The sequence below is a fragment of the Cupressus sempervirens genome, chromosome 3, assembly GCF_028749045.1.
Source record: "Cupressus sempervirens isolate cs-2001-9-10 chromosome 3, ASM2874904v1, whole genome shotgun sequence".
NCBI classification, from domain to species: Eukaryota; Viridiplantae; Streptophyta; class Pinopsida; order Cupressales; family Cupressaceae; genus Cupressus; species Cupressus sempervirens.
The window spans coordinates 1118389921-1118534099 of NC_143120.1; the positions used below are offsets into that span (position 1 = coordinate 1118389921).

Below are 144179 nucleotides of genomic sequence, written 5' to 3' on the forward strand. Positions count from 1 at the left end.
TTGATCAAGATAGTCATATGCTCATCACTATTAATTTGGCATAGTTTACTGAGTTGATTTTGTCTAATATTTTTATCTTCTTCTACAAATATTTTTCTTCTATTTGTTAGCCTCTCATAGAGGTATTTAGGAATCTCATCCTTTACATCCTCAAACTTCTTATTGGACAAAATTATGTGTCTTATAACCACATTTTCTAACTCTAACTGGTCAATACCAGTATACAAATGATAAAACTTATTCAATTGAACAAAAATTCCTTCATTTATAGTTTGTGTTTTTTACTTTTTCTATTTTAAGCTTTGAGACCTTCCTTCCTATTTGTGCACTCTCTAATTCCTTCTTGATAGCGTTATGAAGCTCTAACTGACCTTCCATCTTCTTCCTTGGAAAGCTTGGCATGATCTCCTTCTTTCTCTTTCCCGATTCAGTTGCAATTTCCTTCATTCTCCTTTTCCTTGGAGAGTCAAGTGACTCTTTCTTTACCTCTACAAGTCTGACTGATTTCCTTTTGGCTTCAACCACTTTAACTTCCTAAACTTATGCTTCCTTGGTTATTGGTATGGCAGGTATGATGGGTGCCTGATGTTGTGATACTACTGCATAGGGAGCAATGGATGCTACAGTAGAAGGTGTAGCCACTATCACTCCATTAGTAGGTCCTACTAATGCCAAAGGTGGAATGTACATCATCCTTGCTGACCAATTTTCTTCATCCCTATATTTTTTGCCTCACTGTACTTGCTTCCTCAGTTGTATTCCAACTTGCTCCAAATATTTCTTCATGATTGCTTCCACTTTCATCGTGGCAAATTTATCCAATTACGCTTGACTAGTTGATTGTATCAGCTCCTCATATATTGCCAATCTATCAAATTGTTCATATTCATTTGCTTCAAGGATATATTAGGCATATCCTTCTATTTTTGCTTCAGTTATCTCATATCCCAAGGGTTCAACATATAACATCCTTGTGCAACTGCTTCAATGTATGTAAAGTCTTTATCCACCATAAAACAAATATCCTCTTTATATTTATTTGTCATGGAGGTTGGGATTCTGAATCTATCTCCCATCTCTATCTGATAAGTCTTCATGATTAGATATGCACTATAATTCACCTTCTCAATAAGGTGTTTGTTATACACTTTTGAAATATTTTCCATTGTGCTTATGTCACTGCTCACTATTGTAGATGTTCATACAAAACATAAATCTTTTGATCAAATGAAAGAACATATGTGTGATCAAAGAGTGGAATTTTAATTGACTATTCTTAATCTTCTTTATCTTCTCTAGGTTCTCTATTAATTTTTCTCTTAAAATCTCACATAAATTGACCTTCTCCTTGTCAACACAAGTCTCATATGTTGTTTGCATAAATCTAGCTGCCATGCTATCATCTCTAGAGTTGTAACACATTCTTGCAACTATGATTGTGCTCAAGAATTTGACATCATGTTGCTTAATTTTACTTATGAAAATCCCTCTACCATTATAAACTAACTTGGTATTGTCTAGCACCAACTTCTTGACATTCTTCTCATTGACTAGTATGCTTGCTTCATTACAAAGTCCAGTGACCTCATGAATTAGGTTAGCAAATATTTCCAACACATTATCTCCTAACCGGAACTTACCATCATTGATTCTTCTTGAAATTATCCTAGTCCATTCTTCATTGCCAAACTCATAGTAGAAAAGAAACTTAACTAGGTCATTATCTTTTAGATACTCAAATCCTTGTTTGTAGCTCATATCCTAATTGTAAATGTTATCAAATTCCTTTGATATTTGATCTTCACCTACATTCTCAAATTTCCTTCTCAAATAGCTACTAAAATCTTCTAAGTGAATGATGTTTTTTGGCGCTCTTGATAATGTGAAACTAAGGTTATCACTCACACACTTAACATGATTAACCTTCAATTTAGGTCTTGTGTCATCCTCCATATTGCAGGTTAATGACTTATTCATCTCAACAACTAAATTATTGACACAAATATTAAATTAAATCCTTACTTAGAAGTAAAATACCTCGATAAAACATGTAACTAAGGATTTATGTTCTTCGCACTTGAAAAAATCTTCAAATCTCCTTCAATTTTGATGTCAAATCACTTTTGATTGCAACTTAACTCTTCACATGATTGAATGATACTCACAATCATACTCGCACGACTTATATCTTTCTGCAACGATCTCTACATTAATTGTGCAACTACTCAATCCACAAAAGCTTCTCTTTGTTAACTAGTAAACTTTTTTTCGTTCATACAGCATCATGTGGTCTCCAATTGAATTGTACTCTTAACCAGGGATTTATTATGATCCTCTTTTCCTTATGCCAACTTGGTGACTTCTAACTCGATCTCTAACCTCTGTTACATTTTTCTGGTGCATTGTCTTCAATGGAAAAGTGCTTAATTCAAATAAGATGAATCACACACAATGGCTGATTTTAATCTTTCATTAGGTGCATCAAAATATTGTTCTTCTAATACTATATGTGAACTTGATGGATCATTTTTTTTTTACAAATGCTTCCTTGAATTCTTCAACATGTTCTTTGAGTACATCTTTTTGACTACCATTGTTGTTGTCTTTCCTTCTATCATTTCTATTGTTGTTCCTTTTGAAGTTTGGATTCATGTTGATGTTCATCATATCCATTCTACAAATTCTTGCAATGTGTCCAAAATTATTACATAACTGACATATAGGTGAACTCCTTTGATTAGGTCCATTCCAATTGGCTGGTGCTCTACAATTCCTTGCAATGTGTCCAAACTTGTTATAGTTGTAACACACAATATTTCTCCTCATTCCATTAGCTCTTTCTCCTTCATTAAATCTACTTGAGGATATCATTCCTTCATTACCTATAGGGTTAGCATCCCTAAACATTCTACATTGCTATTATTACTATCAAACATAAGTTTCCTACAATCTACTGCTTTATGTCCAAAACCATAACAACTATAACAATACAAATTAGTAATAGGTTTGAAAGACTTACCTATACAATATCTCTTTATATGACCAACTTCATTGCATACAAAGCATCTACCTTTGGATTCATATCTTACTTATTTAGGTTGTTCAATTTGCTCTATTTGTTTGAGTTTATCACATTTCTCAGGTTGACTTTGTTGCTCAAATTCTATAAGTAATTCTTCATACTTACTTGACTCAATTTCATTCTGATCATTTTTCTTAGGTTCAAGAGTTTCAACAACTGGATATGGTTCTTTTCTAGCTCCAGATTTATTTGCTAATTTTTCTCCAATGAGATATCTAAGAAATGTCTTATCATAAGAAGATCTATGATAGAATAGTTGTTCATCAATTTTACCACTATTGGAATATAGCTTTTCTAATTGTTGCTTTGCCTGGGTCAATTCTCCTTTCACAATGATATTGTACTTCTCGAGTTTGCATGCTCTATTTTGATAGAATCAAGTTCAGATGTTACTTTTGTAAGATGAGATATTAGATCTGCATTGTCAAATTTTAGATCTGATTCAATCTTGTTATCATCTTTCTTCAAGCTCAACTTTAGTTCAACAATCTTCAACTCATGTTTCAAAATCTCATTTTCTTTCTTTAAGGTTGCTACCTCATTATTGTCATTTGTCTACCCTCTAGGCTGTTTTCTAGATTTGAGATGATCAATCTTGTCTTTCATTTTCCCAATGTAATATTTTACATCTTCATACCTTTCTTTCAGGTTGTCTCTTTCTTCAGTAAGAAGATTAATTTGCTCAAGGGGCTCTTTAAGATTTCTCTTTAATTTTTTCATATCCATAGGGACCTTACTCAAGTTGTTAAGCCTCTTCTGGGTAACTAAGCTCCGATACCAATTGTTATAAATAGATAATACTAAGAGGGGGGGGAGTGAATCGGTATTTACAAACTTTTATCCACAACTAAATATTGTGAATTACTTTATAAGATGCATATGAAAGTAAACCAACAATATTGAACAATAAATAAATATGGACACAAAGTAAACTTGTAACACCATATTCTATTAACTAGGGATACCCTGGCCAAGGGAGAACCTTGGCGGGGATAGTACCCACAAAATGATCCACTAAACAAAAGAATATTGTTAAGGATATTGACCATGTTAAGAATATATGAATTACATATAGTGTCTCAGTCCTTGTTAAAGGACTAGGCCCTGTTAAAATCATCAACCCTATTAGGAGTTGGTAATACAGATACAAATGTATGCAAGAAGAAGATACAAAAACCTCTTATTGATGTATGTTTTACTTCGCAATCTTCTAATGATACATCAAATTTTGCATCATATAGTTCCCATAATACTTTGCATATCATCAATATCTTCGCTACTTCACATATTTTGATCTTCTATTTATACCTTTTCTTTTTACATAAACTTGCCCTGTCGGCCTTCAAGCATTCACACGCTTGGCATGATACAAAAATAACTATTTCCCTCTTAAGGTTAACATCTAGGATGTTGTCCCTAATTAGTTAAGTAATTATTTCATAACCAAAATAATTCATTAACTTATATTTCACCTTTTACTATTGTGTTTTGTTATGCTCCATTTAGTGCCTTTACTAGTGTTTACTGCATAACTCCTTCTGTACAGTTCGTAAAGACTTGTGCACTTGGCCACATCATCATGACACTTTGTAATACATGTCCTTAACAACATACGTACCAAATATTACTATGTCCTTTGTACTCAACAAAATTGTTCCTATGCTGCTAGTGAAACTATATGATACTTAGTTTTTTTGCATCTAACTGTGAAACCTTTATCTATACATTGTGCCTTCTCATCCTAAGATCTATGTTTCCATATATGACAACCCTAAATTTTCCTACTTAGCCATATTGCCAAAAAGTATAGTATCATATGTGAATTGTTGATGTGTAATAACAGGTATACCTTCCGCAGTTGTGACACCTTTGATAAGAAATTTTTTATGTGCTTTCTTAATACTTCTACCAAAGGCTTCTATTATTATAATGAACAAGAAAGGATATATTGGATCACCTTGCCTTATCCCTCTTGTTATACTAAAAAAACCTTCTAGAGTTTCATTGATAAGAAGAGAGATTTTAGGTGTAGAAATACAATTCAAAATGAGATTAATCCATTGACGCAAAAAACCAAATGCTTCAACGGATTTACATAGAAATTTCCAGTCAACTTTGTCATATGCTTTTTGGATATCTAACTTCATGAACATATAATCTTTCTTACTTTGAGTCTATTGGCTAATCCTATAGTCATTAGGTTCATCATGATTTAATTTTTTGGGTATAAGAATTAAGAAAGTGTTGTTAATCTTAGATGATAATGAGCCTAAATTTCTAGTTGCTTCTATTGTTTTTCCAAAGATCATCTCCTAGTATATCCTAGCATTTCTAAAAGAAGAATGCTTGAAAGCCATCTAGTCTTGGGGATTTATCTTAATTAAGATTAAATAGTGTTGTTTTTATTTCCTCTTTGGAGAAAGCCTTGTTTCAGATCTTATTGTCTTCCTCCAATATTAGTTTTGGGATAGAATTTAACATACTTTTTTTAGCCTCCAAATTAGAATATTCATATTTGTTAAGGATATTAATATAATAGTAAATAATTTTTTTTCTATCTAATTTGGATCTTCTGTAACATTTCCTTGTTCGTCTTTAGTTTTTGATATTCTATTCACATTATGTTATTGATAGTGTTGTTATGAAAGAATTTGGTGTTTTGACCCCTATTTGTTAGCCAATTTTTCCTAGATTTTTGTTTCCAAAAGATTTCTTCTTTTGCTAATATAGTTTCTTGTTTTGATAAAAAATATCTTTTTCTTTTGTATATTTGATATTAATTGGGCCCATTTATTATGATATGTGCATTCTACATTTTTAGTTCTTCTTATGTTTCTAATTTTTCTTTGAACATTTGAAGTGTGTTTCATTCCATCTTAGTATGGTTTCTTTTAACATTTTTAGTTTAGATACGAAGTAGAACATTTTAGATCCTTCATGGTGTCCTTCTACCCACCATTTTTTTTATTTTCATCAAAAACTTCTCGTCCTGAAACCACATTTTTTCACATTTGAAGGGATTTCTAGATGGTTTCTATTATTCATAAATTGTTAGTATGACTGGTTAATTATCTGAACCCGCATAGGGGAGGATCAAGGTGTGCACAACATGATCCAAATTGCTAAGGTTTCCTCTAAATAATAATCTATCAAGTCTTTCTACTATTTGACAAAAAACTTTTCTTTTGTTATGCCAAGTAAATATACCATTTGAGGGTGGCGCAAAATCCATCAAATTGTCTGTATTGATCCAATTATGAAAATCTATCATAACTTGGGAGATAAATTGAGATCCTCCTTGTTTTTCATCTGAACTTAAAATTGCATTAAAAGCCCTTCCTATTCAAAAAAAAATCGAAGGGCAATTATTTATAAAGGTATGGATTTCTTGCGAGAGATCTCTCTTACTAACTACCTTAGTAGGACCATATACATTGATGATATTCAAATGTAACCTTTTTTTATAGTTTTTAATTCTTCGAGTCATCCAATTGTTACCAACTATCCATTTGGTATATTCAAATTTCCTTGGATCCTATATAATTCCAATACCTCTTGAGGCTCCTTCTAATTGAATAAATTGGTTTCGCAAATCCCTACTTTCCAACTAACTACATCTCCTTTTGTCTGTCTTAATTTAATTTCATGTAGTAATATTAATTATGATTCAAATAAGGTTAGATTATGCTTTAGCAAGAATTTTTATTAGGGGCATTTAAGCCCCTAAGATTCCAAGTTGTTAACTTCATTTCCCTATGGGAAGGTTCTTCACCTTCCCAACTTTCAAAATTTCATGAATTTGTTTTTGATTTTTTACTTTCCCAGTTTTTGTTAATTTTGCAATAGTTTTTTGCCTCTCTTTTTATTCAATTTACCACAACGTGGCTTTTTTATGTCTTTTGTATTACAAACTAGTCCAACAGAGTCAATGTCATCTTTGGCATTATTTATACTAAGATCAATTTGTTCCTCTCCTTTCTCTTCCTCTTCTTCTGTTAATTCTCTAAATACCTTACTACCAAGATTGTTTTTTATAAGATAAACAAGCTTTGAAGGGACCTTGAAACCCTTTACAAATCAAGAATTTTCAATGAAGCCCAAACCAAACAAAACTACAATAATAAGGAAGAACAGGTCAGAAAACATAAGTGACCAGAGTGGCATCACAAATAAAACAGAACACATCAGCCACACAACCAAGTTTTGAAGGGTGCCTGAAACCCTATATGAGACAACAAAGGAGAATCAAGTCACCAAACAAAAGGTGACCATAGTGGCAAAAAATAAAACAAGACAATAACAGCCACAAAAATAGGTTTTTATTGGGCTTCTAAAACCCCAAAATGAAACACACTACCAAGAGCAAAAGGCCAAAAGAGCCAGGGGACAACTGGACAAAAGCCAGGAGAGTCAAACTTTCCCTTTTGAGCCCTTCTTGTTAGACCTCAGTGCCATGTCAAAAGAGGGAATGGGTGGTTTTACCTTTATTTCTTTTTACTGTAGTCCATCCATCCTCCACCAAACCAGTAGCCTTCTGCCACTGAAAATCAGCACCATTACAGCCAGAACCTGAAACCTCGGAGGCCAGGGAAAAGGATGAAGAAGAGGAAGTGACAGCAGAGACCTGAGACAAAACAGTGGCACCCAGAAAAGGTACCACAGGAGGAACTACCTTGGAAACACCAAAAGAAAGACCAACAACCACAACTAAGGGAGCCAAAAGTGGATTCATCAACAAGAATTCTAGAGAGGGCAGATCAAAATAGATAGGAGCAGAGTCCAATCTAGAAACTGGGAAATCTAGAGACAGTCCTTCTATCACCACTAAAGGAGCCAGAGGAGGGGACAGAAAAGAAACGGAAGCAGAATCCACCCCAAAAACAGGGACAGCAGCAAGAAAACCAGGAACATGAACATAAACTAGAGGCTAGTCACCACGGAAGGGGTTGAAGGAGGAACCTTCTTCAAGATGCCAGGAGAAGAAAGAACCTGAGAAGAGTTCTCAACAACCTTCTCATACGTGTAGTGGTCTTCTAAGACACCTTCAACCAAGAAGGGGACATTTTTCGTCTAGATTTACTTGAAGAGCACTTGGCAGCCAGGTGACCTATCAAGTGGCAATTCCTACAACGAAAGGGGATACCCTCATAGTCTAGAAGAATATTCCAAGAACCAAGAGGAGAATCCACCGAAATCATATTCAGGAGTCCCTTAGAAATGTTGATCTCAACAAGAATGTAAGCAAATGTTGACCAATACAAGCCAGCTGTATCCGAGTCAGATTTCACGAAGTCTCCAAGCACATTCCCCACCTCCACCAAGAAAGGTTCCACCCAAAGATGAAGGGGACGGTTCAGCAGCCTTACCCACAAAGGGATCTTATTAAAAGTTTCAGTTGAAGGGTTGAAATCCTTGTGCCAAATTTTTTCCATCAAGGGAAACTTCCCATCCCAAGAGAAATTATTGCTGAGGATGGGATTTCTATCATCTGCAGTATCAAATTTCACAACAAAAAAACCCCTTGCCATAGGGTAAATCTGGGCACTCTTCGAAATGAATGGTTCCCAAACACGGGAAATCCATGTATGCAAATCCAAAAGAGAGGGCCAGAAACCCTTAAAGTGAAAGATAGCAGCAGAAACCATGAAATCATCCAAATTAATAGAAATCTTATCAACTATAGAAGAATTTAGATGAAGCCTTTTTGGGTTACATACCACAACTGGCATAGCAACACGGAACCCTGAATGCACGGTATCACGAAAACCCGGCTGCACAGTCTGACCACCAATTCTAGCCACATCAGCATAGGAAATGGTTGAACCACCCACAACTCTAGGCGAAACCCTAGCCCGAACAACAGAAGCAGAAGCGACCGTCGCAAAGCTAGACACAGGAAAAGAAGTCGAAGCAGCCATCAAAAAGAAGCCAGACGCAGGAGACAGAACAGGACGGGCTGGGCGAAAAGCCAGATGGGAAGCCGAATCCAGACACAGGAGAAAGAACAGAACTCAGGCCCAAGCCAAGCCCAGGCACAGAAGTTGAGTCTGAAGCCGAAGCCAGGCACAAAAGACGAAATGAAGCCAGGGGCCGAAGTCAAAGTCGAAGCCTGGTGTAGGGAGCCAGGTGAGAAGAAAATACAAAAAATATTAGCTTAAAACAAGGAATCCAGAACGAAGCCAAGGGCAGAAGCCGACGTCGAACCTAGGTGTAGGAGCTTGGTCGAAGCTAGGGGCCAAAGCCGAAGCCGAAGCCAAGCACAAGGAGCTAGGCAGGAAGAAAAATTCAAAAAATTGATTACTACCAAATTTGTTATTTTCTTGTAGTCATTTATTTATCTATTCCTAGGGATTGGTTATCATGTTGAGGAAACAAATTCATGTTCTAATTCAATTTTTCTTGTACTCCAAATTCCTTCCCATATTCTTTTGTTTTCTCATTATTGTTGTCTCTATTTCTAGGAATCTCCCTTGAGTTAGTCTCTTCCCTATTATTAGATATGTATGCTTCTACTTCCACCGAAATACATGTCCATTATGTTCTTTTTCTCTTGGGTTGTCTTTTGTGTTACTTGATTCAAAGGGATCTTTCCCATTCTTAGGAGTTTGTCAAAACTTATGAAATTTCTTGTTTCTTTCTTTGGCTCTTTTATATAGGTTTTAGATTAAGGTAAAAGCAAGTTTTGAAGGGGCCCTGAAACCCTTTACATCAAAGAGAAAGATAAACCATTAAGCACAACCAAGTTTTAAAAGGACCTAAAACCAGCTAAACAACTAAACTAGATTTTATAGGGACCTGTGACCAACAGATGTGACCAAAAAAAATAACCATAAAAACACTAGAACCTAGATAGTCCATAGACTGGAGCAAAGCAGCTTGAAAAACCACCCAAACCAGTATCCAGCAAACCAGAAACACATCCAGTTTACCATCACAATAAAACCAGTCAGCAAAAGGGAACATAGGATTTTCCTTTTGATTTGAAGTTTCTCTTTCGTGACCGAAGGATCATATCTAAAGGGGGAGTAGAAGACTTAGTCTTCTTCCATTTAACTGCAATCCAACCATCCTCAAACTTCGCTGCCTCAGCAACCCAATCCTCAGAAGACAAAGACCCATGGAACCCAGGGGATGCAGAAGCCGCAGCAAACTCCCTGTGAGAATCAGACAACTTTTGGCCCCTGGGAGGAACATCCAAAACAGGGGAAGAGACCAAAACATCCACCTCAACCACTAGCTCATAATGAACGCTATCCTCAGCCACAGAATCTGTAGGAACATCCAAGGAATGGTCCACCAAAGCAACCACCTTAACCACGAGCTCAAAACAAACGCTAGCCTCAGTCACAGAATCCGTAGGAGCAACCCGGCGCTGTTTAACCATGTAGTGCTCAGAGGAGGCCCTTAACCACCAAGAAGGTGGTCACTTAGATTTGGATCTCCCAGCAGCACAACGAGCGGCAATGTGAGCCGTCAAGAGACAATTCCTGCAACGAAAAGGGATACCCTCAAAATCCAACAATTGTGTCCAAGAACCCCTCGGGGAATCCAAGCAAATCACCTTAGGAAGGCCCTTAGAAACATCCAAGTCAACAAGAAAGCATGCACAGTTCAAATGGAGAATATCTGAAGTGTCAGCATCCACATATAAAAAATCGCCAATAGCATTTCCAATAGTTTTAAAAACTGAATCTTGCCAAAGATGTAAGGGAAGATTAGGAAGCCAGACCCAGATAGGGAACTTATTAAAGGATTTCGTGAGTGGATCAAAATCCATATGCCATGGTTTGGCCATAAGTGGAAATCTGCCCAGCCAAGAAAAATTATTGTCATACAAAACAATCTTCCTATCACTGGAACTTTGAAACTTAGCTATAAAAAAACCTTTTCCACACAGGAAGATGTGGACATTATTATCTATAAGTGGCATCCAATTCTTGGAGATCCAGACATGTAGATCAGCAAGAGAGGGCTCTTTTATATAGGTTGTGTTCCTTGTTTGAGTGGGTTGCTTTGTTTTCCATGTTATATCATCTTATGCATTACAAGGAGGACTAGTTGAATATCCTTCCTTACTTAGAGGTGTGTTGTGGCTATTCTGATTTTGTTGTTTCTCTATTAATCTAGAGTATTTCTTTACGGATATCTCCCCTTCCTTAGTTTTTTGACCTTTACTAACATTATCATTTTCTACTTGATCTGAGTAATTTAGATTTCCTCTTTCTAAAACTAAATCCTAAGATTCCTTTCCTATCTGATTCATTGCCTTTGTTTCCATGTTGCTCACATTAGATGTCAGATTATGGTTTTTATGTGCTTCCTCCAAGAGGGTAATTTGGTTACTGATGTCATTTTGTATTAATAAAATATCATGAATAAGTCATTTGCATTGTATCAAGTTCTTTTTGATATCTTCAATATAAAAAATTTATTTAATAAAATGTCCGCATTGTTGTAAAGCTTCCATATTTACTTCTAAGTTGTCAATATTGATCTGATTCTCTTCTAAATTAATAAAACTTATTTGTGACCTAATTTCTGGACTGATAGGCAAAATTTCTGCAATTGAAACACCATCCAGAAGTTCTCCTTCTTCCATTTCTTGATTGAAATGAGATTCTATTATCTTTTCCAATGTGTGTCTCTTAATCAACTCTCTTTGATTGCTCAGCCTTTTTTGAGTTATTATTGTGATGATAATTTTTATTTTTAATATATATCATTGGAAAATTTTCTCTCTGACTTGTGTATTTTGGGCTTCTATTATGTAAATTATCTACTTTAATAATTCTAATTAAATGACCTTCATATGTTAAAACTTTAAGCTTATAGATTGATCTATTGGTAATTATTTTAATAGGTTTGAAATTGGAGATTTTTTTATTTAAATTAATGAGCATTCAAATATTAGTATGCCTACTGATCTTGTTTCTATTCCAATTAATTATCCCATTGATGAACCAATATGCTTAATGATTTCTATATGATCTAATTCAACAAAAATAGACTTTATTTCTGACCAATGGGAGCTAAAAATTTATGAGCTTTTGATTCACTAGAATTCGGTTCCCAATTTATGAATTTAATTGAATATCCTTTAAAAAAAACTGGAATAGAAAGAAAATATTTCTTAATAGATTAGTTATACAACAAATTTAAAATAATCTATTAGAGATAGGGGTAATACTTACCTCTGGACCACAAATTTTTTTCCAACCATCTAATCATCTTCAAGTTTTTGGATCTGGGTCCATTCTAATAAGCATATAATCCAAAAATTTCACAATCTGACCAACGATGCTTAGTAGCTTGATTACTAATAATGAGTATATTCTCATCTACTTGATTTGAATGTTCTGATCTACAAGTATAATGGAATTGAGCTCTGTGAGTTTGGTTGATAGGATGAGATGTATGAGGCAATTTTGTCATGATGAGAGGGGCAAAAGATTTGTTACTCAAAGGCCTAGATCTTCAATGGGGAGGGATATAGGAATCAAGGTCTTGCTGATTTTTGGAAAAAGACTTGAAAAGGTTTAAGATTCCTATTGCTAGCTAAAATCAAGCAATTCTAATCCAGTTTTGTATATTTTGTTTTTGAAAAAAGCTTCTTCTGATGCATAATTTTAATGGTTAGATCTGTCACTTGATTAAATCTAGGTCTTCCTTTTAAGATCCATCCATCCTCATCTATATTCTGTAAAATGTTGAATTTATTTGCAATTTTCAAAGTTTATTTTCTTGCATATTTAGTTTTGGAGAATTGGGGTTTCTACAAAGCCTAGTCTCATGATATCAATTTCGCTTTTTCTATATGAAAAGCAGAATCTACCTTTTTTGCATGAGTAGCAAAATTTGCATGGAAAGAAGAGTTCACCATTTTTTAGATATCACCAATTCTTCATTGTAATAGTTTTTGAAATCTTTGAACTCTTTCCAACCTGGATTACAACTGCAGGTTCCAAGAAGCTAAATGGAACTCTAAACAATTAATCTATCACCCTTAGACTCAAATGCATGAACAATAACCTCCCTCATCAGTCTGCTGTCACAAAGGAGTCCTCCAAAATTCATTCTATAGGAGATAATGGCAAAGACCACACCCAAATTGTGGATCACAAGTGTTCAAGCCCAAATCATTAGGTTTGTGCTTCTGATGTGTTGCTGACTGGTTCGAACAAAAGATTGATTCTGTAAATTTCTTCCCTGAGACTCTCTCATGCTAGAATGATTCATTCCAACATCAAGCTTCTACTACCATTGTAAAACCCTATTTTTTTTTTTTGTGCATTAACTTTTATCGTCAATATTATAATAATTATTTTCTCTTGCATATGAGCATTGTAAAATTAATGAATCAAGTCTTAAAGTTATAAAACATTTGAATTCATCGTTTATTTTTCAATGTGAGAGTAGAACAATTAATTTATTTGCATATATTTTATAAAATTGATATATTAAATAGCTAAAATTATAAAGCATTTAATATATTAATATTTTTTGAATGCAAAAGTAGGGGAGACTTTCATGCAAACTAGAGGTGCTTTAAGTTCAACATATAGTACTATTTTCAACCAAGGAAGACTTTTCCAATCAACTACACGTTACATGGTGTTATTTTTAAGACAGGGGATAGTTTGACTTTCTCATGCACTTATTGAGCACTGATGTGTTATTTTTGGCAAGATATGAGGCAGTTAGGGCCAGTTTACACTTCCAAATCACTTTAGAGGCCTTTTTAGGCATATTTTACATGGAGATGACTAATTTGACATATGATTTTTGTGACTTATTTTTCACATCCGACTCAAGTTTTTGCATGGATTTTTTAGCAAATCGAGGCAGATTCCAATTAACTATCAGTTGAACATGGGTTTGAGAGCATATTGGATTGGTTTTTTCATAGTTTGAAGGAATTGTGAGCCTCATTTTTCATGCATATTTTTCATATCTAAGTTAGGGTTTTGAGCTCTATTTATTGTATTTTCACCTCATTTTGAGACCTCTTCTTTCTTGCTCAAATTTTTTGCACATTGGAAATTTTTAAGTTGATTGTGGGAGCACTTTGTAGCAAATATTTTTCATCATTGATTCTTGTTTGCAATATTGTGGGTGCACTTTGTAGCAAATATTTTTCATCATTGATTCTTGTTTGCAATATTGTGGGAGCACTTTGTAGCAAATATTTTTCATCATTGATTCTTGTTTGCAATATTGTGGATTCTTTTCTTTTATGTTGTGTTTATCATTTATTTAAGCTATATTCCTTATTGTATGTTTGAATCTTGATACTAGTAATTGCAGGTCTTTGTTTGTTTCCTTATTCTTTTTATAGAAAATTGGTAAAGCCTAGGTTTTCCTTTCAAAGCAAAAGTTTCTAGGTCCTTGCATAGAAACACTTTTGTAATTGCATGCTTGTCTAGGTATTGTGAATCATTCGTATTATAGGCAATTTGTGTTGATTTATTGAAGCTACATACAAGTCATTGGTGTATCACCTCGTTTAAGTTTAGTATTCATTATTATCATTTACTTCTTATCCATTTTTTTCGCATTCAAGTTTAGTCTTAGGTGATACCAAAAAAGGAACCAACCTTTCAATCCTAGAGATTCACTCTCACCATAGGATTACGCACAGCCTGAGAGTGTTTCCATGTTCTAACATGATAGCTAGATTTTACATCTCACTACAAGTGCAATCCTGATTGACAACAATAACATCTTAAAAAAGGAGCAAATTGGTTTGAAAATGCCTTTGATGTGGTGGGTAAAATTGGCAAAATATTTTCAATATCTAGATTCAAACCCCAAATTGATTTGGAAACAATATGCTCTGTGTGGGGAAAAAATTAATGTTATAAAAAAGAAAGAATCTCAAATCTAAACTTGGAGAAACGATAGAATGTTGCTTACCCAAGATTTTGAAAACTGGAAAATAACCAAGGCATCACCCCTTTGCAAAGTTGTAGGTCATAGAATTTTGAGTAGAAAGTTTGAAGAGAAAATAGAAGTGAGAGGGAGAAATTAACAACAATGCATTCTTTCATATTTGCAGACATCTGTTTGAAGGAAACTATGCAACATATTAACTGCATGCATGCAAACAATGCGTGGAAAGAAACAAGGCTTTGGGAAGAATATCTAAAATATGTATTTTTCTAGTGAGAAAATAAAAAGACTCCCTGGAAAAAGAAAGATGCCCAATCAGAAAATAGGAAATAAAAATTTATTAATTTAATTTAATGGTTGATTTTTTGTAGATCATAGGTTAAGTAGGAAATATGAGTATGTGCACAAATATCAAGATAGACATTAATATAAAATAAGTGATCAAAAACATTAATCCATGCCTTTAGAAGGCAAGGACTAAAAAATATGATAGGAAAAAAATAACCTTTCATAAGTAGAAACCATATGCTAGTGAAACAAGATAATAGAAACAATTTGCTAATATAAACAAGAAGAGGATTAAAGTAGGCTTGAAAAGAGCACTTCTTAAAAGAGTCAAAATAATAAAAATGCCTACTTTGGATGTATGTGAGGTGTAATAGAGGAAATTGAAAATTATAATGAGATGAAGCTCATGGGAAGATGAGATACTCTGGAGTTCCCTCTCTCTCAAAAGAACGAAGGAAAATTTATAGATCACGTCTAAGAACTCAATGACAATTAACCCTTATGTTTAGGCTCTATGGTTTGTAATTTTGTGGCTAATAAGAATATAATGTTATAGAAGGCTCTTGTAAGGATTTAGGTTATATCTTATTCAGGGTTTTCCAATTATGGATAAGATTTCTAATTTTTTATATTTTTAATGCATTCTAATGAAAATAGAAGTGATTAATTGTGCAAGTTGTTGTAATATTGTTAAACACCATGCAATAATTGCTTCTATGTAAATCAGTTTGAAAATGGATTCATGAAAGGGACTTCTCAAATTAGAATGAAATTTTATTACAGTGATTGTGACTATTTCTATTATTATGATGAGAATTGTGATTATTGCTATAACAATGGTTATTATTTGATCTAGATTTATGAAGTTGATTTTAAAACATTAAGACATGTCCATTGGTTTTAAGAGTACCAAATCGTATTAACTTAACTTCTTATTGACGTAACAAATTTTTAAAAATTGAATAAGTTAATCAAATAACTAAACTAGGAATTTCAAGTTGAGCATGAATAGTAGAAATAAATTGTTGAAATTGTCTAGAAAGACACTTCTAAAGAATGATACAGATTAAATGAATATATGCTAATGTAACACCTAAACCACTTAATTGACCTCTAAGAGAACCAGATTTTAATAAGAATTCATGAACCTTTGTACACCGTCCAATCAACACATATAAATCTGAAACCATTGAACTTCCAATTAAACCTAAAGCTTCCTCATTTTCAACCTTCCATACATCTTGGTCGGCTTGTAGAGCATTCGTTTTGAAAGTTGGATTTGTAGCAACATCTAACAAATGTTTAGAATAAAAAATAATGAAATGAAGATTTTCCATTGTTTAAATGAGTTTGACTTTTTTAATTGAAAATACCTTTTGTTTTAAAAATATCAAATGTGTTTTTCTCAATAAATATTAAATAAGGTTAGACAAAGTCATGAATCTAGAGCCAATAATGTTGGACTCTGTGATAGAACTAAAAGATATGCATGAAAGACTCAAGTTTCCCACAAAAGGGACAGCAGGGGTCAAGTACCCAAGTGCTTGAGCCGAGGACCTAGAGGAAATCCTTGGACAAAACATATCAAGCAAAGTGTGCAATCTTCGGCTTAGTGGTGGCATTCCAAATAGTACTAAATCTGAATTTCCAATTCTGATGCAAAGACTGGAGGTGCCAACATTGGTTAAGAGTACCAACCATAGGCAAATGTGGCACCAGCCAAGTCTATCCCATCTTGGGCTTGTAATTCACAAGAGGAGTATACAGATACCACTTCTAGTCCTTCCACCATGGCTTAACTAGCTAAATACCCAGCTTGTGGAGCATGTGAGAAGGTAAAGTAGAGAACAATAGGTCAAAAGTCTAACGATCTAGTTGATGCAAATGAAATTGGACCTACATATCTTCCCATGTTTTGAGACTCATGGTAAATCTGGAGAACAGATCTTTGGGAGTCTTGATGCCATGTTTGAAAAAACGTATCACATTGGCACCTTGAAATTGACCAATGGAACTCTTTACACACAAAATAGGGGAGACCACCAAATATTGTGTTGGTTTGTAGACAACCTATCCCTGAAACCGTCACCTACCAAAGGAAGCTAAGGTTTGATGGCTTCCCACGCTCTCCAAATACTTTTAACAACAAAAGTGCCCAAGATTTGCACTAGTTCTAAAGTGGTGAGAAGGGTTTGAAGCCCAATCCCCTTCCAAGCAAGCCTATTAACAGGGAATCTGGAAGAAATTCAATACTTAAGGAGAATTTTTTACGCTTCATCTCCAGTGAGGGTATGAATAGCACATAAGGAAATAGCCTGCTTCTAAGTGGAAATAAGGCCAAGGCCTTCGGAATCCTTGGGCAAACAATAGTACTCTCAAACAACTCTATGAAACCCATGATGGTCAGATCCAGAACCCAAGAGGAAATCTCTGAGAAGCTTCTCCAACTTCAGATAGGAAGCTTTAGAAGGAGCCCAATAGGATGAGTAATAAACATGGGTAGCAGCCAAAACCTTGGAAAAAATATGGAAATTACCATCCAAGAAAAGAGGCTTGGTGAAAAGGTCAAAAGTCAAAGCTTGAAAGGAAAAAGGAATGCCCAAGAAGCGAAAAATATTTTTGGGTCGAATCCATTTCCAATTGTATTGATCAAGCCAAGGCGGAGCAAGAAGAAATGATTATCTATAGCACAAATTTTTGTGTCATTGAATTGTAGACCCAGAAGCCAAACAAAATGCGTTGAGACATTGAAGAGCATTTGAAGAATTTTTCTCATCCTCTATGAGAGTGAGAAAAGAGTTGTCAGCAAAGTGCCCTTTAACAAGATGAGTAGGTGACTCGAGTAGGGAAATGCCTCTAACACGGCCTGAGGAGATAATAATGGCGAGAAAATTCCTAAAACCTTCAACAACAAGAACATACAAAGTTGGAACCAGAGGACATCCCTGGCAGATGGACCTAAATAGACCAAAGGCCTCAGATTGCCTGTCATTGATGGTAATACAAGTTGAAGTATCCTCAAAGAGCATTTCCACCTACTAAAGAAAAACATGGCCAAATCTTAAGGCTCATAGCATAGCGAGAATGAAAGGCCATTCGATGTACCATAAGCCTTGGTAAAATCAATTTTGAGGAAAAGGGTTTGTTGCTTAAACCTACGAGCCCATTCCATACCTTCCCAGACAACAATAATGTTATCAAGGATATATTTAGATTTGATGAATCCAGTTTTCTCTAGGTGCACAATCAAAGGCAAAAGGTGGTGAATCTTGAGAGCCAAGGCTTTAGCTTAGATCTTGTAGGAGACATTCAACAAGGCCATATTTCTCCAATTGCAAATATCATCAAGATCTCTAGCTTTTGGTATGAATTTAATGTTTCCTTTGTTGATAATATTTTCGAGGGATTTAGAATGAAAAAGGCTTCAATGTAAACTTTGTGCATATTAGTCCCAATGGAATCCCACAAATCTTTATAAAATCTGCATGGGAAGCCATCACACCCAAGAGCCTTGTCATCTGCCATTGAGAAGATGACTTCCTTGAGGTCACTAAGGGTAAGAATTTACTCACAAAAACCATGTTATTCAACTGCAAGCTGGCTTGGAGTCGCAACAGTGCATCCCTTTAAGGCTTGGTCCCTGTCTGCTGAATTTCCCTATGTTGTGAACACCTCATAGTGTCGAATAAAAGTTTGAAGAATATCACGAAGCTCAGAGAAAATATGTTGGCCTTCCTTAATTCTTTTGATCCCCACAAAGGTATGATGAGCTCTGAGAGCTTGGAAGAATTCGTTAGAAGCTTGGTCCCCAACTTTAAGCCAATGGAGACGAGCCTTAATGTGAGCACCCCTGGCACCAAAATTGTCAACAATCTACTTTTGGTGGCAGAGATTATCAAGCTAAAGTTGTAGCTCTGAATCAAATTAATTCAAGGCCAAGGCATCAGAAGCCACACATGGATATTTTGTGGTGGTGTCATAGGATTGCCCGTGCTACAAAGAAATTTTCCTATCATAGATGTGAAGAAATCTTTTCGTACGGGAAATGGAATCGTTCAACCATTGAATCTATCCAATCCAGCCAGTGCGAGGCCAAGGTTCTAAATTCAAGACACGCAAAATGTAAGCCATAGTGGGGTTATGACTTAGCATTGACGTTGAGGAAAAATTGTGTCTTACAAGGACACTTCAGATTTGTTTGCCAAGTGATAGTAAATAAGATGGGATAGTGGTCTGACAAAGTCACACCATGCAAAGGAATGACATGTGATTCCCTTTCTTTGGAAAAAGAGAAAAATGATCGTGCAGATATCATTGCACGATCAAGCCTCTTAAAAATCATGTCAGAACTAGCTCTTAAATTAGACCGAGTATGTCAAATCCAACCATTATGGTGGCGATCAACATTGGGATCAAAAAGACCCAATTTGTTGTGCATGTAGTCCTAGGATTCTCTTTCCCCAACTGTCAATCGAAAAGGTAAAATCTCATCTTTGTCAAAGGCCAGTCGAACCATATTGAAGTGCCCACATACTACCCAAGTGGTAGGTAGCAGAAAGTTTGCCATCCAACGCTATAGATGTGATCTTTTAGCAACGTCATTAGGAGCATAAACATTAACTATACCTGTAAAAACCCCAACAAGTTTCCAACTTGAATATTAAGCACAACTTATTGTTTTTGCAATTTGAACCATTTGATAATGTATTTACTTTTTTGTACGAAAATCAGAATCAAAAAATTCAAGGAGTTTGAAATGATAATAGATAATAGCCACATAAACTTCCTTATCACTTTATTTATTTGCAAATTTATTTATTAAAAAAATTCAAATAATCTGAATGTAGCACCTGGTAATCTAAATGTAGCACTTGGACTACAATTTATTGTGTCAAACTGAGAATCACAGCTACTCCCCTATTGTTTACAGTGACTCCTTAATGTCACACCTTTGTAGATGATAGTCGACCTTGAATAACTCACGCTAGATGCTATATAGCTGAGTGAATAATGGCAATTATGGAGTGACTCCTAGAATTCCTTATCACAGGCTATTGGATAATTGTGCAAACTCTAGTAATGGTTACATGGCTTCTTGATTGTCGTCCAATCTCAGTGCAAAGCTATAAATGAAAGAAACGACCCTCAATGTTGTTAACAGCTACCCCCTTTCAATGTAATATGCTTGTGTTTTAACCTTGGCCACTGATATTGATAGATTAAAAAACTCCCAATATCTATCTTGACCTCCAGTACAACTGTTGAACAAGAAATTGTAAATTTCCACACTTCTAGAATTAATCAGTAACACAATTCTCCAAGCCACAATAGACACAATATGAGAATATCTAAAAAATATCAAATCCACTATACTTCAGCAATGAAATGAAAACACTTCTCAGATACAGTGATGAATAGTAGAGAAGTTAGGCAATCTTAGCTATACCTCAGCAGCTTAATTGCAAAAGCAATTCTCAGAATTTCCAACCCTTATACATCAACAAGGGCATACAATTCAAAACCCAAGAAAAAGCCACGAAGGCACAAAATCAAATAAATAATCAAGCATGCTTTTCCCAATGAAATGAGTTCTCATTTATAAGCTTTCATTGGCCCAAGTTTCCTTAAAACTTCACTTTAGAAATTGCATAAATTTTCCAAAAGAACTCAACATTAGAAACTTTCCAACTTGCTTTTTAATAAGTATCTCTTAAAGTCATTATTATTATAATATAAATATTATTATAATAATGCACTCAATGATTAATAAATAAATAAGAGCTCATGCAATTTATTACTTTATTAACTGTAGGTGATGACCAACTACTGAAGCCACCCACTGCACTGCCAAAAATAGAAACTGTCGAAAATAGACTTACTAAAAATAGTAAGTCCACAACTAAGACCCCCAAAACATTCTATCAACTCACAAGGGTTGCTATGATGAGCTAACTCCATCAATTGCGTAAACCTGCTACAATCAAGGACATTACAATCCTCCCTTCCCAAGATTGCTTGTCCTCAAGCAATCCGACATCAAACAAAAACCTCCACCAGGATCTCACAAGAAGCAAGTGATATCCTTGTCCTCACTGAACCAACAGAATGCCAATGCCATCATCAGGACCAATAACATAACCTACAACATGGCACCGAATATCTGTACTAACAATGCAAAAGTTGGAACATCCCTAACTGAAAAATCTGTAGGAGATCTCAACACACACTCCTTTATTATGCCTACCCAATCATCCTACAGACAATCCAGCTTAGGTTCAGACCAACTATGTACCCAGTGCAAGTCTTGAACATGTGAGTCAAACACCAAACTATAAATACTCATCACAGTTTAAACTTTATCATCAGTATGATCATCTTCATCGACATCCTCGTGTTGTTGTGATGACTCATCCTCAATCACATCAGTGTAAACTGACATACCACGATTTGTTGCTCCCTTTGGCCTTAATGCACAAGTATGACCTTTAGAGAAAGGCCCCTTGCATCAAAAGAAAAGTTGATGCCTCCTCAAATCCTCTCTAGAAATATCATTAGACATCCCCACTAACTTACCTCTTGTCCTCTACTGGTGGGGGACTCATCATTGGTCAAAAGAGCAAAAGATTTTGAAGCAAGGTTTCTTCGAGAAGAGGACTCCAAGTCATGTGCCTTCCTCATTGCAAATTGAAGAGAGCATGGGACCAAAGACTTCACCCATCCATGGAATGGCTCAGTCAATCCCTCCATAAATAACATAACTCATTTGCACTCTAAAATATCATAAACCATGACTAAAAGCCTCTGGAACTCACTGATGTAACTCTGCAATCCACCATACTACTTCAGCTGAGCCAACTCATAGAAGTACACCTCCGGATCTTCCTATCAAATCTCTCGATCAAGCAATCCACGAATTCCTGGAAGTGATTTGATCATGTCGTAAAGAAACTAACCCATGGTACCACCAGTCATGGGTAGCTCTATCTAGATGCAACACTCCAAATCTAATGGTGTCCACCTCTGACATAGGATGCAAAGCCAAATATGTGTCAAGCATATGAATCCAAGCTCAAACTGTAACTCTCCCAGTACCATCAAAGTGCTGCAACATCATCTTACTAGCAACTTGTTGTAACTCAGTATGTCGAGGTCATTGTGTCTAAGGTCCCGACCTCGCTCTGGAATGCTTTCGTTTCTGAGTCAGAAACCTACCATATTCAAATTATCTTTAATAGCTTGTGGTAAAGCATCCCACTCCGTAAATTTTACCAACACATCATCAGCAAAAAGTGCGGCATCAGGCTCAATACTAACCGCATCCATCTCAGGTCTCAAAAACATGGGCCTCTATAGCCTATCATGAGTGTCAGAATGTAAGTTAGCTTTGTTAGCTAATCCACCACGATCCTCAACTCGAACCCGATATGCATCTTTGTACCCAACACCATCTCGGGTTCTATCCTTGACTCGAGATTATGAGAACCAACAGAAACATCTCGAGCTCTCTCCCTACTTCGTCCTCGAGGTAGTGTTATCTGTTGTAGAGTATTAGACAACTATTGCAGTAGATCTGTCATCTGTTGTCGCTTGGTTGCAATATTCCTAAATGCCTGCAGGGCATCTCTATCAACCTCAACATATGTGGGTCGTAGTCCAATGCCACCATAACTACCCAGACTACCATCTAAACCAAACTGAACCTCATATTCACCTTCCCTAGGAGGCGAATTACATCCCCTTCGGGTATAGTGCATACCCAGCACAAATCTCCTATCATCGGCCATGATACTGGATAGACAAAAATGGATTAAATACAAACTACAATTCTAACCAAGCACTAAACTATCATTTAATTTGGAGCCTAATTCTTGCAAGCTGGCAGGAAACTACTCTAATACCGCTATAAAAACCCCAACTATCTTCCAACTTGAATATTGAGCACCACTTATTGTTTTTGCAATTTGAATAGTTTTATAATGTATTTTCTTTTTTTGTATGAAAATCAGAATCAACGAATTCAAGGAGTTTGAAATGATAATAGATAATAGCCACATAAACTTCCTTATCACTTTATTTATTTGCAAATTTCTTTATAAAGCAAATTCATATAATCTTAATGTAGTACCTAGACTGCAATTTATTGTGTCAAACCAAGAATTACAGTTGCTCCCCTATTGTTTACAATGACTCCTTAATGCCATGCCTTTGCAGATGATAGCTGACCTTGAATAACTCACGGCAAATGTTGGATAGCTGAGTGAATAATGGCAATTATGGAATGACTCCTAGAATTCCTTAGCATGGGCTACAGGATAATTGCATAGACTCCAATAATGGTTACATGGCTTCTTGACTGTCATCCAATCTCAATGCAAGGTTATGAATGAAAGAAACAAACCTCAATGTTGTTAATGGCTACCCCCTTTCAATGTAATTTGCATGTGTTTTAACCTTGGCCATTAATATTGATAGATAAACAAACTCTCAATATCTATCTTGACCTCTAGTACAAAGGCTCAACAAGAAATCAATAAATTCCACACTTCCAGAATTAATTGATAACACGATTCTCCATGCCACAGTAGACACAGTAGGAGAATATCTAACAAATATCAAATCCACTATACTTCAGTAGTGGAATGAAAACACTTCTCAGATACAGTGATGAACAGTAGAGAAGTTAGGCAATCTTAGCTATACCTCAGTAGCTTAATTACAAAAGCAATTCTCAAAATTTCCAACACTTATACATCAACAAGGGCATACAATTTAGAACCCAAGAAAAAGCCACGCAGGCACAAAATCAAATAAATAATCAAGCATGATTTTTCCAATGAAATGAGCTCTCATTTATAAGCTTTCATTGGCCAAAGTTTCCTTAAAACTTCGCTTCAGAAATTGTGGAAGCTTCCAAAAGAACTCAACACTAGAAACTTTCAAACTTGTTTTTTAAGAAATATCTTTTTAAGTGATTATTATAATAATATAAACATTATTATTATAATGCACTCAACGATTAATAAATAAATAAGAGCTCATACAATTTATTACTTTATTAACTGCCAAATAACACGGCAAGTAGCAGTAAGTGAAAACCCTAAAATTTTAACTTCTTGGAGACACAAGATATCCAAGATCCCAAGTCGACGTCTAGTGTCATGCACATAGTACTTTTGAGGAAGGTCTGTAAGACCCCACACATTCCATGAGAGAAAACTCATGATAAAAACTCTTGCATGTCATCCTTGTCCCCTAGAGAGGATAAATTGGTGTGCAAGAAAGAGTTGATTGTGAAGCTAGGAGAAGAATCTCTGCCAGAAATGATTCTTCGCTTCTCAGAGCCACCATTGGGATCCTTTCCATGGCCATCAAGGCTACGAGACCTTCGCAAGGGCTAGGAAGCAATCATGGAAGATTCATGTAGAGCACAGACCCAAGCAAGTTGAAAGACACGTGTAGGCATCGTCCTACCCTATCCACCAGGGTTTGAAATGGGTAGGGGCTAAAGAGGCACCACCCGTGTGAGTGGCACAGCTGCGAAGTCATCGGAAAAATCTCCAACGAAGGCTAGATGAAAGAAGACATTGGTTTTTTCAAATGCAAGGCATTTTTACCTTTGCGCACAACAGTTGTCCATTCATCTTTTTTACCGTTCTCGACAAGCTTAGCTTCGTCTCCTTGCTAGGAGTCGGCTTACAAAGCACAATCAACAAGCAGTCATTGATCTTGCGCTCAATTGATTAACACCAATAGCAGATGTTTGCCAGGTTCAGGTAAAGCCCCTTCTAGGTGAAGGTATGAGCCCCAACCTAGATGTCAATAGTTTCTTTGAGATCACGGGAAAGGTTGACTTCAACACAAACCCTCCTTTGAGGGCAAGTGATGAAAAACTTTTTTGGTTTCATGCACACCACTTGACCAAGGTTTTGTACAATGGCATGGATAAACAACCAACAAGGCATAGGGAGACCCAAAAACTCAACCCACACAGGGACCTTTAATTTCTTGTCATCTAAGATAGAGAAGTCTCAGGACGAACATTGAAAAACAAGCAGCGAAGACCTAACTATCCAAGGCCTGTGGTTAAAAATTGTGTCAGCCTAGGAACGGTTTGCAAACCAAAACAAAAAAAAGCCTTGGTGAGGCTTTAAACACCTTCAAGTTGGACTCCATGAGGAGTCCCGGCCTTGGCAACCCATTCTTTAAGTATGCTATCAAAAGGAGTTCTACCCACAAAATATCCTATCAAAGTATGCTTCTCTAGCTAGTCACAAGCATTATCAAAATCTTGAATGTTAAGAACAATATCAGGGAGCTTTACCTCATGAAACACTTTCAGAACAAACTTGTGAGGACGTTTGTTCGGTGGAGGTGCCATAAGCATATGTCATAGCAACTTCAACACCAGTATCAACTATTGGGCTAAAGTTGGTCGGAGCCATAATAAAAAACCCTAATGCTCTCACAACAAATGTGGTATGATAGGTGCAATACACAAGGAAGAATTCAGAAGAAAAGTCATACTACATGTAAAACCCTAGCAGAGCTATTTCACATTCTTCTCTCTCCGATTTTTTTTTGAAAACAAATAGAAACTAAAAAAAAGGTTTGTTTTATTTTAAAACCTGCAACCAAATAGTGAGCACTACAAGAAAAATTATAAGCTATAGATATTAATTGTTCCCTGCAATAAATGTTTTGTTTAAAAAATGGCATTAAATTGAAATGTTAGAGATAGATTAAATTAAACCTACAACACAAGTGAGGAAAATAAATGTTAAGGATTAAGCGATAACCTTGCGCCTAACATTACAAAAGTTAATTTATTAAAAATTTATAAACCAATTGCAAATTTAACAAAGAAAATTTAACATAAACTTTGAATATCATAATCAAGTTTTGGTGGTAAGTCTTACAAAACAAGGCAAATAAAATAACAAAAAAAAACAAAAAAATTTAACTCTTTGCCGACAAGCCTTCCATTGACAGTTAGAAATGAAAATAACAAAGTAGATAAAAAAATTAATGAAATGAGTTGTGGTCCCTTCTCAAAAAAGTCTCCAAAACAAGGGTGCTTCATTTAATGACATCCTTCATCAACTTTCACTGAAACAAGAAATAGTAACCAAGCTCTAATACAACGAAAGGAAAATAAAAAGATAAATGGAATAACTAAAATCCAAGAGAGATAGATGACGAAGAAAATGTTACCATGAGAAAAGCATAAACTTGAGAAATCACCCAAAGAGCAAACAAGAAGACAAAAGATTCAGGGGTAAAGAAAAGAAAAAACCCCTTGTATATTATTATAATGAGACAAAGTCTAACAATGTGTGTGCGTGTGTGTGTGTGAGAGAGAGAGAGAAGCTCATTTAAACTAACATCAATATGTAGAAGAATGAGGGAGGGACATCTCTTAAATAGAGATGAAGGGAGGAGTTACAAAAGTAACTCACAAATCTATGAATGTCACCATTCATAGTGAGTGTGTGCAAAGTGTCAACATCATCTTAAGGGGGGATAACCTGATTTTCTTAATAAAGAAATTACAAAAATAGCATGTCCACACTCTTGCGCAAGAGGACAACAATATGACATGTGCTCACACTTGGGCAAGAGGACAAATTAGATGTAGCGATCCTTGGAATATCCCTTATTTAATACAACCAAGAAAAGATTAATTTTCTAACAGTCATTGGAAGTTCTTACAATTTTGCAGAGAGAAAACATGTTTTTACGACATAGTATAGATTGGCACGGGTGTGAAATTTTTATCGGTGGAAAGATAAATATATTTACATGGTTTTTGGTTACTGGTCCTAAAAAAAAGATTATTTGATATATCAAATAAGTCAATCTACCTAGCAAAGTTTTTTAGAGACTAGTGTTTCTAGTTTTGATTTGTTTAAACATAAATTGCTTTTCCACCATTAGATCTTGATGAAAATTGGAGGAAAAGTTTATATTGGTGTTGTCTTCAATCTCACTAAAGGGATTTTCTTTATTATTTATTTTGTGAAATATACTCTTGAAAAAATAATTGCAGTTGTAGGGCATAGTCAATTAAACCTTGATATTAGAGGTTTAACGAAGAAAGCCCCGATATTTTGGGTTGTTTACTTTGGGATTTAGTTGTAAGACATTAGCATACATTGTGTGGATATGGATTTTCTCCAAAGAAGCATGTTTGATTTGATTTGAATTGAATCAATATTGTTTGAAGTGTCATTCTTGAACCCGAAATGAACTCAAAGTAAAAAGTTGTCTTGCTAGGTGACTAAGATTGATATACCATATCCCTCCTAATATTTCTTTAGAGTGAAAGGTTTATGGAGACATTAGGATAAGGTTTTCCAATCATAGCAAGATTGTTTACTCAAGAATGCAAAAGAATGTATCAATACACTTAGTGTTAAGAACCTAAAAGTTGAATATATTGATGAAACTTTGGGTTACATTGTTGATCTTATGATATTGTCTATAAATTATTTACAAATCAGTGGAATATAAAATACTTGCAAAGTAAACTTCTCACAAGAGTATTAGAACTAGAGATCCAGAGATAACTCAATAGTTGTAAGACTAACATAACTTTAATCTCATGTTATCAAAGGGTATTACAAAACTAATGTGCTAAAACCACCCAAAAATTGCCATATTTCTTATCTTCAATCCAAGATGCCCTATAATGTGTCAAAACATGCCCCAATACATGTAGTTTCCTTCTACAATTCATTTATGTGTTGAATAAATTTCATATTTCCTATTTCAGGAAACCCAACTTGCAGAGGCTATAACTTTTGAACTGAATGTCCAACTAACAAACTATCTTAAACTTTGGAAAGCTTGTGACATGCTCTATCAATATATAACCTGCCATGATGGTTGTAGACACTTATGGGCAAAAAGCTTTTGTTTGGAATTTTTAAAGGCAAAAACTTTAATTTGGAACTTTTAAAGGCAAAAACTTTAATATATTTAAATCTAGATATGATCTTGCAACATAGATTAATCGATGCGCTTATGTAGCCAATCTGTATCTTTAGAAACAAAGAAATTGGACCAATCCATGCTCAAATATAAACTTACTGTAAAAGCTAACCTTATTTAAAAACCAAGGTTGAGACACCATTTTCTAAACATATCTATGTTTGATTTGATGAGGCTACTAGCCCATATTAAAATCATTTAAACAAGATTATTTTAAACTATTATCTTGATTATAAGGGTTGAAGGTAATACCCAATCCTATGTCCTCTTTCTTAGACATCAACAATATTTGAAGCTTCCACACCCCTTTCCTTGGACAACTGGTGAAACAATCCCTTTATACTCCAAAACCAATTGTCGCCTCCTTAGTATGGCTTACTTAAGAAGTAATGATATTTCCAAATTAGGAAACTAGCATGGTATGTTACTCATGAATTATTAACAGTGTAGAACTGGCTCTTTTTTATAAAATATTGATTATTATTTGCAAGCAAATGACTTCAAATTTTCCCCCAACATTCAACCAAAACTTTATAATCTCATAAATTAAGCTACCATTATAGAACTAGATAAATCCATGATAAATTGATTGAGGGTTTCTATTTCACCTCCTTTTCATATACTAATTGGAAATTTAATATATTATCTTCCACAATTTTTTGCTTTCCCCCAATAATTAAATTGTCAAACTTAATAAAAATAGTTACTTAAATATAAATTGTTTGAAAAATAACTTTATTTGGCAACTTGTTTTAGTTGATAAATGTTTCATTTTTAACATCCCAAACAAAGGAGCACTTAGATTGTATGTCATGGTTCTGAAATCGATCAAGAAAGGAAAGAGAATTAAGGAGAATATTTCAAATTCTAAGCTATCTATGTGTGAGGAGGATGAAGACGATGATCCTAGTGGCCATGTAAAGGTGTTTTGAGTGTCATTCTTTCCTTCTTTATTGCTTGGTGTATTTTTTGGTGGGTTTTCGAATGTTGGGGCCTTTTTGGCCATGAGTCTTTTCGAGATTTTCTTGTGGACAATCTAGTATGTTGTGGAATTATTGATCTTTCTCCAAATATTTGGTTTTCTATCACAATTGAATTCTCTAGTTGTGTGCTCCTTTTTACAGGTCTCACTAGGGTATGCTCTCCCCAACTATATGCTTCTTTTGGGAGAATGGTGGGTATGCCCTGTATGGCGATACTCTCTTTGACAAAGATGCATGTGGGGGGATTGACCCCAAAACTGGGGCCGTTGATGAAAGTTTTGTGGGTAGTTGAAGTGTATCGATGCCTATCATCAATGTGTTCTATTGCAGGGGTGGTTTGTTGTTTTCTTTCACTCCCTTTGTGAGCCTCCAGTGGTGTCACCTTTCGATATCCATGGGTTTGACCCTTTATTTAGTTTGCTTATGTTTGGATTGGAGATTCCCAACTTGGATGATGTGTACGATTGTTGTGCTTGCCTATTGGCATTAGTTTTCTTGCACTTGACCTTCTCTGATTTGGGAGGCTTTTGTGTTGCTCCAAAGAATTTACCAAAGTTGTTAGTTGCTTCTAGGGTTTGTTTCAGGACCCCCTCTCCTACGACATTATTCGATGTGGATGGTTGAAGGCTTGTGTGTTTTGGTAGAGGGCTATGTTTTTCTTGGTATCCAGTCTCTTCTGGGTCCTCTCACAATGTTGCATCTATGTAATCTAAGCCATCTCTCATATGATGTCTCTGATGGTTCTCGAATGGAGAACATTGGGGTTTGGTGCTAAAGTAGTTTGTGATGGGAGGTTGTCACTTCCCTCTGCACTTTCTTTGTGCCCTCTCTAATGCTGCTAAGTGTTGATTTTCGATGCGCCCTTTTTGTGGTCTAGTGGTTGTTACACAACGGATTGTATCTATTGGAAGATCTTCTAGGAGGTTCTCTGTTATGGATAGTGATGAGGAGCCTTGCCCCAGTTTGCTTGTCTTTTGTTCATGTGATGTAAAGGGAGACCTACTCAAGAGGAGTGGTCTTGATGGTTGACTCTTTGATGGAGGGTATTTATTTCTTCTATGTGTACGTGAAAGATAGGAACAACTATAGTAGAGGGAACTATTCTTCCGACTAGAGTGTGTTTAGTGCTTTAAATTGGGCTTCTACTTTACTGTAGTGGGATACTTTGGATATTGTTATAGATGTGGATTCTGAGCTTGAGGATTTTGTGGAGGTTGTTGATTATCAAGGACAAGAAGTCTCCTCAACTTGGAGGTTTAATTTTTTTATTATGGCTTTAAGGGAATGATGTGGTAGGCCTTTTCCTTTAATTATTTTCTCTTCACCATGGAGAGTTAATAGGTTGACAAGCCCCTTTCAACCTGAGGTGCTTTCCTTGTTATGATGAATGAACTTGTGTGTTTTAGTGTTGTTCTACATTCTTTGGGACTATCTATTTTGTTAATCCTAGACAATCGTTTATTTTTCTCTTGTGGCCGAGTATACACTGATAGTTTTGAAGGGCTCACTCTGGGGTGCTTTTGGTTAGAACTTGCAATTGATTTGGGGGCTTCTCCCAACTTTTGTGTTTGTGCAGTGTGTTGTCATTCCGAAGGGGGGTCTTGGTACATTCTATTGAATTCTTCTTCAAGGTTCCTATGGAGGTGAAGCAAACTCCTATTGAGGTGGAGACTACTTTTGTGAAGTTGGAAGTTGTTGAGTTTATTATTGATGTAGAGATTTTCTGGGCTCCCTATTGCGGACATGGTGTTGTTTGGTGAGCTAACAATTTGTACCTTGTGTTGATCTTTGTTCCCAGTGTTCGTATTGAGGTGGGACCACGTTGCTATTAAGGTGCAAATGGAGATTGCAACTGGTGTCCGATCGACATTCCTTTGTTTGCCTTTCTCCTTGCTTCCCCTATTAAGGTGGGTAGCTTGACTATTAAGGTGGAAAGGAGTTTTGCAGTCAATGGGAAGATCTACTGATGCAGTACAAGGTAGGTGTGTCCCCAAAGGAGATGACCAAAGCCCCCAACAAAGAAAAACACACTAGAAGTACAACAAGATACAATTGAAAACAAACTAATTTATTAATAACAAATCTTGAATTACATCAAATGAACAAGATACATGTCTAGTTGTAAGGCCTTCCCAGTTACGACCAATACATTCTAGATTATAGACCAAACCCTTAACTCTTGAGCTATCCTCTTGCTCCAGTGGACATACTACCTCACAAGACTCAATTACATTACATATATAGCCATCAAGACGCATAGGTCAACTTTGAGTTCACAAACTCTAATAATAGGAAATATGTTATACAAAATAGGACTAACCCTTAATGAATTAATGACTAAATACATAATACACTATAATATATTTGGTGACCTTAGAAATAGGTACACACGTTATCCAACCATCTAAATCCAAGAGCGCATAAGCTAATTCTTAAATATAGAATCTCGCTGAAGCAAATACCAAGCATCGTATGAAGCACCACATAAGAAATCAGCACCCAAGAAGACGAAGCATAACTCCAACCAAATGTAACATTAAATTTTGTGCACATAAGGATGATCCATGATAGATCCAAAATAAGAAGCCAAGCCTGTGGAATATGGAAAGGACAAACAAGTGTTCGCAAAATCAAATTGTCAAACAGATAACTAGAAAACTGAAAACAAAGCAAATATCTCTTTGGGGATGCAAGAATGCCAACAACCCAAGGATGCTCCTGCATTAGACACCCAAGGTGACAAAAGATGTTCCATAAGGACTTATGAACGTCTAAAAGGATTCAAAACAATAAATCTCATGACCATTCTTAACCCATAAATCCTCTTCATCAATCACCATAGAAGTTTGGCCAAGCAAACTATTGTAAACAATTGCTCCATCAAATATCTCAGGTATGCTACTTCCAGGATCAAATGAATCATACATGTTGCATGTCATCATCTGATTAGAAGTTTTCCTTCCTCTACCTTTCTTCTTAATCACAGGATCAGATAACTTCCTCAAGTCAGACTGTTCTTCATGAATACTAACCTTAACCATGAGTTTTGCCATCCTTAAACTGAAAGTCTTGAAAACACTCAAGTTCTTAGCTTTTCCTCCTTCCTCATCCTTCAAAGTAATCAAAACAAATTTATGACATGCTTCTCAATTGTAACGATATTCTTTCTGCAATAATGTATAGCTCCTCTGTCAAATTGCCAAGGCCTTCCAAGTAAAACATGACAAGCACTCATGTTAACCACATCACATAAAACTTCATCCTTAAAAGGTCGAATACTGAAATTAAGCAAGTATTGTTCTCTAACTTGCACCCAATGATCATCTTGAAATCAGCTAATACCATGAGTAGAAAGGTATTTCAATCTCTACTATCCAAGTTTCTTAACCATTTCCTCATATTCAAGACTACCATTACTACCTCTATCCATAATAACCTTGCAACATTTATCTCCAGATTTACAAACAGTTCTAAATAAGTTCCTTCTTTGCACTAATTCCTCATCATGCTCAACCAACATGACTCTTCTCATCAAAAGAGATTCTCCAACTTCAAGTAACGCCAAATCAACATCAGAAATTTCCTTTTTCTGATCTTCCTATACAACCAAGTTTTGTTTGTCAATCTTCAAACCAAGACATTCAAAAGCTCAGTGTCCATCTTTGCCAGATTTAAAACAAGTGCCTTTGAATACAAATTTCTTATCAAAGACTACTTGCTTACCCTTATCCACTTTTGTCAATCGTTTACCTTGCATTCTTCCTAACTTATCTTTTGTCTTCAATGCATTTTGATAAGCGTCTTCAACTTGACTAAGTTCCAACATACTTAATTCATCCTAGATATTAAATTTCAAGCCATTAACATACCTTGCAACCTTTTCCTTAGAAGGTTCACAATGTCTAGATCTGATTTGTGTCATGTAAAATTCTTCAACATATTCCTTCATAGACATGTCCTTCTACTTCAAGTCTTGCAATTTCTTGAACAATTCAAGCTCATAATCTTTGGGAATGAATTTAGCCTTTACCCCATAAACCATAGGTTTCCATCTATTAATCTTAGGTTCATCATTTCTTCTCTATCCTTCTATAAGTCTTTCTACCACAAGGAAGCATGACCTTTCAACTTAGTTTGTGCTAATCTAACTCTCTGCGGATCTACAATATTCTCAAGCTCAAAATAATCCTCAAGTTCCTTAATCTGGTCTATCAATTCCTCAAGATCTAAAGAACCAGAATAATTTGATACCTCCAATGTATGACTCTTACCAACTTGTGTCATAGCTCTCAACAATCTTTCTTCTTTTGCAGGGATCTCTACTTTAGGTACTTCAAAATCTTGAGAAGCTTCTACATATTCATCTTTAGTTTTAAGCTTCCTTCTCAAGTCATTCAAGACATTTCGGATCTCATCCTCATCTCTATCTTGAATTCATCAAACATATGTTCCAGCCTCCTATGATTCATCTTTCTAGGTGGCATACTAAAACAAAACAAGTTGCGACTGCCTCAATCTTTGGTGATCTGTCCACCAACAAGAAGTCAACAGGTCTATAGCAGGTTACCAACACAACTTGTACAAGTCCTCTACAATTGTGAGCCTAAACCACGGTCTGTCACCTCACAACCAAGAAGTCCAAGTCTTGAAAAATCCACCAAGCTTAACCACGCTCAGATTAGTCACAATCAGATCAACCTTTTCTCTAATACCATCTGATGCAGTACAAGATAGATGTATACTTACAGCAGATGACCAAACCCCCAACGAATAACAACACAACAAAAGAACAAGATACAATTGAAAACTCTTTTATTAACAACAAATCTTGAAGTACATCAAATGAACAAGATACATGTCAGGTCGTAAGGCCTTCTCGGTTACGGCCAATACATTCCAAATTACAAACCAAATCCTTAATTCTAAAGCTATCCTCTTGCTCCACTAAACATGTTGACTCACAAGACTCAATTGCATTACATATATAGTCATCAAAACACACAAATTGGATTTGAGTTCACAATCTCCAATAATAGGAAATGTGTTATATATAATAGAATTGACCCTCAATGAGTTAATGACCAAATATATAATACACTATAATATCTTCGGTGGCCATAGATATAGGTTCACATGTTATCCAACCATATAGATCCAAGAGCACATAAGCTAACTCTTAAATATAGAACCTTGCTGAAACAAATACCAAGCATCGTATGAAGCACCACGTAGGAAATCAGTGCCCAAGAAAATGAGGCATAACTCCAACAAAGTATAACATTAAATTTTGCACACATAGGATAATGATCCATGATAGGTCCACAATAAGAAGTCAAGCCCGCAAAATCTGAAAAAGGACAAACATGTGTTCGTCGAATCAAACTGTCAGACAAATAATTGGCAAACATAAAATAAAGCAAATATCTTTTTGGGGATACAAGATTGCCAACAGCCCAAGGATGCTCTTGCATCATCTATAGCCAGGGAGTGCTCAGATTAGTAATTAGGGTGTTGTTTTGAGAGGCTCATTGCCAATACCGTCCTTTTTAAAGGTTTTTGGTTTAAGCCCTCTATTGTGGGTGGTTGCCAATGCATTGCCATTTGCCTATTTTGGCACTTTCTTTGTAATTCTTAGTTGGAGCTTTCGGCTCTTTGTTGCACGTGGCCTCTCTTGGCTTTGAGTTCTCTTAGGTGGTTTAGTTCTGTGCCTAGACTTTTAGTTTTGATGAGCTATAAGGTTTTTGATACCTGACAACTTTAGTTTCACTCGCTGCCATTAATGTGTTTTTAATGGTGGTCTTGTGTCCATCCTGGATTTTCTCTGTTGTATGGGGTCAGCCCCCTAATTTAGCTGCTGCTTAATTTAAAAACATCCCAAATAACCTACCAGAATTAAAATAGACTAAGGGTCTTTGCCAATTGCTTAAACCTGCAAAAGGGGGCATCACAATTTATGATAAAAATCATTCACGTATATTTTTTCTTGTGTATGATATCTCATATTGAAAATTGTCTTATGGTATTAAGATAAGATGTGAAGTTCTTGTTCGAAAATTTCACTTTCGAGATATCATTCTACAATCATATGATTTGGTTAAAATTTTGAAAATGCAAGCATTTATTTGCAATAGTTATCATGACATACAAATATTAACGGAAGAAGCCCATTAGTAAATTAGTAAATATTTTGGAAACAAGATCTTCACATTATTGTCTTTCTTCATAGACTTCCTTCTTAAGTTTTCATGTAATGCTATCTTGCTGGACACTTATGGATATTGAAGTTTTGGGATTATTGCAATGGAGAGTTATCTCACTCAATATGTTATAATTTTGTCACATACCATCATCATCAAATACATTGATGTCTATAGAAGTCCTTCCTGCCGGAACCTGTTGAAGAAAAGATAAAGAGGATAAAGAAACAGTATCACAACTAACTTAATATCCAAAGAAATAATTGATTTTAAAAGAGGCCTTTATAATCTAAAGATGATAGTTTGCATTTCATGGGTAGATTCAATATACATAAGGCATAAATGAATGTGCTAAAATTTGGAAAGAGGACACGACTAGTTCTTACAGGGCATAAACAGCTTCTAATGAGATCTGAACTATCTTGACAGCCGACCTGTAAAAAAAATGAGCACATGAAACTTTCTGATAGATACATAGCTTAGAGCAGGGTTAGTTTTGATCATCATTAGTAAAAAGTACCCCGCACTATGATAAGATTTCCCGTTTGACCATTAGCAAGGAAAGGCATCCTCTAATGATGAGATATTTGGTTTGACACGAGGAAGAAGTTTGTAATACCTATTGCATTAAGTTTATGATAATAGAATCATCAGTTTGCTAAATTTTGTTAGAACGAAGAGATATGGAAGTATCATAATGGAGTACGATTTAAGTGGTTATAAAGGACTTCATTAGTTTCAACATCCATTTATTTAAGCCTTTTGATATTCAATCATACCAGTCCCTTCACTATAACAGCTAAAGCATAGAAGTTCTAATACCTCTTGTGCTCCTCCAATTACTTCCATTTCGCAATGGTAGCATGATCCTTCAAAACAGAAGCTCTGTAAAATCCCCACGCATTGGGAGTTAGTACTAAAGCAACTATGGTTGTTATTTTACAATACTCTTATTAGAAGTTTCATTGTTGTTCTCCATTCTGACATGCTGCAGCTAATCCTCCACTATTTCAAAGAATTATTTGTTACTAATAGCACAAACCATTTCCAAATTCACACCAAATGCCATAGAAAAGGGGAAGACAAGTAACTAGAGAAACATTTTTTATGATTGCACCAAAAATCTGCAGCTCATTGGAGCAGAGCTCAACAATTATTATGTATGTAGTAATTATAAAAGATGGCACGATATTATTTATTAACAAGAGAGTACTGATCTAGTTATTCATGGACAGAAAATGCCATATAAAATGATTTCTGTATAATATGTTAGAAATTTCAAAAGGATCAATATTTAGACAACACGAGAATTGGTTGGTCTAGAATGGTTGTAAGAAATCTGGGCAGCTGAGGAATTGAGGAAAAGGAATCAGAAATTAATGATAAAAGAACGCACCATTATCAATTGTTACAATGAGCCCAAATTACAACTACATGTTGGCAAGCTACAGAACCATGTAAGGAACTCTATCAGGATAAAATCAATCATACCTTTGCAAACTTATTATGATTCTAATCTGATAAATTCTTAAGAATATATTCCTAATCATGATAAGAATAAACATGATCGACCCTGACTTAAATATCAGTTAATATATAAATCATTCTCAATTAAGATTAAAGGATATGTCCTACATAGTAAACCTAACATAAATATTAGTTCATATACTAATCCCTCTTGATTGAACTCCCTCTTGATTAAGATTAAGGGGTATGTTCTACATATTAAAACCTATAAATAAGGATAACAACTCTCTTTCATATCATCAAATATTGAGTTCATATAATATTATTATGATTATTGGAATTCACTCCCTTGAAATGGCCTGCCATGTTTTTGATACAAATATTTCCAAAAAAATATCATAATATTGCTCTTATTGACAAAATGAAATGAATACTTATATGAATAACATGTTAAGAGTAAGAAATATTTTTCCATTTTACTTAACTACTTCTGAGCATAATTCACTTGAAAGGAAAAGTAGTGAAGACTAAACAAAAATTATTTACCATATTGGGAATCATCATTCCACAATGCTCAGCAACACGTAACAAGTTTTCTCCAGATCTTGCCGGGGTTGTAACCTGGAAGTATGCAACAAGAACACTGCTAAAATTTTGGAGAGTTTAAAATTTGATAAAGTACAGATAATCTCTAAATGTAAATGCAATACTACACAAATATGCTTACCTAACATAACATATGTGTAATGGACACCCTAAAAATGCCCAAAAACTAAACCAGCTGCTGATAGGAATTTAGTCAAATAATTTGCATCCAACTCTTTATTTCTCCGTAAAATGTTTAAATCCCTTTATGGCTCCAGAAGTAAAATGTTTGTTTTTTTTTTTATGTCTTTGCATAGAGTTGAAATCACATAACATGAACAAGGAGTTTATAATAATATGCAAACTGAAGATTGAACTACTGCTGAAATAATATTATTTTTATCTAATAAAATCAAATACATAGCAGACTTTTCAACTCACTATTTACTCCAATATTATAACGTAATGTTCCAATAATGACTTCCCAACTTGCTGCTACAGTAACATGAATAGTGTCGTACTATAGTGCTGCTACAATAAAATCTGTCTTCAATCAGTCCAAGATCCTCATAAAATCATCCCTTCAAAATGGCATAAGCATCGGACAAGAAGCAAGAATGATATGAGCAAACACCCAATCCACCTATAGCTGGAAATGCGCCCAATCTGCCTATTAATGAAGCTGATAACAATGAATTCCAAAGGCCAAACCCCAAGGGAATGACATCTAAAATGTCAAAGAGAGGATAGACGTCCTCTAATGCCAACAACAGATCTGCAACTGACACATCAATTTACTTCTTATATTCAACTTGCCGAATGAAGCCACTAATGCTTATTTTATTCTTTCTCCAAGAGTCAATTCAACTCACATGAGCAATGTGGGATAAAAGATGTGCAATATAAAACATATTAAAATAATCACTTATGTCTCCCTCAAGCGCCCTCTTTTGATTTGCACACATTCTCGTAAAATTTAATATTAAAGTAGAACTTTAATATTTTACAATTAAATTAAATGTTACTTTAATAATACTTCAGGTATTAAAATATATTAGCTATTGGACTCTGAATAGCATGAGTGATAGCTCGTCGGAAAGCTCTCGCCGAGTAGTATCAAATTCAATCACCAAAACTAGTCTCCTCTTTGTCCTGCTGATTTACTAAAAATAGTAAGTATGCCTAAGACTAAGTAAATCAACTACATTTTGGCCCAAACTGGAGATGACTAGGCCAAAACACTCTAAGATCCCTTTATGTACAACTAGGCTAACGCACACACACTTGGTTGACTGCTAAAGTGGGGACATTACAATACCGGCAACCACTTAAGACTATCTCCTATAAGCAAGTGGTAACTCAAATACTCATTTACATCTCATTATGGTGTTAACATGAATATACAGTTATTACTTTGTTTTCTATCATAATTTGGTTTTCAATTAGTAATGAAATTGTTGAGAAACATCCATACAGGTGTAAGATTTGGGCTCCAAGATCTTTCAGGAGGGCTGCAAAAAATACAAAAGTAGATGAAGACACCCCCATCCCCCCACCTTATCCATAATTTATGTGGATGGAAAGAATTAATCGCAGAATTTAGGCCAGGTCAGGTTTCCATGTATGAAAATGTATCCCCACAAATGAAAGATGCCAGCCACACCCCACTAAGAACAACACCGATGTAAAAAATGAAAAAGTTAGTAAACAGTCTCGTAGAAGTGCTGAAATCTAACTCTTATTAAAGCATGCATCTCCACTTTAGACTAAGAACCCTGTGTTGTATATCTATTAAATTTCCAATCCAAAAATGGAAAGAGGTGAGGCAAAATAAAGATCTATAACACATGTTCATATTTTCCCATGCCCATGTTTTAATGGGACTAGATTCAACCAATAGATTGAAGAATAAATCTAGGATGCCTCATTATAAAAGCATGTCGAGGTGAAAGTGAGTGAACAAAAGAATTGTATGCAACCTCACTAAATTTAAAGAATATTATGAAGCTACAGATGAGGTGTCATCAAAGAACAGAACAAAAAGGTGAGATTCTATGAACAAGACTGAGATGTCTAACAACTATTTATCTTAATACAGTAAATCTTCTAGACATGTATAATCCTATGGAAGCAAGTCGCCAAGTTAGGCTTTAGCATTTAACTGCACACCTTTTGAATGGACACAAAATGGAATAGCCTGTAGAATAAATGGTTTTCTAATTGTGGGAGGGAGCTCCTTTTTAACTAAAATCTATTAAAGTAATATTTAAATTATAATGGTTATTCGAGTAGTTTTCTTAGAAACTTTCTATTATGTAATCAGTCAGTTTCACTAACCTCTAGTTCGATTGATTTTGTTATGGAAGATTCTTCTATAATCTTCTTTATAAGGAGTATTCCTCCTTTGTTTAATAAAAAATCAATAATTATTTCATGGTATTTGAGCAGGGGTTGATTTTTTATAAATTTTCCCATAAAATTTTGTGGTTTAATAACCTAGGAGTTTTAAAGAAATTTCTAGAAGTTTTTGCCTGATGTTTTTAAAACAAATATCATGGGGATATTTTAGAGTTTTTTATAGAATAAAATTATTGTTTACTCCTGAATGTTTCATGAGAAAACCTTGAAGATTTTCAAGGGTTTTTTGGTCAGATTTTTGCTTCAACAAAAATCAAGCTTTTTAGATTTATTGATCTTTGCTCCAGCAAAAGTTAAAAAAATTAGAGGGTTTTTGCACAATTTTTTCCAGAAAATAGTGGCTTTTTAGCCCAAAGTTTGCTGATTTTTTATGGTTTTTTACCATTTTTTGATACAACACGAAAAGTTTCTGACAATTTTTTCACAAAATTATTGTTTTGTTTTGCAGCAGCTTTTCTTGACGATTTTTGGATAAAATTGTGGTTTCTTGCAGCGGTTTTTGTGTTGCACCTAGAAATTCTAGGGCGAATAGTTCCTACAAAAGTACTTAAGAGTTTTTGCATGATTGTTTTACAAAATTGTGGATTTTCCAAATTGTCACAGTTTAGAGCAATTTTCCAAAAAATCATGGGTGTTCGAAATTTTCTGCATGAGCTTTTAAAAAAAGTAATGGGTTTTTGTTTTTGCCAATTTTTCTCAACAAAATTTGAAGGTATTTAAGAAGCCAAATTTTATCTTGTTTTACATGACTAGATAATGTGAGCTGGCTTCATTACCTAACATAATGTTGGAAGGTACCCAAAGATTCAACGGCAAGGAGAAAACCATAGCCCTTGGCATCAAAGACCCTGTGTGTATTACCAGGTCGTAAAATTTTGGGGACAACTGTTGCAATTAATAGAATGACCATTAAAGGAGGGTATTAAATTAATATTGTTCTATGAAGTAGTTTACTTAGTAATTTTTTGTTTTGTAAGCCAGTCAGTTTTAGTAACTTTTGTTTGTCTTTAGTTCTCAATTGTTTCCATTATGCAAAGATTTTTTGTAATCTTCTATATATAAGGAGTATTCCTATCCTTCATTTGATACAAAAATCAACTATCATTTCAGAATCCATAGATTTAGAGGCATGCATTGAAACAAACTTAATAAAAAACCTACCTATGTATTTTCTTGATTGAGATCATAAAGCATTTTCAGCACATCTACACTAGATAAGAAGAATTTTTTTACTTAACTTTGTCTATTGTCAAAAAATCTAAATCACCAAAAATAAGAGATTTATAACACAAATGTTAAATGCAAGAATCACACATAAGTTTGTGAAACTTTTTTTGGCACAAATTGCATTATTGTAATTTATAATGTTCCCATCTCATTATTGTTTCATGAAATTTTTTATTTTCTTCTGAGTTAACCATTAAGCTTCTAGGTGTACAAGGAAAACTCCAAACATCATGGAGGATGCACATTAATTATTTATAGGTTTTTATTGGTTATTTTGAGCTAAGTTGGTGTTATGGATTGCCATAACTCTTTCAAAAGTAAATCCAGACTCTTTGGGCTATTCTTCAAACTTCTTGGTGAGCAATTCTATTTTTAACAAGTTAGACATTTGGCTCCAATCATCATTATACATCTTTCGTATCATCCCAGTGTGTTCAAAGCTTGAACCCAATTCAATTTTAGTGCTTTTTACAATTTGAGTGAGCTATTAAATTTTCGTTAATATTCCACTAAAGTGGTCTAAAGTGGAAAGGTAATGAAATTGTTTAAAATTGGACGCATAGTTAAGAGGAACTTAACACGTGTATTATTATTTCACATGGGTCATTTTTTGGGGGAAAATGAATTATTATAATTTTAAAATGCAAATTTCCTCCAGAAGATAAAAAATGAAGAGTAGAGACTCATTTGTTCCTATATTAGACATTAGACATCGATATGTTATTGGATTGAACCTGTCTGTTCCTCCTTGAATCTTAGAGGACAAAACCCTTGTTAGGTAATTCGTTGAGTTCTTCCTTGATACTTCGCCAATTGTACTACTATTCATTGAACTGTTATATGCAAACTTTGCTTCTGCTAAAATCAAATCCCAATTACCAGGCTTATCTCAAACCAAACTCCTCAACAAATTACCTAAACTCTTGTTCACCGCCTCTTTTTGTCCATCAATTTGTGTATGAAAAGTAGAACAAAACTTCAAATCAATATCCAACTTCCTCTACGGTGTCCTCCAAAAATAACCTAAAAACTTGCTATCCCTATCTGAAACTATACTCCTCAATACCCTGTGCAATCTTACAATCTCTTTAAAGAATAAGTCAACTAGATGTATTGCATTAGATATCTTCTTACAAGGAATGAATGTGATATTTTAGAAAATCTATCCACTACCACAAATATAGAATCATTACCTCTATGTCTTCGGTAAACCCCAAAACAAAATCCATGCTAATATCCTCCCTAGGTCTACTAGGTATAGTTTAAGGTGTATACAAACCCACATGCTGACTACCACCTTTAGCAACCTGACAAACTCTACAACTTTGAATAAAATTTATACATCCTTATAAATTTGTGGCCAATAATACCTCTCACTTATCAAACTTATTGTCATGTCAATACCAAAGTGTATGGAAAGTCCTCCAATATGTTTCTTCTTAATCAAATTATCACCTATTAATCCTCTAGGTATGCATAGCTGAAGTCCCTTGAATAAAATATCATCCCAAATGAAATAATCCAGTCATTTCCTTCAATCAACTGTTACCGGTTCCTTACAAGTCTTCCATGCATTTGAAAAATTAGGATTTATCTCATATAAGCTCTTCAATTCATCGAATCCAAGTATTTTTAGCTTTATTTCTATTGGCAAATTCCTTCTACTCAATGCATCAACTGCTCTATTAGATTGTTCACTTTGGTGTTTCAACACAACTCTGCAAGAACTCAACCCATCTCATGTATCTCTAATTTAATTTCCCTTGACTATTCAAATATTGCAAGTCTTTATGATTAGTATACAACACAAACTCCTTTGGCAACCTGTAATGTCTTCACTTCTTGAAAGCTTGATCTATGGCATAAAACTCTAGATCATAACCAAATAATTCCTCTTGGCATCATTTAACTTTTCACTATAAAATGCAACAGGTCTACCTTCTTGACTTAAAACAACTCCAATCGCATTCACACTCGCATTACAATCCACTTGAAATACTTTATTGAAATCTGGTAAGGCCAAAACTGGTTTTTCAAAAGCTTTATGCTTTAATAAATCAAAACACCGGTCAGCTCCATGTGTCCATCTAAAGTCCTTATCACCTCTCATAGTCTTTGTCATAGGATTACAAATTTAATTGAATTCCTAATAGATTTATGGTAGAAACAAGTGAGTCCATGAAATGATCTAACTTATGCAATACTCTCTATTGTAGGCTATTCCAAAATCCAGGATCCATCTTCAAACCTTTAATTGAAATCACCAATCCCAAAAATATTCTCTTTGTTCATGAAAAAAAATTTTTTTATATTGATCAACAACTTCTCTTCTTTCAATCTCTACAATACTTGTCTCATATGCAACAAGTGTTCTTCCTTACTCTTACTAAAACTTAGAATATCTAGGTTCACAATCACAAGATTACCCAAGAATTTCTTCAAAACGTCATATATCAATCTCATGAAAGTATTAGGTGTACCAATTAAACCAAAAGGCATAACCAACCATTCATTAGTCTTAAAAGTAGTCTTCCATTCATCACCTTCTCTACTTTGATCAGATGATAACTATCTTCTAATCAATCTTGGTAAAATACTTTGGTCCACTCAAACAATCCATTATGACATCCATTCTAGGCAAAGGAAATGTATACCTTACTTCAATTTTGTTTATAGCTTTGGAATCGGTACACATTCTCCATTCTCCACTTTTCTTAGGTGCCAATATTACCAGTACTGCACAAAGGCTCAAACTTTCTCTAATTTTGCCCTTCTTCAACAATCTTGCACTTGCCTATTTAATTCTTCATTTTCTGTAAGTGTCATTCGATTTGGTGCTTTGTTCGTAAACTTGCTCCCACAACTAGATCCATACAATGAGCGATACTTCTAGTAGGGGGTAATCCATCTGGTACATTCTCTAAAATGATGTCTTCAAATTCTATCAGTAACTCTTTTATCTCTTTAGGATGTGTAGCTAGCACTCCCAAATCGAGTTTCTTTGAAATCAAGGAAAAATACAAACTTTCCTTCTTTATACCATCCAAGAATTTTCTTCCTTTGGCCAAGCATATCCTTCCAGTGGCATAATTCACATTCTTAGATCTCCTATCAAAGGTAACAATACTTTCTTTATCCCGTTTGCTACAATGGTAAACCTATTCAATCTACCATCATATATAGCTTGTCTATCGTACTATCAAGGTCTACCCAACAAGATATGGCAACAATCCATCAGCATGATATCACTAAGAACTTCATCATGATAAGATCCTATCTTAAATTTCACTACACTTGCTCACTTAACAATACCTTATAATCATCTCTTATCCATGCAATTGGATATGGCCTTAGATGTTTCATTGTTGATAGTTGCAACTTAGTAACCAACTTCCTTTATGCTAGATTATTTGAACTCCCACTATTAATGATGGATTCGCAACACTTCCCTACAACTTCACATCTAGTATTAAACCATTTTTTCCTCAATACCGGTTCTTGATTAGGTTCCTCATTACACAATGCTCTCCTAACCATCTAGGCTTCTTCGTCTTCCGATTGATTCATAGATTCATCTGACTCTTTCTCTATAAATGCATTCCCCCTACTACTATCGGTCTTCTTGCTTGAACTACCTTGCGTGCGCTCAAATGCTCTATGTCCTCCACATTTGAAACAAGTGCCCTTGAACAAGCTTCTATCTTCTCTTTTATAGTCATTACCTCTAAGGTAACCTCTTCTTCCTCAGTATGAAATTTCTTATTTCCAATTTGATTTGTCATCATTGTAATGTCCCCATTGGTTGCCAGCATCAGTATTTCAGAGATTAGCCTAATATTGGATCATCGTAGGCTAATGAGGATGGTTAGAGGGTCTTCTAAGGATTGGTTCATCTCCAACATTCAGCAATTTATGGATTTGGCCTTCGTTTGATGTCATTGGGACTTCATTTGCCATACTTACTACGTATAGTAAGTCATGGGTAATGGAGATGGACCCTTTCTAAATTTAGAAAGTGTATTTGGTCACATGAGGAATTATGAGTAGAGATTCCTATTTATGACAGCATGGCAATTGTTGTCGGTAAATGTATAGTGTAGCCGACGGGTAGAGTAGTATCCGAACGGGCGCGCGACGCTTGAGTCACCCCTTCGGAAAGGTATATGTACACGTCCGAGATGGACTTTGGAAGAATCGTGGTAATCATCGATAGATCATTGTAGTCATTGTAATCGGATTGTAATCTGCAAGTGCATACATGAATAAAGTACCTGTTCTAAATCGAATCGTGTTATACATGTGTTGAACTTCTTACCCTATGCGGCAAACATTTGGCGCCGTTGCCAGACGTACCTGGAACGAACAAATGATATGAAGATTACTGCTGAATTTGCCAAACAAAGATCAGAATAAGGTGAAAGATAAGAATGAACTAAGTACAACAAAAGAAATATTAATTTTAACATAGCAAGCAGAACGTAGACAGAGACTTCAGCAAATTTCCGAAGGGCACCGAAGGGGTGAAGAGGCACAGACGGAGGGAGTGCACTCACCTGGTAGGTTGAGGAGTGCCGAAGAATTGCTGGAAGAAACTTGACAACGCTTGAATTTGGTGGAGGAAACAAGGGAAGAATTCCTTAACCTGCATACGCCGAGGGGAGAGTGTCTGAATGGAAGGGAAGCAACTTGCACGGCTCAGAGTGCCGAGGGAGCATGAGCGTGGAGGGATCTCTTCGTTCCCGATACACCGGACAAACGAATACAGGCGGAGAATAGAACGTCACTTGAAGACTTTTCACCAGACAACGTAGTTGGTGGAAACAAGATTGTTGTCCAAAACAACGCAGAAGTCCCGAACAGAGCGGGAACACAGAACAGCGCGGGAGTCCAAAACAGCGCAAGAGCACAGAACAACGTGAGAGTTCAGAACAGTGTGGGTACACAAGTACCTCAGAATCCAAGACAAGTAACGGTGGCTGGCCCTAAAGAAAAGTTACCCAAGTTCACGGTGATGATTCAGTAGACCCTATCAGACATTGTAAAATGTGTGAAACCATATGGATGGGAAATGGTGTGACGGATGAGGATGATTGGGTAACACAATTTCCAGTGACCCTACAGGGTGTGGCGATAGATTGGTTTTCTGACACTAGTCCTCAGAAACTTAATACATGGGAGAATGTTAAAAAAGAATTTATAGCAGAATTTAGATTAATCCGAGATGATAATGAAATAGTGGCAGAAATCTACAACACCAAACAAGGAAAGAATGAGATAGTCTGAACCTATGCCAGGCGACTGAAAGAATTGATCGGAAAGATGGAGAGTCAACCAGCGGATGGGTTGAAAAAACGGTGGTTTGTGGAGGGGTTGTGGTCGGCTCTTAAAAAGAAAATGAAGATAGTATCACCAGCGTCGTACGCCGATGCATATACTCGTGCCATGGATTTAGAAAGCGAACAGAAGACGAGTAAGAAGAAGAAACATAAGTCCTCTGATTCGGATGATTCATCCTCAAAGAGTAGTAGTAGTGATGAGGAATCGAACAAGAAGGTGAAAGCGCTATAGAAAGACATGCTGCAGATGATGAAAGAATTCAAAAATTTGAAAAAGAATCCAGATATAGTAAAAGGAGAACTGTGGTGCACAAATTGCAAGGAGGATGGCCATACGAAGGGTTCATGCCCGAAGAAGCAGTTTTGTGACATCTGCCAGGTGGCGGGGCATTCCCTGAAAGAGTGCCCGTTTAACTTGAAAACAAAAGGACACCAGCAGGTGTTACTAACGCAAGAAGCGTCGAACAATAGCAACAACGCGGGCAATGATGCAACGTGGTTTGGAGACCAATTTGGTGTAGGCACGGGCTGAATGTGAAAGTGATGTGACAGAAACAGATATATCTTGTTGTAGTTAGTCAATTAATGTATTTTATTGTTAATTTGTCTAAGATATTTTGTATTGTCGTCCGGAGACGACTTTTCTTTTGGGGGGGATGATGTTGTCGGTAAATGTATGGTGTAGCTGACGGGTAGAGTAGTATCCAAACGGGCGCGCGACGCTTGAGTCACCCCTTTGGAAAGGTATATGTACACGTCCGAGATGGACTTTGGAAGAATCGTGGTAATCATCGATAGATCATTGTAGTCATTGTAATCGGATTGTAATCTGCTAGTGCATACATGAATAAAGTACTGTTCTGAATTGAATCGTGTTATACATGTGTTGAACTTCTTACCCTATGCGGTAAACAGCAATCAGACAAGTATTTCAAGAGATATTAAAGTTTAAGTGACTTAAGTAATTTGTTTAAATACTTTATAGCTATTATAAAGTTATAAAATCACTTTATGACAAAATGACTTAAGTGACTAAAAGACAAAATAGTCTTTTATCCGACATTGCTAAGTTGTTTGTACCTCCCCTCATTTCAAAGTTATAAAGGAAAGCATTTGCATTGGGATTGGTACAATGAATATATAATATTATGCAAATATTAATCAGGTTGCTTCAATGTGACTGGATTTTGTTTTCGAAGGACGAAAACCCTTATGAAAGGAGAGTGAGACTAGACGCAAAACCTAGCCTTCACCATTTTCACTCAGATTTGTGTTCTCAGATTAATGAAGTTCTCTCAGAATTGGGAAAATAACGGCAAGAGGATTTTGTAAGAAATAATATCTGCAGGTTGGTAAGGGTGTTTTTGGAAGATTAGAATAAAATAACAAGTCTTTTGTGGATAGCGATCAAGTTCCATTTGAGTATATTCCACTCCAAGTCGACTGTGACAGTTTGTTGTTGACAGACCTCCGGATTTTTTATATATATTTGCTGATGAAACTGGATAGGGAAAGTCGACTTGTTTTCAGAATAACAACTATACTTAATACCTTCATACCAGAGGACAGTCAGCTTAGACATTGACAGTTTAGTGACTAGTTTACAGCGGTGCAAATATATTGTGTTGGCAGAATGCGTATGAAGTGGCATAGCTCAGAGTGTTAACGTGATCAGTCTGCGAACTCCTACACTCAGTATTAAGGGACTGCGATTCGATAGGAGGGTGGGTGTTAGCAACTTCAGGGTGAGAGTACCTCAGCCGTAATGCAGTAATTTCAGAGCAGACATCTGAATGTGAGTACAGCAAGACCATTCCACCATTTCCAGCTACCCCAAAGGGCCACACAATGTGAACGGGTTGGTTCCTATTTGTTATCCTGTTTTAATTCAAGCACTAGAAAAATATGAATGTCACTATATTCCAAAATTTGTCATTCACAAATGTACTAATGGTATTGGTTATTAGTCTGGTTATTGACTATCATTTCAATATTGAGTTGCCTTCATAATATTATTCTAAGTTGAACCTCACAAGTTACTTGTTATTTATATTATTTGGTGTGGGGAATTAGTACAGTAGCTGGCAGAGATAATGTTTCTTTTAACAACTGTTTGATAAAATTTCTGTAGTTCAAGATTAACATCTTGTGATCCATTCCGGCCAAGAACGTTACAGTAGTATCAAAGCTTAATACCAAGGTTACATTCTAACTGTTTGTCATAATGTCAGTCTACAGAATCATGATTGAAGGATAATGTGTGCTGAGTTTGAAGTCTAGTTAAGATTATTACAGGTATGTTTCCAGAATCAAGTATTCAGTCAGTCTGAAAAGGTTACCAGTAAATTGTGAGAAGTACACCAATTGTTTGATAAATTATCTAGTGTTTGAAACTCTCAGTTTGAGAGATATTACTCAGAATAAATAAATCAGATTGCTCACCAATCATTTGTTCAAATTCCTATGGTCTGAAATATGGGTTACTTCGAATATAATCAGTGTTGACACATAATAATCTAGTATGGATTATTACAATCATTCAGATCTTGAATAAGATCTTCCTCCTCCAATAAATGTCCTACCTCTCTAAAATCTGCCACCTCTTCCTCTTTGTTTATGTTCCTATCTCTTGTTTAATTTATCCTCAGCTTTTAGGGAAAACCGATAATCTTCCTTAATACTTTCCATCTTAACCAAACTAATCTCATCCTGAATAGATATCCTCAAAACATTAAGGTATCTTGCAATTCTTTCAACCTCGTCATCCATATGTCCAAATTTGATATCCAACCTATAACATTCTTCGGTATACTCATTTAAAATAGATTCTTTCTGTTTTAAATTCTACATCTTACTCACCAAACTAACTTAATAATCACCAAGTTAAAATTTACCCTCAACTTATTCATAATCTTGTCCCATGGTCGTATCTTTACCTTGCAATTCTTTCAACCTCGTCATCCATATGTCCAAATTTGATATCCAACCTATCACATTCTTCGGTATACTCATTTAAAATAGATTCTTTCTGTTTTAAATTCTACATCTTACTCACCAAACTAACTCAATAATCACCAAGTTAAAATTTACCCTCAACTTATTCATAATCTTGTCCCATGGTCGTATCTTTACCTTGCCTATTCTTTGTCTATCGATTTGCAAGTGTTCCGGCCATAATGATGAATGTCCTTTCACTCACTGCTAGCAATTTTCACTTTCATATCTGCATTTGTACTTTCATATTTGAAATACTTTTTCCATCTCAGTAATCCAATCAAGTACTTGATCTAAATCTAGCTTACCATCATAACCCGGTAAGTTGAAATGTGGTCTTGCATTAACTCTAGTCAGGGCTCTTAGAAATCTTTTATCCCCTTGTTCAAGTACAGGTTCAGCATTTCCCGCAACAGCTTCCTCAGTTTCTTCATCATTTACATCTTCAATAGCTCTTACTCTTCTTTGGACAGTTTGCACTACTTCAAGTCTAGCCGAAATTTGCCTCAGCATACCCATTACTGGGCATCTCTCCTTCCCTGAACCATCCTTGCCACCCTTTGCAATTATAGGTCAGATCTCAACTCTTTCCTACAAGCAGACTCAATTAGGACTTCGCAACCTCAAATTCACAACACAAATTCACAAGGAACACAACCTCGCTCTGATAACACTTGACGGTGGTCTCCGGTTGGAGAGACCTCAAAGAGATTGGTCTTATCATGCAGCAAGAGTGAACACAACGGAAATAACAAGTATATGGAGAGAACAATGCGAGCTTGGCATACATTCATAGAAAATAAAACGTACAAAGGTTCAACAATGTGCCTTCTTACATGCGAAGCTCATACCTGCCTAATTGCTTACAATCTTCGGTCAGAGACCTTAAATCCAATATTAATGATGTCTAATCCTATGTTGAGGAGTTGATTGCCTCATGAGATACATCACGTTGCAATATATAGGCATCACAACATGCAGGTTGGCCTCAACATCCAAAACATTCCCCAAGAACAGGAAACATACTACAACCAAATAAGCTTAGCCCCAAATCATAAGGAACAAGTTATATAAACCATTTAAAAGCTTGTGGATCTAAATTTAGGTCCTCACATGGTCCAAGAACATTGCTAGATGCACCACCGAAGATTCATGATCGTAGATATCCATTGCAAGATTGAAATCCACCAACGGTCATGAAAACTGGCAAGAACATGCTACCCAAGAGAGAATGTAATGTCCCTTGGTTCTTTGTCTGAAATTTTCAAGCTCCTAGCTAATGAACATGCGATACATGTTAGTACTCCAAGAAATAAAATCATCAATGAGAGTAAAATACTAACTACTTATTACAAATTATGAGTATCTAAAATATAACATTCTAAATTCCCAAGTAATCCACTTCTTAGGGAGAGGCTGTGATCAGATGCTTAGTTTCTAGGGTAGGGCTTCCTGGGGCTCTAGTTATAGAACAAATCTCCACTAAGCACAACCTCCTCATGTTACTCCTCTCTTTAAGACCTTATGGATAATTGTATTGAACTATCCATCCTTCTTAGGGGACGTCTTACTCATCCTAAGCCTTGTGGATAACCATACTGGGTTTATCCATCCTCTCATATGCCTATGATTTGGAAATTTCAATATACTGACCTTCAAAGATGCTTACTCTCTGCCTTGCTTCACTATTGAAGCCCTTTATAGATCCTCAAGTCTCTACTTTAATTCCTAAGGGAGTTTAAATTCCAATGAGTTTAATTGTCCCCTGGTGTTTGTAGTGATTGATGCCTTCTCTGCAGGCAAAGCCCTTCCTTATGGTTTTATTATCTTATGTCTCTGGTACATCTCAGTATGCAAGATTCCAGTTTAATATTCAATTTATAGAAACAGGGACTGTCTTCACAGTTAATTCTCTATAGCTGGTATCCTGTATTGTTCTTAGTTCTGTATCAGACTTCCCTTTTTGTCTTTCCATCTACTACCGATTCTAAGTTTCTCTCCTTATCGTTGCCTAACGTATGTATTATTAGGAGTGTTATCTTTCTCTGTAGATGATGAAATTTGAATTTTGGATGTATCTGTAGTTTGTACTTTATGTTCTGTCTTATTGTGAATGTATATTAAACTTCTTATCAGACTGGTATAGTTTTAAAAATTTGCAGATTTGAATGCACTGATTTACTTTTGTTGCAGGTTATCATGAGACTTTACAATTGAAGGAATCAGTTTAGTGAATTATATGAAATATAAGTGTAAATGAGAGAATGCAATTTATCCTCAAATCGGAAACTGCCATAACTTCCAAAGAGATAGTATTGATTGATTTCTATATCTCTCTTGGTCTGATCGACGAGGTATTAATATTGCCTCAGAGGCATGTCATGAGAGGACATGTCTCATGTCCGCTCATAACATGACTTTATACTTAACAACTAGTTAATGTGATCCCTAATCTTGTTTGTTAATAAATTGCCAAATATAACTCTTGTCAAATTGCCAATCTGCTAGAGCTTTATAGATCATTTGCCCGATCCAAAAAGAGGCTCAACAATAGCATGTACGGTCATTATTTGATCTGCTTTATAAACTCATAAGATCATATTTGATCTATGTTAAGAGAGGATAGTTATAATCAGAATCTGTTAGTACAGATTTCAGTATGCATAGAGTTCCAATTTTGATATGAGGGTCGTAGTATTATCTTTAAGGGTTTGTATACAATTCATCACCCTAATATCTGACCGAAGCTACTATGTCTCAACACTTACTAATGGTATTCCTCAGTGACTGTCAAATGATACATATGGGTGCCACGATTCCATTGTCTTTTCCTTTATTGTCATGTGGATGGTTTGAGGCGGAACTCATCATTCATCTTTCCTACTAAGGTGACATGTTCGACCAGCTTGTTTTCCCTATTTGACTGCATTTTTTCTTCCTTGACCCGATATTGTCAGTTCCTTGTCTGTGACGACATGGTAATTTTGATTAACTGTGCTGGAGGCTGACGTGGTTATTCATGTTTTCTTGTTGAGCTAGATGCTTTTCCATGCCACTAGAACGGATTACCATCTTCTTTATATAGATGGCGACATATTTGGGAGGCCACGACCAATAGCTTGGTCACAAATAAATCATGTCACCCTTCTAAATATTTTTAGTTTATTATCGGCATTACTATTTTGTTCAACAGATGTTTTGATTATTATTTTGATTAACAATAATTAGTAAATAATTGATTATCTATTTAAAAATGAATTAATAAATAAATTATTATTATTTGGTTAATATTATTTTGATTGATCATAAATGAATAAATAACAATAGTTATTATTTTGATTAAGAATAAATATTTAAACATTTGATATGGGTCGATCTTATTTGATTTAGCGAAGCTCTTAAATTTAATCAATAAACATTCTAATTTTATATGGGTTAATTTATTATTTAGGATAAAAATGATAGATTATTAATAGAGGGATTCATAATCAATCGAGTGTCATTACAATTCCTCCCTCTCGATTTTTCTTGTCCTCAAGCAATTTGACAACTTCTTTTTCCCAAGTTGCATCTTCCTCAGGCAGGTTCTTTCATTGGATTAAATATTTTGTAATGGTGTTGTTTCTCAACCTTCTTTCCCGAATTTCCAAGACAGCTTTTGGTTCTAGCATGAGTTGGCCTTTGTCATCAAGTGGTGACAATTTAATGCAAGGCTCTACCTGTTGTCCAAAAACTTTCTTAAGTCGGGAAACATGAAATACATTATGAATCTTACTGTTTTTGGGAAGCTCTAGTTCATATGCTACTTCACCAATCATCCTTAGCACCTTATATGACCCATAAATCATTGTTTGATTTTTTCGGCTCTCCTCTTCCTAATTGAAGTTTGTTTGTACGGTTGTAATCTTAGGAACACTAGATCAACAATAAATGTCCTTTCGATGTGATTTCTGTTGACGTAGATCTTTTGTTGATTCTGAGCTTGATGTACATTTTCCTTTAGAATTTTTACGATATGTGTGCTTTGTTGACAAAATTATTCTACGCTTGGCATTCGGCTTTCCAATGGACAAGGTTTCTAAAGGTAGCAACTTCATAACCATATAAAGCTTTCAAAGAGGTCATTCCAATGGACATATGAAGGGTTGTATTATAGCAACACTCTCCTAAATGCAGTCATCTGATCCAAGGTCTTTGATGTCCAGTTACATAGTTCCTCAAATATTCTTCTAACCACTTATTTACTATTTCTGTTTGCCCATCAATATGAGGGCGGTAACTCATGCTAGGAGTTGGACTAGTTTTTGCTTACCTGAAAAGCTCTTGCCAAAATTGGCTGAGGAAATTGCTATTCCTATCACTGATAATCTTTTGTGGAAGCCCATGAAACTTGAATACTTCCTTGAAAAACAATTTTGCTATCTGATGTGTTGATGATTAGGTGGCAATAGGAAAAAAATGAGCATACTTGGTGAGTCCATCCACTACCACATAACTGTTGTTCTTTCCATGTACTATGGGTAAGCCGGTTATGAGGTCCATCGAAATGCTCTCCCATTTTTTGTTAGGAATGGGTAAAAGTTGTAAAAAAACTGCGGGATATGTTTGTTCCACCTTATTCTGTTGACATGTCATACTTTCATGTACATATCTCCAGACATCATTTTTCAATCCTTTCCATGAATATTTCTCTCATCTATTTGTATGTTATCAAGTATCCTTGATGGTCAAATAAAGGCTTATCATTATACTCTTTCAAGGTTATGTTCTTTATTCTTGAATCAGAAGCCAAGAATACTCTTCCCTTGTACAATATAATATCATCCCTGATTTTGAAGTCTTCATTTGGAATTCTCCCCTCTAACATTTTGTCAGCCTTGGGGACCTTTGCATACTCAACAATGATATCTCTTTTCCATTCCCCTAAAATGTTGGTAATAATATTGAGGAGGGACGTCTACATAAGACATATGTAGCTCCATTATTTACACCTTTTACATATTCTATATCAAAATCGTAATCCTAGATCTTGCTTACCCACTTTTGTTGTCGATCATTAAGATCACTCTGGCTCAAGAAGAAACGAAGACTACATTATGATTTGTTTTCACAATGAATTTGCCCCAAACTAGATATTATTGGAACTTCGCTAAAGCATGTATTATGGACAACATTTCTTTATCATTTATGGAATAAATGCTTTTCTGACTTTGTGAGTTTACGACTCTCAAATGTTAGGGAATGCTTCTTTTGCATGAGAACTATTCCAATTCCTTTCCCTGATGCATCATAATGTAACACGAAGGGCATTGTAAAATTAGGTATGGCCAAAATAGGACATGAACTCATAGTCTCTTTTAGTTGTTTAAATGCTTGTCATGCCTTATTGTTCCATGTGAATGCGCCTTTCTTTCTCAAGTCTGTAAGAGGAGCAGCAATCTTAGAGAATCCTTTTACAAATCACCTGTAGCAGCTGCACAACCAAACAAATCCTTGAAGTTGAGTTAGGATTTTGATCTCAGCAATGATTTGATGGCATTGATCTTCTCTTCACCTACACTCACTTATGCATTGATCTTATGTCCTAGGTAAAGAATCTCCTCTAGCCCGACCTCACATTTTGAAATCTTGGCATATAATGGCTTCATTTCTAGAGTATTTAGAACTTTTTTGATGATGTGAATGTTCCTCCCATGTTTTATTATAAATGATTATGTCATCAAAGAATATGAAGAGAAACTTCCTTAATTGTTGCCTAAAAATATGGTTCATGCACGATTGAAACATTGCAAGAGCATAAGTGAGACCAAATGGGAGGACTAGAAATTCAAAATGTTCGTAGTGGCATTTGAAGGCTGTTTTTGGATCATCTTCCTTCCTCAATTTGATTTAGTGATAGCCCGAACTTAAATCAACTTTTGAGAGTATCAAGCACCATGCAATTCATCTATTAACGCATCTATTCTTGGGATTGGGTATCTATTCTTGATGGTTTTTTTGTTTAGTGCTCTATAGTCACTGCACATTCTAGTAGTTTCATCCTTTTTTGACTAGTACTACTGAGGAAGCAAATAGACTAATATTGGGTTGAATGTGTCCCATCTCCAATAATTCTTTGGTCTTTTCAATCTCCTTTGTATTTATGGGGATGTCTATAAGGGGTTGTTATGACCAGTTTGGCTCCCTCTTCTAACTCTATGGAATGCTCAAAACCTCTTTCAAGTGGTAGACCAGGAGGAATATCTTCAAAAATCTTCTTGTGTTTTTCTAAGAATGGGGTGAATATCCACATGCACCATAGACTCATCTATTAGGGGGTTTAACAAGAACCATATATTGTGGTACCCATTCTCCTTGATCACGTCAGAGGATATGCTTTATTCTATTACAAGACATTTGGGGGAATCATCAGGTTATCCCTTTAATGTTATATTTTTCCCTCATGTTTGAAACATAACTCCAGATAAGGATTATCCGTAGTGAAATGTCCCAAATAGTCAATCCAAGGCATTCTTAGGATGATATCATATTGTAATTTTACTGTGTAAAAATCTGCCTTTATAGTATGACTATTTAAGGTGATTTGTAATTGGGGAATGATCTTTGTACATAGGTCAATAATGCCATTACCCATCATCACTTTGAAGCCTTTGAAGTTTTCAGTTTTCAATCTTGTCTTTGTTACCATGTCTTTATTAATGAAATTTTGGGAGGCTCTTGTATGTACTAATGAAATAACCCTTTGACCCTTTAATGTTCCTTTGACACGAAAAGGTCAAAATTCCTCTTTCTTGAGTAATCACTACTAATGATCCATATTCTTTCCCACTGATTTTTATTTTTTATTAGGTGCATCATGGTCGCTCTCCTCTTCCATTCTATGTAATTGTCCCTTTTTGCATTGGTGGTCTCATGCCCAAGGTTCTTTGCTTGAAACACCTTTCTTAGATAGATGGTCCATGTTTTTTAGCACTTCTTTCCCTCCACATCGGTGTCCCAGACTCCATGGTTCTTTATAAAAGTAACATGTTTTACCTCTATTATCTCTTTTTGATACTTCGTGCTTATTTGGAGTCCTGGATGGATATACTCTAAATCTTTCCTTGGTTGTATTAGATTCCACCTTTCTAGTTTTTTCCACTCTCTGAGGTTCTAAAAGGTTGACTATGTTTTTAGTGAAACATTTTAAACCTTCAACAGATTGAAATAAATATGTAAGCCTTCTTTCAGATAAGTCGAGGACCGTGACTAAAAGCTTTTGGAAATCATTTGCAAATTCTTCTACTGTCCCATGTTGTCTTAGATGAGTGAGTTCTTTGAAATACCACTCAAGTTGAACTTAGTCAAACTGTTTGATAAGTGTTTGAAAGAATTCTTGGCAAGAAGTTATATTTTGATGGCCAAGGGAGAAAAGCCTGGTGTGCCTCCTTTGGGATAAGTCGAGGACCATGACTGAAAGCTTTTGGAAATCATTTGCAAATTCTTCTACTGTCCCATGTTGTCTTAGATGAGTGAGTTCTTTGAAATACCACTCAAGTTGAACTTAGTCAAATTGTTTGATAAGTTTTTGAGAGACTTATTGGCAAGAAGTTATATTTTGATGGCCGAGGGAGAAAAGCCTAGTGTTCCACCATTTATGTGATGTTCCTTCTAAGTGGAATGTGGCAAATTGGAGAGCATCTTCTTCAGTCATTGGGCTGAGGAAAATAGGTGTTTAATTTTTGGAGCCATGCATGGGCTGTCATTTTTCTTGAGCCATCGAAATTTGGAGTATTGTGTTTGGGATCTTTATTTATGTATCTCCTTGTTCTTTTAGGGGCATCATGTTTTTGACCCTCGCAAATCCTACAAATGTTACGAGTCCCCTAATTTCAGCTCCAAGGCTTGCATAGGCTCTTGCATTTTTTACTGTGTTATTGGTGGGTTTATCTATCCCCTCCTCTTTCCATCGGTGCTTCTTCTCCTGGTAAGAAGGGTGGTTTGGAGATTCTAGAAGATGATGACTTATTAATTTCTGGTTCATTCCAACTTATAGCTCTCCTATGGGAAGAGTTATTGTTCAAGTTATAAATAGAGTTTCCCATATTTTGCAAGGCTTCTAGAAGGGTTTGTTTGGATTTATCAAATATTTTGTATTGACTCGTGAGGGTTTGGTTTGTTTGTTCCATAAAAGTCCTTAGCTAGTTGGCCATTTCGTTCATGGCGGTCTTCTTTGTTCTTCTCTCCTAAGTTTGCATGAACTTCTACTCATAGGATGGCAACATTATACTCTAATACCACTGTAATGTCCATTGGTTCTTTGTCAAAAAAATTGAGCTCCTGGATAATGCGCTTGCAATACATGTTAGTACTCCAGGAAATAAAATCATCAAAGAGTAAAATACTAACTACTTATTATTACTTATGAGTATCTAAAAAACTACATTCTAAATTTCCAAATAATCCCTTTCTTAGGGAGTGGTTGTGATCAGATACTTAGTTCCTAGGGGAGGGCCTCTTGGGGCTCTTGTTTACCTATAAGTTTTTCCATGCCACTAGAACAAACTACCATCTCCTTTAATATATGGAAACAGATTTGGGAGGTCACAACTTTTCAAATGTCACCCTTTTGTTTTCTAAATAATTTTAGTTTATTATTGGCTTTCTATTTTGTTCAATAGATGACTTGATTAGTTTTTTGATTAATAATTATTATTTATTTGATAACAAATTAGTAAATAAATTATTATGAGTTGATAAAAAATTAATTATTATTTGGTTAATATTATTTTGATTGGTCATAAATGAATAAATAACAATAATTATTATTTTGATTAAGAATAAATATTTAAATATTCGATATGAGTTGATCTTATTTGATTTATCAGAACTCTTATATTTAACTAACAAATATTATAATTTTATATGAGTTAAACATGAAAAATTATCAATACAAGGATTCATAACAATCGAGGGTCATTACACCTATAGCACCCTATGCAGCAGTTGCACCTGTGCAACTAACATTTGTTCCACCAGTTCAGTTAAGGGATAAGGAAGATGTTAGTATTATTAAAGTTCAGTCAACTACTCCAACTAGCACCAGAAGGTTAGCCAGATTTGGAGAGGTTAAACAGGAACCAGTTGAACCACCTAAGTACAAGAGAGTGAAAGAAAGGGCCAGTGGTCTAGGAAAGAAGAGAAAGACGTTGGCTACTTCCATGGGCAAATAGAAGAAGAGCATTGAACAAGAGAGAGAATGCAAATTCAGAGCCTGAGAACGCAAAAGAAGAACTCAAGAGAGAAACAAAGATAATAAAAACAGAAGTAACTACTGGAGAAAGGAAGAAGTGGAAACCAAAAGTTGAAAGATTGAATTGTATGATAATTGGTAATGTACATTTTGCACAATTGAACAAATTTTATGACTTATATAGCAATTTTGAGAAGTTTGAGCTAGAGAATTCAGTCATTAGACATGATATTGTCTAATAGGAAATTTGAAGACATACAAAGACAGATCTCCAAATATTTATGTGAGAGTTTAGTTAACAGAAAGAAGAGAGTTGTTGAAGAGGACAAGAGTATAAGAGAAAGATTGATAAGGAAGTTATGCGAAGTAAAGGATGATGAGCACCTTGCAAGCATAATGAAGAACATTGAACCCTTAAATAAAATGAGATTACAAAAGAATCAGATACTGGTATCCAACAGCCTAAGCAAGAAAAATATCTGAACAAGGTTGAGTCCAGTCAATCTGAAGATGTGCCTAAGCAACCTGAACAAGTTGAATCACCTAAAGAAGTAAGGAACCCATTCAGAGGAAGATGTTATGCATGCAATGAATTTAGTCACATGAAGAGGGACTGTACAGGTAAGTCATTTAAACCCCGTTCTAGTTATTGTTATAATTGTCATGGTTTTGGTCATAGAGCTATTGAATGTAAGAAACCTAAGTTCAATAATGATAATAATAGAATATTTAGAGGTAATAACCCTGCAGCTAATAGACCAATTGGAGGAACCAATGTTATAAGGAATGGCATTATGTGTTATAAGTGCAAGAACTTTAGGCATATAGCTAGAGATTGCAGAGCACAGATCAATCAGTCAGAACCTAGGTATGAAAACAATGTTATAGTTTGTTAGATTTGTTACAACATGGAACATAAAGCAAGACACTGTAGAATGAAAAATATGAGAATGCCTAACAACATGAGGAATAACATGAGAACCAAATCCTAGAAGGAATATGAACAATCAAAAGGAATGAGAACAATAGTAACAGTCAGAAAGAGAATGTGAAAGATCTTGTAGGAAACCTTGTTGAATCATTTGTTAAAGCTAAGGAACCAGCAAGTTCATATGCTGTGTTGGAAAGTCAGTCAAGTGAAGCAGCTGAAAACAAATTAAAGTCAGTTATAGTCACCAACCAATCACAATCTGATTGAGCAGTTCATTTCATCAATTAATATAACTAAATCAGCATCAAAACGGTATAGAAAACCTTAGAGTGGGAATTGAGACTTGGGAAGTTAGTATGAGGTAGAAAAGGATGCAAGGAAGCTATGGTTAAGAGCGCATGAGATTTAGAGTTCATATCTGAGTGCAAAGTAAAAGAAGTACACTAATAAACATAAACAGCTTTTTATCACCTGCGTACTTGGACAATTAATGCAAAAGTTAATTGGAAGTGATTTAAGGATCAAAATCGGATTTTTGAGTACCATTTGATCGTGCAAGGAGTCCTTGGAGCGAATTTAAGAGCAAAGTTAAGTGTTTTGAAGCAGATTTGAAAGTGAATTCAGCAAGCCTTAAGTTTCACAAACTTGAGGTATTTATCGCTTGCGCAATCATAATTTGAAGTTTAAATTGAAAGGAATGGCAACCCCTACTATTTGTGATGTGAGTGAGAGACCTGGATACAAGTTTAAGAAGCACCCATACATTTCACTAGAAGATGATCCATCAAGAGCATTTCATAAGTGTCGAATAGGGTTTTGCACATAGAAGACATCTATGTGTACATCCATTGCAAATTTGAGTTGATAGGAAACAATGACATTCATAAAGATATGAACCTAGTGTACAACAACGACCTGACAGTGAAACAAGGGTTTTGAACATTTGGAAAACGTAAACATCACAAAGCATATGTTCTTTACGGAATTTGACAATCATGAATGGACAAGAATAATTTTGAGCCATATACATGAAGATATGTTCTAGGTAGGAGACATACTTGTTATGATTGATGACACGATTCACAAACTAAATGGATTGAGCAATGAGGATAGTAACCCTGTAAATTTGAAGAATGTAGAGAAGTTAGTGGAAAAAAGCCTGAAAATAGTATCAGATGGAAGAAACATGAAGTTGTACATGATCAAGGAAGTTCATGTTAGACTTGTAAGCAAGATAATTGGATATAAGATGAATTATAGTTCTAGATTGAACTCTGTTCCAGCAGGATTTATCCATGCAGCATACATGATGACAGTTGAAAAGGAAAAGGTCAATATGTGTGAGATTTTGAGGCAGCAAATACTAGACAACATAGACAGAATAAAGAAGACTAAGAATGCAATATTCAGATTTGAATCCTTATTGACACATTTTTTTTTCCAAGTAATAGGAAAGTTTCCTCGCATGCCACATTTTGAATGGAATTCTAACAGATGCACAGTGGATCTGATCACACATTATTACAGAAAGCAACCAAAGGATAGAATGACTGAAGATATCACTAGGACGATGAAGAGTTTTCAAGCAGAAATGAAGCAAATGATTTAAAATACCACCATCCCTAATTGAGAAATATAAAGATGAAATTTGTTTTATGGTTGAAACTGATGTTATTTGTTTTATGAGCACCTTGCAAACATAATGAAGAGCATTGAGCCCTTACTGAGAAATAAGAAAAGAGCGATATTGATAATGGAAGGAAACTATGAAGAGGTAAACAAAGAAACAGAAGAGGCTATTGTAAAAGTTATAACTTCTATGGAACCGAGCACAAAAGAGGAAAGAAAAGTGATAGCGGGAGCAATCCCTACAACAGAGTAACAAGAAGAACAACAAGATAAATCAGTACCCATACCAGCAGCAGCAGAAAAAGATTCAGAGATGGAAGAAGCAGCAGAGACATCAAAAATGCCACAAGTCACAATTGGGACAGATATAATGCATGTGGATAGCACAAGCATTACAATGGACACAGCAAAAGATCCTTTTAAGGATTATGGCACCTCTATTGTTGACAATTTGGTAGGTCACACAAGTTCAAAGAATGAAGAGGAGGAGAAAGGAGAGGAATAAAAAGAAAAAGGAAAAGGAAAAGAAAGATGAGGCAGGGGAAGGAAGGATGAGGCAGAAAAAGACAAGGAAGATAAGAAACAAAACAAGGCACAGGCAAGAAGGCAAGAAGCAGAAGTCAATGCACCTATTCAGCAGACTCCTCAAAAGACAATTGAACCGAGTTCTTCAAGGTCACCACTTGAATCAGCCTTGGCAACTCTATCTGGAGAGGATGATGATCAAATTGAGTTGATATCATCTCTGAGCAAGTTGATTGAGAAGAACAAAACAGTAAAAAATCTGCAAAACTCATTGATGGAAGTCACTGACAAATTACAGAGTACCATATCCATTAGAGTTAATGAATCTGGCCCTCATACAAGAGCAAAGGAAGAGATCAAAGCTTTTGCTAATGAGTTCACACAGTTAGCATCAAGGAATTAAGGAGATGCTTGACTGAAGCAAAAGCATTATATGGCAAATGTATTTTGCCACATAATTTTGTCAGAGATATCTCAGATGAGCTAACAGCCAAATTGACTATGTTGAAGACCATTAATATTGAAGCACAAAGTCCTAATGTACAGATCATGGACGTAGAGAGCAGAGTTAGCATAATTCATGATGATATTGGGTTATTAGAGCTAAAAAGGAAAGGATATCGAAAAGATTCTCACTATTGAGAGAGCATCTTACCTTACAGTTTGACTATGTGCAGAAACAATTGGATAGCATTTCGTCTAAAGCATCATATGACAAGTTTGTGTATTCAAATTTGAATGCAGTAGAGATTGCATCTTATGGGCTATGTGCATTACTCAACATATCTAAAGCAGTCAAGGAAAGGTTTGACAAAGAATTCTCTATCTTGAAGAAGAATTTTGCAGATTGCATCACATTGATACCCACTCAGCAATCTTAAAGGTAGAAGTTCAAAATTTTGATATGTATATAAGTTTTGGCACCACCTTGGTCATTGATGTCAAAAGGGGAGTATAGTGAGGAAAATTGTATGTAAAGAATATAATTGTATGTAAAGAAAATAGTATAAGGGAGTTATAAGTAAGAGCATAGTCAAAGGGGGGTATCCTTATGTAAAGATGGTATAAATAAGATGACGATCCACAATTTTTGTAAATTTTGTAATGGCTATGTAACAAATGTTACAAGTTTTGAAATTTTGTAATTTTGAGTCTTGGGGACTTAGCCAATTTTCCCATATGTTGCCATCAATGCCAAAGGGGAAGATTGTTGGCAATTTGACTGGGGTAGATGATATAAGGTTGTCATTTATGGCAACATATAGTCAGGATTAATAGAGAAAATCATAGAGATAAAGATTTGATACAAGTACTTAGAAAATTGTCTAAATATCACAAAGTTTCTCTATCAACATAGGCACTATTTTAATCAGCGCAATTCACAGAGGTATTTCTAGCATGTGCGCACTGAGATGCGAATAGAATAGAGTATGAGGATTCTATAACTAAGAGAGTGAGGTTGTATGGACGAAGTTATTGCAGTTTTTTCAGTTGCAGTAATGGACCAACAGAACAGGATAAAGACAAGGAATCAAATATTTTATATTAAGGAATTATTTTGTTTATCAAAATAATTACTTGATTAATTAGGGACAACATCCTAGATGTTAACACGAAGTCAGCATGAGTTAAATTTGTACTTTGACAAGCGCATAAAAATATGAAGGCCGACAGTATAAAGAAATATAGTATAAAGGACATTACTTGAAATGCAAAGTTGTGTGAATGTTGAAGTGAAATAGTAAGCAATTATAATATTGTTTGAGATGTGAATTCCGATGTTTGATCATAGTACAGACATGTGATCAATTTTGTGAAGAGCAGCAAAGGCAAATCAGTTATTGAAGATATCACCAGCAGTAACAGGTTTTGTATTTATCTCTTGTATTGAAAAACATTATTGTATATTGCATGTTTGGGCAATGGGCTCATCTTGCATACTTTCTGTAATTGTAATAACAACTCCTAACAGGGTTGAGGCTTCTAACAAGGCCTAGTCCTCTAAAAAGGACTGAGACACTATACGGATGTAATACAGTCCTAACAGGGTTAATATCTTTCACCAAATACTTTTGATCAGTGGATCATTTTGTGGGTACCATCCCCACTGGGGTTTTCCCTTGGCCAGGGTTTCCCTAGTTAACAAAATATGGTGTTATGTGTTGCATTACTTTATAGTTGTGTTTACTGTTCAGCTTAATCAGTTTACTTTCATATGCAAGTTATAAGATTGTAAATGATATCCATATTTGGGCAAAAGTTTGTGGAATATTGATTCACCTCCGTCCCTCCTCAGTATTTCCTATTTCTAATAATACCACCGATTCATAATTTCCTTTAAAATGAGATTAAGCATTCATTGCCACCAATGCATAAAATAGTACAATAAACTTGCATGCACTAAGTATGTGCACTTAAGTAATGATATCCTAACATAAAGTGGTATAACATCCAAAAAAACCCAAACATATATCATGTTCTTTCTTAAGAAACAAAGAAGAGGAAATACCAAAGGGACTAATAAACTTCTTTTCTTTACAGTTTAAAGAAAGTTATCAGACAATCTCCATTAAAAAATTGTTTCACTCACTTTTTTTAAGTCCTTGTTAAATGTCAAAAGTACCTCCCCCCCAAGTTCCGAGCTACACAAATACATAAATAACATCAACAAAGGAAAAATGTTTTCATGTATTGCAAAACAACAAATTATAGATGACTATATGATTTGTAATCCTTGTTTTCCATTATATGATACAAATAAAATACAATTTTTTTAACCTAGCAACAATCACTTGCTCATAAAATAATAAATTAATCTATGTAATGTGCCGAACTGAAATTTTTCTATGTTTACAATTTTACAATGGACAATACATGCAATCTTAACAGTTTTTGATCACTAAGATCTCATTATGGCCAAGGTGAGAGCATACAATGAAAGGAGTTAAACAAATTTTATAGTAAAATACTTGTTGGTAGCAAGCCTTCTAGATTAAGAATTACAAATACTAAACCTAGCGGGGAATGACAGATTATTGTTAGAAACAATAATGCTCGAAAGTCATAATTTCTTAATGTCAGTATGGCATAGCTTTCCAGACTTACAAAGCAAGAATCAACTGTTAATTTTATTTACAAGAAGAAGATATGACTCATGAACTAAAAGACTGATTATCACTGAAAAAATGCAACTAAAATTGATTACCAACAGCAGCAGTATCATATCATCTCTAAAAATAATTTCCTATCACCAATATTAGCAATTGTCTCAAATTGGTACGGCCATCATAAAAGATGTACACCTCAGTGGGAATAAATATGAATGCAACCTGTCAAGGCTGCAATTCCTTTTCTATTGGAACAGAAAACACTAAAAGAGAATTTTGAGTGAAATGAATAACTACCCTTGTACCAAGAGTATAACAGAACAAATATAATTAGAATGTTTTTGGGTGGTTTGTGTAGAATAACCATAACATTAACATATTTTTTTACAAACAGTTGACAAGTTAACTTTATAAAAATAGTATCTCCTAAGTTATTTTATTTTTATTTAAATGGTCACTTCTAGATATTATCTTGTAGTAGATTCTTTCTATTAGTTGTATGTTTCTTTTTAGAAACATTTCGATTGTAAACTCAATAAGAAAAAAAATTGTTCTTTGCACATGAATCATTCGATTATTTAACAATTAATTTGTAATATGGTATCGAAGTTTTTGTTTTTTTTTTTTTAAATATTATAATTTCTTCATTGAATTTATTTGTTCAAATGTTTTGAAATTATTTTGGGCTTGACCGAAGTTTGCAAAAGTTTGTTTTACAAAACCCAACTACGGTTCATTACATCATTACATGCCACCATTTCTCCAACCTTCCTGTTCGTGGGTTATGGTCGAGGGTTTCTTGGTCATTTTCCTGAACAAAAAATGTTGTATATCTTTGTTCGTGTCTCCGCTGCAACCTGTGAATCTTCTTAATGTCGTTTTGTTGCCAACACGACCATTTGTAGAACTTTCTCTGCCCAAAACAACCAGTTTTATGGTCGAGTTCTGCTCCATTTGAAGGTGTTTTTGGTCAAAACGACCTTTTTTTACCTCTGACGTGATTCTAACACCTCGGTAGTCTTTTCTTCAAAACAACTTGCTTTTACGGTCAACTTTGCCATTTTGTTGGTCATTTTTGCTTCAACCATTACAGTTATCAGTCTTTTTTTGATAAATCCATGGCAGTTTTTCTTCAATTATAGTGTTTTTACTCAGCCACCTAGGGTTTGTGCCACATCTCTCTATTTTTTGGTCGGGTTGAAATTTCATTTACAAATTCTTGGTGGATTTTTTTGAGACCTCAACTAGGTTGTCTTTGGATTTTTTTGGTACCTTACTTTGTATGCCTCAAATTTTGTGTCATGCAGAACCTTATTTCATTTACATATTCTTGATCGGGTTTTCTGAGATCTCAATTGGGTTGTCTTCGGATTTTTCTAGGTATCTTGTATTATATGCCTCTAATTTTGTACCAATAGGATTCACATTGAAATCTGTACCTGTACCTACCTCCATAATCAGCACATTCAAATTTGTGCATTCAGCCATCTCAGTTTCGTGTCTTGTCATGCCTTGAAAAGCATGCAATAACATCTTTGACCAATATTCTGTTGGAAGGCAGTCAAATATTCAATGGCAAAAACTACATTATCTGGAAGCAGCGAATGCTGACGATTAATGTAATCAAATTTCCATAATCCATTAGAATGTCATCTGTAAGCTTCTAGATTTGATTGTGTATGAGTTTTTAGCACCAACATTTCGGATCACACTCTGTGATCCATCATCTGGATGAAAGAGAATGCCAAAGATGAAAATGTAAGTGGCAAACTAAAGCCAATCCCAAAATATATAACTCAGAGAGTTGGGGAAGGCACACAAAGCGAGGACGGGAACAAGGAATAAAAAGCACAAATAAGTAACCTACAGGAAGAAAATGAAAAAATAAAACCAAAGTACAATGTAAAATATAAAATGTGACAAGATAAATAAAACAATAACTATATACACACACACATATATATGACAACACACGCACATGAGTAATACACACACACACACACACACACACACACACACACATACATCTAAGCATATACATATTTGTGTGTGTGTGTGTGTGTGTGTGTGTGTGTATATATATATAATATGCATATATATATGTATAGATATATGTATAGATATATATACATATATTTCTATGTGTGTACATATATCTATACATATATTTCTATGTGTGTGTGTGTGTATATGGCCAAATAAATCAAGAAAAAAGTCCCAAGGAAGTAGGCAAAGAGTAGGATACATTGGATGAGCAGAATCAAGAAGCAGTCATGCTCATCGAAAAATTTGTTACTAATGTTTACCTACCGCAGATTTCGTCTAAAAGGTTTACATGAATCCTCGAATAAGAGTCATGCATTCTTCCTAGAGAACATGCTCAACTCTCAATCATGATGGATGAACAAGTGTCCCTGCAAGACCATCTCAATAAAATCAAAGACATTTGTGATTAGCTAAAAGCCATTTGACGCAAAAGGAAAAAGACATTGAGGTGATCACCCTGAAGAGTCTTTCATCTTCCTATGAGCACTTTGTTGATACTCTCAATGTTGCTTCCACTTATTCTGATGTTTTGATTTCCAATCTCTATATTCTGCTACTCCATCAAAAAGAAACAGCAATTCGGTAGGGTTGCCAACTCATCTTCTAACTCTCAAACCTTCTCAACTAAATCCACACACAACTATCAACTCTCTCAGTCATGTCAGTAGAATCCTTCTACTTAGTTATTAGAAGGCCCAAAGAAAAAAATTCAGTACAACAATTGCCATAAGTTTGGTCGTATGAAGTTGCAGTGTTGGGAACGCTTAGCTTCTAAAGCTAAGCAATCTAGTTCACACCCTCAAGCACATCTTATAAATAACACTAAGCTAGTTGAATCTTCCTTTTACACCTTCATGGCTAAAAGACCTACATATCATATAAAATCCTCTACCTAGTATATTCAAGTGCCTTGCGCACTTTACTCATTGTCAGGATTGGTTCCCAGATTTCTAGCCATTCTCAAATTCAGTTATTTTTGGAGGAAAGAAGACTACACTATTGTTGGAAGAGGCAATACCCAAATTCAATCTAGAGAAAAGAAACCAATATTCCTTGATGTGTACTATGTTCCAGGAATAGAACTTAATCTTCTCTCCGTCAGTCAAATTCTATGACATTCTCCTCAGCTTGATGTGAGCTTCAATTCACACTAGTGTAGTATCACTAATGTTCCCAAGGGCATTGGGTACTATATTGGTGGCGTACGGCACCCTATTCTCAGGCAACGTGGCATCACTTCCTTACTTCGTATGGCCTTTCCAACTGGCATATGATCAAATTTGGGTATTCAACCTTACCTGTACAGTCAAAGAATTGCTTCATACAACTTCAGAATGTTTGTTTCTTTGTCCAACTCATGCAGCATGACCTGTCGAATATATTTGTACGACAAATGTTGTGCATCCCTCTAGAATCCTATACAGTGATCCCATAGCAATATGATCACTCGACTTCCTCCCACTTGTCATCTCACGTGCGGATTATTTCTGGCAGCAAACCACCGTACAATGGTTTTGGGATGTTCATATGTGTAACATACGAATTTTCATAACCAATTTAAAACACCTAATTATCTGATTTAATAAATAACTGATTCCATTTCACATGAAAAATGACTTCCATTAACTAAATTTAACTAGGAAAAAGTAACTGTTTTCTATTCTAAAGGTAATTCATATTCAGCTGATATAACGAAATAATTAAATGAATACATTGCTAACATTTAAACCATTACTAATTGATAACATGTTCAACTGAAAAAAAAGTAACGACTATCTTCTATATCAACTAATATATTCATTCAATTTACGCTATTAGAAAACTATACAATCTATTTATTCTTCTATAGATTTAAAGGTAAAAGTGCAAAAGAAACATACAGAAATAATGGAGGAATCCCTTTATCATGTTGTTCGAGCCTCGGCATTGGTGAGAGGAGAAGCATTGACATAGGCTTAATCTCCCAACCGCGGACCATACTTATACCCCACACATCCTAACTTAATAGAACGGCCCTCCCTACCCCGGGATCAAGCTTGGGATGTTCTTAAGTCTAGCCATCCGAACAACCCAGTGGTTTGAGTGCCCCATCAGTTATATCTATATAATTGATGTCTATGGATAAACAAAAAGATCTCATGATTGGCACATATGCCTATAACTACATTGGCCAAGGATTTCAATTTGGGTTCGTAAACCCAATCTCTACCACTCGACTTGACAACAATTTCATTATCAAGAAATGCATGAGCTATTATGTGTTTTCATTACATAGTTATTTATATCTGATTTCATTCTTGGTTCTTGCAGGTTATCTCCACCTCTTCACCATTCATGGCTTCTTTGCCGGTGAATCCTAGGTGCTTGAAAGATTATAACCATTCCATTTAATTTACACATTTTCACCCTTCATGGCTTCTTTGCCGGTGAATTCCTCGGTGTTTGAGCACTCTGATGTATTCATACACCTCTTCACCATTTCGTAGCTTCTTACTTGTGACTTCCTCAGTGATTATAATTCTATGAATATTCTGATCATTATGACATCATGTTTAAGAGAAACTGTTATCAGCACTATTTACAAATACAATTCGTTCCGAAAGATATTACCAGAATACAGAGGTAAAATTAATGATCTCAATAACTCAAGGGTTTGCAGTAAACTATTGGCAGAGTAATTTGGATGCTTGTCCATTTGGTTTATAACCCAATGAAGATAACTTGTGAGAACAGATTACACAATGGCTCCCTTTACAGTCCTACTGATGCATGGATGGTTTCACTTCTAAATAAAACAATGATCGATTTCTTTTACATACTTAGCATATCATAAAGCTAACTGCAGTCGGTCCATAATTCAAAGATGAAGATAATATAATATGGAATGCAGTATTTAAACATGACCTGTGTTCTTGGCCGAATACTAATTGGGAAGTGACTCCTCCCGTCCTTGGCCAGAACTCCTGTCGACTATTATCACACCTGCGGGTTTGAGACTTGGTTCACGAAATGCAGATTATTAGTGGAGTAATGGAAGACCAGGGTACTTGGTTATGCAAACAAAACGAAAGGTTTGGCACGAAATAATTTCATACGGCTTGAAAGGAAGTCGTATCAAACATAGAGAGGGTGATGCATCTTGGTTGGTTCACGGCTTGCCTTAAAGGCTAGCCGTGATTCTTCGGCTACTATTGGTTATCCAAGATATCCAATCGAATTCAAAACTTAATTCGATTTGAAAGGAAGAGAAGCAAGGAGGGAAAAGAAATAAGGAGTTGAAGAGTTTTAAACTTTATTTTATTATTATTACATGCTCTTATATAAGTTCACATATGTATATTGATGAGATGACATCATTAGATTATATTATTAAAATTTATTAGTGTTATTTCATTTTTATATATATGTGTTCGTATTTTAAGTGTTTATAATAATGATAAAATAATAATAAATCTCTAAAGGTATGAATTATATTTAATTTAGATTATTTCATGTTTTTAATATATTGTTTTCCTAATAGCTCATGCGGTCCCATAATGTAAGCTGTGGTCAAGTCTTCGTATCCTTTCCAAGGGAGTCTTAGGTCATACCTATCGATCCTGATGACTGAACCAAACGACCATCCCATTTCAATTGTCCCGTTTAGCAATGCTTCCCCTCTCTTCAGTATTCTTCTACAATCACCCAAGCAAAACATTCTCGCCAACACATTAATTCAAAATATATTGATCATTAATTCAAATTAAATAATTGTTAATCATCTAATGGCAGTTATAGGTTACTGGCTATTTCATCAATGTCTATAATAACTAACTCATTTCACATGATCATGAAAGAAATAATTTGTTATCAGTTGGTACAACGTATATGATTAACTAATTTTTTTCACATGATCAAGAAGAGAAATAATCTGTTAACAACGTATATTATTAACTAGCTTGTTTCACATGATCAGGAAAAGAAATAATTCGTTAAACCAACAATTATGACCAAATTAAAAATTAGGGCAAATTTTGGGATGTAACAATAGGGGTAACAAGTGGTCGTCCAATCACTCTCTTGCCTTGCGTACGGTTCTTAAATTGCCCTCCCTTTGAGTGGTTATTCTAGTTTCAGCCTCACGCAAGTATGAATGAGATCACAAACTATAATTTCATGCAAAACAAACACAAGTCTGGAACTCGCAGAGGCAGAGAAAATTATATTAACAATGATAGCACTTCAGATTACATTAACTCGAAACAAGAGCTAAATAGGGTGAGAAGTTACTCTCACTGAAACTACAAGTAAATAGGGAGGATCTTTCACCTCCAAAATGGCAAATTACTAAATCCCAACGGATGTTCACACATACGAGGAAAATTATAATATTTGCATGCCTTCAACAACAACTAATAGTATTGATCTCTACTGGATTGGCTAAAAAATGTTGAACTTTGACTATGAGAATTTCGTCAAACAGTTGTCATGAAATCAAGTCTTTAAGAAAAATTATTACTAACATGCTACTGTACTGATTTCAAACAGAGATGGTATGAAATAGTTTTATTAAACTATGAAAACTTGTCTTCCTTCAATCAACTTCTGAAATGGTGGTTCAACAACAATAATATTTCAAAACGGATTATAATCTCACTAATACCCCACAGCTGTGACACCATGTTTTGATGACAGTTTTTCCCAACTTCAATTAGAAAGAAAATACAATGATTGGAGGGAGAACAGTAATTAACATACAGTTTCGTCCCTGGAAGGAGTACCAATTGGAAGTTCAATGGAGTTAAGAATGTCCTCCCAGCATCTACGTCCTTGTATTTGATATCAAATGTCGTCTGCAGTCTTTAACACACTAAACCGACTGTACCTTTTTCCCGTGCCTCCTCGATTCACTGCGGTAGGACTTCTGATATATGACCAATCGGATAGACAATGGCGTTTCACACAGCCCAACTGCTACCCCGAATTTCCTCCAAGCCTATAACTGTCCCGGTAGGCCCCCAACCTCTATTGGTTATTCCTGGTGTTACTCTCGACTTGCTACTTCTAAGTGATAATACTCACGTGAGGGAGTTAATATAAATGAGAGCCGACTATCGTTCAGTACCTCATATTTGCTATGTTCCCCCGAGGTGTTGTGATATTTAATCCTCGTTGCTACAAACCAACTGAAGCTCGGAAACAATACTTGCGTGGAATTGCTCTCTGCCATAGATGGATTCTCACTCTTCTTGCCGCCCAACCCCAACTCTTCCAATTATCGTCTTGTGTGTGACATTAAGCACTGCAATCTTTAATCGCCTTCCTGCCCTGGAATTATAGTTATCTGAGATTAAGGTATCATTCCAATCCTTAGTTCTAAAGAGTGCAATGTGAGAACCAAATTTGCGTCTAGTCTCACCTTTTTCCTTAAGGGTTTTTGTCCTTAGGAATATCCAGTCACATTTAAGCAACCATTAGGACTTCATAGAAATATCAAATATTCGTTGTGTTCTTTCCCAAGATGGAGCCTCTTATTTATAACCTCGAAGTGACAGAAAAGTGTTGGAATAAGAGATGTGGGATAAAACACCAATTTCGTCTTCTAGTCACTTAAGTCACTTTATAAAGTGAAAGCCTTTTTAAAACATAAAGTAACTTTATTAAAGTACTTTAATACATTAAATGATGAACTTAAGACAATTCTTCCCGTGTGACTAGCAGGCATCCTTATGGTAATGTCGTTAATTTATCCGGATGTGGAGATAGATTAACCAAGCGCCAAAAGAACTAGCACGAAAGAGGGGACATGATAGTCCTCCCTTCCCGAGATTGCTTGCCCTCGAGCAATCTCAATGCTAGATGCTGTAAAATAGACTCACCTTCCTAAGTGGCGTCTTCATACAATAAATCCTTCCAGTGGACTAGATATTCTTTGACAGCTCTGTTTCACAGCTTCCTTTCCCTGGTCTCAGTCACCTCTGTCGGCTCCACTATAAGTCTACCTTCCTCATCAAGTGGAGGCAAGCCCTTTGACGGTACAACCTGCTAACCAATTGCCTTCTTGAGGCATGAGACATGAAACATGTTGTGGATTTGACTGTCACTAGGTAAATTCAACTCGTAAGCAACCTCGCCAACCCTCTTGGTGATGCAATAAGGTCTGTAAAATTTGGGCTTAAGTTTTTCTGACCCACTTTGCTTTAGGGAGCTTTGTCTATATGGCTAGAGACGAAGATAAACCATATCACCTATTTTGAAGCTCCACTCAGTACAATGTCAATCAACATATAACTTCTATTGGTTCTGCGCCTACTGAATATTATCCCTAAGAGATCTAAGAATATCCTATTGACCCAGAATCCATTCTTTGGCTAAGGGAGCCCTGTTGTCTTGTAAGGCCAAATCAATGAAAGAGAGAGATTTGTAACCATAAAGAGCATGGAAAGGAGTCATCCAAATGGACATATGATATGTGGAGTTATAGCAATACTCCCCCAAATACAACAATTTAACCCAAGCTCTTTGCTGACCTACAATGTAGTTTCTCACATACCCTTCCACCCATTTATTCACTATTTCAGTCTGACCATCCGTCTGCGGGTGATAGCTAGTACTAGGTGTCAACTCGGTACCTACCAATCTAAAAACCTCCTGCCAAAAGGTGCTAAGAAACCTATTGTCTCTATCACTCACAATAGTCCTAGGTAATCCATGAAGACGAAAAACTTTTCAAAAGAACAACTCTGCCACCTGAGAGGCTGACCAATCCATTGCAATAGCAATGAAGTGTGAGAACTTAGTCAATTTGTCTACCACCACAAAAATGCAGTCCCTACCTTGGACCCTCGGCAACCTTGTAATAAAACCCATTGAGATATTCTCCCACTTCTGAGCTGGAATAGGAAGAGGCTGAAGTAAACCTGTTAGGAAGCCCTGTTCTAACTTGTTCTGCTAACAAGTCTAGCACTCTCTAACATGCTGCAATACATCGTCTTTAAGCCCCTTCATGAGAATCTCTCTCTAATCTGCCTGTAGGTTTTAAAAAAACCTGGATGACCCGTAGGTGCATCATGTATAGTGTGCATAATATTTATTTTAAGTTTAGATTCTAGTAGTAGGTAGATTCTATCCTTATAATATACAATATCATTCATTACCTTGTACCAATCATCCTGAAGCAGACCATCCATAATCTGACTAGCGTGAGTATTTTTAGAATACTCAACTAACAGTTGGGACCTCCAATCTGCTGAGATCTCGGAAATGGCGCATCACTCCATCATTGGGGGTCTCCTAGAAAGTGCATCAGCAACCATATTATTTTTACCCTTGACATATTCAATGTCAAAACCATATGCCTGATACCTTGCTGACCCATTTTTGTTGTCTTTCATTCAACTCCTTATGTTCCAAAAAGTAACGCAGGTTGTTATGATCAGTCTTTACTGTGAACTTACTTCCTACCAAGTACAATCTAAACTTGGCTAAAGCGTGAATTATGGCCAACATTTCCTTATCATAAGTAGAATATAATAGTTCGCTGCCCCTAAGTTTCCTACTCTCAAAAGCTATGGGATGTCGGTCCTGCATCAAAACTACCCCAATTCCATTCCCTAAAGCATCACACTCCAAAACAAAGGGTCTAAAAAAATCAGGAAGTGTCAAAACCAAACACGTGCTCATCACCTATTTCAGTCTATCAAAGACTGCCTCTGAATCCTCTGTCCATCTAAATGACCCTTTCCGTGTCAGATCGGTAAGGGGGGCTACTAACTGGGAAAAACCTTTAGCGAATTGTCTGTAATAAGAACAAAGGCTAAGGAAGCTTCGCAATTCGAATACATCTCTCGATGGTGGCCAATCAAGGATTGCTTGTACCTTTTCCTGATGTACCTTAACTCCCTCTACACCAATCACGTGACTCGGATAGAGAATCTCAGTTAGTCTAAATTCGCACTTAGACTCCTTGCAAATAAAGAGTGTTCTTCCATTAGGCTAAGGATCTCATCTAGGTGCTGCAAATGTTCCTCCCAAGTTCTACTAAAGATCAAGATGTCATCAAAGAAGACCAGCACACTCTTTCGTAGCTGCTTTTTAAAGATGTATGTCATGCATGACTGAAGAGTAGCTTGTGCGTTAGTGAGCCCAAATGGCATCACCAAAAACTCATTGTCGAATCTGAAAGTTGTCTTATGCACATCCTCCTCCCGGACTCGTATCTGATGGTATCCCGATCGAAGATCTATCTTCAAAAAATAAACAGGTCCATGGAGCTCATCCAATAACTCATCGATGCGGGAGATCGGAAACCTATTTTTAATGGTCCTCTTATTAAGGGTGCGGTAATCAATACGCATCTGAAGGGTGTTATCCTTCTTTTTAACCAACACCACTAAAAAGGCAAAAAGGCTGGAGCTAAGCCTGATATGTCCCATATCTAGCAGTTCCTTAATCGTCTTCTCTATCACTTCCTTGTAATACCTAGGGTGACAATAAGGAGTGGTAATGACAAGTTCAGCGCCCTCCTCTAGCTCAATGATATGCTCAAACCCTCTATCTAGTGGAATATCTGGGGGTAAATCCTCAAATATCGTCCTATGTTTATCAAGCGTCGTCTGGATGTCACAGTGGTACTGTTGTCCTGTACCTTGTGTTTCCTTAGAAGAGATGAAACACTGTGTCACCCACTCGATATCATCGTGCCTCAAAATGGCTTCCATCCTGTGAACTGTTATCAACCTGGGCTCCCCTTCTGGCATAACCTTGAGGACCACCTGTCGGCCATCCTATAAGAACTCCAATTGCATCTTCTCGTGATCAACTGTATATCTGCCTATGGTCTGTAATCACTGTCTCCCCAACATGGCGTCTAGCCCATCTAAATCCACCACATAAAAATCTGCCTCAAAAAGGAAATCATCAAAATGAATCAGAAGTCCTAACACCTTCCCTGTGCATCTCAATCTCTCACCTCTTGCCACCCTAACCTCAAACTCAGGTATGTCATCAATCTATAAATTCCTCTTGGTAACCCATCGTGAGCTTATGAAGTTATGCGAGGCACTCGTATCCAAGAGACATATAACATGTTGTCCTCTAACAATTCCTTTCAAACGAAAGGGGTGTACTGTGGGATCGCTAGAAAGTGATGTTATGATAAGAAAGTGATGTTATGATAGGAGGCTGCCCCTGGGTACCTTCCTTCTTCCTCCCTCTAGAAGGTCGATCCTCATTCTCCTCCTCCTCATTGCCATCAATATCGTTGCCTTCCTATTGCTCATCCTCCTCCTCTGAAAGCACCTCTACATAATGTATCTTGCATTTGCCAAGGCATCTATGATCCGGTGTCCATGGCTCTCTGCAAGTGAAGCATAGCTTCTTCCTCCTGAGTTCGTTCTGTGTCTCAAAGTCCATCTTGGGAGGTGTAGCCTTATGCTGATTTTTGTTCTTTTGGAAAGAATAGGTCCCCTTATATGTCCTCTTAGGAGGCTATAATATCGAAGAGGGTGACTCTAGATCGTGTGCGATCTTAATAGCATCATCCAGAGTGTTTGATTTAAGTACCTTAACCAGACCTCTATATCTATCCTACAAACCCTCAGTGAATAGCATTACCTTACACTGTTTTGTCATGTCAAGTACCATCACCAAGATCCACTGAAACTCATCAATGAAATCATCTAGAGATCTGCTCTGTTGTAGTTGTGCCAAATCCCTGTAATAGACCTCTATATCCTTGTCAAAGCTAGTAATCAGCTTAGAGCTGAAAGTCTCATATGATGTAATGAGACCATGATCCTGGGTAAACAACCCGTGGTGCCACTAATCATATGCTGCTCCCTCTAACTGCATCGTAGCAAACTTGATGGCTTTTGTCTCTGACATAGGTTTAAGAGTTAGGTACGTGTCTAGCTTGTGAATCCAAGCTCTCACAAATTTCTTACTGCTGCCATCAAAAGTAGGGAGAGATAATTTGTTCATAACATGCTTTAGGTCTCTGTTTGGTGCACTAGGCCTCTTATCATGCTGCTGTCTACCTGACTCCCTTTTCTGATTTAGATATTGAACAAAGGACATATTCTATTTAATAGGATCAGGAAACAAATCGCATTCATCATACATTGCCATAACATTGTCCGGTAGTAAATTTGGTGTTGCCGGTGGTGCTGCCTCTTCTTCTGCATTAAACACTGGCATTAAAAGCCTGTCAGTGTTACGTGTGGGAGCCCTAACAGCTTGGGGTGATCCAGCTACACTATTACCTCCACTGTGATGGCTCAGGGCTCTCCTATTAACAGGGGCTAATTGTTGTATATTAATTGCAAGTTGTTGAAGCGCATCAGCTATATTATTCTGCCCATCTCTAATAGCCCGCAATGTTTCCCTTACTTCCCTATCCTGTTCAGTTTCATTGTGTGCCATTTGAATGGTGTTTACCTATTCTGCCTGTTCAAACTGAGCAACCTGTTTAGTCTGTTCTACTTGTTCCTCTGTTTTAAAAGTCAATTCCTGATCCACTGAGTAACTATCCTCAATATCAATTTGTTCACAAGACCCTGCTTATTCCGGTTGGAGATGACTATAATTATAAAGTTTTTTCCTCATACCCCGATGTCATTTTACTTCCTGTTTACCCCACAAGATGGCAGGACCTATAGCTCTGATACCACTGTACTGATCTCTACTAGATTAGGTCGAAAATGTTGAACTTTGACTATGAGAATTTTGTCAAATAGTTGTCATGAAATCAAATCTTTAAGCAGAATTATTACTGACATGCCACTGTACTAATTTCAAATAGAGATGGTATGCAATAGTTTTATTAAACTATGAAAACTTGTGTTCCTTCAATCAATTTCTGAAACAGTGGTTCAACAACAATAATATTGCAAAATGGATTATAATCTTACTAATACCCCACAGCTGTGACACCATGTACCGATGACAATTTTTCCCAACTTCAATTAGAAAGAAAATACAATGATTGGAGGGAGAACAGTAATTAACATACAGTTTCGTCCTTGGAAAGAGTACCAACTGGAAGTTCGATGGAGTTCAAAATGTCCTCCCAGCATCTACGTCCTTGTATCTGATATCAAATGTCGTTTGCAATCTTTAATAGACTATACTAACTGTACATTTTTCCCATGCCTCCTTTTGGATTCATTGCGGTAGGACTTCTGATATATGACCAGTCGGATAGACAATGGCGTTTCACACTGCCCAACTACTACCTTGAATTTCCTCCAAGCCTATAATTGTCCCGACAAGCCCCCAACCTCTATTGGTTATCCCTGGTGTTACTCCCGACCTGCTACTTCTAAGTGATAATACTCACAAGGGAGTTAATATAAATGAGAACCAATTGTCGTTCAGTACCTCATATTTGCTACGTTCCCCCGAGGTGTTGTGATATTTAATCCTCGTCGTTACAAACCAACTGAAGCTTGGAAACAATACTTACGTGGAACTACTCTCTACCATAGATGGATTCTCACTCTTCTTGCCGCCCAACCCTAACTCTTCCAATTATCGTCCAGTGTGTGATATTAAGCACTGCAATCTTTAATCACCTTCCTGCCCTAGAATTATAGTTATCTGAGATTAAGATATCATTCCAATCCTTAGTTCTAAAGAGTGCAATGTGAGAACCAGGTTTGCGTCTAGTCTCACCTTTTTCCTGAAGGGTTTTCGTCCTTAGAAATATCCAATCACATTTAAGCAACCATTAGGACTTTGTAGAAATATCAAATATTCGTTGTGTTCTTTCCCAAGATGGAGCCTCTTATTTATAACCTCGAAGTGAGGGAAAAGTGTTGGAATAAGAGATGTGGGATAAAACACCAATTTCGTCTTCTAGTCACTTAAGTCACTTTATAAAGTGAAAGTCTTTTTAAAACATAAAGTAACTTTATTAAAGTACTTAAATATTAAATGAGGAACTTAAGACAATTCTTCCCACGTGACTGGCAGACATCCTTACTAGTAATGCCATTAGTCTATCCGGATTTAGAGATAGATTAACCAGGCGCCAAAAGAACTAGCGCGAAAGAGGGGACATGACACGAACCCAGCGTTATATGTGACTACAAGGAAACTTCCCAAAGAATTACAAAAAGTGCCAACATGGTGTTGGTTAACAGATTTGTCCTCCAAAATCTTTAAATGGAATAACTCTATAAGCCCCTTTAATGAGAATCAAAATTGCCACCAACAGTTGGGTAAACTACTCACAGTTGACTCTCTGAATTTAGGTACAACTCCCTTTAAGATTTTCAATGTATTTATAAACAGGAAAAAAATGATCAAAACACTTTTCAGCAAAAGCAATAAAAGCTACAAATATTTATCCATCAACATGATATGAATGTGCTAAAAGTTTGATTTCTTGAACAAAGCAAATAGACTTCGTATCATTTCAGATCACATCAATAAATGTATACCCATATACTAATTTATATATCCATACACATGATCACACAATCAAGAACTAGATAACTACCATAACTGAAAAACAAACTCCAACATAAATTCATTCATTCATACTCCTAACACACAAATCTCAAGCAGTAATAATTATACTTTTATTCACAAATAAAAGTCTTCTATCTCATCCACATGTAAAACCAAAATGTAATGAATGAGTTTATCAAAATTGCCAACCTTTTTGAAGCCTTAATTAAGCAAATATATAGCCACCAAGCTCATAGTTTTTTGAACCCAGAGTAAAATAAAGTAACTCCATTCTAGAGTAAGAAAGCAATTCCATCATAACTAAAGATAAATGGTTAAAGCAAAAATTAGAAAGTCTCATAACTGGGGAGCTAAAACTCTGCAACATGATCATGGCTGGGACGGTGATGATGAGCTTTCTAACTGGTTATGGGAGATAGCATTGCCACGTATATTCCTCGACTCAAGTTGTACCACGGAGAAGTTCATTATGACTTGGTGGTGATGGAGGCCAATGTGGATTATGCACTACTTCCACATTTTTTGTTCTTCCTGACCTAAGCCACCTCCTCGTGTGCCTCTAGTTGATTTTGACAAATCATCAACATTGATTCAATTCATACTACCTTGGAGAAATCCTTAGTTGTCAAGGACTTCATTTCTTTGACAAATTTGATCTTCTCTTTGAAAGATTTGATCATATCATTTGTTTCCTCCATTGTTTTCTCATCCTCTTTCATCAGTTGAATATCAATGCATTTGAGATCTTTCTACATTGAATCCGTCTATTGTGTCAGTTCTTTAAACAATTTAATTGACTCTTCATGCCCCTATTTAATGATGGAGTTCCTTCGCTCAATGTTTTTCTTTGAAACAGACAAACCATTATCATCAAGGCCTTCTACATGTTTCTCGGCCAAGAATTTCATGACTCTAAATTTATGCACATTGTTCATCTAAGTGATCATCGCAATCCATTTTAATCTTTCTTTCTCCCAAGAGGTCACTTCAATTTCCAATTCTTCGCTCACCATTATTGCGTCTCCAAAAAACATTCCCAACCCAGAGATATAATCAGAACCATCCTGTGTAATAGATTCTAGACATTCATGGAAAATGTCAACAATCATCTTATTCCTTTGAATTTGATTGAGCATCTTTTGGTTCACAGGGGACTTAGGATCAAAAGAAAGAGGCATCTGAGATAGTGGTAGTGGGCTTGGATGGTGAATCATATCTATTTATTCCGTCATTTGTCTCACAGTTTTCTTCAACTCCTTTGTATCACATTCATCCTTCCAAGTTCAAGAAATCATCCCAAGGGTGGAAGATGCTAAATGTTCAGCATTTACGGCACTCGATATTACACCCAAATCAACTTTCTCTATCACAAAATCCTTAGAGGAAACATTCTCTGTTGGAATAGTCACCAATGTTCCCCTTCAGGATTCGTGACATCGCTTAACCACCTCTTGTGTTCTATAAGTATAGTGGTTGTATCAGGCATTGACAGGGTGATCTTTTGTTGCAACGACAACCCTATCTTGTAAGAAGTGGTATCAAAGCTTGGTCATAGGTTTAAATCTCCTCAGGTAATGCTGAGGGGGATTGTTGGACTAACGCCCATGTTCCCATTCGAAATTCATGACATGGCTTAACGGCCTCTTGTGTTATATAAGTCTAGTAGTTGTATTGGGCATTGATAGGTCAATATTTTAATGCAACAACAATCCTAGCTTGTAACATCCTCTACATCTTCATCTATCACAAGCCAAGCTATTTCAGCCATCCAATGTCCTATATCCTCATCTATTTCATGGCCTTTGTCTTGGTCTTCTTATTTTTTGGTATTTTTCCTAAACATTTGCTCACCATATCTTCAATTGGGATTGAATTGGAACCACACTTTGTTTTTTGCCAATTGCAATTTCCTGCCACCATGGAGCACTTAAGAAATCTTTGGTTGTAGGTGTTTGAGTGTTAGTTTGATCCATTACTGTCGTGGTGTTCATAGGGCTTGTGTCCACTTTAACATCACTTGTCTACATTATCTACAACAAGAGCTTCAGGGACTTGGCTTTCCATAGTTGCAAAAACCTCCTCTATAGTATCAAGATCCACTACCACTTGGCTCTCAAAGCTTTTGGGGCTATTCTTCTTACTCCTTGAGCAAGTAACACGAACAGGGGATGGATGCAAAGCAGAAATCTTTGATCTTTTTACTATAGCTTCTTCAACTTTAACTTTTGTAGCACCTGCCATATCAACAAATTTGTTAGTAGAGGAAAGGGGAATCCATAGAACAAAACCATGATGAACATTTGTAGAAGCCTTGGGGTTATGCACCGGTAGTTTTTGTAGTGAGGTTTTCACATCATTGCCCCAAAAATTTTAGGGAACCCCTTTTTCGTTTGCCTTAGCAAATATTTTGGAGTTGTCCAAAGTTTTTTTTTATTTGAAAATTCTACACCTTGGACACCTTCAGGCCAGGAGGGATTTGGTTGGATTTGTTTTTTTCACCCGATGCGAAACTTGATTTTACGGAACATGTAATTTTATCCTTAGGCCAAACAAATTTGAAAGCAACATTTTTTTCGATGGTTAGAAAAATATTTGGCAAGATAAATTTGCAAAATTTTGGACTTAAACGGATTTTGGAAATTTTATATAATTATATAAGCTTGAGCATTTTCAAAATGAAATTTTTAGATTTAATTGTTTTGAAAAATCTTGATTTTTTTCAGTGGAAAAGGAAATTTCATAATAGTGAAATTGAAATTGGAAAATTGATTTTGAATGCCAAAAAAAAAATTATTTTGGTTAAATATTAAAATTGCATTGCAAAATTGAAAGTGGATTAAATTGAAAAATCTCATTAAATTGGTTGAAATATTGCTTAAGAGATTTTTAAATGTTGAAAGGAATTTGGTAAATTAAAATTGAAAATCGATTTTAGCTTGCTAAATTTGATTTTAATGATATTTTAATTGTCAAAACGTTGTTAAATGAATGTTTTGGCATCTCCTAGGCTTTCCTTGTTTTATTTTTACAATTTTTTATCACAACCGGCAATTAAATAGGTTAATTTCACTTTGAGCTAAGTAATTTTAGCATGGCATTTAAATCTAGGCCACTAATAAAGATGCTAATTTAATTTTGCTTCCCTCCAGGGCAAGTCGGCCAGCTTGGAAAGATATGGAAAATTTGGTATAAGAGGGGCTCCCCCTCTCTCATTCCCTCATTCCACCTTCCTCCTCATGTGTTGGGCGATTTTTCTTAAAGAGGCAATTTCCAGCCTAGGCGATTTTCTTCTTGAAGCAGATTTCTCCTTCTTGGTGGTATTTTCTCTTCTTCCATCTTGGGCGAACTTCTACCCTAGGCAATTTTTGTAGAGCAGATTTGAACTTCTCTAACTTGGGCGATTTTTTTGGAGGCCTGATTTTCTTATCAAAGGTTGCGAATTTCTGCCCTAGATTTGGGCAATTTTATTTTGTAAGAATTTGCCTAAGGGCAAAATTCACCCAGGAACTAAGAACTCAAACACAAGCACACAATAGACCAAAAATGGATATGATCAATTAATCAGAGTATGTCCGAATACATTGCTCTGTTCAGAATGTGATGTTCAACACACTAGGAGTGCTTGTATATAAAGGCCTCTCAGGGAGCACCTAGAATGTCTCTAGAAACAACCAGAAGATAAGACACCTAAGCACCTTATCCAACATTCTAGATGAATGGATAAGAATGCCTAAGTGTCATATGTGTGTAGAAGATTCCTGTGCTGTAGACAACATGTGCTTAAAAGAGGTGCGGACTCCTGTGATGTCATCAAGACAACTCACAAGAGTGCACAAACTCCTAAGTGTCTCACAAATAAAACAATGCAAAATCTAAGTTGCCGGTTCGCGGTTCGGTTCCGGGTTCGGGTTCGAGAACCGGTTCGCTGGTTCGACAAAATTTTGAAAAGGGGTTTGGGTTCGTTTGGGTTCGTTAGTACAAAAACATGTAAAAAAAAATTATTTTTTTTAAAATATATATATACATCTTTACGAAGCATGAGTTAGAATTAGAATGTAGCATAGTAGCATAAACACATTTGAACAACAAAAAACTTTAAAACAGCATAAACAATATAGTAGCAAACCACAGCGATCATTGGAACCCCTAGCGACTAGATCTCTTCCCTTTCATTTAAAAAATTCATAACTGTATTTGATTAGTTTATGCAGATCAACAGTAAGTTTTAATAAAAATTTCTTCTTTTCATAAATTTATTTACCAAACTCTTATTATGATTAACATAATCAATTGGACGTGGTTAAAAACTAATTAGATCTAGCTTGCAGAAGGTAAATCCCTTTGACCAGCTGAATATTCTTCAATCTCTTTGGGCACAATCTCCCAAGCACTGATCAACAACAGTAAATTGGAAAAAGACCATTCATGGAGGCCTCTGGATAACACAGTCTGACGTCCCAGATTCAATATTCTTTAATACAATTTTTAATATACCTAGAGGAGAAATAATCAGCCAAACAATGATAGACAATGTGGTAAGTAGCTGCCCCACCTGACCATATTCATGTGACCATAACTTTCTTCTGCAGGGAAACATTTCCCAATAAAACGTTGTTTATTGTTTAGTGTTTGAAAAATTCATATTGCTACTCAAATAGGCCCTGAAATTCCTCGAAATTGGTCATGGTGGTCACCACATGTTGAGCATCTTCTCTTGTGGGTGTCTCAAATTTAGTAGCATTTTGATTCAAATAGAAAGTGTTTTACAGCTAGGGATTACTCAACACTAAAAAACTGTGGCATTGTAATGCCTACCAACCCAGACCCAAGATGTATCAACATAAATTAAATTAAAACATGCTGTAATGTGAAAAATTTATGTGGTTCTCCTGGGTTCTTACCCTGGTCTGAAATTTTATATGTGGTTCTCTTGGGTTCGAACCCTGGTTCGAACCAGATCAAACCAAGCCTCCAAAAACGAACCCAAGTCAAACCGGACCAGAACCACGAACCGGTTCGAACCGGTACGTGGTCCGGAGGGGGGGGGAGGTACCCGTGCAACTTAGTGCAAAATAATTAAATAATGCATTAACCTAAGTAAACTTAAGTGTAATAAGTAAATACTTATTTACACCAACATATTTGGTAAAGGAGGCTATGTGATTCAAGGGTTTGATTTTGGCAAATGTGGGCATTTTCAAGGAGGTCAAAGTTCTGATTTTTGCTAGGGCATAATTATTTGCAAGAAGGCTTGAAATTTCCGAGATCTGATCCAAATTTGAAGAGGGCCTAATTATTGGTAAAGATATATTTAAGATAAAATTCTATTCATTTTGGAGGTGGTTGAAGTTTGGAGAGATAAGTGTAGACTTCATGATAGGATACTTGGAGAGGCAGAAATAAGCTAGACCACCCTAGGATTGAAGTTGGGAGATATAAATGTAGTCCATCCTAAGGTAACAAAGAGAATAAGTGGTAGTCCTACCCCTAGGTTGAAGGTTGGAGATTGATAAGTGTAGAGATAGGACTTGGCGAGGCAGAAATAAGCTAGATTCTATAGATAGAAAGAAGGTTGGAGATTGCTAAGTGTAGTCTATATCATTTAAAACAAAGAGGCAGAAATAAGTGTTTAGGATGGTAGATGTTAGTGCAAGCAAGAACCCAAAGAGAACGAATACCAAAAGAGACAAGGAAGACATGATGGCTAAGACCACCTTCTTCTCAAAAGTGAGGCGAATAAATGATACCAATATTGGTACAGTGAACATGATACAGTTAAAGGACAAATTGAAGGAAGGGCAATCCCCCATGGCAAAGAAAATCTACAAAAGCGAAATTGTACACGTGGTGGCCTTCCCTTCCACCTTGCCTTGTCCAGAATTAGTAAAGGAGTGTGCATCCTAATTCGATATTGTTACCAAGTCCATCATTTTTTATGAAAGGAAGAGAGTGTTAGCCAACATTGGCAGACAAGTGGTTGAAAAAGCATTTAATATCCCCCAGTACAAAGGCATGACAATGGTAATGATGGATCAAGCGGCCAAGTCATTTCAAGATAATTAGAAGGCTTTCTTCATTCACCTAAAGCAAAATTGGTTACACGAAGGCAAAAAGGGAGTTATCAGATCATAAAGGCTCACCATGTCAGATTTCAAATCAAAGTATGGCAATCTCATTGTGCTTCTCAGTCGGATCATGGGTTTAGCTCAAGGTATGCAATTTGAAAACTGGATGTATTATTTTATTGATGAAATTGAAAATGGAAAGAGAAGATTTGATTGGGCTAGGATTATAAGCGAGAATTTAGAATTGCAACTTAGGACCATGCAAAATCAAAAGCAATTCTATATGGGGTCCTATCTTTTCCATCTAATTGCGAGATTGTATGAAAATCCTGGACTTAAGGCCTTAGGAGTAATTGGCAATGGGTCAGGGCAATGTTTGGTGCATGAGTGCTATCCACAACTTCATTTGCACAACACCAAAGATTATAAGATGTTTTGTGATGCTTTTGCCATGAAGACGGTAAGGATATTACAAGGGACACCTACTAAGAGGCTCTCATCAAAAGCAGAAGCAAAAGTTAAGAAGTATGGGAGTTGGTTCATCCAATTTCCGCAATTCACTTATATTATAGTAGCAAGAAGCACAATATGTCCCAAGAGACTTCCAAGGTACCCACCCGACAAGGTAGTTTTGATGGAGTTAGCTAGGTAACTTGAGCATTATGACAAAATGATGAAACTTAAAGGTGAGACAAGGATTACCTTCTCATTTGGAATTAGCAATGATAGTTGCCCCAATCCTGTCCCCTACTATAGAAGATTCTTGGGCCAATGCCCAGGATGACTATCATGTGTCAAGATTGTCAATGAACATGATGAGGGCAATCAAATGGAGAGGCCTTGATATTCTCGATCAACTAGAAGATGATGAAAATGTTCTAAGAGAAGATTATGATAGAGTGGATGGAACGGAGTTGAATCCAATGGATTGGGATGATCATCAGGATCCTTCCTTGGAGGCAATTACAAGGACAGTGGAACTGCACACCAAGTCGTGGTATAATGAGAAGTTAAGGAAATTACAAAGTCAAATGGTACACCTTACTTATGAGAATATGAAACCAAAGGAAGGTTCAGCAGAATCAGTCGGACAAAAAGGTGAAGGCAGTAGCCAGCAGCAAAGAACAGTTAAGAACAAGAAGAGAGGTTTGGAGGTTGAGAAAAGTAAAGAACATCGGGAACCTCCGGCAAAGAAACAGAATGCGACGCCATCAAGAGAGCATAATTGAGGCTAGATGCCAAGAAGATAATATAAGTGGACAAGGGGCCGCAGTAAAGGTGAGCTCTGATTCAGAGTCAAGTGGTTACAACGACAGCACCGAGTACTCTCCTCTCTCAGAGAACCAACATGGAGAAGATGTGACAGTCACTAGTGAAGAAGAGGATAGGCCAATTGATATTGAGGAAATAAGCCAGGCGCCCAAGGCCGTTGGCGATGCTTTGCTAATCAAACCAAATCCAAATTTGGGGAGATGCACAGCACCACTATGGTTAAGGCAAATGCTTATGCCAAGAGGCAAGGTAGCGACTGTCCGAACAGTTGAAGATATCCAAGGATTAGTAGAAAAGGGTGATAGTGAGAACCAGAAACAAATTTCTAAAACGGTAGCAAAGGTAATCAAGAGCGACAATGATGGTCACCAGAAAGTTCAGATTGCTATACCAACGGTTAGCAAGGCATTGGATGAAATTGTAGCTCAGGAATATGAGATAGTTGAGCATAACTTGGGAAGAATCACAGATGACATGGAATGTGAGGAGATCCAAGAAGGAATGGCTTCAATCAGAGAAAGGCTGAGGAAGACAAACGAAAGGATTGTAAAGTTGGAGGCCGAGAACAAGTATTGGAGAGATTGCCAGCCTATCCAACAGTTGCACCAGGCAGCCCTTCCTCAAGACAGCGGGAGCAACATAGAAGAGATATCAACTCAACTACATGAAGTCAAGGATTGGATCCATGATACAATCCAAGATGGGCGAAATTTCTTGCCTTCCTTTGTCTCGACATTTGGGTCATTAATGGTTATTAGAGACAAATTCCAAACATTTGAAGGTGAATGGAAGGATTTCCTTCTAGTCAAGGACTTAGTCATTCCCAGGCTACAGGCATTCATTGAGCTACCGGAGAAATATTTGGAAAGAGCCAAGTTGATAGATGGAGGATTGAATACGGTGGAGTCTTGGTTTGTTGCCTTGACTATCAGATTGAGAATTCTTGAAGAGGTATGGAACGAGATTGCACAGCACAGCCTAGGCGTTGACACTTCCATTTCAACCATGATGAGCGATGTTGGGGTTGCACTTGATTTTGAAGATATCAAAGAGGAGAATGTCAATGAGACAGAATTTGGATCAAGATTGGATGAGTTGGGGAAGGTTGCCATCAAGAAGAAACATTTGGGCACCCTTGCCTCCCTTAATGCCTTTATCGGATATCCAATGGAATATGAGAAGGATCACAAGATGACACTGCAAGCAGCAAGCAACATGATGAATTCAACTGAGCTCAAGATGAAACATAAACCTTGCCCTCCCATCAAGGAAGTCAACGACATACTAGCCAAGTTCATCACTTTGGCTGAAATGATGAAAGAAAGGGGTAGAACTATATTAGAAGATCATTTGATGCAAGCCCAAGTGACAAATTCTCCTTCTTGGGTAGGATAGGTGTCTAATTCTGATAGGCTACCATTTTGGTGCCTTCTCATTGGTTGCCACTTTTCCCTTTTTTCATTGGCCCATTGATGAGGTGGCATCTTCTCATTAGCCGATGGGGTGGCAACCCTAATTAGGGTTTCTAGGATCCAATCTAGATCGTTGGTTTTGCCTCTTAATCTCTACCATCGGTTGTAATTTTGGCCTCTATATAAGGCCATTTGCTCTCATTTGTAAAGGGTCAAAGAAAATTGTTGCTAAGATAATACCAAAATTGTCTCTCTTTATCATTGTTGTGACTTGCATGGTGATTAAGAACATTTGGTGTTATTGCACGGTTTCTACTTCCAATAGTTAGAATTAGATTTCCTTTGAAGTTGTTAAAGTAGATTTCATTTTGAGAAAGTTGCTAAGTAAGAGTAAGAGTAGATGAATAGTTGCATGGTGATATTAGTGGATGTCTGATAGGGATCTACAACTAGGCCTCTAGCATCCTAGTGACTTGTTAGGAAGCCTTGTGTGGTAAACTAGTCCTTTTCCCTTGAATCATTGCATCTATGGAGGTAGAGCCACTGGTTAGCTTTCATCAGATTCGATCCTAGTCCATTCGCTAATCTTTCCATTCATAGGAGTAGGAGTAAATAGCAAGTAGTTGAGAAGTTGGATTTCATTCTAAGAAAGTTAGGAAGGCATAAGTCATTTGAATACACCCTCCACCATCACCGCCACCATCAACATCATCTGGCACTCATACAAAATTATCACCATCATCCCAAAACCCAAGCCATCCTTGAATGAACAACGTAAGGCCGCCTACATGATTACCAACAAATCACATCGATATAACTGAGTTAGTATCCACAGGTGTAAGGAACATTGGAGTTTTTCTCATGTCTTCATGAGTATTAACTTTTCAAGAGAGGAATTGAGTGTTTGATATCCCATATCAAGTGTTTAATTGCTATATGTTATGTAGTGGTACAAAACTGACATCAACAATTTTCCAAGCCGAAACTCTCTTAGCTACCTATCTGTTCTTCTAATCAAATTAAATGATCTTGCTTTAACATTGTCTTCCTCCCTTCTCTCCCATTTGATTTCTAGTATTGGTTGCCCCTAAATTTTCTCACTAAACTTAGGATTGAGTACATCTTCTCCTCCTTCCTCATTGATGATATTCATCTTCAAGCTTATTGTAATAACTTTGTTCAAGGTGAACCTCAACCAAAATCTTTTCCTAACTTAAATTCATTGCAGCAGCTTTCCAATAATCCTCGAGCTAAGGTATATGTTGAAAACTCTTTTCCACATTCAGATGGGCCAGAGCATATCCCCTGCTATCAAACTTCCACCTAGCAACATACGGCTCAATATTTAATCTCTTCAATTCCAATTCCAAGTTCAGGGCATTAGATACAGATTGACAACTATAATGTCCCAATTCTACTGGAAAGAGAACTCCCAAATTCCCTCTTTTTCATAATTCTTTATCAATGCGAGCAAGTTGCCAACGGACTTCAATGAGCACATGATTGTCAAGAGCATATTTGGGAAGTTTGAATGGGTCGCCTTCAAATCCCCCTACTCTAATATATGTGAATGTTGGAAATTGAATTAAGTAGCTTCCATAAATGCTCACCAACTCCATAGCCTCATCTAACATCCTTCTATTCACATTTCCTTGCAGCTCAAAAACAGCTCTTCTTACAAAGACATCATTCACCCTCAAACATTTCCAAGTACCTTTGATGTTGAAGATGCAGGTAGTACCTGTATATCTTCATGTCATTGACCCAGGGATCATGGTGAAGACCTTGTCATCCTTTGGTACAAGCTATGATACAAAATATTTATATGAAGACATAAAAATTCTTTAATCCCACAAAGTTACCCAAACCTTCATGCAATCTTTTAGCAACCAATCAAGCCCAGTCTAGGTATTTTTCGCCACCAAGCAGAACCTGAATGTAAAAATATTTCTAATCTTCCCAATAAAAGGCGTGAAAATTTCCCTTAATTCTATTGAGATACAATTTCCCTCACTTCCATTATTAGGTGCTCTATGGTTAAGGGCCTTGGTAGACTTGAACCACCCTTTTGCATCTTCAAAAGCCAATTTCTGGCAATAACATTCTTGTAGACATTCTTCTTCTCAGAGAAAACATAATACATTGTACCAATAGACTAAAATTTAAGACGTTCCTTGTGAGGAATTCCCATTGTAGCCATGATCGTTTCTCTATTGAATTTAACCAATTCACCACCTTCAACATTCTAAATGCACCTAATCTCGACATCATATATGTTCATGCATTCCACCACCAATTTAGGGTACAGTACGATAATGGGAAAACTTGTCGCTTCAATTAGACCATACTATCATATCCATCTCCTTCAATTATGCCACTTTTTGCTATCTTATCCATAATTGAATTATTTTGAGGGCTTCTAGTCCTCTTGAAAAGTTCTCCTAGATTAGCCTGAGCTAAAGAGGTATCACCCAACTTAGGAAGAGTGCATATTAGGCATGAAGTATGCCCTAAGTTCAGAAGGACTGGCCTCATGATAACTATCTTTCAAATTCATTAGATAACTCTAAAACACTAGAGAATTTCAAGCCAAAAACAATAAATTTAACTTTTACTTTTTTTCTAGAGCAAGGAATAATGATGCAAAAGGAATCACTGGAATTCACCTATTGTATTCATCAATTCTTGCTAATCCAAAGAAGAGTATTGTCTTTACCTTCACTACCTCTACCTTTGCAACTTGCGGCTTCATAATGATAAATTAACTGTAAGCCTATACATATAAGGGCGCAAAAATCCAGGCAATAAATTCACATGCTTCTAATAGCTAATTAGATTGTGGGAAGTAATTCCTAATTTGACGACACTTTGACAAGCTCATTTATTACAAGTCACTTATGCATGATAAGCTCAAGTTTTAATGATTGCTTAAAATAGTCCTTTTTCCCACGCTTATTCCTTCACCTTTACTTTCGTGCATTCTTGTCCCCAATATGAGAGAACCATTGAACCTTGAACCTCGACCTTGCCGAAATATAGCTCAAAGATTCAAGTTCAATACAAATATTATAACAACTTGGACAAACTTAAACACATGATAGACAACAGCTAGTAGCTCAATTACCGATAAGACCCAAAACATTACGGATCACTATACAAATGAACTTTGAACCATAAACCAATTTGGAAGCAGTTCAACAGTTCAGGTTCAATCTATAACATCACTTAGTTGACACTTGATCCTTTTAATAAAGCCGTTGGACATAAGCATATACGTATATGAACTTTGTACTCTTGAACTTCTAAACTAGTTGAACAAGGTTCAAAACGACAAACTAAGCTATTCAAACAAGCACTAGGAACATATTTTAACTCAACAAGAATGACTCTGAAAAACCCAAATGAGAATGCAACAATACTCTCCTAATTTTGCCTTAATATGGAAAGTTTGACATTGACAAAAATAAGGGTAACACACAGCCAGCACATTGCGACAATAAAATAAAAAAGGGCTCAGGAGATAATAAATTTAATTTCTGGGCAATACATACAAAATTATTAAAATAAAATATTTAATGACACTGGGCACATCACAGTCCTCCCCGCCCGAGAATTGCTTGCTATCAAACAATTGCAGAATTGGATGCTCCAAATTTTGCTCGCCTTCCCAAGTGGCATCCTCGATTGGTAGATCCTTCCACTGCACCAAGATTTCCTTGATTGTGCACAATCTCAACTTATTTTCTCTAACGTTGATGATCTCAGCGAGTTCCAAAATTAGTTACCCTTAGTTCCATAGAAATGCGGGTTCAACTTCTCCATTACAAATGTCTTTAGGGAGGATTGTTTGTACAATTGAAGTCAAAGGTATACCAGAGTGCCTACTCCAAAACTCTACTCATTTCAATGTCAGTTGACATACATCTTTTGTTGGTTCTAAGCTCTTTGCAGGTCACCCTTGAGAGATCTCATGCTATCCAAACTCTATTATAGTCAGTCTTTGGCCCTTAGTGTGCAACTATCACCCAAGCCAAATCCACAAATGAGGTAAGTTCATAACGATATAGCACCTTGAAGGGTGCCCTATCTATCAACATGTTTTAGGTGTTGTCAGCTTTGGGTTTAACCATGGAGGAAACTCCGTAGTTAAGCGCACTCAGGCTGGAGTAGTACTGGGATGGGTGACCTCCCAGGAAGTCTCGGTGCTTCACCCCTGTGAGCATCACCTAGATCCAATGAGTGCTAAGTGTTACATTTATTCTCATGCGAGATGGATTCATGTTGAATCACAACTCAAAATGGGTCAATGAGTTTGACTCAAAAATTACACAGTTACATCCTAATAGCAATATCACAAATAATTGGATGAATTTTCCCTCACAAAGAGCTCATATTTATAATCTCCAAATGCCCTTTTGTTTCCAAAATGCAACTTCACTTACAAAGCTTCTCCAACATAACATAATTTTATAACATTTAATTTAATACTTGGCTTAGGCAATATAATTAAATAAATGGCCCCTTTCCATGATGACTCAACCCTCAACTTAAGTGAAATTAAAATGTTGAATTATAACTTTACAATAAGCCATTTAATGATTTAATAATAATTTGGCCACTAAAAATTCATTTAAATATGTAGTCTCAAATAGAAGTCACACCTATTATTTCTCCATGTGACCAAATGCATTTTTCAAAAATAGAAAGGATCCATCTCAACGAACACCTGACTTAACACAAATAGGAAGTACACAAAATTAAGCCCTAACAAAGTCCAATCTGAGCCAAACGAAGACCAACTTGTAACTTACTGAATTGTGGAGAAGACAAGACCCTCCCAAGCCAAGCCAAGCCACTGCCTTAGAAGACCCTCTATCCACAATAATTAGCCTACAAGGATCACAATAATAGGCTAATCTCTCAAACTCCAATGCTAGCAAAAATGGGGTCATTACACCTTTGGGTTTTGTGACTGCATATATTTTCTCTTCCTTAATTGTTCATTCTATATACTATTTTCATTTCCAATACTATGAATCACTGTAATTCTATGTTAGAAGCTGTTTTCTTAAGCAATGCACTTAGTATAGAAGTTAGCTGATTGATTTCCATCACATTGTTTAAGATCTGTAAGTATGAGTAAGAATTTGTAAAACCAGCCAAATTAAAAATTATTTACAATAAAGAGTAGCGACCAAAAAATACTAGAGTTCTCTTGTGGTGGGAAAATAATGTAACAAAATCAATTTCCTATTACCTTTTCCAAAATTCTTGATTTCAGGTTGCTAAAACCTAACTACAGTTGTCTAAATACAAGCAGATAAGAATGCCATAATATAAATTTGATATGCACAACATCATATCCACTTGAAACTAACAAAATGGTGTTAAGTCTGGGTTTTTATTAATATATTTCTAAGCTATGATGGAGCTTTAGTCAGAATTTGTGCAGTCGGAACAGGTAAAGTAATGATCTGCCTTAATTTGAGATTTAAGCAGACATTTGTAAGTCTTGGAGCAAGAAGGTATCCTATATCAAGTAGCATGCAACTCCAATTCGGTAGAACTTCTGATATTCGTAAATAGCATGATGAGAGTTAATTAACATTGAACCTGGAGAGCTCGTTCCTTCAAACCTTTGGAAGGAAAAAAGAATTTGATCTTGGATGGGATTATTGCCCAACCTAGCTATCTTTCACGACGTTGGTCTCATGCCCTGCGGATCTCTTTAGGTTCGTTTAGAGTTGGTTCCCACCGTCTTCGGGCTCAGTTGGATCATCATATTGACAGGGAGGAGCGGACTTGTTTGTTCTGTTCTTTAGGGGAGGTGGAGGATGAGGCTCACTTTCTTTTTCGATGCCCTATTTATTATGAGATCAGAGGGAGGTTCTTTTGTTTGTTCAAAGAGTGCTTCTCTCTCTATGGTTTCTTCAGCTATTATGATCAGAGATGCCTTGCACTGTATCTGCGTGAGGCCACTATGCTTCGGGATAACATGATTCAGACTCTACTTCCACACCGGTACTCATCTACTCAGCTCATTACTACCTTTTTTACACCTTTATCCCCCTTGCGTGGTGTGAAAAGGCCCTCTAGCTCTATTCGGCCTAGTGATCTTTCTAGATGCATCAGATCCCGTTCTGCTTACAGGCACCAGCGACACTCTTCTAGGACAGGTCGGACACAGTGTAGTACCTCTACGCATCAACACGTATATCATTCTGTGACTGATTTCTTCTCACCCAAGAAAGACTCCTAGTGCTTTATGTTGCTTGTATTTGTTTGTTGTTGTTGCTTTTCTTCGGACACCTTTGTGTGCTCTTGCTAGCTTCAGCCCTGCTTTGTTGTAATCTTTCAGTCCCATAGACCTCTTTTTGGTCTTTTGTTGGACATTAATATCATTATCTTATCTTCTCTTATCTTATCTTATCTTGGCATCCAAAAACTATGGCTCAAGGTGTGTGACGGCAGCAACATTATTCAGAATATCCTAAAAAATCAAAACGTGGGGAATCAAATGATTCTGAGACTCCTACATAGACATTGGATGTTCTCAAAAAAACTACCAAAGAAAACCAAATTTTTAGGCTTATCTATGAACTGAGATTTCTGTGTTTGAATGATGCCATTACAGCGATGTAAATCTAACAAGGCCCTTTGTTCTTTAGTACTTTCGGTATCACATGGGCTGCTGAAGGCCATTAGATTTTATGGTATTGTGCTTTGGCCATTAAAAACTTTGTCGAATCAAGATATTAGTGAACAATGTGTGAAACCTTTTGGAAACCCTAGGGCCGAACTTTTGCAGTCTAGAAACATTGGCACTGAATGCTTGCAGCAACCAGCCATGCTTGAATCTGACTTCAAACAGCAACTCACCTCTTGTCGATGCTGGTTGGAGAGACATTGAAGTGAAACAAGAAGAAAAATTGGGCCAAGGAAAGAATAGAGGCAGCTTTCCTAAATAAACCGATGTGATTAAAATCAGAAGCCAGACTTAAAATAAACATAGTTACACCGCCCTTGGGGGCGGGGAGATGACAGAACAAGGGGACAAGTTTCCGGGATAGGGGGGCGGAGGGGCCTTAATTTGGGGATGGTAGGGGGACGGGAGGGGGGGACAAGGGTTGTAAATACTATACATATGGTACTTAAAATGCTATTTATGAAAAGATATATTCCAATATAAGATATAAAGATGTAAAAGAGTAAATACCTGAACATTGCAATGAATTGGAACATTGAACATAATAGTCAAATCATCAAATAGTTAACAGTGATATGTCCCCCCATCCTCGACGAAGATGGTGGAATTTGGTGGTGCCGTTATAGACAAGGGAACAGAATCCCCAAGTCCTCGGTGCATGGGGCAAAAGCGGAAGGGATGCGTCCCCGTGTTACTATGAAAAGAAATCAAGAAATAGAATCTAACAAAGAAATAGTGGCTATGGGATATGGGATTATGGCAACACAAGAGGGGGAGCTTTCAAATCCGGTTTCAAAAGAACAAACATAAGACTTCAAGTCTAGTCAAAATGAAACACTCAATAATGGGAACTATGTTGATGTCGCTATGGAGAAAGGAAATGTTAACTCTTATGTTGACCCTGGCAAAGAAGAAAATCCAAGTAAAACCTTAGAAATCCAACTCCCTGATGACATTGTTGAAATTATTGAGGAAAACCAAAGTAAAACTGTCATTTTAATTTTTTTCTACGAGGAGTTCCATTTGAAATTGAATTCTATAAATCGCCCAGATTATTTTGGGAAAGTAAGATTGAAACATTAAGAGGTCTTGGAAAAGGATACATGTCTTGTGTGTTTGAGATAGAAGAGCATACCCAAGTTGTGCTGCAATATGGAACTTGGGAAATATGTGGGCAAATTTGTTACTTGCAAGCCTGGACTTTTAACTTTCACTCTAAAGGCCCCTCTCGCTCACATTATCCAATGTGGGTTGAATTGCCGTTCCTCAATCTAGCTTTCAGGCCATTCTTAAAGGATATTGTGGCCCGGCTAGGAAGAGTGATCTGGTGCAAACACAATACAGATAAATTTTTCAAGTCTTCAACTCTATCCATCCAAGGGCATGTGTTGAAGTAGACCTAAACAATCGATTGCAAGAAAACATTAGACTTTTAGGCCCCGGTTTAACTGGTTCAACCATTAGCTTATTTGAATAAGCCGAATGCATGCTCGAGGCCGAGGACTAAAATAATGAACTTTAGATTCATCTCTTGGAATGTTCAAGGGATTTCACTCCCTCCTCGCAAGTATAAAGTGAAGGATATGGTTGCTAAATGGAAGCCAGAAGTAATTTTTCTTCAAGAAGTTAAAATCAGTAATATTAAGTTTGATGCTTCTTTACACAATATTTGGAAAGGTGTTGGCCTTTTGCACAAATCTCATAATGATGGAAGAGGTGGGTCTGTTATTGATCTTGCTCCATGGATTGCTAAACATATCATAAATAATGGCAAGGATCCTTCACGTAGTTGTGTTTGGCCTCTCGCCCTTATTCATAGTCAGCTCATTCGCTTCAGCTCAATACATGCCTCCACTCTTGCTAAGGACCAAATTGATTTATAGAATTGGATGACTAATTATTTTCCCAGTGCTGATTGGATTCTAGGGGGAGACTTTAATATGGCAGAACATTGTCAAGACCGTAGCTGGTTCAAACATACTAATCTCAGTTGAGAAGAATTTGATAGCTGGTTATTTTGTCATAACTCCTTGGGAGTAGTAGATACTATTTATGACAAGTCCTCCAGCCAATCCAAAAATTGGTATACCTGGTTTAAATGCAGAATGGGAGAGGATAGAAAGTTGAGCAGGCTTGACAGATTCTACATATCTCTTACTTTATCAGTGGTGCAAGATTCTGAAGGATTGTGTGTTCAAGTGGACCTTCATACTATGCTTTTTAATCACTTTCCTATAATCTGCAACATAAGTTTGTCTCAAGCCTTGAATAATGACCACTCCCTTCACTTTAAACTAAATATTTCTCATTTAAAAAATCCCATATGTTTAGCCTCTCATGTGAGGATTTAGAATTCTTTACCTAAATCTGAAGGAGAGTTTTGGATTGATTGGTGGTGTGTTGTCATTACTCAATGCACTATTTCTTTACGTTCATTTGGTAAAAGAACGGCTTGCAACAGAAGCATAAGGAAAAATCCCTTCAGGGCAGACTTGTTCGAGACAGAAAACTCCTTAATGATGACCCTTGCAACATTAACATTCAAGCTTCTATTGCTGCTACAGAAGCTCAATTGCAAACAATTGAGAAATAAATAAGGATGGGGGGTAACTTCATTGGCTCAAAGGGGGAAACAAAGGAACTAAGTACTTATTTTCTCATCTTAATTACAAACATAAAAAAGAAAGAATTGGAGCAATTAGGGATGAACTTGATATCCTCCACACTAATCCGTCTGATGTTAACAATATCTTCAAATGCTTTTATCTTTTTGAAGATGACCAATGGCAGGATATTCAGTAAACTCTTGAAGATATGATTAAAAATTATATTCCTGCCATATTAGAATCAAAAAACTATCAATGTCTTTATAGAATCTTGTCATTGGAAGAGCTGGAAAAGGCCCTTTTCTCTATGGTCCCTTTATAAAAGTCCTGGTAGTGATGACCTTCCTATGCAATTCAACCAAGCTATGTGGCAGTATGTAATGGGTGATTTTTACTGCTTATACCTTGGGCCCATTATTAATGGTGGTATAATTAAACTCCTACCCAAAGGTAAACAAGAACACACTGTTTCTGGATGGCATCCAATAACCTTACTCAATACTTCCTATAAAATTATAGCAAAAGCTTGGCCATTAGAATCAAACCAGTAGTACAGGGTATCATTACAGCAGAACAAATTGGTTTTATTGTTGGTAGAAATATTCTTGATGATCTCATGTTAGCCTGGGCAACTTGTGAATAGGCTCAACAAATGGGTCAAAATGCCATTTTGATAAAAATTGTGATAGAATCCAATGGAGCTTTATCCTTAAAATGCTTCAATGGCTGGATTTTGGTCCAAATTTAGAGCTCGTGTTCAAATACTTTTTCAGGACGCTAAATCTTGGATTATAATCAACAATTTTATGATAGATCCATTCCCTTTTACAAATATCTATTTGACAAGGTTACCCACTAACCTCAAATCTATACGTCCTCACAGCTGATGCTCTAGGTTATTTAATGCAAAATGCAAATAGTATGCAGCTAATCTCAGGAATATCTATTCCTGAACAACAAAGTTTCCACCAATTCTCATTATGTTGATGATAGTTTATTATTTCTACATAATTTTGAGAAAAGTATTTCCAATTTGATGGACATAGTGGATTTGTATTGCGTTGTTTTGGGTTCAAAACTTTCACATATTTACTATCATGATCAGCTCATTGCTTTAACCTCTCAAAAACAGCTTTATGTCATCTTCAAAAAGGGATTCCATAATGTTGGAGATCTCTGGGATTTTCATACTATGAATTGGTTGTCATGGCAGTCTATTGAAGAGCAGTTAAATTTAATTAATAAGTACAAAGCATTTCTGATTTTTATTCAGTCTTTAGAACTACTGGAAATGTGTATGAAACTATGCATTCATGTTCATTGCAATTTCTACAAAGACTGGCTATGGTTGTCATCTTATCCTTTTCTACAATTTCCTTTAAAAAAGGTCTACTTACAGCTATTCCCCAATTCACCCTTGAAACCTAGGTTAAATTCCAAATGGAAATGCAGGTTTAATGAACAAATTTGGTCAAAGCCCATCTAGTCAAATATGAAAATTTTGAAAGCCAACTCAGATGCACAATAATTGCTTGGAAGATTTTACATTGCAAACTGCCCATAGTGGACAGGCTAAAATGTATGGTGGTCCAGCCACTAAATTGTTTCTTTTGTCATAGGCCAGAAAATATGAGAAAGATTTTCGGGGATGCCAATCTGTTAAGAAACAGCGGTTTTTAGTTTTTTATTATTTGCCAGCTATTTTTTAGCATAGATTGAATTGAAGAGAAGCTCTTCTTAATGCGGCGTTACAGGCTAATATCATTGTTGGAGGAGTCAGACATGTCATTTTGTTTCATACATAAAGATAAAGGAGTAAAGTATTTTTTAATAATTCTAATGATGCTCATCAGAAAGCTGCATTTTTGGGGGTTTACTCAGACTTTTTTTTTAAATCTGAATTCGCTTATTTTTTAATTTGAAGACTGATTTTCAGATTCAACAAATCAAGCCATAGGTCAGGCTTTGGCTCGACAAAAGAAAACTGGCCATGGCTCAGGGTTTAAAGTCTTTGTTCCACCGCAGAATGTTTTCAGCATTGACAGTGTTATGATTAAAATGGAGTGAACAACACGCTCAATGATGCAACACTACTCTTGTTGTCTTGTATTTTGCAACTCTATTGTTATATGTATGTTGTTGCCTTGTAATTCTCAAGAATCGATATGTTATAGCAAAAAAAGTATGCTGCAACTTTGAAGGTTGTGTGATTATGGGGGAGCATTTGCTGCTTCTCTATTTGTAATCTTTTGCATTATTGCAATACACAAAAAGAAAACAGGGCCCTTTAAGAACATGAAATATAAAAGGTAATAACTGACTAAAGACCATGATATCCAGTGGTTAAATGCAATCTGGGGACCCACAACTAAAGTTTGTGTCTGTGGCATAGGGAACATTTGGCATTGAAAATAACAAGAGCAAATACATACTCAGCTTTTGCCTTCCAATAGGTACCCGGCAGAGCTCCTTCTTTAAAACGATCTTACCCAATGCGACCCACTTTCGTAGTTGAAGGCCTATCTGCAATCCACAATAGCATTTTGAACCTAAAATTTTAAAACGCTTGCTGTTAATAGCTGACAAGAGAACACTATACCCAAAAATTTATAATTTCATGTTATTTTAGTTTTCCTTCTCGCGGGTAAGAAAGGAGAAGAAGTTATGTACAAACCACAACAACGGACTGTTAACCCATAATCAGTCGAGTCTGTAGCTGAACGAATTCTATGTGCCCCTCCTCGCCGAAGTTTGAGTAGCTTATTTGAATGAAAATGATGAGAGTTAAACAATTTTGGGGTCCCTACGCTACCCATCTTCGCCTAAGATAAAGGAGCCTTTCGAAAAATGCAAGCTGCAATAAGAGAAACTGTAGCCATCCGATACTCTAATATTACTTGTAGAAGGTGTCTGGCCTGGATTAAGTTGCTTATATGATTAACAATATGTCTTTAACGCAGTTGGAAACTAATTAATACGATGATAATTTGAACGCTGCCGGGGGAAGTGCTCCTCCTCCGTGTGGATAATCACTTTATTAAACACTATAGTATAATTATTGCAAAAGCTTTGGCTATGAGAATTAAACCAGTAGTCCAACCAAAGTATTGTTAGACCTCAACAAACAGCCTTTATTTAAGAAAGTAATGGAATCAACATAAACCTCTATAGTGCTGAAAGGTAAGACATGAATACTGAAATTAAATGCAATATCTCGAACCAGGAACATTGAGAGTGCAAAAGATGTACAAACACCTATAATGGCACGTGTCATCAACAAATCATGAGGCTAATATCGTGAAAGAAACACTCACTTGACAAAAGAATATGGTGAATATGACTAACATGAAACCCCCCAAGGCACTTTATAATGTAGTGCAAGTACAACAAAACACAAAAATGTGCAAGATCCCAAAATGCAATAGCTTTATCTTAGTGCATTTGCAAAAATACTACAAAAGGATGTCAACAAAAATCAAAAGAGATATAAAGCTAATACAAGAGATAGTACAACCCATGAAAAATTATTTGAAAAAAAAAAAAAAAATTGATCTCCGGACCTAAGACAACTAAGATATCCACCAGAATGTAAAAAAGAAAAAAATTGAATGGGATGTGCTTGGAGCAGAATCTGGATAAATAGAGTGTTTCAAGATATGTCTCCCAGAGTGCAAAATAGAACCTCTAACTTTGATTGCATAAAATGGCACCCAAACTGCATCAGAAGTCCAAATAAATTGTACTATCACTACAAGTTCGGAATCATTTTTTTGGCGATATCTTGTTTGCAAAAAATAGAGTCCAGATGAGCAAGTTATGGCCAAAAAACCACATGTAGATAAAAAAGCGTTGGAAGGGCAAAATATTTTTTAGCACCTCGGGATCCATGCCAAATGCATTGAAAAGTAGGCCTAGCAGCACCAAAAACTGCCTTAGGAAGCGCATTTTTCTGTACCAAAACTATCTCGATTTGCATGCAAAAAAATTTTGATTTGCGTGACAAAAGAATCTCAGTTTTTTGTGCCAAAAATCACAAAATCACCACCTTAGGAAATGTAACAAAAAATCTCAATTTGTGTACCAAAAATCTGAAAATCACCACCTCAGAAAATGTGCAAAAAATAAATAAATTAGAAAATCACCTTCTCATGAAATGTGCCCAATCTGGTAGCAATATTATTTTACCTCATATTCCAACTGTGTCCAAATTGGACAATTTTTTTTGAAAATAGGGGTTTTTGGGCGCTCTGAGTCAACGGTGATGTCCATTCAGGCTCAAAGTGCACCAAAAAATGGTGACCCCCCAAATTCAATACAAAAAAATTCTGAAAAATGAAACCCTCTAAAACACAGATCTAAAAGTCAAGCCAAACTTCTCATAAATAGAACAGGGGCATGAAGATCTAGAGCTCTGATACAATGTTGAAGTTAATGAAAGATAACCCCACAACTCCCAAGAATCACCTGCATGCAAACACCTATCACAGAAAGAGAGAAGCAAAAGCTACAAGGGTTGAAATCACCAGATTTATAGATGAGACATTCTTGATGAGAAAAAAGATAAATTGTTATTATGAATAAATTATAAAGAGATCAATCCTTATAAAAGGAGATCAAAAGTCTAACAGGTAACTAACCTAGGTTGCATTATAGTAATTAATAAAAGAATTAATCATTATATGTCCAAAATTTAGCTTAAGTAAACGAGAGATAATAAGTGACTTAATAATTAAATTAATATGATTTAATTAATAAGAAAGTAATTTATTACTCTAACATTAATCGAATGGTAAGGGAGGAATTTCTAGTGTTAATGGATAGGCAAAAGCATAATACGGATATTGTTTCTATGTTTGTGGCTACCTTTATGTATGTAGATGAGGACAAAGCTTCTATTAGGGATTTTTGTAGAACGGTCTTCAAAAAATCCATAATTAAGGAATTGGAATTTTTTTAGATAACATAGATGAGAACCTTTGTATTTTGAAGCGTAGCGAATATGGAGCTCACAATTACCCTATTGAAGTATACTTGATACTCGAAATCAAGAACCATATCAGCTTTGCTACTAGAAGAGATGGGATAATTAGGAACTGTATGTTCCTACTCGTCATCACCCATACTCATATTTGCAAAGACTGGAAGGGTTTGGAATGATATCTTGAGAAAGAAAGTTTTATGTAATATTTTGGGCTCGCATCATTTCTGTAGGGATGAGTTTTCAGGGCTCTCTGTTCTAGTTTTTGTGTTTTCCCTTTAGCTCTAGTGTTTCCCTTCCTTATGGCTCTTTGCTTCTTGCTTTCAATTTTCTTGGCTCACATAGCTCTTTCATTTCTTTAGGGGCTTAGCTAGTTTTTTTAATCTTTGTCAATATTCTTTATGTTCTCCCCTATGTCAATTTCCTCTCTTTGTAGTTCTTCTCATCTTTCTCGAGGAATTTAGTTTTTTCTCCTCTGTTCTTTCCTTTTGCTTACATTATATGAACACCATTTGTAATTACATTAATATCAATGAAAGGATAGTATATTATATCTCTTGGGTCTCCAATAATTATTTTTCTGATGTTTATCTATTTAAGTCTTCATCATTCTTTGATCAGGTATTTTCCTATTCGCCTGGTCTAGTGTGTTTTGTATCTAATTTTGCTTGGATAACGATCTAGCTTTGAGTTTTAACATTAAGTCATAAAAGGAAGGTCAATAATATACTAGGATTAAAACAAAGTTGTTAATATGGAATGTACTATTTTTCTTCATTTTTGCATACAATCATCTCAACTTACGAAATACCATTAAAATAGAGTAGCAATGATTATGATTTTTTTCTCCATTCCCCTTCTTTATTTTCAATTTTTGTTTGTTTGTTTTGTTCCTGCATTCCTTGGTGGGCTAGGTAGCTTCTCGGTAGGCTTGGATTTCTTGAGACCATGTCTTTGGTTTTTATATTTCAGTTTGATGTATATAGAGTAATAGTTATTGAGAAAATATGCTCATTAATGGGAGAATATTTGTAAAGATAAATGACACTTTGGTTTAATCCATACTATTTTGTAAAGGAAAAAAGATAATAAAAAGACCTTATAGAATATTGTGATTCTAAAATAGGAGAAAAGCCCTTCAATTGCCCTGGTTTGAATTAGATGGGCTATGTATATCTCAATCAGCAATAGTGTATAATGGATGACAGAATAATGCTCAAAGCACGAGGGCTTAAATTTAAAATCAATAAGGTCTTTTTTTAACATCCCAAAGATAGAGTAAAGCTTTCTTTGCAATAAGCTAACCCAATAGTTCAAGAATTTAACCTAAATATCAAGGGTATTTGGATTATGAAGTAAGATAAATATCAGGAAAGATGGAATGAGTAGATTAAAAGTTAGGGCTTTAAAGAATAAAGAGACAAGAAAAATTTGTAAGCAGTAAATCGTTCATTCGAGAAATAATTAAACAAAATTGGAAAACCTGAATGATAGAAAGAACAATAATTGATGATCATATTCATTAAATATAACCTAGGCTAATAAAAATTGAAAATTAGATATAAATGCATAATTACAATAATTTGAAATCCATCTTCTATTAAATAGTTTAAATAATAATCAGAAAGGAATATAGATTAGCAGAGAATTTGATACATTTATTGATCCTCTAAATGAATAATGATTTAATCATAGCCTCAAATTACTCATTATCTCAAATAACAATTAAGAATGATTTTGATATTAAGTAGACTAACATTGATCTTGGGCAAGCGATTTAGTTATGCAGGAAAAGAACAAACTAATGAAGATATCTCGGACTAAAAGGTCCAAAATAAGGAAGGAAGCTCTAAATTAAGTGAGCTAGACAAGAAAATGACTCCACAATTTAAAAAAATACTTTGTAATCTTCTAAAGGGCAATAAGTCCCAGAAGACTTGTGAGAAATATTTGCTCTTAGTAATGCTGCAATGTAATGAGATTTGTTGTAATTTAATATAATTATCAAGGCTTGGGCCTTTTACTAATAATAATAAATAAAAAATATAATAATAAGGTTATTTTGTGTTCTATTTTTTAATAAGTATAATGTCAAAATTTATTATTGAATAATTTGAATATAATATTTATAATTTTAATTTAATAAATATTTTTAATATTTATAAAATATTTAAATAAAGGTCTTATTTTTAATAAATTATATATAATTTTGTCTTTTTCTTTCAATGTTCATAGCAATATCTATAGTTTGATCCTTATGGGATAACATAATCAAGGAACATTATCACGCTCTCTACTTGGTTCACTTAGTCAAACTAAAGTGCATAAAAAGATAGAAGAACTTACTCTATTGTTGAGAGATAATATTTTATGAGTGTTTGCCTTTATGTATTAACAATATTGATACTTTGTAGCTATGAAATATTTTCACAATACTCACTAATCACACAAACCTCAATCTAATATTTTAATAATTGTCTTCCACTTGATTCTCCTTCTACATATTTGACTTTGTAAATGCTTAGAGTTGTCTTACTTACCTAACCACCCTTTCCTGTAATACCTTAAGAGATTTATTTACAACTCCGTGTTGGATTCATAGTTTTCTAATAGGTAGAACGTGTTCAAATTTTCCGTATAATCAACACATTTAATAAGCACTTTTCCAAGTGTTTGTTTGAGGCTTGGTCATTCTTGGAGCTAGTGCACAAGTTTTTTGTTGTTGTTGAGTTTCTTTTAGATTTCTACTTCACTAGATTTTATTGAGTTTTGAGTTTTGTAAATCATTATAACACAAAATCTCTTTGCAAACTTTCTTGTAAACACATTATTTGTGGGCAAAACAAAAAGCTTGATGATAGTTCACGATTTCAAAACATATTTACAGAATAGTCATGACAATAATATTCAAAAAAAAGACTTGACAAATAAAGAATAGAAGAACATCTAGACATAGAAAAACATATCATTTATTATAATTATCAATTAATATAAAATAGAATTAGTAATATTTTTTCATCATTACGTGAAATATTACACAAATCTACCTTTCAAGTGACTCAAGCTCCACCAAAACTCTTGTTTAAATAAAGGTCATAAAATTCCTTCATTCATTGAACAACAAGAACTGGAAATATTAAAACAAGAAATGGCACTATGGAGGGTAACAGGGAATAAACAAAAGGAAACCATGAAAGATGTGGGTGCCATCCAATTGAAGGGAATCCAATCAGCCTTAGTAGGTATAGAATTCAAAGAATCTTAGTTAAAGGAAATGATAGAAGAGGCTAAATCATGGTCTCAAGTTGTAGGTAGTTCAACGAGTAAACAAAAGGACATCATTGAGTGGTAAATCAAGTTTCAAATAAGGGAAGAACATGACAAACATGGCAAAGCTCCAAATATCATCATCAAAGGCTTGAAAGATTTTGGAAAAAGGGAAATGACTGATATAATGGCAAGAGATTTTCGTACTGATATGCTGAAATGGATAGGTACTATTCAACAAGCAAGCATGATACATAAAAAGGTAGATCATGGAAGAGATAGACAAGTAAGAGTTGTTTAAAAAAATCTAGATGATAAAAAATTCATCCTTAGGAATAGGGATTGCTTAGAGGAACACATATTTATCTAGATGAAGATCTAACTTTTGCTCAACAAGAGGAACAAAGAAAGGAGTGGGACAAAGTAAAGGCAACTAGAAGTAACGGAAAGTGGGCTTTGTTGAAAAAGGGGAAAGCCAAAATTAGTGAGCATCTCTCAAATAAGAAATAGGAATTTGGGGCCCCGTAGGATTGCTTAAGTGTAGTAAGTTGGAATTGTAGAGGTTATCCATGGAGAAGAGGTCCTGGGTTGGGCCCCATAACCAAGGGGAAAGATATTACCATCCTAGTTGAAACACACGAGCATGAAGAGTGCACAGTCCTAGATTTCAATAGTTATGGGAAGTTTTTAGTTTGGAACAAAGGGAAGGATACAGGGAAAGGTCATGGGGGAATTACAGTGCTTATCAAGGAGAAGTGGGATAGATTTGTAAAACTTTTAAAAGTAGACCCAAACAAACAATATATATGACTACAACTTGCTATAGATGAAACTATTTTCAGTTTGGTTGCTTGTTATTTTGCTCCAAAGAACTCTAAACTATACAATAGACAAAAGTTGGACATCGAAGACCCATTTGGTTCATTAAAAAAGGACATATCTCTGCTTAGCAACTTGGGGGCAATTATTCTTATTAGAGACTTCAATGCTAGGACGACCAATAATCAATTGTTGCAATTGAACATAAAAGAAGGAGAGAATAACCCTTTATGGTGCCTCATTCTGATTCGTCATAGCATAGATATTCTTACTTATATTTTGATATTCAAGACTTCGATAGTTTGACACTTATTCAAGACTTAGACAGACAGTGGCTTGTTTTGTTTATTGATTTTGACATTACAATAGCATTTTGCATCTATGATATGTACTAAGAACCTGATGTTGTGAATGGAATGATCGAACACATATGGATGCAACTTTATGACATGATAGAATTAGATTATGATGTGATGTGAAATGTTAATTTGATTATGATAATTTATGATATGCAGATAAATGTTAATTGGACTATGATGATTAATGATATGCAGATAAATGTTAACTTGAGTATAATGATTTATGATATGCAGATTTTGATATTCTAACATTTCGAATGAATTATTTGAAATAATTAGGAAAGAAAATTTAATATGGATTATGTAACATTTGAAATTATATGCATTTATGACATATATTTTATATGACCTCCTTGGACTACTGATGCTCAAGTTTAATGTGCAGGAAGTGGAACCATGGAAAATTTTGGGGGGAAACAAGTTCCAAACTTGTATGAACATAGTTTAACCAAGGCGAATCTTTGGAAGATTCAAAAGCCTTATTGTGAAAGTATTTTATTTCATAAATGTGAGCTTGCTTGTGTGTCAAATTTTTAATCATAAAGATGCATTAGGGACATGTCATGATGATGTGGAATGTACTTTTATGTGTCACTTGACACTTGTGGATTTTGTGTGTTAATGCCATATCATTTAGGGTTTTGGTCATGGTGGCATTTTACCCTGAAACTAATTACCTTGTTAATGATTAAGTAAACCCACTTGACAAGGGCTAGGATGGGTCATTATCAAAAGGAAATTCGAATTTAGACTTGAGTAGGGTTTTGAAGGGTCATTAAGTGGTCCCAAAGTGTCTATTATGTGAAAATAAGCTACCCATATGATAGTATAACATGTTAGGGACCTAATTTTGACCATGATAGTGACTAGATAGCCTAGGGGACCCCTTTACCAATGCCTTTTTCCACCAATTCGAAAATGGAGTTGTCACATGTGTTCTCTCCCATGTTTCCACTAAGTCAAGTATAGCAAATGTAGAGGGAGACAAGTTTGTATCAAGAAGTGGCTTGGTGTTTTTTCCAAAATAGATAGTGGGAAAGCCCTTTTTAGAGAGTTTTGGACAAACTAGTGGGGTCTTCACCCATTCTCTAGGTTTAGAGATAGTTAGGGTTTTTGGAGGGAGGCTAAGGGAGCTCTTTATCAACTAGCATTGCCACTAGCTTGGTCCAAGGTTAATGTTCAAACCATGACCATTTTTCTTTTAGCATTTCATAATGAATTTGCAAGCATGAAGTGTTGTTATGGGATCATGTATTGTTATTGTAAATCTTTGTATTGTGTTGTGGTGTTGTGATTGTGCATTATGTTTCATAAAATTTCTTGATTTTCTTTATTGATCTCCTTATTTTGATTTGAATGTCAAGTGTTGCTATGGGTGTGAGGGCTTCACTCACCCTTTGGAAAGGGAAGAGAAGTCTAGGGTGGACGGCTTAGTTGGGCTCAAAATATAGTTGAGAACCTTGGAGTATGGGGTCCATTGTATGCCATATTCATTCATATCTTGCTTTGGGAGTGATAAGGGAAAGATGGTGTAGAAAGGAAGTTAATGGAGTATGGGATTCAAGGAAGTTACAGCTGTTGGTAGTATGTTTGAGGAAGCCCCAAAAGGGCATGGAATGTGTTGATTTGCGAAAAGCCTCGAAAGGGCATGAAAAATTGTTTATTGCAGATATGGTATGATATGGCAAGTCTCCTTTTTGAAAGCATACCTTCACCCCATGTTCAAGGCTCCATTGGTGAACCATTGTAAAATACCCATGGGATGGGATTGTTCAAGTTTTCTAATGTGATGTTTATGCATTTGCAAGATTGGAATGAAACTTGATTTGAATCTTGTTTCCTCTGCTCGATGGGTGGCTTCATAGAAGCCTAGGATGAGAGGTAATCCTCCATGGTTCCAAGTTTTGTGTTGTTTTTGCAAGTTTTGAAAGTATAGAACCATTTGAAAAATATTAGGGTTTCACCCTTGGCTATGTTGGAGAACCAAGTGATTGTGAAGAGATAGATCTTTTCCATGTCATCTCATAATGTATTGTGATGTTGAGTTTTCCATTGTTGTGTTGCTGAAATATGGAAGGGGATTCACTTCCTATTGTACATTTTTGTATATGTGTAAAGTGAAAAATGAGATCTTTCATATAGTGGTCTTCACAAGAGAGAGATTGTGTTTTTATCATAGTTAAGCAAAAAGAAAAGAAAGATCATTTCATGTAAAAGAATAACTAATATTGTATAGAGTCCATTGTATTGAAAGATTATTAGAGATTAGCAAGTATATGTGATCGTGTATTCATTTTTCAAGACATGAGATACTATGAAGGAATTGTATATTGTTTTCAAAATTATGTTGATCATACAAAAAAAATTTGTATTATGTAATGAGTTGAAGGAGAGGAATCATTTCAAAATTTTCTTTCGTTGTAGAACAAAAGGATTAGAATTGGTGGTTTCTTTGATAGATTGTATTTGATCTAAATATTCATACTTGATATTGCTCCAAAGCATTACATATAATAAATCCTAGCATTAAAATAAGAATAATGTCATAACTATTGAGTAGTGGTGAATAACCAAGTAGAAAATTCAACACTAAGAAAATGCATAAGGAAACAAGCCTGTAGGTGCATATTATGTCATCTGGAAAATGTATGGGGGAAGAAAATGATTCCTCCCCCAAGATTACAGACCAATAAAATAGTAAGGGAATATACTTGACACTCCTAGTAGGAACCTATAAATGTAGGGGTTATAATATAAGTTGACAAAAAATGATTCTCCTAAGTTCTCCCCAAAGGGTCACATGATCTTTAGTGGGGACACATATGTCCTAATCATAACATAGCATAAATAAAATAAATAAACAAACAACAACAAAAAAAATTTAAAATATATATAAACTAGAATACACCTTAGGCGCCACCTTTTTAAAGGAGAAAAGTGGTGTCCTTCAAAACTTGAGTGGTTCCCATATCCCTAGGTAATACTTGAGCACCTATGGAAAAGAATAGGTTTAGGACTTATGTTGACATGGTCAACAAACCATGTAATTGGTGCCTTCACCTCCCCATAAAACCTTAAGAAGCACTTGGAATAAGATATGCCACTAACATAAAGTCAGAAAAGCCTTCCCTGGGCGCTCCACCTTGGGCAATGAGAAAAGGGCACCCACCTAGGGAGTAGTTGCCTTGGGAAAGGGGGTAGACTTAGGATGAAAATAGAGTATTGTTAGGGGAAAAGAAAAGTAAATAAGATATCATTGCAGATGATAGACAAGGGCCAAGTTGGTAGTAAGAATATTACATGTTTTGATAGATGGAGGAATATTATATGTGGGTTGGAATGTTTTGTTAATTCTAGGAGGTATAGTAGCTAGGGAATAGAGATAGTGAATGTAGATAAGTAATGATGGTCTTTCATTTATATTGTTTTTGTGTCATGTTATTTTAAGACAAAATTAATTAAGCATATTGTTTTATTTATTCTTTTATTTTGGGTCTTGGAAAGTGGAGAGAGTAGAATAGGATTTTAGGGCATTTGTACTATTAAATAATAAGAAATAAATTTGTAATTAGTATCTGGGATAGATTATTATATAAAATTATGAGCTAGTAGGGAAAGTAATTCAAATTGTTGATAAATAATAATCATGAAGAATACGAAAGTTTAGTAGTAGGATTTCTAATAGTAAGTATTGATTTATGATTAATTTAGAGAATTTTCATAAGAGTAATAATGATAAAATAATAATAATAGTAATAACAATAATAAATAAGCAAAAAAATATGTTATGATTATCAAAACAAAAAATAGTTGATGATTAACCTAATAGCCTAGTTATTAGTACTTAACTATTAAGCCATCAACATGATCGAGGTCAATAAAGGATAAAATGTAAGAAACTCATTAAATGGTCATACCATATCATAATAACTAGATTAGTTTTGGATATGAATACTAGGGCAATTATAAAGCATCTGCACAATTGCAACTATGGAACCATTACAACAACATGGATGCAAAATTTGTGCTTCACATTTACCTACGTAATGCTGACATGATAAAATCACCTAACTATTATGTTATAACCTAGATTTTTTATTAATGATAGGAAACAAATTGGCCACCTGTGGAAACCTGAAGTCCAAAATTTTGAACAAAAACAAATTCTCTCACCTCAACAAAAAGGTTAATCATCTCCAAACTCAGTGATTGAATGAGCAACCTAATAATGTTCTCAAGGATACATGAATTGTTATACTTTTATCACCCCATAGTTTGCTAAATTACTCATAGCATAGTATAGGTTGTTTCATGCTATCTGTTAGTTCATCATTTCATACTATACAAGAGACAAAACTTTTACATCGAAGGCCCATTTGGTCCATTAAAAAGGGACATATCTCTGCTCAACAACTCAAGGATAATTATGCTTATCAGAGACTTCAATGTTAGGATAACCAATAATCAATCATTGCAATTGAACATAAAAGAAGAAGAGGATAACCCTTAACGGTTAAAAGAAAATGATGAACACCCTTGGAAGAGAACCTCTCAAGACAACAAAGGGGGTGTTTCACATTTTGGGGTAGAACTTTTGGGGATGTGTAGTCTTTTTGGCATGGTTATTTGCAATGGCATGAGCAGTTGGCCAACATCCAGGGATGTCACATTCAAAACATACAATGGTTAGAGCATGGTGGACTATGTGATTTGTTCTCAAAATTGGATTTCTAGAGTGATAAATTTCAATGTTGGGGAAGCTCCTATAGAAATGAAATCTGACCACATGCCTCTTTATTTCAATTTGGACTTCTTTCCATATAACCCACATAAGGAATGTGACCTCCACATGGAAAAGGCAGGCACCAGTAGTGGGAGAATACTCATAAATCAAACAAATAAGGACATATTTAGGGCTGCTCTCAAACAACTATTTTTTGAGACATATACAAAATAACACAAGTGAATGGATCAACATTGATCAAGAACATGTACACAACAACTTGGTTATCCCTATTCTTCACAAAGCACTAAAAGGATGTAAAAGATCTTGCAATAAAAAGAGGCTTGCAAATAATTTTCTTGCTAACCTGTGGTATGATGAGGAGTGCAAGGCAACCAAGAGATCTTTGAAATGCAAGTAGACAAACAAAGAGGAAAAGAAAAAATATACAGGGTTGTTCAGTCAAACAAAAGAGATGATGTAAATGCAAGATGGGAGGAGTTATTAACCCTAAGAAAACACAATCCTAAAGACTTTTGGAAATAACTATAGCAAAGAAAAGAACAAAATGAAATAGTATCACTACTGCTCATTCGTTATAATATGTGAAGTTACTTTAAATGCATTGAGGAGAAAGAACCACCTCTCATGGTGACCTCTTTTTCTGAGCTCTTCATAGTAGAGGACATCAAACTTGGAATAAATAAGTTAGCAAATGGCAAGGCAAGTGACATAGAGGGGCTACAAGCTAAATTTTTGAAATGGGGAGTTGGTCTCCTAGCTCCTCACATAATGAGGATCTTTAACATGGTCATTCATGATGGCTTTTCAGATGATTGAACCACTAGTGTGCTTATACCTTTATTTAAGAGCGGGGATATTAACAACCCATCCAATTATCACACTATAATGGTCAACTAGTTAATCTAAAAAAAATTAAGGAGCATGGTGGAACATAGGATCAACAAATGAGCAAAAATGGAAGGAAAAGGATTAAAAGGACAAGTAGGTTTTAGACCAAGACATTCTACTATTGATCATTGTGTCACTCTTAGGCATTTGATAGAGAAAGTATGGGACAACCAAGGGGGAGAAGCTTTTTGTTGCTTCGTAGACTTCAAGAAAGCCTTTGATATTGTTAGTGAATAGTTCTTCCTCCCATTCATTTGAATTTATATCAATAAGAAAAACAAATTTCACCACAAATGAGTTTGAAAAACTTGCACAGACTCTCTATGTTTTAAAGACATAACTCCCTTCTACAATAATTTATTAGTGCAACTCTTATGGTAAATGAATTATTACAGTCATTATTTTGACTTTAAAGAACTTAAGGAAAATGAAAAAATCCTCTCATAACCACAAAAAGGATATAGCAGATCTAACAATTAACTTTTAATACATGTCATATGACACATAGCTTAAAATTCTAAAATTATGATCAAGCTCACCAAACCAACAAAAGGAAAAGTAACCTCAACATAGTTAATGAAACAACATCTATACAGGAATGAGTTTCACACAAATTCCATTACCCAGCAAGACAACCACATGGTTATCAAACAAATGCACCAAAAATAACCATACAATCACTTCTATTATCATCAACTTTACTATTCATCAACAACAAAAAGGAAACAACCAAACTTACTAGCAAAAGAAAGATACCAAGTCTAGAGAGCTGACCCTTTAGATTGATCAAAACATTACATATATAGCCATGCAAGGCTTTTTGAATTTTTAAAAAAAAGTAACTCATTGAGGAATTCCAAATGTTTTTATACAAACAAAGTCTCAAAGCAAAGTTAACTAGAAAATAGGGAAATGATGCAGGTGGCTCCTTGATCCTCTCCCAAGCTCCAGTTGTATCACCGATATTTGCACAAGGTTCTTGGGCATCAAAGCAACCATCATCATTTTCTTTCCAAACTTTGTTCATTGTAGGGAAACCAACCAACTCTTGTTGTTGCAGGACACCTAGTTGCTCCAGGAGAAGTTTCCACATCTTCATAATCTGGCAGATATGATCAAGATTTTTGTCTTGTATATCCAAGTGATTGGTACAGATGATCATCATGGAGTCTACTCTAGTGACAATGGTTAAATCTTTGATTGAGATTTCACTTGTTTCCTTCAAAAATTTAATCTTGGAGAAAAATTTTGTTTCCACTTCCTTCTAGGGCTTTTCATTTTGATCTTCATTTCCCATAATCTTGACATCAATGCATTTAACATCAACCACCAATATTTCCTTTAGACATCCTACTTCTTTTAGTAGTTCAGAGCATTCTTCTAACCCCTATTCCATCATTATGTTTCTCCATTCTAGGTTAGTTCAGGCAATAAATAGAAAATCAACGTCGAACTTGGCTTCTGAATTTTCATTCAAGAATCTGTCTATGCCATATTCTTGAACCTCAAAGATTTCGATGGCATACTCATCCCATTTGATCTTTTTAGATTCTCAGGTGTTTATCTTTGATTCTAGGGCTATTGTTAATTTATCAACTCTTGTAATGGTATTTGTAAAATGAGAGAAATAACTGGTCACCTAAGCATGAACTGCATTCAACCACTTGCCATAGGCTTGGGAAATGGAACAATCCATTTTAACTTGCTCGATAAAGCTCTTATTTAGGGAAGATTCAACATTAATGACTGAAATGGCAATAGGCAGAGCTTTTGCATTTGGGCTCTGAATTTCATGGATGTACTTAGCCATTTTATGTAGTGATTTCTTTAGCTCCTACTCATCCCTTTAATCTTTCCATATACACTGGGAAATCCTGGAATTCCATGCATTCCATATCTTTTTATCAGTTGCCCTAGAGGTAGGGTTGAGGATGGTTTTCTTAGCTATATAATCTTGGGGTTAAATTTCATCTATACCTTTCTCTACCGTTGGCTTCATTACTTTTGCTACTAAAGGATTTGAGCAATACAAATCCATAAAGCCCTAAGAATACCTACATGTAAAAAACTTGTCATAGAAGAAAAAGACGAGAGGAGGCAAGGGTTTTTCTCTAAAAATATGCAAATTGTATTCTTAGAAATGAAAAAGATGCAAGGTAATTATAAAATGATCTATCCTTATAGAAGGAGATTGAAACTTGAAAGGGTAACCTAAAAGGTAAATGTTATTTAATAATTACTAATTAATTATTAAATGAGAATGCAAAAGGTGCATAAAGTGAAATCTTAAGAAGGGAATAAAGAAAATTTAATAAATTAAATTAGATTAATGCTTTACTCAAAAAAAACCCTTAAGATGAGCAACAATGCAGCTATAAACAATGTAGAAAGAGCAAGGAAACTACAATGCAAAGTTGAAAGCAAACTTGGGTCCCAACAATAAGGTTTTATGAGGTACCCAATCACAACCAAATCTCTATGAAACAGAGAAATAGAGAAAACCCAAAGGGAAAAACTCTACTCCAAAAGAGATAACAAAAAGAAGAAGGAAGGAATGACTCATCACTAATATCTCCCAAGGACAACTTCCTTCACCCCAAGCATAGAATGTAGCTGAAGATATTGTGGGGATGCAAAAGGTTTAGTAAAGATGTCTACAGCCTGCTCAACAGTAGGAATGTACTCTAAGCTCAAGGCGTCATCTTGAATGAGATGCCTAATCAAGTGCACGTGAAGCTCAATGTGCTTGGTTTGATGATGCTCAATTGGGTTGCGAGAAATGTGTATAGAACTCTGATTGTCACACCACAAAAAGATAGGACTATCAGGAGAAAATCCAAACTCTGTCATCAACTGTTGAAGCCACAAAACCTCTTGACTGGCTAATATAGCTGCCATGTATTCTGCCTCTGTAGATGATAATGCATGAGCATGCTACTTCTTGCAAGACCATGTGATAGGACCAGAATCAAGACAAAATACAAAACCAGAAGTAGACTTGCAATATTCATCAATATCACAAGTCCAATTTGAATCTGTGAAACTAACAATGTGAGGATTCGTTGATGTGTAGTGAATTCCATAACATATTGTACCTCTAATATACTTCAAGATATGTTTGGAAGCTTTCCAATGACTCTCATGTGGATCATGGGAGAATCAAGAGACAAGACTAACTGTAAAGGAAATATTAGGATGTGTGTGTGTCAGGTAGAAAATACTACCCACAAGTTGTATGTATAGAGTGGAATCCACTGTAGAAGTAGAGCAAGTGGTAGATAAAACAACACCTAACTAAAAAGGAGTGGGAGCGGGCTTTCATCAAGTATGTCGAATCTTTGAACCATATCAAGACCATACGTCTGCTAGAGTATGGCTATCTCATCCGAAGACTGAACAACCTGTAGGCCCAAAAAATAGTGTAGAAGTCCGAGGTATGTAATCTCAAACTGCTCTCTCAATTCTTGTTGAACACTTTATATCATGGAGACTAAACTTCCTATGATGATGAGGTCATCAACATAAAGCACAAGTATCGATAAGTCAGCCCCATAACGTTGAATGTAAACTATAGGATCAAAATGACGTTGAGTGAACTGTGAAGCAAGCAAGAAGGAATCCATCTTCTCATACCAAGCCCTAGGGGATTGTTTAAGACCATATAAAGACCTTCAAAGTTGGCATACTAATGAAAAGTCCTACGCAAAACCATGAGGTTGTCCCATATAGATCTCCTCATGAAGGTCTCCATGCAAAAAAACAGTCTTCATGTCCATTTGAAAAAATATCCATCGTTGTGAAGCAACAAGAGAGAGTACAAGGTGAATAGAATTGATCTTTGCAATAGGGGAACAGGTCTTAGAGTAATCTATACCCTCAACCTGTGAAAAATCTTTTGCAACAAGACATACCTTGTACCTCTCAATAGAACCATCTACAACATACTTGGTATGGTACACCCATTGACACCGAATTAACTTTCTTCCTTTTGAAAGAGGACAAAGATGTTGGAAGATTTGGGAGATTGTTAGAAAATTGGTTAGAAGCATGAATGATGATGATATTCTTATGGGGGAGTATTTTAGATATGCTACTATGATGATATGTTACATCCATTACTGAGTTTATCATTGATGTCAACATTGATGGATTGTGAATGATTGCTAAGCAATAGAGAGTACGAAATGTGAATTTGAGCAAAGCAGTGCAGAAGTGAAGGAAAATTCATTATCAAGGTTTTGCTGAGTGATCCAAAGTTTGGTATTTGGATCTGAGGTTCATACCTAGTCTACAAGGTCTGACAATGATTGGTCTGGTTGACAAGACAAAGGAAAGAGTAGAGGAAAGAGGAACATAACAGTAAATTACTTGGTTGAGCAGTGAGCTCTTCTTGTAGTTGAAATTGCATGTTTGGGCAGTGGGCTCATCTTGCATACACTACACCACAACTCCTAACAAGGTTGGAATCTCCTAATAGGGATTCAAAGTCTCGTAATAGGGACTCTATGTACTAAATGTTACAATAGACCCCTAACAGGGTACATCCTCTAACAAGCAATATTTATATTAGTACATCAACTTGTGGGCATCATTCCCACCAAGGTTTTCCCTCTAATCAAGGGTTTCCCTAGTCAACATATCTGGTGTAATTGTCTATGTGCACTTTATTATGGTTGTTGTTTACTTTGGTTGAATGGTTAAGCTTGGTTAATAAAGATATATGTTTTATTTATTGGATAACTGATTCCCCACCCCCCTCTCAGTTATCTTGATGGACTATTGTTTCTAACAATAGGTATTAGAGCTTCAAGTCCTTGAAGAAAAAGTTTAACAGCTTTGGGAGATCCGTGGCAAATATGTTTAGGAAAAGGATAGTCTGAAGTTCGATGGAACACATTATGACAGTTGGAAGGTAAAGATGAAGACACATTTGTTGTGTATGGGTCTAGGATATTGGATTTTGACAAAATTCGAGAAGACAATCATTACTGAAGAAGACTTGGAAACTTGTACTGAGGTAGAAAGAGATCTTTTCACGTGTGACATGAGAGCTAAAGAAGCAATATTGACTACACTTCCTAAAATTGAGTACAATTAGGTAAAATTATTTGCTACTTCACATTTGATTTGGAAAGCTTTGGAAAATAGTTTTGAAGACGTTGCAAATTCTAAGAAATTGAGGCTACAAAGTTGGATTTGTGTGTTTCAAGATGCTAAAATGATGGAAGATGAATCTATAAGAACGTATATAGGCAGGATATCAGAAATTACTACAAGTGTTAAAGCTCAAGGAGGAACCAAAGAAGATGATGAGGTTATATGGAAGATATTAAAGACTCTAACACCACCATTTAAGTTAGTAGTTCAGATGATACAATTGTTAATATCTTGTATCAAAGATTTCACAAAGGAAACATTGCTTAGAAGACTTGAAGCAGTTGAGAATAAATTTAGACAGTCTAGAAAATTGACCAGAATAGAGACAATTTTTAGTGCCTTGAATATTTGACCTAATTTATCAAGGAGCACAAGTACTAGAGGAGATTTTTCTAGTAGCAGCAGATCAGAGGAAGACAGAAAGATTGAAGAAGGAGTAGCCCTTCTGGTAAGAAGAGAAAAAGGAGGTAAGAAAATCTTTAAATGTTGGACTTGTGATGAACATGGTCATTATGCATCTAAGTGTCCTAAAAGAGAGAAAAAGTACAAGGGAAGTCACAAACCTAGAAGAGATAGAGAATGTTTGTATGCAAATGAAGATAATGATTCTGATGAACAAACATTAAGTGGTAGTGATGATGAAATTGGATTTGTAGCAATTAAAGAAGAAATTCCAGAGAAGGTAGCTTTGGTATCATAGATTGAGAAGAAATCTAATTGGATAATTGATAGTGATTGTTCACATCATATGACTGGTGACATGAACAAGTTTGTTGACTTCAAAAGTCAGGATGGAGGAATTGTCAGAGTTGGAAACAATGCAGCATGCCAAGGTAAAGGTATTGGATCTATAACTCTTGATGGTAAAACTAACACTGATGATGCATACTTTGTTGATGGTTTAAAGCACAATCTTTTTAGTGTTGGACAACTAGTAGACAAACATTATCGATTGAAGTTAACAGAAAAGGCATGCATGATCAGAGATAAAGATGGAAAGGTAATTGGAACATGAACTCAATCTAGAGGTAATGTATTTCAGTTGAACCCCATTGAAATGACATGTTTGGTTGCAAAGGTAGATGACAGTTGGTTACGGCATAAGAGATTTTGTCATATAAAATTGGATAGTATTGTGAGGACTAGCAGAATGTTTGCAGTTAGAGATTTTCCAAAGATTGTAAAGCCTACTAACACAATTTGCAAGGAATGTGTTTTGGCTAAGCATAACAAAACTTCTTTTCCCGATAAGAAGTTCACCACTACAACAAAGTGGGAGATTGTACACATAGATCTCAGCAGCCCTACAATGACTAAAGAATTTTATGATTCTAGTTGATAATTTTTCTAGAATGATGTGGGTTGCATTTCTTAAAGAGAAATTTGACGTATTTGAAAAAATTAAGATATTCAAGAATAGAGTTGAGAATGAATCTAGTATGAAGATTAAATGTTTAAGATCAAATAGAGGAGGAGAAATTATTTTGAATGAGTTTAACATGTTTTGTGAAAAAAATGGAATTAAAAGACATCTATCAACTCCGAGAACCCCTTAATAGAATGGCATTGCAGAGAGAAGGAACAAGTCAGTTAGAGAAGCAACTAGAGCTATGTTAGCAAAGAATGATGTATCCAAGACATTTTGGAGAGAAGATTTGAATACAACAATCTACACCATGAACAGAGTGCAAGTCAGGAAAGACACAAACAAGACACCTTATGAACTGTGGTTTGGTCACTCACCTACAGTTAAGTATTTCAAAATTTTTGGTAGTAAGTGTTATATCAAAAGAGATGATGATATTGGTAAGTTTGATGCTAGGAGTGATGAAGGCATTTTTCTTGGTTATTCATTGAAAAAAAAAGCTTATAGATGTTATAATTAGAGAACTAAAACTGTTATGGAAAGTGCAAATGTGAGAATTGATGAGAAATTTAGGAACAAAAGAGAGAATAGTTGATTACAATTCTGATGATGATGTTGTTACTAAGCCAAGGAATGATGAGACATTTCTTGAGATAAACAATGATTTGCAGAATGAAGGAGAGCCAAGGCAGGAACAAAGCTTGGAACCTTCAATAGAGCCAAGAGTTGAGATAGCAACTCCTACTTCAAGAAAGAATATGATAAAGAATGATCCATCTAAGCAGATCATCAGAAGTAAAGATAAAGGTGTGATGACAAGAAGAAAATTAAATGAAGAACTATGCTTGATATCACAAGTTGAGCCTAAGAATGCAGATGAAGTGTGTAAAGATGACTATTGGAAGCAAGCTATGAAAGAGGAATTGGATCAGATAGTAAAGAATGAGACATGGAAATTGGTCCCTAGACCAACATACAAGAATGTAATAGGAACTAAATGGGTATTTAGGAACAAGATGAATGAACAAGGCAAAGTTGTAAGAAACAAAGCAAGATTGGTATGTAAAGGCTACTCACAACAAGAGGGAATAGATTATGAAGAGACTTATGCTCCAATAGCTAGAATAGAAGTAGTAAGATTATTCTTAGCCTATGTAGCATAGAAGAAATTCAAAGTATATCAGATAGATTGCAAGTCAGCATTTCTAAACGGAGAACTTCAAGAAGTGTACATTGAGCATCTTGAAGGACGTCCTTTCACAGATGACAAGGACATAGTATGCAAACTAAGGAAAGCATTGTATGGATTGAAACAAGCACCCAAAACCTGGTATGCAAGGTTGGACAAACATTTGACAAAACTTGGATATAGCAAAGGTATGGCAAATAGTAATCTATATTAGAAAGAAACTGATGATGGTTTAATGATTTTGGTAATATTTGTTGATGACATCATATTTGGAGGATATAATGAAGAAAGTGAGAAGTTTGTAGAAGAGATGAATAAAGAATTTGAAATGAGTATGATAGGAGAGATGAAATATATCTTAGGATTACAGATTGTACAGAATAAAGAAGGAATCTTTATTTCTCAGACTAAGTACTTGAAGGATTTACTAAAAAGGTTTGGTTTGGAAACATGTAACGCATTGGAACACCTATGGTGATTGGACACAAGCTATCTACAAAGGATGAGACACTTATTGTTGAGCAGAAAAAGTACAAATCTATGGTTAGAGGTTTGCAATATATGATTCACACAAGGCTGGATATAGAAAATGCAGTTGGAATTGTTGTAAGATTCTAGGCTAATCCCAGAGAAGCACATTATGTAGTAGTAAAAAGGATATTTTGATATCTGAAGGGAACATTTGAGTTTGGATTATGGTATGATAGATCTAATGGTTTCACTCTAAGTGTTTATATTGATGTAGATTGGGCAGGCAATATGGATGACAAAAAAAACACCAGTGGTGGAGCTTTCTTTCTTGGAGAAAGATTGGTTTCTTGTTTAAGCAAGAAGCAAGATTGTACATTGCAAAGTACAATAGAAGTAGAGTATGTTGTAGCAACAAATGATTGCAATCAAGTCATTTGGATGAAGGAGATGTTGAAGGATATAAGGATAGAAATTAGTGAACTTGTTGTTATACATTGTAACAACACAAGCACATTAAATATGTCTAAGAATCCAATGTTGCATTCGAGGACCAAACGCATTTCTATTAAGTATCACATGTTGAGAGAAAATTCATAGAAAATAAAATTAGATTTGAGTATATGAGCACTAAAGAGCAGATTATAGATATATTCACTAAGCCTCTTCCCAAAGAAACTTTTGAGTATTTGTGAGGTATGCTTGGGGTTATGCCCCTTCTTACATCGGAGTAGAAGATGCAAGAGTGCATCAGTCAAGGGTAACAGAGCACCAGTGTTTGTCTGGACTGAATGTTGATGCTTCCTGTATGGGGGAGTATCTATGATGGACAGATTCATCTAGGACTCTTGTTGATGTTGTTGTTGTTTTGAATAGTGTCTTTTGACACTCGAACTAATAAGTATCAATTGTTGTAGAGTTTGATACAGTGATGTTGGTTGCTGAAACCTTTGACATTGATGCTAATGGGGGAGAAGTTTGGCATGAAAAACATCATGCTGAGGAAGATGTTTAGCATAAGCACAATATGCAATTGGTATAGAGCACATTGAGGTATATCAGTGGGGGAGAATGATTGATAAAGTAGATTTGAAGATGAACAGTGTTTTGTTGGTATTCTTGGAACTAGATTTTTTTCATCTATGTTGCCATCAATGCCAAAGAGGGAGATTGTTGGAAGATTTGGGAGATTGTTAGAAGATTGGTTGGAAGCATGAATGATGATGATATTCATATGGGGGAGTATTGTAGATATGCCACTATGATAATACGTTACATTCATGACTGAGTTTTTCATTGATGTCAAGATAGTAGTTTTATGTAGTATTTGATAGAAGAACAACAGGAAGATCAAGTTGGTACGGATGGCCAGTTGAGTATTATAACTACCCGAGGTTATGGGAGATACTTCTAAGTATTTGGTATATGCAGTTAATGTCAAAAGGAGAAAGGACAAGTCTAGAAGAAGTTATGTAACTTTTGGTGATGTTTGTTTTGAGACAGAGTTTATAGAGGCATGTTCTGGTTAACTTTTTATATCTCTTAGCAGAGTTAATATCTTGAAGATTGAGGTTGAGGACATAAAAAAAACATGTTAAGGATGACGTGGTTAAGCTCGCTCATCATAATATTGTGTGTACAGAAAGTTATTCAAGTTGCAAGGCAAAAAATTTATGTTATCGCTAAGTGTAACATGTTCTTAATGTGGTCTTATAATAATTAATTGAGAAGGTCTAATAGCTGACTCAAGGAATTGTTTTATGGACTTGGTATAAAGGAAGAACATTTTCCTTTATCATGACATATGTAAAAAATTGGATTGTGAATGATCGATAAGTAGCGAAGACTACGAAATGCGAAGTTGAGAAAAGAAGTGCGAAAGTGAAGGAAAATTCATTGTCGAGGTTTTGTTGAGTGATCTAAAATTTGGTATTTAGATCTAAGGTTCATACATAGTCTACAAGGTCTAATAATGATTAGTCTAGTTGATAGGACAAAGGAAAGAGTAGAGGAAAGAGGAACATAACAATAAATTACTTGGTTGAGCAGTGAGCTCTTATTGTAGTCAAAATTGCATGTTTGGGCAGTGGGCTTGTCTTGCATACACTATACCACAACTCCTAATAGGGTTGGAATCTCCTAATAGAAATTCAAAGTCTCCTAACAGGGACTCTATGTACTAAATGTTGTAATAGAGTCCTAATAGGGTCCATCCTCTAACAATGAATATTTATATTAGTACATCATCTTGTGGGCATCATTCCCACTAGGGTTTTCCCTAGTCAACATATCTAGTGTGATTGTCTATGTGCACTTTATTATGGTTGATGTTTACTTTGGTTGAATGGTTAAGTTTGGTTAATGAAGATATATGTTTTAATTATTGGATAACTGATTCACCCTACTCCCCCCCAGTTATCTTGGTGGACCATTATTTCTAACAAAAGATCCAGTGTGCGGTCCTTCATCAAAGAAGAGTACTCATCATCCATAGCCCTATCTTACTCTGAGTGTCCTGTCACTTATGAAAAACTCTAAGGATCATCTAAAATGACATGATTCAAAAGGCCACTACCAATAATCTGAGCACGAGTGCGATGAGTATCTATAGGATCACCTTCCAAAGGTTCAGCTACATCAATAGTATCACGAGCCCACTTGGGCACTCATGGAACATCTAGTGGAGGTGGTGAAGGGGGATCAATATCTATATCTTACTTAGCAAATGCGTATCCTGTAGAGGAGTAGAGGAAGTATTGGGTAGTGAGGAAGAAGCTAGAGATGGAGGATCTATCAGAGGATAACAGTCATCAAACTAAACATCTCGTCAAAACTAGACATCTCTGGAATCAAAATCAAATAAACCGTACACCTTCACATCCTTACAGTAGCAAACAAAAAAGAGTGGTTGACTCTTCTTCTCCATGGCTTTTCGTTGAGCATCTGGAATAAATGCCCAAGCCTCACTACCAATAATGCAAAAAGTAGAAACATCAGGTTTGACATGAGTCCAAGCCTCCTCAGGATTCATGTGTTGCAATGCCTTATGAGACATCTAATTTTGAATATAGTTGGCACAATTGACAACTTCAACCCAGAATGAAGAACTCATTGATCTAGACTAAATCATATAGTTGGCCATCTCTTGTAATGTCATGTTCTTTCTCTCTACAACCCCATTCTGTTGAGGTGTATAGGGAACAGAGAACTGATGTTGTAAGCCATGGTCAGAGAAAAACTCTAAAAGATTGATTCACATATTCCCCCCCATTATCAGTACGTATACACCTAACAAAAAGACTAGAATACTTCTCCACAAATGTCTTAAAGATTCAAAAGGAATCAAAGACATCAAACTTGTACTTCATAAAGTACACCCATGTGTGTCTAGAGAAGTCATCTATGAAGGTGAGCACATATCAAGCACCTAAAAAAGATAAGAGTGGGAAATTACATAAGATCACTGTGTATCAACTCTAATGGTGCCTTAGCACATGTGGATCTACCTATCAAAAAATGATCTCTATGATGTTTTCCAAGTGCACAACCTTGACACACACCATCAATATAAGAGATCTAAGGCAACCTAATAACTAGCTCTTGTGTACTCGTCTGCTATAGATATCTATAGTTGACATGGCCAAAATGCTCATGCCAAAGCTTGTTCACTGTGTCTACATTAGAAATGAGCGAAACATCTATAGAATTGGAGCTCTCAAATCCATCAAATTAATATAAGTGAGATTGAAGATCAACACTCCCTGTAGCAATAACCAAGTTAGGATTATGGAGGTCTTGAATAACCACATCATGTGGTGAGAACTCGACTATCTTTCTAGAGCCTGAATGAAAAATCTAAAAGATGGATAGGAGGTTTGTAGAAATGGTTAGAACCAAGAGAACATCCTGTAATGAACCATCTTCTAAAGAGATAGTTCCTGAATCTGTGACTGAAAGCTGAGAAGAATCACCAACTACAATCTATGTATTAACACTCTGAGCAAGTGAGATAACCAAATCAAGTGAGTATGTCATATGATGTGAAGCTCCAGAATCAAGAATCTAAGTAGCTGTAGGGGATAATGCTCGTGTAGAAAGAGCATGTCCTTTCCCTGTAGGTAAAGGTGGAGGCTTTGGAGAAGAAATATTGGAATGTTTCATGGCCTCCTCTAATGCCTCAAGACTTTTCCAACACTTGGAAACATGATGTTCTTGCTTGCCATAAAAACTGCAAGGTTCACCTGTGTACTTCTTAGTCTTGGAGAAAGACTCACCGGACCTAGAAGAATTACCCTTCTAAGAGGGCTTACAAGCATATAATTTAGGAGAAGGCTTGGAGGTGTAGACACCTAAAAACCTTTAGAAAATAAAGTATTTTTATTTTCTGAAAAATTCCTGATGACATCATCATTTATTAATTAATTAATTATTTAATTAATTAATTTTTATGCCATTAAATCTTTTTATCTTAATTAAAAATATTTAATTAAGGAATCCCTCCGAAAAATGTTTAAATCTTATTTAAACATTATTTCCTTATTTAAACATTATTTAATTAATAAATTGACCAAAAATCTTAAAATAAATTAAAAAATTATTTTTTTCCCAAAAGTTGGCCAATTTCCTTATGACCAATAACCTCTTCCAAAATCTTCTAATCCTTCTTTAATTTCGATTAAAGGCTAATCTCATCCTTTCCTACCCCTAATCCCAACTCAAAATATTTAATTAAGATTAAATATTAATCCTCATGTTTATTAAAAAAGTTTTAATAAATATCTCCTCAACCCAAACCCTTGAAATAAATAAAACTTTATTTATTTCCTAAAAATCTAATTTATCCTCACCCTATGAAGTTCTAGACTCTTCTAGAAAGTCTTCATCCTCATCCTAGAAAATTCTAGACTATTCTAGAAAGTCTTTATCCTCATCCAAAATCTAGACTCTTCTAGAAGATGTCTTTAAACCTAATCCTAATCCCCTCCTAACCTTGTCACATTCCCTAAACATGGGTTAAAACTTACTAACCCAAGCCAAAGTTAACAAATATCTCCTCCTTCACCCACCCTCATTAAATGCCATCCACTTGCCTATCCCTAAGCTAATCCTAAACCATCCTAATCCATCCTCTAATCATTTGCACAAGCCTAAGCAAGCTTAGAACCTTCCTAATCAAGCCCAAGTCGAAATTGCTCTCATCACCCTCAAAATATCTCAACCATAAAATTTTATGAAGTCCACTAGGTCATAAATGACTCTTACAAGCCCTTTTATTGCTCTTACAAGTCATTATGAGGGTCTTTATGAAGATTTTATCTCTTGAGCCTCCTTTGTTGACTCATCCTTGCCCTTTCCTCCATCCTCTCACCATGTGACATGTGTCACTCCTTGATTGGCTATAAGGAAGCACAATCCATGTGCTCTCCTCTCATGCAATCTGAGCCTTCCATAAGCTTTTTCCCATCCTTGCATCTTAGCCCTCAATCCCTCAAGCCTCTTGCCTATAAATTGGATCCTTCCCCTTTACAAAATAACACAATCCATGAAGTAAAGTTATAATACTATTTTGAGAGCCAAATCCATACTAAAGCCAACTATCCACACCAAAAATCCACAATCATCCATTGAAGCTCTTTTTGAACCATAAATCTTGAGCATACATCCTATCTATTTAGACAAAGCTACTCAACAAGAGAGCTTCTCATTAAGAGAGCCCATTAATGGCTCATATTCTCAATTGAGAGCTCATCTTAGTCTATCTTGAAGTTTATGAATTTTGTTTAGTTTGTAGAAGCTTTATTTAAATTTGGTTTCTATTAGCATACTAACATTGCTCATATACATTTTGGCACGCCCGGTGGGACCCCGCATGGGTCATCTTCATTAGCTTTTTTAGTCAAGTTTTGTATGTCATTTGCTGATTTTGGCTAATTTTTCTTGTTTTTGTGATTGGTAGGATTGTATAAATTGGTTTTGTAGGTCCACATGAGCATGAAGAAGACAAAGGAACTCATAGTCTATCTCATAGTATTTGTAGATTTTTCAAGCTTATAGGTGGACAAAGCACTTGGAATTCTTCTTCCTCTTCTTGTCTATATTCTTCTTATTCCATCTACTTCTTCTTCTTCTTCTTGTGGGAGATCTTGGCCATTTTTTTTTAAAGGAAGCAAAATCATACACACTTCTTTTTAGTGCTTAAAATGAACCCCCAAATCATACTTAAATCCATTAAAAAATTAAAAATTTGCAAAAAAGAAAAAAACTTTTAACAAGTGAAACTAAACCAATCTAATCATTTGCATCCTTGCAACATCAAGGTTTTAGATGCATTCATGCAAAGTTAGGAACACTTCATTTTTGGGAATTTGAAAAGAACTTCAAGTTTCCATTTCAAAAGGTTCAAAATCAACACTAAGTGCACACTAAAATCTAAATCAAACTCAAAGCATCAATCAAGGATAAAATGAACCTCATTTGAAAATATTTTAAAGTTCTTTTAAAAATCTCATGAAAACTAAGAGTCCTATAACTTTTGTTATTTGTTCAAAAAAAATGTCTTGTTGCAAAATCTTGGATGTTTCTTAGGTTTTTTATGCATCAAAACAATCTAGGAATATCATTTTTGGGCTTAAAACATGCAAACTAGAACACAAAATCTTGAATGAAAAGCAAAGTCCAAAGAGTCATTTTAACTTTTGAGTCCAAAAACAATCTTGAATGATCTAAGGTTAAAACAAAGCACTTCAAAGTTCTTAAAACAACACACAAAATCTCAATCTTGAATGCTCAAAGGAAAAAACTTGAATGTTTAATCACTTGTCTTTGAATGCATGTTGCTAAAATCAAACTCCACTCACTTGGGTTTTTAGTGGTTTTTCTAAAAAAATTCCTTGAATGCGCATTAATCTCACTCACACTTCATTTGGGCATAAAAATTGGACAAATCTTGACGTGGAGGGCCTCCGGGCGTACGCTTGAAATCGAATCTCACACACCTTTGTTTTGGGCTTAAAATAAACTCACACTCAATCTTGAATGCCTTAAAGAAAAATCAATCGATACTTGACGTGGAGGGCCTCCGGGCGCACGGGTTTACCTTCTTGTTGACCCTAACTCTTCTTCTTGTTCGCATTCTTCGATCAATTTTATTTTTGTTGACGCTTCAAAGTTGGAATAAACATTGTATCTTAAACATGAGTGCTTGCAAAGTCTAGATCAGAAAACTTAAGCGTCAGTTGGTAAAAGAACAAGCGTGTTTTTTAGCCCAAGATCATCCAAGTCTTCTCTCCCCTTGTCGTCTTTCGAGGCCATCTTGGGTGCATAAGATTAGGATCCAAAATCTTGTCTTAGCTTTTTAGGAGGCCTGCTTGGGGATTTCATCACCCCTTGGGACGACCTCAACTCCAGCGTTCTGGCGGAGTATAAAGATCGGGAGGTGAATCCAAAGACACCTCTCTTGGGATCAAAATTTTGTCACTCGGGCTAAGCCTCAAGGAACTTTATACCCTTGAGAAGTGAAAGAGGAGAAGTGGGTTACCACTCCTCTCAGCTGTGTGACATCTTTTTGGTTTCATCTACAGATTTGGGCCTCACGTACCTTGTGTATATCGAGGACTCCCTAGCTAAACCAAATTTCATCCTTGTAGAAAGCTTCCTAAGATGTTGGTGTGTTTGACGTGCTTGCTCAAAACTTTTGTCTGCTTTTTTGTTCATAGCTTTTGAATGAATGTTTGCCAATTTTGGTCACAATCCCAGAAAAGTAGAAATCTCCCAACTCAAGGCATACTTAGCGTAGTCACTGCCTTATCAGAAAATCATCCAAGCTCCCTCGATGCAACCGAATCTATCTAGTTCGTTGCCTTAGAACAATCCCAAATCCAAAGTCCATCCAAATCATTCCCCCAGCTAGCTAGCAACCCAATCCAAAATCACCCAAGCCTTTAAAGAGTTGTTGTCACTTTGCTAGATTTTGCTATCCAATCAATCCTACCAATCAACCAATCTCACCAAGGTTATCCCTTTGATAGAGCATTGTCTAGGGTAATCCAACTTTGTCACTTGTATCCCTCATCACCTTGAGCTAAAGGTTGGGATCCACAAGTGGTCAATCTCGTGTCATGCCATAGGATCACTAGTCTATCCTTAAGTTGAAACAATCACCACTAATCCTGCACATAGGAAAGAAAAACACTAACTTTTTGATAGCATACCCTTGAAGTCTTCCACCCAAAAGAAAGCCAAAAATCTCCAGCCAATCCTCCTTAGGTCTGTCATACAGCTTTGACTCTCCCTAGGAAATCTTTCATCAGCCAATCCAAAATCTGTGCTTAATCCAAATCCAAACATGAGCTTCCGTGTTCATCCATATGCAAGACCCCATCCCCATCAAACTCATCATCAAAGCATGAAGTACCAATCCTATCATGATGTGTTTGGTCGCATTGTCCTTGCTCCCGCCACCTCCTATTCCAATGATGATGAAAATCTTGTTGACTATGACGGGTATATTGAAAGCCTTAGAAACATTCCCCCAAGCATCCCCCAAAATCCAAGAGTTATTCCAAACTATCTAGTCATGCCATCTGATATTCCAGCTTCCCCTCCATCACCCCATCAACCAAGCTTCCAATCTTCCACCCCCATCACACTAGCTATTCCTATCAATCCACCTCCACCTTTGACACACGAGTCTCCAAGGAATTTCCTAGAGGAAATACAAGAAAAGTCACCTCCAACAGTCGATAAGCCATGTCATCTAATCCAACCATGTGAAGTAGTCAGTGATGAAGCTTCCCCATCTATAATATCACCTCCATCTCCCATAGCTATCATCCCCATACCATCCATCAAATTGCTTAAAATCCTTCCACTTCCCGCAAGCATCAAAATCCCACCACCTATCAAATCCCTCCAAATCCTATCCACATCGCCTCCAAGCATTTCCCAAATCTCTCATAATGACCCTTATGCATCCATCATCTACTCACCCATCTCCACTACTGAATCTCTCATCTATCCATCCGCTGCCTTTGAAGAATCCATCCCTTCACCTCCTATCGCACCATCCACTCCAAACCAATCCTATCAAGATCCTGCCCAAAAGCATGTTGACATCCCCCAAAGCATAAATGAAGATATCATCGTACCATGTCTTCCATCCATAGTGCAGTCACCATCTCCTCCATCTCCAAAACCTCAAGCCATATCTCCTCCACTACAAGATATCTTGTCATCCCACCAGCTACATCAAGATCCTATCCTTCCATCTCCCTCGCTCCATGCTTCCATCTTACCACCTATCCAAGCTATTCCACCATCTATAATCTACCCTCTTGGTTCACTTACATTCATCCATGGTGGCCCTCTCTCAGCAGAAGAATTAAGAACAGTATCTCCCCATTGCAATACACCTAATAAATCACTTCTACCATTTTCTGCAAGCAAAAAGTTTCCTCAGCTTGTTCAAATGCTCAATCGATGGCATTATCAAGGTCAAGGTTTAAGACCACAAGAGCAAGGAATCAGAGAGCCTATTATTGCACAAAAAAATCTAGGATTTCATGGTCTTGGATATGTATCCAAAGGCTCACCATCTAAAGGTGTTGGTACACCACACCCCCAAACCAAGCCTATCTCCAAGCCCACCATGCCAGCCTCCCATCACTCCTTCAAGAAATCTTATGTCATCCCCCCTCCACCACCTTTGCAACCCAAAACAACCTACCATATCCCCCCTTCATCTGCTAAATTCATTTTGGGTCCCTATGTCCCAAAATCTACCATCCTCCATCCTCCTATCAGCCATCATAAAAATCCCATTCCATCCATTTCTATGCAAGATCAACAAAGGCACATATTAGGGCACATCATCCATCATCATCCCCCTACATGCTCTTTCATATCCTCTCCATCTCACAAAGCTTCTCCTAACCATCTTCCCAAAGCTTACCACAGCAATGTGAATGCCAACTTCAAAATGCATAAAGCTAAAAATCCACATCCTAGGCAATCATATGTCTATTCTAAAAGACATACTCCAAAAAGGAAAAATCCAATCAAAGAATGCAAAACAATACAAAAGCCTATGAAAAGAAAATCCAAAACCATGTGGATCCCCAAGAAAAAAGTTGAAACCCAATGCATAATGGCATCCACCATTGCTAATCCCCCATCTAGTGACTCATGTCCCCCATCTCCTAACTCCATCTTGGGTGCCTATATCCCCAAGAACGCTTCCACAAATCCTCCATCACGCCCGCATCTACCATCTATCCCCCATATGCTCTTTTCACACCTGTCCCAACATGTGCCAATGTTGCTCTTGCAAGCATCCCCATCTCATGCTCCTTTCCAGCATTTTCATCCCTCCATCTCCTACCATCAATCCCATCTAATCCGATCTATTGCATAAATCACACATTCGGTGTACCAACAGCTAGCAACAAAATTGAACATTCCAACAGCGAGTGAAAAATCCCAAAAAAGCCAAAATAGCTTAAGAAAGCCAAAATCATTCCAACTAAGTCAAAAGTCAAAAAGTCAAAAAAAGAAAAGAAAAATAAAGCGTCCACTGGTGAAAACTTGGCAATTCAAGCACCTTGGACAAGTACCATGATGAAAACTTGGCAAACAAGCGTCATGCGTAATCCTGCCATCCCCAGCTTAGCCTATCACCCTCATGCTTTTGGTCATCTCTTGACATCCAACTCCATCTTCCAATCTATCCACCTATCCTCCATCCTCCAGCTTCCATCTCACACCATCCACTAATCTTATGCAGCTTCAGCCAATCATCTCAGCTATCATCCATCTCCCTAGCCCCTTCAACTTTTTCCATCCTAGCTTCAATCCTATCACATCCATCATAAGACCTCCTTTTACATGTTATCTTCTGATTGGGGGCACTATATTCCTTGGAGATCTTGTCTTGACCATCCTCCCTTGTCATTGGTATCTAGCTCTAGGCTATCCTCATGCAAACCCAATGTCATCTCTTTATATCCATCATAATCCTAGCTATCTACCATCCTATCCAACCATCTCATCCTGCTCCTCTAGCTATCCTTGGTCACAAAATCTCTCATCATCATTGGATGCATCCTGCCAAATCCATATCTTTCGCTATCACCCCACCCTTAGCTTTCGCATCTTGCACAACATTGAACCATCTTGATATCCTATCATCCTGAGCTTTTTCCTGCTTATAAATATCTTGGTCAGCTTCAACTTGTAAATATCTTGGTCAGTCAGCTTGTACATCCTCTTTAGCTCAGTACCATTGTATCTATCCAGCTTTCGTGTCATTTCATCCTTGATCAGCATCTTGTACACACCACACAGCTTGTTTAGCTATTTCAATGCATCCTTTAGCTAGATCTCCTGTCACCAAAGTGTTATCCTTCTTAGTTCAGCTTGCCAGACGCACCACTCATCCCGATCCATCAGCTTAGGTGCTCTCCGATAGATCCTTGTAGGATATAGCTTTCCTCATGTCTAATCTTGGTCTGTTAGTACCTCATCCTACCCATCTCATTGGCAAACAGTTCTCTTTTGGAATTTCGCTTTCTTTTGATTTGGGATCTTCCCTTTTGGGTCTTGAAATATCTTTTCCAAGCAATCTCCTTGTTCCCTCCTCAAGGTTGCCATGATCTTCCATATCTTGGTATGCTGTGAATGGGGCAATTAGAGCGTAAGGTCTTGATCAGGTCTTTTGCTTGTTTTTTGTTTTCTGCTTGTGGGTTACCTAGTGTCGGTTCCACACTGCTTCCTCTTGGACTCATGTGTGATACTGGGGTAATCCTTGCGTGTTTGTTTTGAGTTAGTTTGTCAGTCCTCTAGACAGTTGGTGAACAGGCCTTGATGTTCTTGGTAACCTTGGCAATTAACCAATAGTCCTATAGCAAATCTAGTGCTCAACTACATGGTGGTACTTCTCTTTGAAGTATCCCCCCGCTCAAAAAGCTTCAATGGTTTTCCTTCATCTCCATTATCCCCCATCCATATCCAGCATCTGTCTCTCCTACCCCAGCTTATGCATCAGTATCTCTTTGAATCACTCATCACTCTTAGCTTTAGGGATCCACAATCCTAGTCTTAGGGATCCACCAATCCAAATCAATCCACCAAGCCTCATCTTTCGAGATCCACAATCCTAGTCCTAGGGATCTCCGAAACCCATCTTCCACCAATCTGACTCTTTGAAATCCTATTGCATCAGCTTTATAATCCCCTCATCCATCTCCCTATCCTGGATTCCTTTTTATAGCGCTCTGCTCCTTCATCCTCCACCTTCCCTAAAGTCTTAAGCTTGCTTCCTCTTCTGCATCTGATTCTCCTTTATCATTCTCCCATAGTGAGAGTTTGAGCTAATTCAGCCCCTTCTCTTTGCCAATCCGAGTTTCCTTGTTCATCTGAGATTATTATACTTTTCAAGAAGCCATCGAGCCTCGCTTTCTCTCCCCGCCGCCTTCTTGAGGGGGCATCTCACAGTCCATTCTCTCCTCTTCTACTCTAGCCTTGGGTATCTTATTTTCTTATCTTTGATGCCATGCCACTTGCGGCATCACATCAAAGAGGGGCAAAATGTAGACACCTAAAAACCTTTAGAAAATGAAGTATTTTTATTTTCTGAAAAATTCCTGATGACATCATCATTTATTAATTAATTAATTATTTAATTAATTAATTTTTATGCCATTAAATCTTTTTATCTTAATTAAAAATATTTAATTAAGGAATCCCTCCCAAAAATGTTTAAATCTTATTTAAACATTATTTCCTTATTTATTAATTATTTAATTAATAAATTGACCAAAAATCTTAAAATAAATTAAAAAATTATTTTTTTCCCAAAAGTTGGCCAATTTCCTTATGACCAATAACCTCTTCCAAAATCTTCTAATCCTTCTTTAATTTCGATTAAAGGCTAATCCCATCCTTTCCTACCCCTAATCCCAACTCAAAATATTTAATTAAGATTAAATATTAATCCTCATGTTTATTAAAAAAGTTTTAATAAATATCTCCTCAACCCAAACCCTTGAAATAAATAAAACTTTATTTATTTCCTAAAAATCTAATTTATCCTCACCCTAAGAAGTTCTAGACTCTTCTAGAAAGTCTTCATCCTCATCCTAGAAAATTCTAGACTATTCTAGAAAGTCTTTATCCTCATCCAAAATCTAGACTCTTCTAGAAGATGTCTTTAAACCTAATCCTAATCCCCTCCTAACCTTGTCACATTCCCTAAACATGGGTTAAAACTTACTAACCCAAGCCAAAGTTAACAAATATCTCCTCCTTCACCCACCCTCATTAAATGCCATCCACTTGCCTATCCCTAAGCTAATCCTAAACCATCCTAATCCATCCTCTAATCATTTGCACAAGCCTAAGCAAGCTTAGAACCTTCCTAATCAAGCCCAAGTCGAAATTGCTCTCATCACCCTCAAAATATCTCAACCATAAAACTTTATGAAGTCCACTAGGTCATAAATGACTTTTACAAGCCCTTTTATTGCTCTTACAAGTCATTATGAGGGTCTTTATGAAGATTTTATCTCTTGAGCCTCCTTTGTTGACTCATCCTTGCCCTTTCCTCCATCCTCTCACCATGTGACATGTGTCACTCCTTGATTGGCTATAAGGAAGCACAATCCATGTGCTCTCCTCTCATGCAATCTGAGCCTTCCATAAGCTTTTTCCCATCCTTGCATCTTAGCCCTCAATCCCTCAAGCCTCTTGCCTATAAATTGGATCCTTCCCCTTTACAAAATAACACAATCCATGAAGTAAAGTTATAATACTATTTTGAGAGCCAAATCCATACTAAAGCCAACTATCCACACCAAAAATCCACAATCATCCATTGAAGCTCTTTTTGAACCATAAATCTTGAGCATACATCCTATCTATTTAGACAAAGCTACTCAACAAGAGAGCTTCTCATTAAGAGAGCCCATTAATGGCTCATATTCTCAATTGAGAGCTCATCTTAGTCTATCTTGAAGTTTATGAATTTTGTTTAGTTTGTAGAAGCTTTATTTAAATTTGGTTTCTATTAGCATACTAACATTGCTCATATACAGGAGGAACTCTCATTGCCTATTGAACTTATGCTGACTTATGCTTCAGATTCTGCTTTGGCTTTCTTGTAGATGTCTGAGCTACCAGTGTCTTCATCTTAGAACTAGTCATAGTATCCAACTGTTTAAGCTTTGACTGCTCTCTAGTCAAGAAATCACAAAAGACCTCAAAAGTAGGCATAGTAAATCTATTCCCCAAAGCATCTTTGGTGGAATAGAAGGTGGAAGCAAATATCTGAAAATTCCCTCGAAGCTTAGAGAGAATCAGATAAATGCACTCAATATTAGTCTTCATCTTTCCACAACCCTAAAACATGGATATCTATTGATTAAACTTCATCAAGAAGTCATCAATAGTCAGAAAGGAATTTGGTACAAGTGTAATAACCCCAATAGGTTATAACTTCTTCAAACACCAAAAAATTTTATACTCCAATTGTTTGACATTTCATCAAATACTTTGCAAGCAAGCTCTGATACCACTGTAATGACCCTCCTCAACTCTACTCTCAAAAATGCTGATGAAAGCTCAAGGAATTTTGTCAAACACTTTGCATACAAGGGGTCATATGACTGATATAACTTTTCAGGTTGCTGCAATAACCCTTGTTTCGATTTGCATCAAAGAGAATGCTTACAAAGACTCCAGATTTGTCTAAACAATGACCTAACATGAATGTGCAACTAATTTTGACAATATTCAATACAAATATGTGACTTAAACTACTTACAATATGCAGCTACAGCAACTAGTGATTATGACAAATACTTTGGATGCAACCTAAGATGGCATTATGCACTTGCAACCAAGTGGCATTAATATAAACACTTAGTATACAAAATTATGACATTGTTTATGCCAAAAAGAGAACTTACAGCCGATTGACATTTTGTCAAACAATTGGCATGCAAACTAATAAGTTGATCATCAAACTCTAGGTTTGCAATATAGATAGTCTAAAAATTACAATGCTCTTTCAATTGCAAAATCCTTGCCTTCCTTTGATACCAATAATGCCAAATGGCAAATAAAGACAAGTACAATATGAAAATAGTGAAGTGTTGATGCTATATTTTGTGCTCAGCTGAAAACCTACATTTCTCAGAAAATATGCCAAACGAGAAGTGAAGAACCTGATTGTAGATGGTTGTAATAATTTTCTACAATGTTGCCCTTTCTGCTTTGCTTTTTTCGATTTGCTTTTTCGACTGCTTTTTTGGATTCACTTTTTTGAACTGCTTTTACGGATTGCTTTTTCTGCCTGCTTTTTCGGTTTCGCTTTTTTCGAGCTGCTTTTTCAGACTGCTACCCTGTTGAATCTCAAGACCATATCTTTCAATGGCGTCAAGATTTTCAACTTGAAAGGATTTTGTCCTTCAAACTATTGAGACATGATCTCCAAAAAAATTTCCAATTTCTTTGATTTTTCCAAGCATACTTAAAAGAAGCTCTTCACTTTCTTTTATAATGTTCTCACAAGAGCTCAATCCTTCGTTTTCTCAATGTGGGATAAAAAATAACTCCCTTTATGTAACTTATGTCTCCAATGTGTTATAAAATAAAGGGGACTCTTTTAATTTTAATATTTCCCACTAACTATAGTCTATGCATTAATAAAGTTAAATATTTAAATTTAACTTTATAAAATAGCTTTATCAATGCAAAACAAATCTTATCAATGATAAACAAGTCTTCTTGCCGATTTTAAACAATTACCATCGACATACCGCTGCCACTGGATGTCCACCCATGCCCAAGATGACTTACTATAAATAGTAAGTATGCCCAAAGTTGCCTCAAAACCCCTCAGAAAGACCTGCAACTGAAACTATTAGGCCAACTGGCCTCTAAGCCCCTTTAATGTCCTGGTTAGCCTACGAGACCATGGGGAAATAGGCTAACGACAACATCATGCTATGAATGCTAAAAAGGGGACATTATAGTCCGCCCTTCCCAAAATTGCTTGTCCCTAAGCAATGGCCGAACAACAACCCAATCAATCCACCTGGATCCCAAATGTAGCCATGAACTATATTGCTGTCAGTCATCATAGGCTCCTGCAACAACCTGTGAAAATTAACCAAGAGGAATCCATAAATGAATCGTGAATCACGGTGCAACTGAACTCCAAATCCACTACTGCCACAGTCAGGAACCCACGAGGCACAAACTCTCAAAATATTAGACCCCAAGTAGAGTAGATCACCCAAACTGTCAACATAATAAACACCATCCACACAACCCACCGTGTTATGTGGAATGCACACTCCAACTCTACTACAATAGTGACCACTCCCACATGAAACTGCACCAAATACAGAGAATCCACACACTGTACATTTGTTGCAGTTAACACAACTCTGTAGATTACCAACCACTGTCTCATAACCATAACACCCATGCACTGCTGATGGTGAATAGTCATTACACGGTAGATAGAAAAATGAGAGCCCAGTCCAAACCTGTCTGCCATCAACTCCTCAACACATGGATCAAAAGCAAACCGATGAACATATCCTTTAGTATAATGTCGGTAAAAAGAACCAATCTCAGTCAAAGACTCATCCTACAGACGTGATATGACCAACTGTGATTGATCATCAGCTAAGTCAGAGGATGATATAGCCAAGAGTGCAGAATCAACAACAACATCACTAGTCTCTGTGCCCTCCAAGTCAAACATATCACAATGCTCAACTGCAACGCCCAACTCAGTTGAACCTACCTCCAGTGGAAATGGACCAAATATGCCAATAGTAGTGTCGTGGACAAATATATCCTCATCTCCACTACCTCTATCAACCTCAACCATGGACATCCACGGATCACCAGACACCACGGTCTGTGATTGTACAGAATCTGGTAAAGACTGAAGTCGCTCTAACTCCATGGTCACCTTAACCAAATGAAACTGTAACTCCTCAAAAGCCAACTATGTACTCTCAAGAATCTCAGAAGTCACCTCAAGCTGCTAAGTAAGCTCACTCACCTCATGTTCCCTGGCCAATAATGCATTGTATGTAGTACTCCCCCACTCCATAAGATAATCTCTATTGGCTACCAACTGCATATAATTTTGTCTCAGAATCTGGATAGCCTCCCATAAAGAGTGGATCTCTATCAAGGAAAGATAATTGCCTCCTTGCTCATCACTAGTAGGAGAACCCCATCCATAAACTGCTAACAACTGACGAGCAGCATCGAAATGCTCGCAAGCAATAGAAATGTCTCGCTCGCCAACTCTCAGCTGAATAGACACATGATTGTGCTGACTGGTCGAACTCCTATACTCTATCCTTGGTACACTATCCAAAGGAGTAACCTCGAAATAACTATCATCTGTAATACTCAGATCCTGGGACTCTTCTATAAACTCTGTCATATCTAAGAGATCATCAACCCATTCCAACAAGAATGGTCAACTGGATATATGAACAATGCCCAACACAGGTGTGTAAAAACTAATTCCAGCATCAAACAAGTTGCTGGCATGGATGAGAACTACACCTGGAAAATTACTAATCAAGTCCATGATGGTGCAACAGATACTACTACCAAAGAATGATAAATATCTCCGGTTAAAACAATCCCAAGTACTAAGATAAGGATCCCAACATCTAATCCATGGACGAAAACCAACTGGCAATTCAAGTAAACTTCTCACCTGAGTAATGTGAACAATACCAATTGACTTCATGAACCTGTCTACAATCTCTGAATCCGAAGTGTGAATGCTAGATGTACTCATATCATCATCAACATGTGACTAGACTGTAAAAGGAAACTGAGTCCCTGCTATATGCGCTAACTCTTGAATTGAACTCACCTCAAGACAACGCTCATCCACACGTCTCTCAGAATCCTAGAGAGCCAACTTCATTGCCTCCATGCCTTCCTTGATCTACTATAAATCGTCACAAGAAGAACCTCTTGTGACTCCTTTCTGTCTCTCTTGCAGTTGAATCATTCAAATGTGATTTTCAATCAATCCATGTATCTTATCATGATGGGATAAAGCCATGACAATATTCTTGTCCCTTGTCTTCAGCTGGCTTGCCAAACCAAGTAAAGAGCTACTAGCCTCTATCTCATGTGAAGAAGCATCCAACTGTGCTTGATACTCACTTTCTGCAAAGTCCTGAATGCTCACTTTCTGATCAACTGTACTATCCTCAAACATGACAATATCCTCAACTGATGTAACTTCATCCAGCCCAACTATATTGGAATCACTATCTATGTCAATCACATAATCTGATGTGCCTATGATATCACCTTCTAATGCAACTGGCTCAACTTGCAAAACATCTATTACCCCTTCTGCTTGTGAAGATGATGCAGATAAAACATTACCTGAAGATGTGCTAAAGTCTCCCTGTATCAAATCTGCATGTTTGTTAAACTCCTCATACAAGTTTCTGCCTGTCATAGGGAAGGTATGATACTTAGGCCTATCAAAGCATTCAATCAGTCTCTCCGTAAACTCCACATATGAGGTAATATGTGCATGACCCATAGTGACCATACCATGATGCCACCACTTGTGTACTAACCCATCCAGGTGAATTGCTGCATACTTAATAGCTTCTTCCTCAGGCATAAGGTTCGTTTGAAAGTATGTGTCAAGCTTTTGAACCCAAGCTCTTGCTGTAGACTTCCCCGAGCCATCGTAATATGGTAACTGAAGTTTCCCTACTTTCTTTCGTAGCTCATAGCTCTAGTTCCTGTCATGTCCATGTGGCATATGCTTCATTCGTACATCTATATACTCCCTAAAGGTAATTGCAACAATAAAATTTGGACCTCCGGCTTCCCAATCTCTCCTCAGCTGGTCCTGTATATCAATGATCTGGGGCTCTGGTACGGGCTGCTCTGGAGCTCTAGGAGGAAATGTGGGAATAATGGGCCTCGAACTCACTGTCCTAGATTGCTAGGGTGCATGACCGAAATTGTTCCCAACTTGTTTGCCTCCATTATGTGTCCCATCCTGATTATTACCACTCTAGTTATTACCATTCTGATTATTTCCTCCACCCACATTAGCATTCAACCCCATTTGACAAGCCATCATCTACATCATAAGCTCAAATCTCTGACTCTGTTCTTGTGCTCTTTGCTCTATTGATCATTGTCCCTATGCTAAGGTGTCTAATAATTTTAAGAATCTTTCCTTTCCCTGATCTAGACTAACATTCATTTTGTCGAACATTTTTCTCTTTATCTGGCTATTCCAAATTCCCTATAAGACCTCCACAAGATGACAAGACTTATAGCTCTGATACCACTATAATAACCCCAATAGGTTATAACTTCTTCAAACACCAAAATTTTTTATACTCCAGTTGTTTGACATTTCGTTGAACACTTTGCAAGCAAGCTCTGATAACATTGTAATGACCCTCCTCAAATCTGCCCTCAAAAATGTTGATGAAAGCTCAAGGAATTTTGTCAAACACTTTGCATACAAGGGGTCATATGACTGATATAACTTTTCAGGTTGCTGCAATAACTCTTGTTTCGATTTGCATCAAAGAGAATGCTTACAAGAACTCCAGATTTGTCTAAACAATGACCTAACATGAATGTGCAACTAATTTTGGCAATATTCAATACAAATATGTGACTTAAACTACTTACAATATGCAGCTACAACAACTAGTGATTATGACAAATACTTTGGATGCAACCTAAGATGGCATTATGCACTTACAACCAAGTGGCATTAATATAAACACTTAGTATGCAAAATTATGACATTGTTTATGCCAAAAAGAGAACTTACAGCCAATTGACATTTTGTCAAACAATTGGCATGCAAACTAATAAGTTGATCATCAAACTCTAGGTTTGCAATATAGATAGTCTAAAAATTACAATGCTCTTTCAATTGCAAAATCCTTGCCTTCCTTTGATACCAATAATGCCAAATGGCAAACAAAGACAAGTACAATATGAAAATAGTGAAGTGTTGATGCTATATTTTGTACTCAGCTGAAAACCTACATTTCTCAGAAAATATGCCAAATGAGAAGTAAAGAACTTGATTGTAGATGGTTGTAATAATTTTCTACAATGCTGCCCTTTCTGCTTTGCTTTTTTCGATTTGCTTTTTCGGATTTGCTTTTTTGAACTGCTTTTACGGATTGCTTTTTTCACCTGCTTTTTCGATTCTGCTTTTTTCGGCCTGCTTTTTCGGGCTACTTTTTCGATTCCACTTTTTCGGGCTGCTTTTTCGTATTTGCTTTTTCAGACTGCTACCCTGTTGAATCTCAAGACCATATCTTTCAATGGCGTCAAGATTTTCAGCTTGAAGGGATTTCGTCCTTCAAACTATTGAGACATGATCTCCAGAAAATTTTCCAATTTCTTTGATTTTCTCAAGCATACTTAAAAGAAGATCTTCCCTTTCTTTTATAATGTTCTCACAAGAGCTCAATCCTTCGTTTTCTCAATGTGGGATAAGACATAACTCCCTTTATGTAACTTATGTCTCCAATGTGTTATAAAATGAAGGGGACTCTTTTAATTTTAATATTTCCCACTAACTATAGTCTATGCATTAATAAAGTTAAATATTTAAATTTAACTTTATAAAATAGCTTTATCAATGCAAAACAAATCTTATCAATGATAAACAAGTCTTCTTGCTGATTTTAAACAATTACCATCGACATACCGCTGCCACTGGATGTCCACCCATGCCCAAGATGACTTACTATAAATAGTAAGTATGCCCAAAGTTGCCTCAAAACCCCTCAGAAAGACCTGCAACTGAAACTATCTAGGCCAAATGGCCTCTAAGCCCCTTTAATGTCCTAGTTAGCCTACGGGACCATGGGGAAATAGGCTAACGACAACATCATGCTATGAATGCTAAAAAGGGGACATTACAACAAGTGAGGTAAGCTCTACCTCTATCTAAAGTTCCTTAAACTCATTCACAATACCAAAGAAGCCATGAAGCTTGGTCTACATTGCTAGAGGAGTATTACACCCATCCAAATGAAAATGTAGACTATCTGATACCTGTAATGCAATCAATCTGATTGCCTCATCCATTTTATTTCAATGTTGCATGATCTCATAAGGCCTCTAAAATATAGGTTGTATGATATCTAAACATGACCACAACCCTTTTGACCAGAGAAGACGAGTCATTGAGGTCTTCTAAGTGTGGTAATTGTGAGGGGTCAGAAGTTCTAGAGAAGAAGAGGTCTTGACCATTATTTTAGAAGGGTTTTGTAAAGTTTTCTGATATGCTTATATAATAACAGAAGATAATATAAAAATGCCCCCCACAGTGCAATAAATCGAAGCCTATCTTACAGAAAGAATGCGTAAATGAGAAAAGATCAAAATAGCTTCAGATATGAATCACAAATACATGGTAAAATTATGGTCAAATTATAGAGAATTTGGAAAGTACTCAAGAAGAGCTTTTTGATGCTTTTTTTGGAACAAAAAATGAAGCTATAACGGAGAAGTTATGCCCTCCAAAAGATGGAAGCTATCAATAGAGTTCAACCACCAAAATAGGTACCAAACTAGAAAAAAATCCTTAAAATACATGGTCTCCATCTCGTAATTAGCTTTTTGACACTTTTTTCAAATCAAAAAAAGACCCCCGTATGCTCAAGATATCACAAAAAGAAGACAGGGCCCCTGGAAATGCTTGAAAAAGAATTTTTTCTTTAAAAAAAAAAATTTAATTTAAAAAATCACCAAAAAACTCTAAGTGAAGTGGCGGTGGCAGCCTGGAGGTTGGGTGGCAGTATTGAAACTACAATGGAGTGTTAGTGCCAAGACGAGGACCACTGCCGGCAGGCCAAAAAAAAAGACAGCGACCGAAACTGTGAGCGACACTGTTAAACTTCACCAAGGGCCAAAGGATGCAAGATGGTGACTTAAAGCACCTTAGCAGGCCAAAAAATGGGTTTGCAGGTCGAAAAATGGACTATGGTCCTCTTTATTTGATACATCTTCTCGATCTATGTGCTTGTGGTCATAAAATCGTGCTAGCCAAAAAAATTGCCTCGCAGATCAACGTTGTCCAAAACAGACAAACTTTATATGAAAATAGGGGTTTTATCGCCTTCTGGACCAACCATGAGGTTTGTTTGGCCTCAAAGTGCTCCGAAAATAAGAGACCCCCTATTTTCAGGAAAAAAAACCTAAACAAACTCCATATATGTTCTGTCAAACCCTCGTTCTCCTTTTTCTCCAACTAATGAACAAGCTACAACAAATCTAGCTTTGATACCATGAAGGATTTGAGCAATACAAATCCACAAAGCCAGAAGAATGCCTGCATGTAAAAAACCTGTCACAAAAGAAAAAGACGAGAGGAGGAAAGGGTTTTCCTCTGAAAATATGCAAATTGTATTCTCAAAAATGAAAATGATGTAAGATAATTACAAATCATCTATCCTTATAGAAGGAGATTGAAACCCGAAAAGGGTAACCTAAAAGGTAAATGTTATTTAATAATTACTAATTGATTATTAAATGAGAATGCAAAAGGTGCATAAAGTGAATTCTTAAGAAAGGAATAAAGTGAATTTAATAAATGAAATTAAATCAACACTTTACTCTAAAAACTACCCAATGTCCTATATTCTCATTAATATTCAGCATAGTCTCAATCTTTATCCTTTTGGTCTTAGGAGTCTTACGAAGACATTTGCTTACCATATCACCAACTGGGAGAGTTGTTGGCACTATGCTCCTCTTCTTACTCACTAATAACTCAAACCAATTAGAGACAAAAATATTCTCTTTAGGTGGAGAAGTTTGTAGCACAAACAATGAACTGAGCGCTATCGCACTCAAAGTGTTAGCCCCTTCTATTACTTGTTGACATCCTTGTTCCATCTCACCGATTGTCGATTCCCCTGTTCCTTTTTTCTCTTCCCTTAAGTCAAGCTCTATCATTACGGATTTGTCACAAGTCTCCTTCAAGATGCTCATTTGTTCCTGCTTCTTCCTGCTATGAGAACAAGTCCACTTTATGGAAGGAGGGAGATGAACTGAACCTTGAAAAAATTGTTCAGGTTCAACACTTGATTTTAGCTTTCCTACAGCAGGAGAAGGAATGACTTCATTAGTACCAAGAACAACTAAAGGTGTACTAGAAATAACATGAACCCTTTGACCACTATGAGCCAATGATTTTGATTGTTTCTTGCTTATGAGCCATTACTCTATTCTGGTTGAGACAGGCAGGGTTCTTGTATGCAGGTCATCCTCCTCTAACATTGTCCAATCAATTTTCGCCCATGGGTAAGCTTCCACCTGCTCAATGTAATTTGGGTCAACAACTTCATCATCTGCTTCCTCAATTACCCCAGAAGTATCTAGTGACATATTTAAATCTTTTGATTTGTGTTAGTGACAACCTAGACCATAGCCTCCTCCTA

At 36.0% G+C, this 144179-nt stretch overlaps 1 protein-coding gene across 3 annotated transcripts; it reads right to left on the bottom strand.

Moving 5' to 3' along the window:
• Positions 1-35234: 35234 nt before the first annotated feature.
• Positions 35235-100401, bottom strand: LOC149570720 (uncharacterized). Of its 3 annotated transcripts, XR_016363020.1 has the most exons (6): positions 100115-100401; positions 99873-99989; positions 37443-37517; positions 36252-36314; positions 35816-35863; positions 35235-35625 (listed from the first exon to the last, which is right to left on the bottom strand). XR_016363020.1 is itself a non-coding variant. In XM_089823248.1 (5 exons), exons 1-5 carry the CDS (start codon positions 50624-50626, stop codon positions 35569-35571), a joined length of 300 nt encoding a protein of 99 aa, XP_089679374.1. In that variant the 5' UTR covers positions 50627-50645; the 3' UTR covers positions 35235-35568. The 3 variants fall into 3 exon arrangements, 1 of the variants encoding a protein (XP_089679374.1); XM_089823248.1 differs by lacking the exons at positions 99873-99989; positions 100115-100401 and adding an exon at positions 50570-50645; XR_016363021.1 differs by lacking the exons at positions 35235-35625; positions 35816-35863 and adding an exon at positions 64364-64415 and having other exon boundaries at positions 36250-36314; positions 100115-100397.
• Positions 100402-144179: the final 43778 nt, after the last annotated feature.

What these genes read in the sequence shown, in the direction of transcription:
- LOC149570720 (XM_089823248.1), bottom strand. Translation starts at nt 50,626, where the DNA reads ATGGATATCTACGATCATGAATCTTCGGTGGTGCATCTAGCAATGTTC. An exon ending in TAATTGGAGGAGCACAAGAG is followed by an intron (nt 35,864 to 36,251) that starts GTATTAGAACTT and finishes TTTTTTTTACAG; the next exon opens with GTCGGCTGTCAAGATAGTTC. An exon ending in TTAGAAGCTGTTTATGCCCT is followed by an intron (nt 35,626 to 35,815) that starts GTAAGAACTAGT and finishes TTTCTTCAACAG; the next exon opens with GTTCCGGCAGGAAGGACTTC.